Source organism: Mustela putorius, unplaced genomic scaffold (assembly GCF_011764305.1).
Source record: "Mustela putorius furo isolate JIRA1106 unplaced genomic scaffold, ASM1176430v1.1 tig00003853_pilon_pilon_pilon, whole genome shotgun sequence".
Lineage (NCBI taxonomy): Eukaryota > Metazoa > Chordata > Mammalia > Carnivora > Mustelidae > Mustela > Mustela putorius.
In genome coordinates, this window is record NW_025422005.1 from 11774139 (window position 1) to 11909771 (window position 135633).

The following is a 135633-nucleotide window of genomic DNA, read 5'->3' on the forward strand; positions in this document are numbered from 1 at the left end:
ATCAGATAAAATGGAGGTACAGCGTCTGCAAAAACTTCAAGAATGTCATTGTCGTGAAATGCAAAGCAAGTCCAAGGAGTTGTTTCAGATGAAAGGGGACTAAAGAGACATGAGGACCGGATGCAACAGATGATCTTGGATTTTGTTTTGCTGAAATGGACATTATTTTGACAGTTGGTAAAATCCACGTTAAGGACCATGGATTAGATAATAGCATCTCATGGTGTTAGCTTCCTGATTTTGATAATTATACTGTGGTTATAAGAGAATTCTACACTTGTAGGAAACACATAAACAAATATGTATCTATGGTAAAAGGTCATCATGCCTGTAGTTTGGGGAAAAGCATGTATATTAAATATATAAAACATGAATGTATATATATATATATATATAGAGAGAGAGAGAGAGGGAGACATTAATGTAGTAAGATGTTAATATTTGGGGAATCTAATTGACCTAGATGGCGGGTATCTGGGAATTCTTTGCATTATTTTTATAGTTTTTCTGTAAATCAGAAATTATGGGGGCACCTGGGTAGCTCAGTCGGTTAAGCCTCTGCCTTCGGCTCAGGTCATGATCTTGGGGTCCTGGGATTGAGTCCCACATCAGGCTCCCTGCTCAGCAGGGAGAGAGCTTCTCTCTCTACCTCTGCCTGCCTCTCTGCCTGCTTATGTGCTTGCTTTCTCTCTCTCTCTCTATCTCATTTGTTTCATTGGGCACCCCTTGTGCTTGGGACTGAGCGTGTTTTTTTCTTTCTGTGCTGGCCATTTTCCTTCTGTATAAGTAGGGAAGCAACAGGGGTCCATGACCAGACCCTGGGCCCCTTTGGAGGAGGAGAAGAGAAGTTGAAGGAAGCCCAGAGAGCATGATGTTGAGGAAGCCGGGGAAACAAAGTGCTTCTGGAAGGAGGGAGGCCAGGTATGTCCAAGGCTGCTGAGAGGGCCAATAAGATGAGGACAGAGGAGTGGCCCCTGGGGTTGGTGGCCTGGAGGGCACAGTCTCAGTGACATGTTGGGATGGGAGCCTAATCACAGTGGGTGGAGGGGGAATGGGAGGTGATGTTTTGGAGAGACAGACTGGCCCCACACTTTCGGGAATATTGCTAGAAAGGAGAGTGGAGAAAGGGGGTGGGAGCTTGAGGGGAGGTAGGAGGTTGACACTCCTTGTGTTTGCTCAGGGGGACATCCACATCCTGTTTTGAGACAGGAGTGGGCAGAGATAACAGGAGTAAGGTCCATCAAAAGAGAGGGAACGTTACATTCCCTTTTGGGGACCTCCTCCAGTCCCATGGCATAAATCCCAACCAGACACTGGTGCCTCCCAAAGGTGGCTCCTCTCTTCACCCTAACTGCTTCCCTGAGCCCCAGTCGTGGCCATCTGCCTGCCTGGTTGATATCTGTCCAAAGATGGCCAGTGGGCACTCCAGCCCAACTTGGCCAAAGAACTCATGACTTTGGGGCACCTGGGTGGCTCAGTCAGTTAAGCGCCCGACTTTTGATTTTGGCTCAGGTCATGGTCTCAGGGTTGTAGGATCGTGTCTGACTCTGCGCTCAGTGGGGAGTCTGCTTGGGATTCTCTCTCTCCCTCTGCCCCCTCCCCTGCTCACTCTTGCGCTCTCTCTAAAAACAAAACAAAACAAGACAAAACAAAAACAAAAACTTGTCACATGCCCAGCTGGCTCAGTTGGTAGATGGTAGAGCGTGTGACTCTTGATCTCGGGGTGGTGGGTTTGAGCCCCACGTTGGGTGTAGAGGTTACTGAAAAAAATAAAATCTTCAGAGAAACAAACTTCTGTCTGAACCAGCTTCTGCTCTTGTCTTCTACCACTTTTTTCCCTTCTAAGAGAAAGTACCACGTCTTCCCAGTGTTCAGGGCAAAACCCTTTGAGGCGTGTCTGGATCCTTTGGTCTCACTGCAGTGCCCTTCTGAGCGGCCCCTCGCTCTATAAAATCTGTGGACTAAGTTCTGGACTTTGTGGAGAATAACTAGGCAGGTGCCATGGACCGTCCTTTGCCAGATGCCCCCATTAGTAAGTTACATGGAATAAAACTCTGTGTAAATTGTACGGGGTCACCTGCTATTTTCTGGTCTCAAAGTGCCTTCTCAGTTTGGGGGATACTTTACTGTCCCTCCCACCTTCTAGGAGTGGTCTATTCTTGTTGTTCTCCCCTCACTAGATCATTCCAAGAGTGGGTGACCTTGTGTCATTCACCCTGTACCTCCAATGTCTACCACAGTGCCTGACATACAGTAGTTGCTCAATGAATAATTGTTGAATTGATTTGAAATTACCTTGTTCACCTCTTCATGATTTTTACCATTTTTCTACTGTTATTATTTATTTGCAAGAACTCTTTGTTTATTAAGGATATTAGTACTCCGTCTTTTGATTTCTTAGAAGGTGTTTGCTGAAAATGGTGCAAACTTTTCACTGTGGCAGCATGAGCTAGAACTACTTGGATGAACCGCTCCAGCCTCAGAATATACAGAGAAAAGAAAAAAAAAACCCCACTAATGGACACTTAAAGTTTGCCAGCTCATATGCAGAATCAAAGGGAGGGACGACTTCCCTTCCTTGGAATGCTGAGGAGCTTGGACTCCTAGACCTTGCCCTGACTTAGCTAGTGGCAGAAGCAGGTGACTTTTTGGCAGGTCTCTTTGCCTGAGCTGAGTCACTCACAAATTGGGGATAATGATGTTTGTTCCTGGCTCATCAGCTTGGGGGTGTTTTAAACTTTTCAGGTAATGGGTCAACAGGTCCGTAAACATGAAGTGAGTTCCCTCTCTCGGCCATGGCCCTGTAGAATAAGACATCACTGGTGTTTGAGGAGCTCACTGTCCACACAGGGAGAGAAACAAGTAGGAGAATCAGTCCAGTGGCTACGGGAAATGGTGTGTGTGTGTGTGTGTGTGTGTGTGTGTAGCCACAGACAGGATACCCACAAAGGGTGGCTGCCTAGAGGGAGGGCAAGAAAGGCTTCCAAAGGAAAGCACATCTGAAAGGGGCGAGGGGATGAATAGAATCGAAGTTTGTCAGACAGACAGTGTGCAGGGCAGTCAGAGGGAGGGACGTGCAGGAGCGGAGAGGCTGGAAGGCTCGCAACAACACAACCGAGATGGGGACACTGGCATCTGCGGGATTCCCCTCTGGCCGACCCAAGACTTCCTCTTCTTCTTGCCTTTCCCGACTTTGGCCTGAGCCAAGGTGGCCTTGGTGGGGAGGTGGCTGACGTGTGACTACAGGAGTGGCCAGCCTCCCTGCAGACAGCTGGGAAGCAGTCCTTTAGGAGGCGCTGCTTGGGGAAGCCAGTCTTTAGGGGGCTTATCAGATCTCCCTTTTCTGCACAACAGGGAAAGAGGCAGAAGGAGACCCTGCCCCATGGCTCTCTTGCTTGGCTCAGCAGTCTCACTACTCCTAGGGGAGAATCCTTTCTGGGAGCAGAGAAACCACAGGGATGGGGACTCTGGGGGGGGGGGGCTGGGAGATACTGAGCTGAAAGGCAGAGCTGAGGAGAGTCTGAGCTACCTTAGTCCAGGGAGGGCAAAGTATTTCATCCACCCTGGGACCTCTGTCCTTGGTGCTTGGTGGCCTCTGCGAGTGGTGTATTTGAGGCTGAGATGTGTTTCAGCAGGAAAGTGTGCTGGGATCGATTAGCAATGTCTGCTATGGATGCTGGAAGGCAGAGAAGGGGTCTGCAGGCTGTATTTCTTGCTATCTCTGACCTAGTCAAATGCCTTTTATAGAGGGGGAGACTGAGGAACAGAGAGTGGCAGTATCTTGTTTGTTGTTCTATTTCTAGTCCCAGGACTATATCTGTCACATAGTATCAGGAAAAGTCTGTGAAACTGGCTTGTCTGAGACAATAACCCAGTTCTCTAGCCTCAAATTTTGTGTTCTATTAAAACTGAACAAGTGGCTGGTTTGGTGCATGGATGTTGCACGTTCCCTGGGAGTTTTTCTGCAAAGGGACACCCCCCAGAGGAGGAATTGGAGTGCCTTCTCCTTGCAGCCATGGGCTGACCAGGCTGCAGAAGAACTGATTTTTCCCTCTTCAAACAGATCAATTCAAAAATATTAAGTGTAACAGTAGAATCATAGACCCTCAAGTCTGAATGCCCTCAACAGATTTTATTCCAGTTCAGCAGGAAAAAAAAAAAAAAAAAAAAAAAAAGCCCAGACATGCACTCAGAAATCAGCTTGATTTCTTTCTAGCTGTGTGACCTTGGGAAAGTGACCTAACCTCTCTGATTCCATTCAGTTTCCTCATTTGTAAGAGAAGAATAATGTAATCTCCTGCTCAAAGGTTTGAATGAAATACATAAGCACATTGTCAGCCAGAGGCTTGACACTGAAAAGAGGAGTCTGCATTTTACAAAGTGGAAGGAAAAAAAAAAAGAAAGAAAACCCAGCAAATTCAGGTTCCAAAGACACTAGTGTCCATATTTCTAGCAAATAGTCATATAAAATGTAGGCACATTTACTGGTCTTCCACCCCTTCCAGAATATGCCATCCCTCCACTTCTCCCACTAAGTCTTGTCTCTTTCAGCAGTTCAGTGTGGAGTTCTGGAATGGCCTCAAAGACCCCAGGTTCACTCAGCACCTACTATGTGCAAGGGCCCAGGCTAAGCGCTAGGGCCCCAGTTTAGTGTAGACAGGAACAGGTGATGACATTTGGTGACCAGGGAAGTCCGGCTCTGCTGGCCCCAACCAGGTTCCTTCCTCTGGGCCTCAGTTTACCCATCTGTGACATGGGGATATGGGCGTGACCAGAGGAACTGTGGGGTCTCACCCTGCTGTAGCCTGTGGGGCAGGGAGGAGGATGTTGGCTGTTGCTGTTGGAGGTCTGGAGGTGAGAAAGGGTGAACAGCGTGGTGTGCGCGGGGCGAGAGAGGCGCCCTGACCTGTGACCACCCTGCCGGCTGGGGAGCGAGCCTGCAACCAGGGTTTAGCAACCAGGGATTAGCGAGGCTTTAGGCCGGGATTACCGTGGATGGCCAGCTCTTGGGTGACTAAAACTGCTCATTCGCAGCCTGAGCCCCGCCCTAGGCGCGGGGGCTCCCAGGACACCGCCCTCCTCCAATCACGGGCTCCCTCTCATCCCGCCGCCGTGGCTCTGGAGAAAAGCTGGAGCCGGTTGGCTGATGGCGGCCCTCCTCCAGGCCCTTGGGCGAGCCCTGGCCCCCACCGCTCCCCTGGATCTGCCGAGGTCTGTTGGGGGAAGCAGTCGTCCCTCAGTTCAGACACCCCAGTCCCGCCCAGGTTTGCTGCTCGAGGACATCTATGCTTCCCAAAGCGAAGTCTTGGCACCCCAAAAGGGAGCCCCCCTTTTCGGTGGTCCCAGGCTTCCTTCGGTTTTGTGGCAGCCAGGTAGACTGATGCTGTTGTGGGCCCTGGGTTCAGATGCCACCTTTGCCTTTTGCCTGACCCGTGACCTTGACAAGTTAAGCTCTCCAAACTCCAATTTCCTTACGGGACTGTGGTTAAACTCATTATTATTAAAAACAACACGGAGCGCTTATTAAGAGGCCACACAGAGCGTGGAAACTGCTGGTGTGGTCTGTGGACCAGCAGCACCGCATTTCCTGCGAGCTTGATAGAGACGCAGCGGCTAGACCTGCAGCCAGACCTGCTAAGCCACTCTGCATTAAAAAAAAAAAAAAAAAAAAAGAATAAGAATAAGAATTATTTATTTATTTGAAGGGGAGAAAGAGTGAGTGCCCGGCGGAGGCAGAGGGAGAGGGTCTCAAGCCGACTCCAACTTGAGTGAGGAGCCCCGAGGGAGACAGATTCTTGACCCCAGGACCTGAGCTGAAATCAAGAATCAGAGGCTCAACCTACTGAGCACCCCAGGTGCTCCCTAGCCTACATTTTAACAAGATTCCAGCGTGCTGTGAGGAGTAACCCCAACGGGGAACTACGAGAGCCACGACCTGTGGGCAGACCCCATCTGCCTCCTATCACCTGCTAAGTTTGGGCAAGTTAAGTCTGGGCCCAGTTTCCTCCTCTGTGAATGCAGAGGATAATAAGGTGAACTGTGTACTTTGAGAGAGTTGTCCTGAGGCTCAAACAACTGACAAATGAACCCCCCCTCCCAAGAGCCACCCCACAACAGAACAGCGGCTGGTGCAGAGAAAGACTCCATCCAGGACCGTCCAGCATAAGGGGCTCTCGCACCCGGCTTCGCTGCCTCTCCAGCCCCAGCTGCCGCCTGCTCCCCTTTCCTGGGAAACAGCTCCCAGCCGCAGCGCCTGCCCCTCTGGGCAGGCACTCCCTTCCCTGCTTGCAGAGACCCCTGTCTCCCTCTGTCCATGTCCCCCCAAGAGGGAAAGGACATGCGTCCTCCAATTTCTACCACCCTTAGGGCTTTATACATGGCAGATCCTTAATAAGCAGTTGTGCAGTCTGGGCTGACTTGCCCGTGTTGCTCTGTGTGCATGTGGTGGGGGGGGGAGGAGGCTGAAAGGGAATTTAATGATAGCCTTTAGTAAGCACTTGCTCGGTGTTGAATCCTTGCTGTATGCCCTACATGGTTATTTACCTAGTGCTCAGTAAACAGCTCTGAATGGGGCAGCCGCTCTTATTATGCCCCCCCCCCCCCCCCCATGAGGAAGTGAAGGCTCCGGGAGACAGACTCATGGATTCAAGTTCCCACCAGGGGCAGGTGGCTGACCTGGGATCTGGCGCTGTCTCTCCCCTGCTGTGTGAGGATGCCTCCTCTCTATTGAGTCTCTGGGGACAAAGAGCAGGGAAGGAACTGGGGAGAGGGGAGTCCGATCTGGGTCTGGATTGAGATGGGATCCGAGGCTCCCCTTTGCCGTCTCCCTGGAGAGACTATTAGCCTTGGCGTGGGGTGGAAGGAGAGAGAGAAAAAGAGGCTGCATCGGAAAGGGAGCTAGCTGTTTCTAGAACACTTCTTCCCCATTTTCCAGACGGGGAGAACGAGGCTTACTGCCTTTCTGGGAGTCCCGTGGTCAGAAGCTGAGCCTCCCAAGTGCCTGTCTCCCTCCCCCAACGCCCCAGCTTCACCCAGCTCCTGGGCCAGGACCTAGGCCTGCCCCTGTTTCTCCAGCCCCTCCCAGGACTCATCCTTAATCCTTTCTGCTTTGGCCTGACCCGCCAGGTCCAAAGGAGAGCTGGGGGTGGTGTTGGGCCAACAAGCCTCACTCAGGTAGGGAGGCAGGCTTCCCAGCAGAGGGTGAGCCCCTTCCCCTGCCCACTGAAGAGGAGGGAGACCCCATGTAAGTCTGGCTTTGAACTCTGGACTTTGTGATTTTAGGGCTGGGCTCTCAACCTCAAGTTCTCCTAGGATTCCGGGGAGATTGGTGCTGTCACCGATTTCCCAGATGGGGAAACTGAGGCTCAACGTCTGTGGTTGTTTCCTGTGGCTGCTCTAACAAATTGTCGCGAAGTTGGTGCCTGAGCCATAGACATTTGTTACTTTATGGTTCTGGAGGTCAGAATGCTGAGGCGAGTCTCACTGGGCTAAGGTCTGTGTCAGTAGGGGCGCGTTCCTGATGCTCTAAAAAAAGAATCATTTCTCTGGTTTTTCCAGTTTTCATTCACTGGGGCACAGCCTCCTTTCTCCAGGTCCAGAGTCAGTGGAGTCGCAGGCTAGGAGAGGTTCTGTGCTCTCCTAAGGGTTCCTGTGATTAGATAGGCCCAGGCGGCTAATCCAGGATTATTTCCTTATCTCAAAATCCTTACCTTGAAGCATTTCTGTAAAGTCCCCTCTGCCATTTTTGGGAGTTCCAGGGATTAGGTTGTGGACCTGTTTTGGGGGGGGGGATTATTTTGCCCAAAACAGAGGGGTTTTATACAAAGAGATCTGTCCAAAGCCACACAGCTCAGGAGTGACAGAGCCAGGACTTGAACCCCCAAACCCTAAGCCTCAAATCCTGGTGACCTCTCCTACCGGGCACCCCTGCTGCTCTGTTTCTAACTTCTGTTGACTGGATTTACCCACAGGTTTCAGGAGACTTCTAAATTAATAAATGACTTTCTAAACAAAGATATCTCGGTAGACTGGTGCTCAGTAGATACCATTAGTTGCAGGATGGAAATGCCAAAGGTAGGATGGAGGAATTGGACCCCCCAAAGAACCAGGCTCCATTGTGGGCGCCCTAGCTTTGCCTCCATACTTCTCCAGCTGGCTCTAGGACTTCACCCTAGAATTTATATGGAGTATAACCATGAGGTTTCATTTAGCAAGAACTGTAGAGAGAAGTGGCAATATGAATGGAGCTGGGGAGCGCCTGGGTGGCTCAATGGGTTAAAGCCTCTGCCTTCAGCTCAGGTCATGATCCCAGGGTCCTGGGATCAAGCCCTGCGTCAGTGGGGAGCCTCTCTGCTTAGTGGGGAGCCTGCTTCCCTCTCACTCTCTGCCTCCCTCTCTGCCTACTTGGGATCTCTGTCAAATAAATAAATAAAATCTTTTAAAAAAATATGGATGGAGCTGGAAGATGAGAGGCCATGTCCCCTTTCACATTTGCCTACCATATACCTTAGTAATAAGTAGGGGGTCATAAAATCTCTATAAGAATAGTCAGTGTATTTATTGTGGGGCTATTCCTAAAACTGTTTATATTTGTTAGGATATTTTTCAGCAATAAGGGGAATTTTATTGGCTCATGATACTAAAAAACCAACAGGATAACCTTCAGGTATAGCTTGATCCAGCAGCTCATACATGCTCAGTTCTGTGGCTCTATCCTCAGTTGGATTCTCCCCTTGTGTTCCTAAGATGGCATGAGAAGTTTCTGGGACTCTATGTCTCTAGATTCAATTTCAGTAGTAAAGAGAAAGCTCCATGGTAGTAGAAAAAAGTTCTGGAATAAGTTTGTTGATCTCAGTTGGCCTGTCTGAGGTCATCTGTGTATCTCTCAGTCAATAACTATGGGCAGAAGGATAGGACATGTTGATTGACTTGGACACCTGCCTCTGAAGCTAGAGACGAGGCTAGTTTCTCTTAAAGCACCAGATTGGCAAATTTGGGGTTCCATTAGGAAGGGGGAATGGATGTTGGGTAGTCTATGGTATGGCCTTCCCAATCATTATCATGTCCTCTTTGTGAGGACACATCCCTTTGCTCTTTCACAGTCATGGGCACATTTGTACCTATGGATACCATGACTCTTTTTTTGGGGGGGGGGGTGGAGAGAGAGAAGGAGAGAGAGGCAGAGGGAGAGGGAGAGAATTTTAAGCAGGCTCCATGCCCAGCATGGAGTCCAACATGAGGCTTGATCTCACAACCTTGAGATTGTGACCTGAGCTGAAATCAAGAGTCAGATGCTTAATTGACTGAGCCACCCAGGTACTCCCGGATGCTGTGACTCTTCTGTGTGTGGGGGTTGGGAGGGTGGGGTTAAAATCAGAAAAAAATTGAGGAGAAGAGAAAATGATGGTCAAATAGGATAGAGCCCAGGAGAATTAGCACATGGAAATTAATGTCACAAACTCTCGTACTTTGTCCCCGCCTCTGTGAGCCTCAGTTTCCTCATCCATAAAATTGGGATAGTAATACCAGCATCATGATATTAAGTGAGAGGCACTTTGTAAAAGTGTATAACTAGAAAGGGGGTGGCCATCCAATCCCTCAACAATCATTTATTAAGCACCTGTATGTGCCAGGTGCCTTGTTGGGGGATCTAATGATGGGCAAGCCAGATGCGGTCCCTAAGTCAAAGGGCCCAGAATTTTCCAAGGATAAGAAGTTGTTGTTACCATTATTTAAAGATGCTAATGTCAGAGGGGGCCTCCCCAACTCCCCAACCAACACGGGTGTGTAGGGACTTTCCCAAGGCCACTGAATGGTAGAGCTGGGACTTGAATGTGGAGCCTCCAGCCCTCTCCAGTATGACCCGGGGCCTCGCCCTCCCCACAGTAGCTACTTTCTGGTTAATGGGCCAGACTTCCTTCTGGTGCACTTAGGAGCCACGTTTGATGTTGCTCAGCCTGGTTCCAGGAGCGTCCAGGCCCTCCTCAAATTACCACTGGTAATTGGGCTGGAGAGTTAATCACAGCTTTGAGGTTCCACTTTCCCCTCCGGCGGCCCTGCACTGCTGCCTGGAGAGGGAGGCTGAGTGCCAGCACTGGGTAATGATTTTTGTGTTCTGGGATGAAGCCACTGGGAGGAGGTCAGGCCAGCTCTGCTCAGTATGTACATATGTGTCAGGTCATTTGGGTGTGCATTGTGTGTGTGCGCACACCGGGGGTCTGTGAGGTTCAGAAGTATCGCCAGGTGGGTTTGGGGCCTCCCCAGAGGAGACCTTGTTCCACTTGTCCCTATCTGGGTCGCTAAGCCAAGTTACCTTTCCCTAGTCGGCCTTAGTTTCCTTAACTGTAAAACAGGAGTAATCCTTGCCACGGTCCTTGTCTTCCTTAAGAGATGTTTGTGAACACCACACAAAACCACGAGGCCAAAACTGGCTGGGGAAAGGGAAGGGCGCCCCATAAGGATGCAGACAAGCTCCCCACTTTATTAGCTGTGTGCCCTCGTCTTTACCTCTCTTGGCCTGCTTTCCTCTGCAGAACGGGAACAATATTGGGAGCCACCAAAGCTCATCAAAGCTAAGACTTCCATCCATTGCCCAACACCAGTATTTTATGTCCCATAAGTAAAGAAAGGAGGTGACCAACCAGGACCCCGTGCCCCCTTACACCGAGGTTATATTTTATTCTTACCAGAAGAGCTCCTTTGCACAACGTTCTTTATCATAAGTCGGTCTTGTGGATACATTACAAGGAAAATATAAATGAAATAGAAGTGAATTGGTCAAGATGTTCTTTAAGCATCTTCATATTCAGAGGCCAGCTTTTCGGAATCACTTTTCAACTCAGACTTGGCAGGGAACAGGTTTTCCCATGATTGTGTCCTCCGTGCCAGCAGGAGTGTGTGTGAGGGGTTGGCAGACTCTTTGAGAGAGAGCTTGTCCTGCAACATACTTTCTTCCAACCCCTCGACCTTCCAGCATTCCATGGGGCCCTTTGCCCTCAAACTGTAAAAGGCAGAGAGATTCAGAGGGAAGGTGACAGTTTGCAGCCCCTCTGCCAGCTTGGCAGGGGCTCGGAGAGCACGGAGACTACAGAAGTCTGGAGATCCGAGGACAGGTAGACATGAGCTGGAAAACGGTGATCAGGGAAGGGCTTCCAGATGGCACCCCGAGTTCTCAGACCTCAGACGGGGTGCAGAGCAGTTGTCACTTCTTTTTAAAATTTTAAAAGATTTTATTTATTTATTTGACAGACAGAGATCACAAGTAGGCAGAGAGGCAGGCAGAGAGAGAGAGGGGGAAGCAGGCTCCCTGCTGAGCAGAGAGCCCGATGCGGGGCTCGATCCCAGGATCCTGAGATCATGACCTGAGCCGAAGGCAGAGGCTTTAACCCACTGAGCCACCCAGGCGCCCCTAGTTGTCACTTCTAAGGAAGGTGTACAGTGGCACTGGGGGGTTATGACAGGGTGACCCTGGGCAAGGGTGGCTGAGACCTCACACCTAGAGGCCAAGTGGGGATGCGGACTTATCAGGATGGTCAGGAACCACATGGCAGGACGTCCACCTCTGATTCTACCCAAGTGCTGGATGGCCCCAGCTCTAGTCAGCAATATTATCATGCTATATTTAAGTTATTTTTTAAAAAGATTTTACTTATTTGAGAGTGAGAGAGAGCATAAGAGAGAGCATAAGCCAGGGGCGGGGGCAGAGGGAGAGGCAGATTCCCCACTGAACATGGAGCCTCACATCGGGCTTGATCCTAGGACCGCAGGATCATGACCTGAGATGAAGGCAGATACTCAACTGACTGAGCCACCCCGACGCCCCTATAATATTAGATGTAAATTATGAATTTAAATGCTGTTGAGGAAAGAGGAAGGAGTGAGGAATGGGGAGGAAGAGCGCCAAATTGACGGAACTCACCCTGATTTGCTCAAAGCAGGTAAATCTTAGTTGGCTGAAATTGATCTGAAATGACCAAGGTTACCCATCAGCTGGTTTAGGCTTCCCCCAGCAGGGAACGAGGAGCCTGAGACATAAACTACATTCAGATGCATCTGTGAGTTTGTGTCCTGGGAAATCCACACTCATAGCATATTCAAACCCACATGCTTGAGTGTTCCTGACCACATTGATACAGGCAGGAAAAAGATTCAAAGGACAGACTTCCAAGGTTGCTATAGGTTTCTTCAATGGGGCAGGACATGCACAGTCTAGGACGGATACAGGAGCTGACTGGTATTTTAGGTCCCAGGCTCCGTCTGCCCTCCTCAATACTTGAGGATTGGTCACCTTATGATCTGATATGGATTTCCATATCACATATGCATTCTATCTGGTAGGAAAGCAGAATGGGAAAGGGAGGACAGATTCATTCTTTCTTCCTTTTTTAAGGGTACCAACAAGAAGTTGCACTCACAGCTTCCTGTCACATGACTTGGACTTACCCTGGTCACATGGTCGTGGAGGCTGCAGGGAATGCTGGGAAATGGAGTCTTTCCTCCCCAGCCAGGGGTCCACTCTTCAAAGGAGAGAGAGGATCTGGGGGAGGGGCATCTAGCCCTCTGCTGCATGGATGGCTTTCCGTGTTCCTTGTTCTGTTGCATAGTGAGTGAAATCATCTTGCCCTGTGCTGCTGGTTCCATTTTTACTTGTTTCTTCCTTCCTTGTCCAATGGGAGGCAGGTGATGGAGAAGGAAGAAAGAGAGTCTGATCTGGGCTTAAATCCTGGGTTTAATTTTGCCACTTTCTGGCTGGGTAACTTAGGACAAGTCACTTAAACTCCCGGTGGGGGATGCCCAGATGCTCCCCCTTCCTGTGAAACAAAACCAAATCCTAAAACACACGGCCCCAGCGGCGAGGAACACCGGGCGTCTGAGAGCTCTCCGGTGAGTCCCTCTCTAGAAATTGTCCTTAGCCAGAGGGAGCTACCTTGCCCAAGGCCATGCCCTTTCCTGGGACAGCCCATATACTGTGATGCCAGTGTGGGGGTACAGAGCCTGCTCCTCGCCTCAGGGGAGGACATCTCTGAAGGACATTCCAGCAGCAGAGCCTCTGGTGGGCTTGGCTGAGGTCTCTGTTGGGGATGCGCTCCAGCCCAGCTTCTCCCTCCACCCAAGCTGGCTCTCTCCCCCCCACTGCCACCCCATAGGTATGGATCCTGAGAGCACCCCTCAGTTAACTCCTGCTGTGCAAATCTCCACCCCACACTCTGCTTCCCCAGGAGGGACTCTAGGTCAGTTCTCTGGATCTGTAAACTTGAAACAATACTGCCGTGATGTTTCATAAATGCAACTGCCCAGCACACAGTAGTTGCTCAGTAAATGATAACCTTGGCGAATGCTTCAATGGATAGGACCGACTCTGCCAGACAGCGTTTATATCCTCTGCCCGCGTGATGTCATTTACTCTTTGTGATGAGCCTGGGAGAGAGGTACCACGAGGCTCCCCATTTTGCAGAGGAGCAAACAGGCTCAGAGAGGTCAAGCAGCCTGCTCCAGGTGCCCAGCTTATGAGTACTCAGACGCAGCGCTGACACCTGTTAAGTGGTGGGTCAGGATGACAAGGCCAGAGCCAGGAGGACTGGCTCGGTGACTCCAGGGAAGGAGCCTCTGCCTGTCACCCCAGGGGCTCCTTCAAGGCTCCCTCCCATGCCTCCAAGGATGGAGGCGCTTTGCTTACGGAAGTGCGCTGGGCACGGCGGAGCTGTGCTCGTCTCCCGTGATTCTTATTATGATGACGATGGCGTCCATTTGTGCAGCCCTCACCCTGCCCAGCCTGCGTTAAACACTCGACAGGCATCTTGTCATGTACTTCTCGCCTACCCCACAAGGCAGGCGGCTGTTCCTGTCTGTTTTCTAAATGAGACAACAGAGGTTTGGGAAGGTGAAATAAATTGCCTCGGTCTGAGGGCAGGGAGTTGGCAATGTGGGTCACCAGCCCCGGTCAGTGTGAGTCTGGAAGGTTGTCCCTCACCATGAGGCCTTTGTCAGGATGAGGCCCTGAAGAGACTGCCCTCAAACAGACCCCAAATAGAGAGGATAAGTCTACAAGGGCTGGCCAGTGTCCCAGATCAGGGGGTCCAGGGAGTTCCCAGGGACACCCTGGAGAAGCCCCTACTTCTATGGGCAGGCTTGGCTTCTCTCCCGGCAGAACCGCTAGTCTGAGAGGGGGAGGTCCTGGGGCAGTTCCTGGTGGGGCCGAAGAAACACAGGCCCTGCCAGAGAGGAGACCCCAGTTTAATGAGGGAGGATCAGGCCCAGCCCTTGCTCTCCGCAGGGAAGAAGGAACAGTGGTAGAAAGGGGCCAAGGAAGGGGAGAAGCTGGAGCAGGAAGCTGGCTCGAGGCCAAGGCCAAGGCCAAGGCCAGTTTCTCCTGTCTTGCCCATCCCCCGTGCATTCAGGCCTCAGTAACAAGCCCATGAGTAACTAACTGCCCAGCACCTGGGCGCCAGTCATGAGGGCATGATGGGGCCTCATGAGGAAGCCACGTGACCTGGGGTGGAATGTGCTGATTTGGGAGTGGCCCTGTGTCAGGTTGTGTGTAGGCCGGGCTTGGCCATCCCTCTGGGCTGCCCACCCCCTGCCCCCACCTGTCCCCAGTCCCAACCCCAGTGCTGAGTGGCCCTGGGCCACTTCTTTCCCCTCAGGACCTCAGTTTCCCTATCTTCCATGGCTCAGCCACCTCTGTCTTGGGACCATGGCACTGAAGACGCTTCCCCCGCCGGTTCCCATCCTGGCCAGCTCCATTTCCCACACCTCCTCAGCTCTCTGTGCCCTCCACAGAGCCCCTTCCAAGGAGGGCCTGAGCTGCTCAGTGGCTTGGCCTTTATAACCTGCTCCTTGCCTGGGCTGGCTGATGGGGCAGGTTCCCCGTTGTCCTCTCCTGCTGCTCTGTCACCTTTCCCCGCCCCTGTCCGCCCCTGGCAGGGTGTAGGGGATGGAGGGCTCTCGGCCACACTTAGTGGTCTCTCTGTGCGAGCAACTCCCGGGGTGCGTGTCCAGCTGCTCATGGGGCTCCCGTAGGGGGTTGGCGTCCCCAGTGTCACCTGACAGGAGAAATGATCACGGGGCTCACAGCCATTGAGCACGCTCTGTTCTTGATGGGCTGCTGTCTCTCTCTTGCCCACACTCAGAGTTAGTGAGGCCTTCACATTCCGCCCCCCCGGGGGGGTTTGTGCCGGTACCCAAAGCCAGGCACCTCTCAGACGGTGTGCGCTGTAGAGCTGGGACTTTGTATATGTTGAGCGTTTTCCTACCCTGGTTCTGGACTCCAGCCCTGGCATGCAGTAGGTGTTCACAATATATATATATATATATATATATATTTTTTTTTTTTTTTTTCAGATAAATCCAGTGACTGGATGGTGGAGTAAATGCATGAAAGTTTCGTCATCTCTGCAGTGGGGTTGGTTATGGGACTGCCTTTAGGCGTCTGGGAGGAGAAATGAGAAATGCCTGTGGGGGGCTCCACACAGCACCGGCTCATAGGAAGTACCCAGTGCATGCTGACCAAGACTATTATTGGGCTATAATTTGGCAGGATGAAGGGATAGGGACTTGCACCTGCCGCCCTGTCAATTTCTCTTAGACCTCCACTGAGATTCTTGCCTTTAGAGTGAGTTGAGGCCAGTAGCTGATAGAGCTCAGAACCGCTCAGTCCAGTCTCAGCCTCCAACTCCTGGGGACTTGTGGGCCACCCAGACCTCAGTGTTGTCATTGGGCAGTGACTGGGAGGGCAGCCAGCGACCCTTCAGGAGGACCTCATCTGAGAGAACAGAGCCAAGGCAGGACCCCTCACAGAGGGTGACTGCTGAGGTTGGACCAGCCTTGGGATCAGCCTCTGACTCTCTACTGTGCACCTGCTGCGTGCCTCCAGCTGGGAAGGTGTGATCTGGGTGAGATGTGGGAGGCAGCTGCTTATAGGGAGTTCGGAGTCAGATACACTTGGGTCAGATCCTATTTGGGTAGCCATGGAGAAATCCCCTCTCCCGTCTGAGGTTCTGTCCTCAAGCTGCAAGCTGGCACTGAGGACTGAGTGAGTGAGCACAGAACCCAGCCTGAGATGGTTGTGCTCCTGGCTGCCGCACACAGTGTTCCAGAAACAGAACCTGCCTCGTACGCTTAATTACAGCGTATAGTCTTGGCTCTTAAGGATCTTGTATTCTCACTGAGGAGACAGGATGGGTCAGAAGCAAGCTGGGAGTCCATAATTTCAGCTATGATGTGGGTCCCAAGGGATGAGCATCTTAGCATCAAAGGTGTAGCATCACCTAGATTGGAGTGATCCTGGAGGGCTTTCTGGAGAAGGGGTCCCTGAGCAAAGCTGCAGGGAGAAAACAGGCTGTGGACAGGTGGATGGGAGAATGGAGGGCATTTGGGCCAGGGAACAAGGTGCAGGAGTCATGCTGGTGGGATGTGTGGCCTGAGGGCTGCCAAGAACACTTTTGGGGTGCAACACGAATGGGATAGGGGAGGCAGGGCCCACAGGCTTCTGAAAGGAGGCTGCTGAGTGGGCCTCTTTAAAGAAAGTTTTTCTCTTTCACACCTCACAGGGTTAAGAGTTAGCTTTAGCAGTTCAGGGGAGAGACAAGAGGGTTGCAGCCTCCTGTGTCTTCAGGGTCAGTCCAAACCCCTCAGCCTAGCCACCTGGGGCCCTTGGTGACCTGGCCCCTCCCCATCTCTCCTACCTGAGCAGCCCCACCCAACCCTCCGGCCCCTCTGAACAACGCCCTTCCCCGAACCACGCCCATTCTCTAAACCCCGCCCGGTTTCTGAGGCCTTTGCCCTACTGTCCTTGGCCTGGAATGCCCTTTCCCCCACGCCCACCTGGCGAACCCCTCCTAATCCCTTTAAGACTGACTTCAAAGCCACCTCCTCCGTGAAGTCTTCCTGGATCTGCCCAGGAGGAAGGGACTCCTTTCTCCTCTGTGCCCCACAGCGCCCCCTGCCTGCATTCATCATGACAAATGGCATTTTGCTCTGCCAATTAGTGGCCGCGTGACCCTGGGCAAGATATTAAATGTCTTGGTGCCTCAGTGTCCTCCCCAGTAAAATAGGGGCAATAATAACACCCGCCTCGAATGGGTTAACACTTGTAAAGCATTTAGAACAGTGCCTGGCATTTAGTAAGTAGTAAATGTTACCCATGATTAAAATAATTACTGTTGCCTCATAGGGCTGTTAGGAGGATTAGGGAGTTAATGCACGTTAAGTGGTCAGCATGGTGCGGGGCACCTAGTGAGCCCTTAACAAATTAGAACCTATCATTCCCATTGTCACTGCCATTCCCACCATCACCGTCCTCCTGTCCTCCTCTGGTGGCCCGTGTGCCTCCCCCCCACACAACCTCCGAGGCACTGCTGGGACCAGGCCGTCTTTTATCCCAGTGGCCAGTTCCGAACCGGCCCCACAGTAGGTGTTCAGGAAGTGTGTTAAGTGGCGCGGAGACCAGGTAAGAAGAGCTGGGTGGAGAGGGCTCAGGGGACCATTTTTCCCTCCTTAGAATTTTTTTTTTTTTAAGATTAATTATTTTAGATTGAGAGAACACGAGCAGAGGGACAGAGGGAGAGGGACAAGCAGACGGTGCCAAGTACGGAGCCCGACTGGGGCTCGATCCCACGACCTGAGCTGAAACCAAGAGTCTGACTGTGCCACCCAGGCGTGCCCTCCTTGGAATATTTTAAAGCTAGCCCCACTCGAGGCTTGGAAACTTCTGTCTAAGCTATGACCTTGCTCCATGGGGGTGTCCTGTGAGACGTAGGCATACCCAGCTTTACAAACTAGTAGCTGTTTGTAGTAGGGCCTTGGGTAAGTCCCTTAAAAATGCGGGGCCTCCATTGCCTGCTCTGTGTCATGGGGGCGGTGATGGCCGTGGCCAGCATTCGTGGAGTGGCAGCTCCCGTCATAAATGCTTTGCACGCGGTGGCTAACTGAATCCTTGTGGCCGCCGGGCGAGACAGGAGCTATTGAAACAGAAGGCGCCAGTGCAGTAATTCGGGTGAAGGGTTTGGCCCCACATCCGGCCCTGGGGAGTACTCTGCTCTAAGAGCTGCCACAGAGGGGCGCCTGGCTAGATCAGTGGGTAGAGCAGGCAACTCTTGATCTCAGGGGTGGTGAGTTCAAGCTCCAAGATCCTCTGGATGCTGACTAGGACGGAGTCAGGCCCATGCTCTGAGTTCTGGACCTCGTCTCCCGCCTGCACTAGGGTACGAGGGTGCATTCCAGGACTCTCTCTGGAGCCTGGTGGGGCCACTGGCCTCTCTGGTCTGCCTCTTCTGACTCCCCCGCCCCGTGGCATGAGTCAGGTAGCACTGCCTCCCTGGCTATGCGCCGGGCCAGCCACCTACCGTGCATCACGTTTTGATGTGACTTAATAACAGCCATTACTGTCATTATGAAAAATTTACGTGACCGTGCAGGTCCAGGAGGCCCCAGAATGCCCCAGGGGAGCTCCTCTCCAGGGCTGTTTGGGAGGAGGCTCCTGCTTCCAGCCAGTTCTGTCCTGCGCAGTTGGACGGGGAGCCCTTTTAAGGATGAAGAGGGTATCCCCATCGTGAGGCTGGAGCTTTGGACCAAAGATCTTAAAGAACACTTAAAATGCATGACGGAGCCGGCAAGAACATAAAGAAGCTATTCAAGAGCCAAAAATAAATTAAAAAAAAAATTCAAGATAGGTGCACCTGGGTGGCTCAGTGGGTTAAGCCTCTGTCTTTGGCTCAGGTCATGATCTCACCGTCCTGGGATCAAGCCCCGCGTTGGAGCCTGCTTCCCCTTCTTTCTCAGCCTGCCTCTCTGCCTACTTGTGATCTCTCTCTGTGTCAGATAAATAAGTAAAAAATTTTTTTAAATTAAAAAATTAAAAATTAAAAAAATTTCAAGATAAAGGATGTGGACACAAATCAAGAGAGGAAGTTGAGTCCCACCCTGGTAGACTCCCCTGAAAGGTACCTGTGAACTAGAGTTTTGTCAGTTTTTCAGTGGAAGCGAAATGTACCAAGAGTGCCGTTCGCCCCTTTTAGCGTGAAGGTTTTTTAATTTTGACGAATGCAAAAGGCAGTCGACCCTCGAATGACATGGGGCTTTGCGACGCCAACCACCCCTCCTCCGTCACGCTGTTGAAAATCCCCCCATCACTCTTGACTCCCCAAACGTAACTACTAACAGCCTATACTGTTGGCCAAAACTGGTAACACAACAGTCAGTCATCTTGTCTGTTCTATGGACTGTGTCCTGCATTCCTACAGGAAAGTAAGCTAGAGAAACGAAAATGCTGTGATAATTGTATGGAGGAGGAAATACATTTGCCCTACTGTTCTGTTTTTATCAAAAAGAAAGCCAAGTGTAAGTGGACCTGCACAGTTCAAACTGTGTCCTTCAAGGTCAACCGTAGTTGCGATCCCACCACCATGGTCAAGATCCACGTTTCCTCTTCTCTTAAATCTCCCTGTGTCCCTCTGCAGTCCGCCTGTTTTCTTATCTCTGGCCCTTGGCAAACACTGATCTGATTTCTGTCCCTGTGGTTTTGCCTTTTGTGGGACGTTGTAGAAATGGAATCCTATGGTATGTTACCTTTCATGGCTGGCTCTTTTTCAGCATCAAGCATCCGAGAGTGATTGTGGTCAGGTACACAGGCACCTTATGTCATTGTATGGATGTACCACATTTCCTTATCCATTTGCTAGTTGAGGGACATCGGGCTTGTTTGTGGTTTGTAGTGATTGCGAGTAAATGCACAGGGCACGGTGTGAATGTAGGTTTTCATTTCATTCGGGTGGATAGCTAGGAGTGAGTTCATGGGGTTGTATGGCACGTACGTGCTAGACTTCATGAGACTGCTCTGACAAACTGTTTTCCCAAGTGCCTGTGCTACTTTGCAACCCCCTCCGTGACCAACAATGGGCAGCTTTGCTTTTCTTATTTACATTTTAATGATTTTATTTATTTATTTGGGAGAGCGAGGGAGCAAGCATGTGTGAGTCAGGGGAGGAGCAGAGGATGAGGGACAGGGAGACTCTGTACTGAGCATGGAGTGTGAGTGGGGCTCGATCCCACGACCCTGAGATCATGACCTGAGCCGAAATCAAGAGTCAGACACTTAACCAACGGAGCCCCCCGGGCATCCCTGGAACTTTGGTTTTAATAGATGCACATGAGACAGGACATAGAGCCCAAGACCTGACCAGGTAGAAAGAGGGATCTGGATCCTCTGCAGACAACGTCTTCAGTGAAAGGGTAAACTTGCAAAGTATCTGTCTTCCAAAAGGGTATGCAAGAAAAATGTTGGTCTTGGCTTTGACTTAGGATGGAGGCGGGGATAACCGCTTTCCTGAGCCAGCCCTCAGGAGAGACTAGCATCCAAATTCCTACTTCTTGCTTGGTTCAGAAACCTCCAGCTGAGAATTTAAAGTTAGATCCGGATGAGTAATACTCCCAGGTCTTCAGCAAACAAACAAACAAACAAACCAACCCCCTAAAACAAAAAAAACCTAAAATCCTTTGGGGGGAAAACATCAATCAGAGCCTTAAATGCCTTATAAAATTCCCACAGATAGAGTCCTAATGGTCATGAGCTTGCAGTGAAAAATATTAAAAGCACACAAAAGCCAAGATTCCATGAACAAGTTTTAATAGAAACAAGAAGCAGGAGGACCAGATCCGCAAACCCTCAGGTACAGCAATGAGAGCATTCATCTTAGGAAATAAAGGTGCACAGTCATTTAAACAAAGGAAAGTATTGAAAGTAGGAACAAGGAATGAGAAGCTATCAAGAAGAACCAGGCACGGTATCTTTTAAAATTAAACAGATGCTTAGCAGATGAACCAGCATCTCCACACCTAAGTATCTGCCAAAGAGGAATGCAAACCAATATGTCCCGAGAAAGTTTTGTGCGTGAATGCTCATAAGAATTTCTGAGCGCCCCCGACTGAACAACGCAAGTGTCCACCACGAGGTGGACAGAGAACCAATTGCGGGGTATAGTGGAATGGTATCTAGCAATAACAGGGAATAAACTGCAGATACTTTCGACTCTCTGAATTCATCTCAGAAGCACCGTGTGGAGAGAGAGAAAGCTAGATACGACACACTGTATGATTTCATTTTTATGCGTTTTTCAAAAAGGTAAAAGCTAATTTCTAGTGACAGAAGGCAGATTAGCGGGTGCTTGGGGCTGAGAGTAAAGGGGGCGAAAGGACACGAGGCTCCTTTTCTTGGGCGATGGAAATGTTCTCTATCCTGATTGTGGAGGTGGTTCTGTGAGTGTCAAAACTCATCAAAGGGTACACTTCAAACAGAGACTTTTACTGGGTGCAGATTATACAACATAGCTGTACCTGGGGAAATTATACTTCCATAAAGTTAATTTTAAAAAAGCAATAAATTGGGGCACCTGGGTGGCTCAGTCAGTGGAGCATTCGACTCTTGATTTCTGCTCAGGTCACGATCTCAGGGTCCTGGGATTGAGTCCCAAGTCTGGCTCTGTGCTGGGCGTGGAACCTGCTGGAGATTCTCTCTCTCTCCCTCCCTCTCCACCCCTTGCCCCCTCCCCACCTCCCCCCTCACATGCACACACACACACACACACACACTCTCTCTCTCTCTCTCAAAAAAACATTAAATTAAAAAATCAGTTTGACAAAGACTCAATTTGAGCTTCTAGAGATGAGATGTATAAAGTTGAAATAGAAAACACAAGAGATAGGTTGAGTCGTAGATTAAACACTGAAGAGAATCGAAGAACCAGGAGGTTGGTGGGTAAATACCCAGATCCCAGCACAGAGGAATGAAGAAATGTAAAGGATGGCATGAGAGCCTCTAAAACATTCACTCAGCTTCCTCAAAAGGGTCATCAGGGAAATAAAGGAGCAATGCTTTTCAAAGGGAAGGCGGCTGAGAATTTTCCAAAACTAGGGAGAGATGAATCTTCACATTCAGAAATCCCATCATGAAAAATGAAAAGAAATACACAACGAGGGGCTCCTGGGTGGCTCAGTGGGTTAAGCCTTTGCCTTCAGCTCAGGTCATAATCTCAGGGTCCTGGGATTGAACCCCGCATCGGGTTTTCTACTCCACAGAGAGCCTGCTTCCCCTTCTCTCTCTCTCTGCCTGCCCCTCTGCCTGCTTGTGATCTCTCTCTCTCTGTCAAATAAATGAATAAAATCTTAAAAAAAAAAAAAAAGAAATACACAACTAGACAATTACATTGAGATTTCGGAATACCGAGGATAAAGGGAAGACCCTAAGAGCCCGGTAGGAGCAGAGGGGCAGCGACAGGGCTGATAGGGGACCTTTGATCAGAGACAGTGGAAGCCTGAGGCCACACCCACAGGAAAGGCCCCCCCGGGGTGGTGGTGGTGGTGGGGGGTTGGGAAACAGCCCTCGACCAGACCAGCCCTGGATGCTTCGAGAAGCTATCTTTGTGGAAGGAGAGGGAATTAAGGCAGTTTCAGATCCGGAAAAGCTGAGAGTGTGGTCCCAGATGAGACGCATTTAGAGGAGTTCGTCAAGGCTGTGCTTCAAAAAGAAAGAACATGATCTGAGAAGGAAGTCTGAGCCACAGATGGAGTTGTGAGTAATAAACACGCCAGACATGTGGCTAGATGTAATTAAACACCAAATCTATAATTAGCTGTAATAATGTCTTTTTTGAGGGCTTAAAAAAATAGAGTGAAAATATCAGACAACAGCAGCATGTTAAGTCACGAGGGGTGACGGGATTTAGAGTTTTCCAAGGTGGCTGTCCTGTTTCGGAGGAAAAGTAGCTGTAGTGACTTACATACGTACGCTTTCGGACAGAGGTCTGCAGACTGTGGCCCTTAGGCCCAATTAGGCCCATTGCCTGTTTTTATGCATAAAGTTTTATTGGAATACAGCCATGCGCATTCCTTTAGGTATCGTTTATGGCTGTTTTCATGCCACCGACCGCGGCAGAGCTGAGCGGTTGCTCTCCAGACTGTGGTCGGCGAAGCCTAAAATATTTACCACTGGGCACTTTGTAGGACACGTTTGCTGGCGCCTGCTTCAGGGAAGCTACTGAAAGAAGAGAAACAGAAGCGATAGCATTTAAAGGGAGGGGGGTGGATAGAATGAGGAGAAAATTCAGTTCCAAAAAAAAAAAAAAAAAGGAGAAAAAAGAAAGATAATAAAAAAGGAGGATAGCAGAAGTAAGTCCGGGTGCTTCTAGCCCCTGCCTGATTCTCTGCTCCCACTTCAGCGAGAGGCCCCCGCGGGGGAGGCCGGACGCACCGTCTCCACATCTCGTCTCTCTTCTCTCCCAACACACTCCAGTGAGGCACTTGTCCCCGTGGCCCCCTGTCCCAGCTCTGGTCCAGGAGACCAAAGCCTCCCGATGGCAGAGCCCAGTGGTTGAGAGCTTCCCAACTGAGGTGCCATGGAGGGTCCTGGATGGCCAGCGGTGGATTCACTCAGCTCGTGGGCAGGGTCCAGGGTGGCTGGAGATCCCCAGTCTGTCACATTCGTCCCGGAGCAGCCTTGTGTGTTTCCCAGGGGCCACACCAACATTGGTGTTTTCTGTGTGTGCCGTGACACGGGAAAGGCAGGAGGCCTGGCTGCGGGCCATCTGTCGTCCTGTCTTAGAGGCCCCTGCAACATGTCACACAATGGATCATGCCCCTTCTCGAAAGACTCTCTTCCGGACATACCCACTCCTGCTGGGTCTTCCTCCCACCTCCCTGGGTGTTCCTTCTCAGGCTTCTTGGTTCTCCCCAACCTCTGGTTGTTGGAGGACTACAGGCGTGTCCCCGGGGCCTCATCTCTCTGCTGTCTACACTCCCAGGAGCACTCATCCAGGGTCCCGGCTTCGAAACAACCCCATGACTCCTGCCGTCACATCTCTAGCCCAGCCTTACCTCTGAACCCTAGAGGGACCTCTGCTCCCCTCAATGTATTGGCCCGAGGAGACCTAATGGCATCTCAGTCTTAACACCCACAAACCAACCTCCTGATTTCCAGCCCTACAAGCCTACCCCTCGCCCAGGGTCCCCATTTCAGCCGGTGGCAGCCCCAGGCTTCAGGGGGCCCACCCCCAAACATGGAATAGCCTTTGGCTCCCGTCTTTCTCTCACACCCCACATTTGATCCATCCGTGAACACTGTCAGATCAGCCTCCAAAAAACAGTTTCAGTCTGAGGACTTTCCCCCTGCTCCACCGCTGCTTTCTCGTTAGGGTTATTATCATGTCTCTGACCCGTGTCTCTGCTTCACCGTGGCCTCCTATGAGTGGCGGTCAGCAAGGTGGCCAGAGGGATTCTGTGAGAAACCAGGTCAAGTTCATGTCTCTTCTGCTTAAACCCTTCACATAATTCCTCAACTCGTGCAGATGTGAGGCCCTTCCTTCTGTCTTCAAGGTCAGCACGGGTCCACCTACTACCTTTCTGACCTCATCCCCTAACGCTGTGTACTTTTCCCTCCACCCCCGGCCACGCTGGCCTCCCAGCAGGTCCTTGGATGTGTCTTGGGGCTTTGCACAGTCTGTTCCCTTTCCCAGCACTGAGATCCCCCCACCCTGGTATCCCCACTGCTCGTTCCCGTGCTTCCTCAGGTCCCTGCTCAAGGGTTCCTCTGCTGGAGAGGCTTGCTGGCCCCTGTACAAAACAGTGGACTTGGGGCGTCGGGGTGGCTCAGTAAGTTAAGCATCCGACCCTTGATTGTGGCTCAGGTCATGATCTCAGGGTCGTGAGATTGAGTACCCCATCAGGCTCTGCACTGGAGGTGGAGCCTGTGTAAGACTTGCTCTCTCCCTCTCCCTCTGCCCCTCTCCCTTCTGTCCCTCTCTTAAAAAAACAAAAACAAAAAAACCCAGCAGCCTTGCCCTGCTCTGTGGCATTGAGCACCCTGTCTTACCACTGTTGGCCTTAACCTCGATCACCCGGCTCAGGGCATGTTGGTCCGTGTCCTCCACTTGTTATGAGTTGAACCTGTATACCCCCATTCCCTAAATCCAGGCACTCACGTCTGAACCCCCAGCACCTCGAAATCTGACCCCATCCGGAGACAGCATCCTTCCAGAGGGAAGCAAGCCCAAAATGAAATTGTCAGGTGGCCTGAACCCAATGTGCAGGGGTCCTCATGATAAAAGGGGTGACCTGGGGGCAGATGTGCAGGGAGAATGCCACATGAGTGAGGAGGCAGCCATTTAAGAGCCCCGAAAATGGCCAGGAAAAGGTATTTTCCTGGGGCACCAGGGTGGCTCAGTTGGTTAAGTGGCTGCCTTTGGCTCAGGTCATAATCCCAGAGTCCTGGGATCGAGTCCCACATCGGGCTTTCTGCTCAGCAGGGAGCCTGCTTCTCCCTCTCCCTCTGCCTGCCACTCTGCCTACTTGTGCTCTCTATCTCTGTCAAATTAAAAAATAAATAAATAAATAAATAAATAAAATATTAAAAAAAAAAAAGGTATTTTCCTCCCAGTGGTCAGAAGGAACCAGCCCCACGATATATCCATCTCGGACTTCCAGCCTCCAGAAATTGACTTGAGACAGTCCATTTCTGCTGTTCGAGCCACTCAGTTTGTGGACTTCTCTATGGCAGCCCTAGCAAATAGATACACCACGGTTCAGTCACTCTTTCTTCCCCCTCTCCATGCTCTGTGCGTTGGAAGAAAGTCATGCGCAGCCTGCAATTAAGCTCCACTCCTTGAGGGGAGAGTGGCTCCGGAAGCTGTTTGGAATTCTAATCCATGGACGGTATCTGCGTTAGTCATGTGTTCGTTGTCTGTGTCCCCTAACCAGACTCGACCTCCTAGGGCTTGGGTGGTGGCTCTTCAGCTCACTGCCATGTCTCAGCATCTAGAACAGTGCCTGGTACAGAGTAGGGACCCGAATATTCGAATGTCCAAAAGCGATGAGTCAACAATGATGATAATTCGAAATGGACTAAATTATCTACTTTAAAGACGTAGATAGTCTGTGTAGATGGAGAAGTACAATTTTGTACTAAAGAAACTCCCTAAATATTAAATCACAGGAAGTTTGAAGAATAGAATGGAAAAAAGACAGATGAAAAGAAATGCCAACCTAAAGGAAACTGGTATGGCTTAAATATCAAGGATAAAACGTTATTAGAGGAGTGCCCGGGCGACTTACTCAGTTACACACCTGACCTTTGATCTCAGCTCAGGTCTTGATCTCAGGGCTATGAGTTCATGCCCTGCATTGGGCTCTACCCTGGGCATGGCGCTTACATTAAAAAAAAGAGAGAGAGAGAGAGAGAGAATTATGGTGAAAACATTATTAGGAAACAATAATGTTATTGATTATAATAAAATAGAATAATTATAAATAAATAAAATTTAAGGAGATTGCCACATAATGTTAAAAGGTTCTGTACGGGGGCACCTGGGTGGCTCAGTGGGTTAGGCCTCTGCCTTTAGCTCAGGTCATGATCTCAGGGTCCTGGGATTGAGTCCCGCATCAGGCTCTCTGCTCAGTGGGGAGACTGCTTCCCCCTCTGTCTCTGCCTGCTGCTCTGCCTGCTTGTGATCTCTCTCTCTCTGCCAAATAAATAAATAAAACTTTAAAAAAAATGGTTTGGTACATTGGAAAGCCAGAATAATTCTGAACCTGTATGCTCTAATAACATGAGTTCAAAATATATAAAGTGAACTTCTTGGCTTTTCTTCTTGCCTTTCTTTTGTATATCCTGGACTGGATACCAAAGAAGGTAGGAACCCAGAAACATCAAAAGGCAGAGATGATTAAAAAAAAAAAAAAAAGGCTCCAAAAAAGTCTGCCTTCTCGGGCCAATGAATAAGAAAAGAGGCAGCCGAGCAACAAAGGCCGTCTTAGACAGTGTACCGCTGTGCTCCAGCCGCACACCCCAGAAAGAACTGTCTCCAGTATCATCCCAACAGCAAAATTTACAGGAATGGAAATTGTACGTCCATCTCAGACTCCCAGCCTCTACTGTGGCTTTCGGGCCACAGTGGAATTGAAATACATCTGAATAATTTCAAACTCCTGGCAACTAAAAAAATATGCTTGTCAATGATCCATGGGTCAAAGAAGAAGTCTCAAGAGAAGTAAAAAAAAAAAAATACATTGAACTGAATGAAAAGCGGAATACATCCTATCAAAATGTATGGAGCACAGAGGAAGCTGTGCTGAGAGAGAAACCTACACTAAATGCTGATGTGGAAAGGTGATGTAGAAGTCTCGAGCCATGTTCCAAGCTCCCACTGTGAGAAGCTAGAATAGTGAAAGAAGCCCAAAGTAAGCAGAGGCAAGAAAGTCATCAAGCTAAGAGCAAAAATCAATGCTGTCCAAAACAGAAGAACAATAGAGAAATCAATGAAACAAAAAGCTGGTTCTTTAAGAAGGTCAGTAAAGTGGACAAGTGTCTAGTGAGACTGACAAAAAAGACAGAAGGCATGGGTTGTCAATGTCAGGAAGGAAGCCAGGGATATCCATACAGAACCTGGGGCTATCAAAAGATTTAGAAGGAAATAATACAAACTACACGTGTAAGTCTGACAACTTAGTTGAAGCGGGCCCCTTTCTCAGAAAACACAAAGAACCAAGATTCACCCAGTATGAAATAGGGAATTTGGCCCTGTACCACTTAAAGGAATTGAATCCATAATTTAAAAACTCCTGAAGGGCATGCAGCTCTTGATCTCAGGGTCCTGGATTTGAGCCCCACGTTGGTGTAGAGATTACTTAAATAAGTAAAACCTAGAATCCATAAGTAAATAAAAACTCGTAAAAAAGAAATCCGGCCCAGATGTTTTTGCTGGAGAACCCTACCGTGCATTGAGAGAATTATCACCAGTCCTGCACAGTCTCTTCCAGAAAACAGAAGAGGAGGTCATTTTGCAATTCATTTTATGAAGCCCGAATGACACCGAAAAATAGAGAGCACTAAAAATATTACACATATAAAGTACAAAAAATACAAGAATCACAAAAATCTATGAAGGCAAAGTGGACTGAATGCTGAGCACTGGGTGGGGGGTGGATTTTAACCCGTCTCACTAACTGATGAGACCGACAAGGAAATCCGTAGTCAGCAGAAGGTTTGAGAAGGACAAATAGTAGACCCCACCCACTCAACAGACACGAGCACTTTGCATCGATCATAGACGCACACACATTCTTCTTGAGCACAGGTGACATAAGTGAAAACTGACCATGTGAATCCAGTCCAGAAAGTAAGTCTCAACAAAATGGAAATAAATTGCATCCTTTAGTCCACATCCGACTCTTGTGCAATGAACTTAAAACTCAGTACAGATAGTAAGAAAAACCTATTCGTGTGGAATTAAAAAAAAAAAGATTTATTTATTGATTTTTGAGAAGTTGCGGGGAGGAACAGAGAAGGAGAATCTTCAAGCAGACTTCCCACCTAGTGTGGAGTCCGATTCGGGGCTTGATCCCATGACCCATGAGACCACGACCTGAGCCAAAACCAAGAGTCAAACGCTTCTTAGCTGACTGAGCCACCCAGATGCCCCTTGTTGGGAAATGTTTTAAAATGGCCTTGTAACTAACTTGTCAGTTAAATTATGAATGGAAATTTTGAATGAAACAATAGTGGAAAGACAATATCTGGAAACCAGTGGGCTCAGCTACAGTGGTTCTTACAAGTGTCTGCCTTTGGCTCAGGTCGTGATCTGAGGGGTCTGGGATCAACCCTGCATCAGGTTCTCTGCTCCGTGGTGAGCCTGCTTCTCCTTTTCCTTCTGCCATTCTCCCCCTCCTTATGCTCTCTGGCTCTCTCTGTCAAATAAATAAATAAAATCTAAAAAAAAAACCCCAAAACCAAAATGCAGAATCTGAAATGTTTATGGTGGAAAATAAGAAAGGCAAAAAATTAGTCAAAATATAATATAATATAACATATAATATATAATATAATATGATAAAATAAAATATAATTCTCAATATAAATTGAGAATTCAGGAAAATAACAAGATTAACCCAAAGAAAGGAATGATGAGTAGAAATGTGGGAGAATTGATGAAAAAATTAGGATTAAAAAGAATCAGAATTTCGTTCTTGGAAAAGATTAATTAAATTGATAAACTTTTGGCAAGATTCAGTGGGGTGAAAAGAGAAACACATAAACAAAGGAACTTAATGAGAGAGGCACGAGAGGGTCTGATGATGTAGACTAGGTAGTTCAAGAAAGCTACCCAGTTCCTGGAGGGGACAGATACCACCTCAGATCTATTGGCCTTGGAAGGACCACTAGAAGGTCACCCACATTGCAGTCTTTTGGAAGAGGCAGTCCTGCCCCTCAGGGAGCTTCACAGTCCCACTGGCAAACATGCAGGAGCTTAGGCCTTCAGGGGTATCTGCTTGCTGTCTGATGGAAGTCCCCAGGGCAGGAGCCCTTTCCTTGGATGGTATCCAACTGTCAGATTACCATATGGCTGCCCACTGATTCCCAGAGCAGCTGCACCCTCCCCCGACTCCACAGCTGGGTGAGCGTTCCAGTTTCTCCACATCTTCACCAACACTTGTCATTATCTGTGGTTTTTTTTTTTTTTTTTGATAGTAGCCATCCTAGTGGGTGTGAGGTGGTCTCTCAGTGTGGTTCTGATTTACATTTCCCTCCTGAATGCCAATACTGAGCATCTTTTCATGTGTCTTTTGGCCGTCTTCTTTGGAGAAATGTCTATGTCTTGTAAATCCTGGGACACCTGGTGGTGGAGTCCGTTCAGCGTCCTGCTCTGGATTTTGACTCAGGTCATGATTGCAGGGTCATGAGATGGAGCCCTGAGTGGGGCTTTGCGCTGGGCACAGAGCGTGCTTGAGATTCTCTCTCTTCCTCTCCCTCTGCCCCATCTGCGTGTCTCACTCTCTCTCAAAAACAAACAAACCAATAAACAAACACCTTGGTCCATTTTGTAACGGGGTTGTTGTTTTGCTATTGAATTGTAAGAATTCTTGATATATTCTGGATAGTAGACCCTTGTCAGAGTGCAGTTTGTGAATATTTCCCCATTCTCTCAAATGTCTTTCACTTTCTGGATTTTGTCTTTGAAGCACAAATTTTAAAATTTTGAGGAAGCCCACTTCATCTTATCTTTTTTTAGGTGCTAAAATTAAATATAGATGAAAAGAAAAACATGTGTGCAACAAGTGTGAAAACTCAGATGTACCAGACACATTTCTAGAAAAATGTAACTGATCCATCCAACCCGTGGTGTGCTGGTAAATGCTTTACAGTTGGCACCCCAAACCAATAACCCACACACGCACACGCACAAAACCCCCTCTGTTGGTAGCATTTGCCAGTTTCCGTGGTGTGACTTTTCCCACCATGACCAGGTTCAAGCTACAGTGCGGCATTGCTGAGTGCAGAGGTGGGCAGAGATGTACAGCGTCCCCTTTGCAAAGCCGGCCTCCAGCACTCTGCGGAGCTGTGACAAGAAATGGACTCCTGCTGTGTCTTCCTGCACCTGAGCCCCCGCCGAGCCACCCTCCCCTCTGGAAGGGTCGCTGATGGTGCAGCCAGCGAGGGCCCATTGGGGTAGGCTCCTGCCAGGGAGCGGTAGCCCAGGAGCTCCCCCTCACTGGTGGCCCAGCTTCCTTTCCTGGTTCTGTACACCCCCAGAGCGTTCCCTGAGGCCTCCACCCAGGTCCTGGCCATGGTAGGGATCTGCCGAGTCTGGGGGAGGGAGGGTGGGGAAGGGCAGGGAGGCTCACATCGCCCCTTCCTCCTGCCCCTCACTGTCCGCCAGCCGAAACTCCTAGGTGGGGAGGAGAAAACCAGGGGAAGGAGAGAAGCACGTTATTTACTGGGCGCCTCCTGGGTGCCGGCCCAGTGAGAGCCCTGGAACATGAGCTCATCACCACCGTTTCAGGGCAGTGGTCCACTCTGAAACTTTGAACCTCACCAGGCTTGTGTAGACTCAGGCATCACAGAATGTCAGTGACCAGCTTCTGGAAGTGGAGGCTCAGAGAGGGCCAGCAATACGCCCAAGGTCACACAGTGGGCCATGGCAGAGTTCATCTGGAACCTCAGACTATGGACTCCCATCCCAGCTTTGGAACTGTACAAATGTGGGTGTGGCCCACAAAACCTCTTCAGCGCCCCACCCCCCCATGCTGCCTTGCACTGGCCTGGGGATCCCCATGGGGTCGAACATATCCCGAAATCAGGTGTGGCTATGTCTGCCCCGTTGTTTCCTGCAGGGAGCCCTGGAAGCCCCACTCCCAGGCTACGGTGGAGGCGGAAGGCAGCAAGGCCGGCTCTGAGCAGCAGAGACAGGACCCCCATCCTGTGAAGGCTGCGTGCTCCGAGCACTCCCCAAAGGAGCCAGGCATCCCCTGGACCCTTCCGGAGGCTGCGGGTACCAAGGAGACACAAAGCGTGGGCTTCGGAGGCAGACAGCCAGGCTGGCATTCCAGTTCCCCACATAACTGCTGCATGACCTTGGGCCAAGTGTCTCAACATCTTTGAACCTCCATTTCCTCTCGTAAAGGTGCCTGGTCCCACAGTGATCGTGATGAGCTCATGTTCCAGGGTTCTCGCTGGGCCAGCACACAGGAGGTGCTCAGTAAATAGTATGTTTCTCTCCTTTGCCTGGTTTTCTCCCCCACCAGGGCATCCTGCTGGCTGATGGTGAGGGGCAGGAGGGAGGGGTGATGTGAGCCTCCAGGTCCTCCCCCATCTCCCCCCTCCCACCTCCCCACCCCTGTCTTAGCAGATCCCTACCATGGCCAGAACCTGGGTGGAGGCCTCAGGGAATGCTCTGGGGGCTTACAGAGCTAGGAGTGGGGAAGGGGGTTCAACCTAAGGTAAATCCCAAATACCCCTAATACAGATCTTTCTGAAACCTGGGTTCCCACAAGGACAGGTTGAGGTACAGAGTGGCTCTACTTGGCCCCATTGCTGGGAGAGTCCCAGACAAGGGGGCCAAGCTGTGCTGGGGAGGTCCTTTGTGACCTTGGGCAGGTCATTGCCCTTCCTGGGGTCCTCACTGTTCCTTCCCACTCAGCCCCAGGCTCCCTCTGGCTCTGACCATTGGAGATTTCTAGCTCCTGCCCAGCCTTGGCTCACACAGAAGCTGCGCCCCAGGCTCCCTGGGGCAGACCCATAAACCAGGCTCGTAAATACCTGGCAGGACAGCAGGCCTCTCTCAAACAGAACTGTTTCCCAAACAGGATTGAGAAAGGCTAGCTCTGGGCGACCCTGAGTCAGCCTGTCAGTCAGCCCGTCACAGGGGCACCGGTTCTGGGCCGTTTGGCTGCCTGGCCTTCTGGACCAAGTGTCTGGGAAACCAGCTCTCTTAGTCACCCTTCACTCTTTCCTGCCTCCGTCCTCACCTTCTTCCCTTTGGAGATAAACTTGGGCTCTAGTCCTGCATCCCTGTGTGGCCTTGGCCATGCCACTTTTCCTTCTGGGCCTCAGTTTTTTCACTTGTCCAACAGGGAGGCCAGTCCTGGGCTGGCCTTGCTTTTGGGCGGTGATGATGCTCAGGAAAAACATTACAGGAAAGCTTTTTGCCAGTAGTGAGTGGATATGGGATTTAAGAATGACTTTCACAATACAGCTGGTCCCTTCCACAGACAGAAACAGAGTTTCCCTAGGCTCCTCCATCAAACTACAGATTCTTCCAGGACAGAACTGTGCCCATTAGATCAGAAGTTTTGATAAAGAGGGCGAGAGGGGCTTTGGGTAATCCTTAGCTCCTGTAAGGTAGAAGCTGTGTTTCCCCCATCAGACTAGCTGATCTGTGTGGTCAGATTGGAAGCTTCTCAGGGGTAGGGCTGTGCCTCCTCTATCAGAAAATGCCCGAGGGACAGGCAGTTTGTCTCTACACTTAGTCTGGGGATCCCTCAGAGCCTGGTCTGTGCCTACCCCTTCAGACTGGGGTCTCCCCCTGTTCCCTGCCTTTCTTCTTCACAGCCAGCACCCAGGAGGACTGTGTTGTGGGTGGCCGCAGGGTATGTGCTGGCCCGTAGGGATATGCAGGGCTTCGGGACGAGCGGCTCTCCCTGCCAGGCCATACTGGCACTGGGCACTCCCAGGACGGAGGACCAGGGTCGGTCTGGGTCCTTCCAGACCATGTTGGGGCTGACTGGCTCTCAGACTTGGCCAAAGCCTGATTGACCTCACGGTGGTTCCCCTGGGGGTGTCCCTGGGGCTGGGGGCCCTGGGGGTGCTGTTGGGGAGCGGGCAGAGAGGGGCAGCTAGAGGGCTGGTGGTCGACCCTAGCAGCACTCTGAGGATCAGCTACCCAGTCCTCTCAGATGTGAAGATGTGAAGACCAAGGTCATGGAGCCGGTGCCCAAAGCCCCCCAACCCCCACAGGCCAGTCAGCACGCGGCACCAGATCTCGGGGCTCCTGACTCCTGGCTCCACTCTACCGGCCTGCTTCTTGCAGCTGTGCTCTTGGGGAACCTCCCCTCTAATCTGGGGGTGAACAGAATCCCCCTCCCCACACCCCTCTATGGTTAGCACCGAGCCCGGATAAGCCAGGGGCGAGAGCGTGGGGCTGGTCTGGGAAGACGACGTACGTGCGCCTCTTACCTTTGCTCCCGGCCCCATCCTGCCTCCTCCTCTCTCCCTGTTCCTGGCCCGCAGCCCTGCCCCTCTGCACGGGAGACTTTCCAAGACTGAGCCCTGAGTAAGGCATGGGTGGATGCCTGCCTCGGAGGGGCACAGGGGTCCCGGCCAGGGAAGCCAGCAGCGACCACAGACCCTCCTGGAAGTCACCTGCTTAGCATGGGTGGCACGTGATTTTTGTGTCCTGCTCGACTAACCGCAAGGGGCTGGTAGTTTCTCTTTTTCAGGCTGATTTATAGGCACTTTTCATACATGCTGGACGTGAGTCCTTTGTCAGACATACAGATCTCTGCTCTCTGGAAATGTAATTCATGTAGTCACTGGTCATTCTGGGAGCCTCAGGGTTGACCGGCCAGGCCCTGCTGGTGCCGGCACCTGTGATGTGCCCCTGCCCTGGCATGGAGAACGAGAGGGAACGCAGCTGGTGAGAAGCCGGTTCCTCTTGCCACACTAAAGTGGTTTTCTTTGGAAATGTTGAATCAAGGAGAATTTCTTCAGAACTCGGGTGGGGTGGACAGAAAGGTTTCCCTGTGTTTGTTTTCTGGGGTAGGTCTTTACATTCTTTGCAGTGAGCACCGCTTCTAGAAATTTCCTTGACTCCCCATGTCCCAGTGCGTAAATGTGGGCTCGCCTGTTGACCTTTTCCCTGGTTTCTGCCCTGGTTTTGTGTGTTATGGCTGGACCCATGAGGACATGGCGGAGAGCCTGAGCTCAGACTTAGCTGATGTCAGTGAAGTTAGGGTATAGGAACAGCCCGCCTGGCTCTTGTGCCGTAGTTCTGCAGGAGTCCAGGCTGGAAGGCAGGGAATGGGGAGGTGGAGATGCCCCAGTGGAGGCCTGGTTCCTAGGAGAGAGGACAAGCTTCGGAGGTTCCCGGGCTGCCCTTCCCAGAAAAGACAGCAAGAGGAAAGCAAGAAGGAAATACGGGGTGTGTTGACAGCTTTTAGGGTGTTGGCTACAGGCCATCTGGTAAAACCTGGAACCTGCTTGCCAAAGACTTAATATGATTAACTGTGTTTTCTTCACATCCAGGCCAAGTGGCAGAGGACCTGGCTTCTAGCTTTGGCTCTGTGGCTGGCTGCTGTGTGACCCAGAGCCAGTCACTTGCCCTCTCTGGACCTCAGTCTCCCTGTGCCTTGCCCTTCCTCCTGCACCCTTGCGGTGGTGGATCCAGTTTGATCGGCTGAGTAACCTGATGGCTCCTAGCCTCAGTTTCCTCATCTGCACAGTGGGGATACACACAGCCACCACGTGGGAGGTGTATCGGGGTGTGTGTCCCCAGCACCCAGGGCGGGTGCAAAGTAGGTGATCCCTCCATGTCCGAGGTTGGGAGCAGGAGTTTGGGGAAAGGGAGGCCCTGTCCCTCCCTCTGTCTTTTGGTTTGTCTTTCTCTGTCTCTACTGCTCTCTGTGCCTCTCTTCCTCACTTCTGTCCCTTTATTCCCTGTTTTGAATTTTCCTTGTCTCTGTCTCCGTTTCTTCCTGTCTCTGTGTATCTCTCTGTCCCTTCTCCCTCTGGAGGACCTTTTGGCTTCACCGAGCCACAGGGCCAGGCTAGAGTGGGGAGAAAGCTGGAGCTTGGCGCCCAGGCTGCACTGTGCTCCCCGAGGGCCACAGCTGGGGTGTGATGGAGCCCAGAGGGCTCTGTCACGGGGTGGCTGGAACCCCTGCCTAGACAACCTCGGGCTGCTGACTGGCTGTGGGCGAGTGGCTGAGAACACCTGTACCACCGTTGAGTCTCATTTTTTTTTTTTTTTTCATTCAAGCTAGCTTCCTGACCTCCCAGAGCTGAAGGCTTGGCCACTCCCTGTTTCTGTCCCTCTGAAATATGCAGTCTTGCCAGTGTGATGGGGGAAATGGGGTTAAAACAGGTGGTTTCCTGGGACAGAGCCTTGGGCCGGGGAGGGGGGTTGCTACTGAGAGAACAGAACATTCCATGGAAGCCAGAGGCAGGCGTGTGACACGGCTTCCTGGAGGTAGTGGACTGTGAGGGTCTAGGAGAGGGACTGGTATGCACCGAGTGCCTACCGGGGACCTGGCCGTGCCGAATGCTTTGTAAGCAGGACCTCAGTGTCTTCATCTGTGGAGTGGGGACAAGCACAGCCACCACCTGGGAAGTGTCACGGGGGACATGTTGAGGCCAAAGCTGATCCCCCAATATCCCAAATGCTCCTCCAGAGGGAAGTGGGGGTAGGGGGGACCGTGAGATGCACAGAGACGAGAAGAAACAGAGAAATGGAGACAGAGGAAGTCCAACCCAGAGAATAAAGGGACAGAAGTGAGGAAGAGGGCTGTCCATGGTCACCCAGCCAAGGAGTGATGGGCCAGGGCTGAACCTTACCCCGGACCCATGTTCTGTCCACTGTTCGTACAGCCTGTCCAGCTGCTGACCCCCTGCCAATACTCCTACTGCTCCTTTTTCCTTCCCTGTCTGAGGGAAACAGAATAGTCTGTGTGTCCTGGGCAAATTGCTGGCCCTCTCTGGGCTCATTAGTGGTGACAAACCAGGCCCATGGCTTTCAGGCTGGATCTGGAGAGCCCCAGGCTCCCGATCAAGGACTACAGGTACTGCTGGAGCGGGGAGGGTGAGCCTACTACTCAGGGCCCCTACTCTGTGCGGGCTGAGAGTCTACTGTTTGGTCTGTTTTCAGTGTAAGCCCCTGAGCATCCAGCTTATCTCGAAAGCTTCCTCTTTCCCTGACGTTTTAGCAGAGTATGTGTCCCCCCCCCACCCCCGCCCCGGCCATCAGGGCCCTTTCTGAGGGGGGGCATCTGCCCCTGGGCTGCCCACCAAGCCCAGGGCTCAGGCCAGGCCAAGGCCAGAGGGGCCAGATGGCTGGGGCTCATGTCATGGAAGCTCCCAGGGTTTGAAGGAGCCAGAGAGACAGAGTTAGGTGGCTGGGACCCAGATGGTCTTACTGGTGTGAGGTGTCGAGGACGGAATGTCTCTCGAGTCCTGCCATCTGGCCTCTGTGCCAGACACAGGACAATCTTGCCTCCCTAGGGCAGAAGGTCGGGGTGTGTGTGGGCGTGCGCATGCGTGTGTGTGTGTGCACGCATGTGTATGTGTGTGAGTAATGCAGCAAGAGGGGCGAGGCCTGTGGCACCAAAGACAGTAGAATATGGTAGAACAAGCTCAGAGTCCCACGGACAGGACCGTGGCCCTGTTTCCATCTTCATGGGCAGGAGACCTCAGACAACATGTCCCCCTCTGCCAAGCGGAGGCGACAGCAGCCTGCCATCTCGCTCCGCTCTGAGAAAGCACGATGGTGCCCGAGAGGCCTGACGCACCGAGCCGGCGCCCTGAAGGGCTCAGTGACCTCTGGCTGCCATCACTACCATGCTTTCTCTCCACGCATGCGTCCCTGGGCCTCTGCACGGTTCCCTGTTGGGGCTCTCGGGAAGCTTCGTCGTCGCTACCCTTCACACGCCCACAGTCCCCATTAGCCGGCCGCTCCTAGAAGGCAGGCTGCGGCCAGGTCTTGTCCTCTGCTCCCGGCCTGGCCCATGGGGGAGCTGCCCAGGAAACCTTGATGGCATAAATATGCCCGACTGATATGGGGAACGATGCCAGGCTCTTCTGTCCAGTGGTTTCTCCCCTGGGGGCCTGCGGAGATGATGTCTCATAGCAGCTGGACAGGCCAGATCCAGATGGAAGGTCCCTAGTGGACAGGGCTGCCCTATACGAAAGAGGAGTTTTTCAAGGACCCCTATCAGGTGGCCGGAGAATCCAGGTTTCTTGCTCCGAGGCTGATTCCTTGTCTTCTACTTCACGTTGCCTCTAGGAGGCTGTGTATTTTTGAAGCAAGTTGCTCTCCCTCTCTCTGTCTCTATGTGTTTGATGAGGCAGGTGGACCAAGTTTTCTGGGAGTGCTTGCTGAGATGTGACGTGTTGGGAGATGCCCAGCAGAGGTACAGTCCCTCACCCCCTCTCCGGGAACGATTCCCTAGCTTTGTGTGAGCTGGTAGAAGATGCCTGATTGTCACGGTGGGACCGCAAGTCCAGCCAGGTTGGCTGACACTGGAAGATACTGGATCTCTACTGTAGCAGCTGTGAAGAAGGGCTGTCATCATGGGGGGAGCCCCCCAAATTCCCTGCTACTCCCCATTTTATCAAAGTCTTGAAGAAAATGAAGACGGTTCATTGAGGAAGGTCTGAAGGATACCAAGCACATTTTTCTAGAGACACTGCACCCCAAAATAGACCCTTGAATCAACTCAGAACCAACTATAAGAATGCCATGGGTCCCTTAGTTCAAAATCCCACACTTGCCCTGTTTTGGGGGTGGGAGGAGGGGAATGTTCCTTAGTTTTCAGGGCCCAGAAGAGTCTGGCTTCTCTTCTTCAACTGGTTTGGTTGTATCTTGTGGGTGCCATGGTTCATGAAATTGATTCTATTTCTCTTTTCTCATGGGCCACCAGGGAACTCACTGCTAGATCTACCAACCAGGCAGATGGTCAAAGAGACGTAATTTTCTCATTTGAAAAATGATTTTACCCAGGGTGTATTTTGTAAGCTGCCTCAAATTCTTTCTGTTAGGATGTGGAATAAAAATCCATGAAAGAAGGGGAAAGGTTGAGTCTTGCGTGGAGTGGGCACTGGAGGAAGGGAGGTGGAAGTGGGGGAGGGGAAGGCAGGAAAGCAGGTGATGGGTAGAACTTTATGGAGACCCCGCAGGTCAGGGAGCAAATTCCTGGGGGGCAGTTGAGGGGGAGCAGCAAGAGAATTATGATCAGAACAGGTGTCAGGCACTGAGTGTAGAAGGGGTTGTCAGGGGTCTGGTCTGGGGGTCCTTGAGTGTCAGGAGAAGTTTCTGTTTCTCCAGGATTGCCTGTATCCCAGGCACTTTACAATCGTTATTTTGAACTTCCAAGTTATTCCAGACTTACAAATTAGGAGACTAAGTCTCAAAAAAGTTAAATCATTTGGCCAGTGCTGCAAAATCTGAGAAACGGCTGAGCGCAGACTGGAACCACAGATAGCAGGGCTCCAGGGTCTAGACTTTCCCCATCCAGCTGCCCTCCTTTATCGGGGCCACAGGATGCCGGAGCAGTCTTCTGGGGTGGCGGGTTGGCAGATGGGATGTGTGTTTCAGACACGTCCCTACTGCCTGCAGTGCGGAATGAGATGAGCCTGGGGACAGGGAGAGCGGGGTCGGCTCAGGTCCTGGCAGGGACAAGGGTGCGGGTGCTGTAGGGGTGAAGGTGGAGGGGAAGGGATGGGGCCGGAGAGGTTTGGGAGGTAGAGCTGATGAGTCAAGGGGGGTGACTGTTTAGATGCTCGAGATGAGGGAGAGGACGACTGAAGGGGTTGCCTGGGTCTGTGCTTGGTACCTGGGGTGGAGGCGGCACCCTCTGCTGAGAGAGGCAGGGAGGGGAGGGCAGACGGCCAGCGGGGGGCAGGGAAGGAGGTGATGCGCCTGGGAGGCTGCTGAATCGGCCACTTGTGGGGGTGGGGCTGGCTGCACCTGACCACGAGACCCTAGTGCCCAGCCCAGCCCCGCACGTGATGCTGTCAGTGCCACGTGGAAACTGGGATGTTCCAGAGCTGGGGAGGGAGTCAGTGATCCCCAAAGGTCCAAGGTGCCCAACGGAGACCTGGGTCTGGCATTCAGGCTCTGAGTTGGGTGACTCATGGCCCTCGCCACTTCCTGCTATTAGAGCGGCTGGCCGAGGGCCCTCTCGCCCTGCGGGAATCAGTGGGTCCCCTGCCTTCTCTCGATAGTTGAGTCAGAGCCCCTGAGGCCCACAGGGGGTCCAGGATCCTGCCCTGGGAGATCCCAGAGGAGTGAGTCAGCGTAAGGAGCTGCAAGGGCCCGACGGGTGGTGAGCCCTCCGATGCCCAGAGCAGCACCTGTACACAGAACACCCAGGGCACGTCGTCTCCAGTGAATGACTGAGAAACTGGGACCCAGACTTGGCTTCCCGTGACTCTGCCGCGTTGTCTTGTGTATGTCAAAGCTCTTCTTGGAGCCCTGGTTTACCCGACTGGAAAATTAAGGGACTCTAGGGCCTTTTCCAGGTGGAAATGGGAAGATCGTGGGAGGCAGGAGGAGCTGAGCCTGTGGTGCTCGGGGGCCGCTGGAAGTGGAGAAAGGCCACGTCTGGGGCTCCAGAGAGCTGACTCTGCTGCCTCCCCGCCCCCGTGGCCATCCTACGTAAGCTTAGGCACAGGCGGCACGTGGTGGCTGAAGAGGACCCCTCCCCGGAGGAGAGGAGCCCACAGCTGATGTCCGCAATCACAAACAACCCAGAACCCATTCTGACGGCTCTCAAGGCCCGAGGCCGGCAGATTCCTTGTCTGATCGTGCCAGACCTTGCCTGATGGGCCCAGGGCAGTTTACCCTCTTCGGCATCAAATGACTTCCCCAACCGGAGGGATTCCTTCCCCCAACCTTATCCACCAGTTTTTAAATAGTCTGAGTTGGGGTCTCAAACAGGGGCCCGAGGGCCAGATCTGCTGACACTACGGGCTTGACCTACAGTGTTCTGTTTTTAAGAAATATTGAATTTTAATACCTTAGGCAAAGCAACTGTGTTACCTGTGTTACTCCCTTTGCCACAGTCGGTACCCTTCCCTGGGTGCTACAGCTGGCAGCTTCCCACATTTATTATCTGCCCAGCCTCTGAAGGCATCTCGGTCTGGATGCTTGGCGCTGGCTCCGGAGCCCTGTCTGGTGAATGGGGAAACGGGACGTGGGGGCTCCTGGGTTCACGGGGTCCTGGGCCCTGAGGTCTGCCCTTCAGAGCTGTGCTCCAACATCATTTCCCCAGCGAGCCTTCCCCGATCAGCCGACGCAGACAGCACCCCACCCCTCCGCCCCTCTAAGCTGCTTCCCTGGGTCTCAGCACTTCCTGACGCCCCAGTGTCTGTCCTGCTGTGTCTTCCCTGTCTCTCTTGCTACTCTGTATGTCCCATGAGGGCAGGGACTTGGTCTTATTCACCACTGTATCACCAGCACCAAGAATAATGTCTGGTGCATGGCAGGAGCTCAAAACGACCGTGGGAAAATGAGTCCCTGGACATGGTCGCTCCAGCAGCGGACATCCTCTCTGCTGCTGCGCCCCCGGCCCGGGGGCATCCTGGAGTCATGCGAGGGTCCCACGGTCACCCAGCAGCTGGCAGGCCTCTCCCCCTGCAAGGGGCTGTGTTTGAGGCTAACCTGGGCACGTCCTCCCCGCTGAAGGTTCTTGCCAGAGGGGAGGGGGGCAGTGATGTCATTCAGCTCCCCCACCCCTGCTCCTCCCAAATTTGACCCATCAGGCCCGATGTTCCAAGTTCAAATAGATGACAGCATGGGTGTACAGCATGTGCCTTTTGTGGGTTGTGGGCAGGGCAGGAACCTGTGCAGGCCGTGGTGTCTGAAGGGACATGTTCTTTGAGCATGGAGGAGGGGGGCAGGGAAGCCAAGAGCAGGAAACTTATTTTTCCTTCCTTCCTTCCTTCTTTCCTTCCTTCTTTTCAAGATTTATTTATTTAAAAGGGAGCGAGCACGCAGGCACACAGAGACGGAGAGCGAGAAGCAGACTCCCAGCCGAGCAGGGAGCCCGAGGCGGGACTTGATCCCAGGACCTGGGATCCTGACCTGAGCTGAAGGCAGATGCTTAACTGACTGAGCCCCCTGGGGGGGCCAGTCTCCTCATTTTTTCTTAAAGACAGACTTCATTTTTTTTCTCTAATAGTAAAAACATCAGCTTACCAAAATTTTCAAACAATATACAAAAGCATAAGGAAGAAAGTAAAATGAAACAAAACATAAGAACCCTGATATTCTATGTCCCAGGGATCCAGTTAACAATTCAGAGCCAATCCAGGGTCCGATGGCCTGGGTTCAAATCCTGCCTCGACCACTGGCCAGGGTCAGATCTCGCGAGGGTCCCTTAGCTTCTCTGTGCCTCACTTTCTTTGTGAAATGGAGATGCACGGATGTTCCTCTCAGCCTCTGTGCCCACGCTCTGCTACTCCCTCCCTCTTTCCTCCGGCTCTGAGAACATTTCCCTTAAGGGGCTGTGACCTGCCCAAGGCCCCTGCCCCACCCACAACCTGCAAAAGGCACGTCCTGTATACCCAGGCTGTGGTCTGTTTGAACTTGGGTTCCTGGCTTAGCTGTTACCTGCCACCTAATATGTGGCGAGGATTAGGTCGGGGATGACACGGAAGGGGGTGAGAACAGCGCCCAGCACGTGGTCAGAGGCCAACAGGTGTCTGCTAGCATCTCATCACCGTCACCGTCATTGTCACTGTCATCACCCTTATTTTTGCAGACAGCTCTTCATGCACCAACCTGCCTTCTTCCCTTCCTCCTCTTTCGTGTCTGTCCATCCGTCCATCCATCCGTCCATCCATCCGTCCATCCATCCATCTTCCCTTAACAGGCATATTCCCATGTGCTCCCTGGGAGCCCGCTTTTCCCACTCCGCTTTATATTACGTATGAACAAAATGGCTCGGGTTCTGCTTCGTGGGACGGGACACCCCTTGGGTGTTGTGTTGCTAGGCTCTGTGTCCATGGGGGTAAACCCAGACTTTGCATCGGTGCCATTGGGTGTAAAGAACTTTGTAGATGGGGAACATTCGCCGTCGGATGTGTTGGCCCTAAGAAAGACATTTCAGGAAGATCTTCAAAGTGAAAAATAACCACATAAATGCTTATACGATTTTTATGTTTCCCATCTTCGTCCTCGGACAGGGGGGTTCCCGGAGCAGGGACTGTGTCCCCCTCCTGCCTGGTCAGACCGGCGGCGCCCCAGGTGAGGGTGCTGCTCCGTTTCTCTCTTTGGCATCCTCCCACCCCAGACCTGTGGACGGCGGCAGTCCTGGCTGTGCGTCCTTATGCCGCCCCTGCAGGGGCTGCCCGGGAGCAAGAGGACCCTGTGGCCAAGGGGGTGTCCAGTGCCTCTGGAGGGAACCCTCCTCCGTCTCCTCCTCTTTGCCCAGTATGATGGGAGCGTGGCGCCCGTAAAGTGTTACCATCCTTACGGGCCTTATAGACACTTCCTAACTGGGAGCCCCCGGCCCCCCTGCCCACCCGAGCCCTCCCCGTCTCTGATGACAGCTCTGTCCTTCCAGCTGCTGCGGCCCAAGCACTCCCGTCATCCCCGACTCCCCTCTTTCTCTCGCACCCACACCCAGCCTGCCCCCAGCCCTTCCCAGCCCTGTCCTCAGGAGACATTCAGAACCCAACGGCTCCTCCCCACGGTCATGGTTGCCCCTAGGACCAAGCCACCATCGTCTCAGAGCTTGCGGTGGCTCCCGGAGTATCAATGCCATTGGAGCAGGGACGGTGGTCTGTTTGGTTCTTGGCTGCGTCCGCATCACCCAGAGGAGTGCCCACCGCAGAGTAAGGGCTCCGCGAATGCTTGTCAAGGGAGCGACCAGGGTTCCATGAGCACCCTGAGAACAGGAGGGCTGCAAAGATGGGGTTTTGAGGGACGAAGCTGGCCTCCCCAGCCTCTTGCTCTGAGTGCCTGGTGAGGTGCCCTCCCCATGGCGGGCCGTCTCTGGAGTTGGGGTATAAGGCTCTAGTTTCAGCTTCTGGGGGTGGTTTGGTGAGTCAGGAGGACCTGGGGTCAGCCATGGCTGCCCTCCTACTGACGGTGGGTCGTCTCCTCCCTGTAAAACGAGGATACCGGGAAGAGTCGTGAGCGTTTCTTTCAGCGAATGCTGGGGGTCAGGCCCTGTGCTAACCCTCGCACGCATAGCTCCCGCATCCCCACATCCGTCCGATGGAGCAGGCACAGCTGCCAACTCACTCCTGGGAGAGGAAGCCACAGGAGGGTGGAGCGTCTGCCCAAGGTCACAGGTTGTAAGAGGCCAAGCCGGTATTTGAACCCGGAGTCTGACTGCCCCATGCTTTGGATGCGTGAGATCGGGATCTGCACCCGGCACGTCATCAGCCCTCAGAAAGTGCTGACGTTGTGACCGTGAAGGTTCAAGCGCCGAGGTCTGAGGCTGGAGTCAAAGCTAGGGAAGGAGAGACAGGGCCCCCGGGGAGCTTCCGGGGACAGCTGAGCCCTGCTCCATCGGGGACCCCGACGGAAGCCCCCATTTCCCATCTCTCTGAGAGACCTGGGGTGCCTCCTCCCCTGGCCTCCTGGATTGGCAGGCCTGAGTGAGAGGGCTGGGCGTGGAGCCAGGAGGTGGGGACTCGGTTTAGGCAGCTAATCAGGTCACAGGGTGAAATTAAAAGGGAGGAGGGAAGCACCGACCCATCAGAACGCAGGCTCCTTCCTGGCGACTTGGTGCCCAGGACAGGAGCCGGGGAGATAGGAAGAGCGGAGCCCGGGAGCCCGGGGCACGGGATGGCCCCGCAGAGATCTGTGAGGCTGTCCCTCAAGAAACCCACCTACGCCGTGTGTGTGGTGGGAGTTGAGACGTCTGTGGACGTTCACAGGTGAGAACTGAGAGGTACCCGTCTGGGTCTAGAGGGCTGGGCTGCACCGGAGGACCCCGAGGCCATGGGGTGGGTGCCCGTTGGACACATCGAGCATGCTAGAGGGTGCTGGTAGTCGGTCGTTCGGAGTGTGGAGCAGGTGGCCTGGATGGAGAGCCTGGGTATCAGGGAGGAGCTAGGGTATCAGGCCCATCTTGGGGCTCCGTCTCTCCTGGGCACCTGGGGTCGGGTCTTTGGCCTCAGGGTTCTAGCTCTGAGCCCCGGGCTCTGTGTTCTGACATCAGAGAGGCGCTGGTGTGCGGCGCCAGAATGAACTGGTACTCAAGACGGGGAGCAGGACCGGGCCGCCCTGAGTTTCTCTCTCTTTCTTGCCAACAGCCCTTCTGTCGGAGGTGGAGGTGTGGGGTGTGTGGCGGCTTGATCCTTGGAGGCGGGCCAGGGTGATTGGGATCAGGAGGGAGTGTCAGAGGGATGATTCAAGGAGTTAATAAAGGACAAGAACCTAGAACCAGACCCGGGCTTGTGTTTGCCATGGTGGTGACGGTGCTGGCCATGATGGGGGCACCTGAGGGGCGACATCTGAGGGGCCCTAGGAGAATCAGCTTCTCCTGTTGACTCAAGTCTCTGACCTGTCCTGGCTGTGCCCAGACGGGGGCCCAGGGACCTGGTCTGGCTTCAGTTTCCTCACCTGGCCATGGAGGGAGCTGGACTTGAGGGTCTCGGGGGGGCCTTTCCAGCTCTGATACTGTCTGTGGACTCCATTCTGTCTGGAACTATTTAGGGACTCCACTCCTGCTGGATAAAAGGGAGCTGGAGCTCCTGCAGATAAGGGGCTCAGAGAAGGTGGGGGCTGGGGAATCTGTCACAAGGTGGGATCTGAGCTCGCACTGCCTCCTGGGTCTCAGTTCCTGTGCTGTCCCAGTCTGGTTGTGAATGCTGGGTCTGCCTTCCCGCTTGGCCTCCGGTGGGCCTCTGTCCCAGAAACCCTCTGAACCCCGCTCAGACAGGGCTGAGGAGGGGGAGCCAGGACCCTTGGAGGCCAGACCTTGGCTCTGAGTCCCATTGGGGGTCCTGGCATGGGGCTGGTTCTCTCGGATCTGGGTGGGTAGCCGAGATCCCATTTCTCCTGTCCTTTTAACGTAGCATTTCCTCGGCTTAGCAAATGGGAAAACAGGACGCCCAGTTAAGTATGCATTTTAGGTAAACAATAATAATAATTTTTAGTATATCCTATGGGATCTACTTGTGTTTTTAAAAACTGGCGCTGAAATTCAAATTTAGCTGGACGCTGACTTGATCTGGCCACCCAGCTCTAACACCAAGGGCAGGGAAGGAATCGCTAGCAGGCCCCCACTGTCTGGATTCCAGACCTCTGCTCTCATCCTGGGGGGGTGCTTGTTTCCGGAAGGTCATTTCAGAAACTTGGGCCCTACACAGTGCTGCTGACTAAGGCCGGAAGCATTTTCCTGGGAGCCAGGAGACATGGGTTCTAGTCTGAGCTCAGCATCTGACTTGCTGTCTGGCGTCAGCCAAGTCACCGGCCCTTGCTGGGCCTCATTCCTTATCTGAGCCCCAACAGAGTGAGCTGAGTCCTGTCTTGAGTTCAGCGTGGAGGTCAAGGGCCCCGGACCCCGATTCTGGACAGACTTGGCTTCTCATCCTAGCTCCATTTGTGGCTATGTGACCCTGGGCAAGCCGCTGTCCTTCTCTGGGCCCTGGTTTTCTCATCTGACAGTGGAGTGGGAGGTGGGATAAGCGAGACCCTGCGTGTCTAGGGCCCCTGGAAGCTGGAGGAGGTGCTCACAGCTCCTCCGGTCCCTCTTTCCGTCACGTCTCCGAGAGTGCTCCCAGAGGACGGGTTAGGTTGTGTGTGGGGTGGGAACGGAGGGAGGTTCCCCTTTGGGATCACCAAGCACCCCAGCACCCTCAGATTCGGGCCCTGGCCTAGCGGTGGAGCACAAGGAAGCTGCCTGGGTTGGCCACAGCTCCTGCGCTCTGGTTGACTCTGGGAGGTGGGGGTGGGGGCACTACTTTGGGGCCCTGAAGTGAGCACTTTTAATTATTTTTATTTTGAATGTGGGGCTCAGACCTATAACCGTGAGATCAAGACCTGGGCCGAGATGAAGAGTCGAGCACTTCACTGACTGAGCCACCCAGGCGCCCCCCGGAGTGAGCATTTTGAGAGACCACCCCCCCACCTAACAGCCCTTAGGGAGCCTTCATCCTGGGCGTTGGTCTTGACCAGGGGTGTAAATACTGAGGGTCTCTAAGTTAGAAAACGGAAGTTTATTTGCAGCAAGTTGGTTTTAAAAGGAGACGAAAGGAAGACCCCCCCCCCCATTCCCACCGACTGGTCTAAGATGGGTAGCGAAGCGGGCATGGCCTTTTCAGCCTGGGAAGGTTTGAAGAAGAGCCTGAAGGTTACCCAGGGCCCGGGCTGTCTAGGATGATGAACTTGGGGCTCCTCCACGCCCATTGGTGTCCTGCTCCAGCTGAGGCCAGGCAGCGGGTTTCTACTTAGCCTTGCCGATTGAAGGGGAAAGCCCCCCCAACCCCAAAGAGGAGGTTTGCCCGTCACCTGAGCTGCCAGGAGGCTAAGCCTCCCAGGAGAGCCAATGGAGGTGGAGATGCGCGGTGATGAGTTCGAGGTGCTGTGTGGACCTTGTAGAGAAATATTTGTCTTTGGGGTAATTGTGTGCCCCAGCCCAAGGAACCCTTGAAATCCTCTCAGGATGTGCTATAGAAACCCCCCCACTCCAAAGGACTAGCTCCCCACCCTGAACCATCGCCCCAGCAGACTTGCTCCCCACCCCCCACACTAACTGGTCAGATTACCCTGGTTGTCCCTGTCCATGCTTGGAGGTGGCCCCCAGAGGACGCATGCCAAAAAAGGGGAGGGTGGGGAGTGTGGGGAGTCCATAAGTGGTGCGGTCTGGCCCTCCTTGTCCGCCCAGAGGCCAGAATGAGAGCCCCAGGCTGGAGGCTGTAATGAATGTTTACTCTCTGTCCCGGAGAAGCTGGCTGTGGGGGGAGGGGGAAGAGACATCCTCCTGGATCTCTCCAAAGCCTCCCCCTGTCCTGCAAAAGCTTCAGAGCAAAATAGACTCTTCAGAACAGACGGGTAACATTCGAGGTGCCCAGGAAAGAGGGACTCCGGGTCGGGGGGGTCTCTCCAAGGAGCTGGAGAGAGGCCCCAGGCTGCTGCTTTTTCCTGGAGTTCTGTGTATTTCAAAAAATGAAAATGCCAAAACAGAGTTATAAAACCTGTGGTATATATATTCTTAATGTTTACATTGAATAAATTGATGCTTTTAACGTGCGCAGAAGTACAGTGAGGTATAATTGTGCGGCTCACGGGGTAATTACCGGATTGCCGTAGACACTAATTCGTAATGACGGACAGACTCCGAGAGCCGGGCTGGACCAGGGTTTGAAAGCCGGGTGAGGACCGTCTCTCTTCCTGGCTCCAACCTGGGCCGCACCGCATTCCTTTGTTAGAAGTAATGTTGCAGTTTGAATGTGAGGTGCCTGGAGACTCTGGGGCCGGGGTCCTCCCCGCCCTCCGCGGGGGCCGGACATGGAACATGCGCTGTGTGTTCTTGGGATGGAAAATGTTGGCGTCGGGGCAGACCTCTGAGGTCGGTCACTTTTTAATCCTACAGGTGTCCCTGCCCCCCTGGTCCCCCTGGCCACCTGCCATTTAAGACCAAGGGCCCCTCCCCGTCGGTCTCTCTGTCCTCCCCTCCCTGCCCCTCCCATCATTTCCGGGTTGGTTTCCCTTCCAGCTTCCATCACTGCCGACCCCTGACCCCCGACCCCCGACCCCCGGCAGTCCCGTCTCCTCCCAGTCCCTGCCCCTCCTCGCTCGGTGGGCCCACCCTCTAGGGACCCCGAGAGAGCACTTGAGACACCAAGAAAGGGAGGGTCGCTCCCAGGTGAGGTAGATTCCTCCCGACCCCAAAATGCTCTCTGTGTCACATGTCCTCAGCTTTGCTCTGTCCAGAGAAGGTTCTACTCCCTTTTGGGGAGCTGCTAAGCAGCTGTTTAGCTCTGCCAAGGGGTCCTGAGGCTCGAAGATGTTGTGGGTGGTATGTGGGGCTAGAAGGAGCTGGCAAATCCGCAACCAGCTGAGGACGTCAGCTACCGGGGAGCCCGGGACGTGGGCCTCAGCTGTGGGCCCGGACAGGTGCCATCGAGACCGTGTGTGGGCGCTGGGCTCTCGGGGCCAGGGCCGAGGGAGCTGGGACGCACTGGCTCTTGTCAGGGTCCTGCCCTCACAGGAGGTGCAGAGCGGTGTTTGGCCCTCCAAATGCCCCAGAGAAGCCAGTCACCCTGCTCTGGAGCCCGAGGCCACTTGAAGCCCTTCAAGTGCTCCAGTCACAATTTACGACCCCGCCTACCCCCACCTGGGTCACAGGCACTGTGCTGGGAGAGGTGGGCTAAGGCAGGGTTGAAAACTCCACAGTCGGACCCGGCAGTGGGTACACTGTGTGGTCTGAGCCGGGCCGAGCCGAGGTGGCTGGGCTCAGGTTCCTCACCGGGGATGGAAGGCCAGCTGCCATCCTCACTGGGTCCCTCACGGTGGGGTTGGGACCACCGGAGAGTCAGTGCACTGACTGCAGAGTCGTGACCTCTGGTGGGGGTTCAGGCGCATACTTGCAGGCCGTGTGACCTTGGGCCCATCACTTAGCCTCGCCTGCTTCGCCCCTGCACGGCGGGGCTGACGTTGCTTCTTGTTCCTACCTGTGGCTTTGGCCCCCATTTTACAGATGAGGAATTTCATCTCGCATGAAATGTGTACGCACAGGCATGCTTTTCTTTCTGCAGTTGGGGAGCCCGTGGGTGGGAGGGAAGAAGTGACTCACCCGTGACTTCCCATCCATAGCTCTTGGCTTCTCTTGGGGGGGAGGGTGTGGGGGGGGAGGTTCTGGTCCCCAGCCCCCATGTGGCTCTGCTGGGGGCGCCTGCGGCTGAGAGCCCTGTCCTCTCCTCTCCAGCCCGCACTCCCAGGAAGGCAGGGGTCCGCTCGAAAGGAGGCAGCCCCGGCCTGGCCCCTCCTTCCAGGTCCTGGGTGTGCCCCTCCCTGAGCAATGACAGGGCATAAGCTACCCATGATTGTTATCACTGGGAAGGAAGGAAACAGAGAACACAGCCACACCCTGCACCCTTCTAGATTTAGGAGAAAGTGTCTGCCTGTGACGTGGGGTCTGCAAGGGGCCAGCCACAGCCAGCACCCAGGGGCGTCCGAGGAGAAGGCCACACTGGGGTGGGGAAGCTGGGGGACCTTCTGGGGCCTTTGCCCCATGGAGGGCATTTAACAGATCCTACTGAAACCTACCTTGTGTCCAGGTCCCTGCCGGGCTTGGCACTGGGAGGTGATACAGCCTGTACCCGCCGGTGAGGGACTCCAGTCTTTGTCTGAGAGCAAAAGGAACTTCAGGATGTGGATGTTAATCACCCATATTTTTGGTTAAGTCGGGTAGGGAAGGGAGGTACAAGGATCCTCTTACCTACCAGCCTTCTCTCCAGGATCTGCTCTCTCTCCAAGTCCTTTGTGACCGTAATGACAGGGGGTGGCACTGTAGCAAGGGCTCGCGGCCTTAGCTCAATGAAGTGTCCCAACAACCCCACAAGGTGTGGACAACTATGGTCCATATTTTGCAGACAAAGACATGGAGACACAGAGAGGTCGAGACACTTGCCCCAAGTCCCACAGGAGCTGAGATTTGAGCTCAGGTCTACCTGATCCCAAATGCCATGAGTTCCACCCCCAAACACCTCGAGGTCTGGGAATCTTCTGTGTTGCTCGTCAGTTCAAGGGGAGGAGTGAGATAGAAGGTAGAGGCTGAACTTTGGAGTCTGTCCCAAGTGGGGGCAAATCCTGGCTCTGCCACTGTGTCCCTATATGTGATCTCCCTTTGAATTTCAATCTGTCTTCTGTAAAATGGGGAGAGGAATCCTGACTTCCCCACTCAGCAGGCAGAGGTCAAGGGGGATGGTATTAGAATGGAATAGCAGTGTGGTGCACACCACGGTGTACCTGCCCCGTGTGGACCCATGAGGGCAGGGCCGGGGTGACTCACCCCTGCCCTTCCCGTGCCCGGTGTGGTGCCCAGGGAATGCGTGTTGAGGCAGGGCAGCCTGCAGCACTAACTGGGAGCTCCCTGGGCCCCTGGGCAGCTGCTGTCCTTTAGGACTGGAGCCTGGAGGGGCTGCCCAGCTCTCTGGGACCGTCGGCTATGGTAGGTCTTAGCACCCAGCAGAAGCATCCACGGGGCTGGCTGTACCAGAGAGGACTTGCTGGGTCCTGCTGGCTGGCGCTATGTCATTTCTTGTGCCTGTGGCTGGAAGGTGGCACCTTGGGGGCACCCAGGGGGCAGGTGTCTGGCCAGGTGTGAGGGCGGCTGTCGGCTTGGTTGGCCCCATTTGCTCGAGAGCTGCCCGCTGGCCCGCTTCTCAGCCTTTCCATTCGATTCTGCATTATTCTCCTGCCTTTGCCTCTCCCCAGCCCTGGGCAACCCTCCGGAGCATGCGTGTCCTTTGCCACCGTGCCCCCATCCCCACCCACCCAGCTGGAGGCTAGGTCAGGACCATCCTGCCCTCCTTGCCCAGGCCCTGGGCTGGGAAGAGGGGCCCCAAACCCCTCAACTCTATCCTCTGGGGAGGCTGGTGACATCCAAGCAGCAGCTATGATGAAGGGCACGGGAGGGACTTCTCCAAGACTGTTGTGTTTCTCCTCTCCTTAGAGACCAGTGGTAAGTTTCTGAGTAGTTGGGGTAAGGTGTGGCCTGCTGAACCCCAGTAGGAGGAAGCTTCTGGGAAGGTGCAGCTGAGCAAAAGGAAAAGCTTTCTAATTACCTGAGCTGTCAAAGCACAAAGGGATGTGTGGTAGTGAGCTGCCTGGCCCAGGAAGTGTTCAAGCACAGAGCCCTGTGATGGGCTGGAGGCAGGCCAAGATGATCTCTGAGACCTTTCTCTGACCCAGGGCCTGGGCAGATACTCCACAGACTTACTGTTTTGGGGGAAGCAGGAGCCAGGAGGTCATGGGCGCTGTCCTCTTGGCCTGCACCAGCCTCACTCCTGCAAAGTTCAGGTGCTTGTGTGGGGAAGAGGGGACATGGCTTTCCTGACTCGGTGCCCCACACACTGCCTTGGGTTCCATGCCAACCCCCGCCCCCCCAATCTCAAGGAATCATGTGTAGGAGCTTGTGTTGCAAAGTTCCATTTTCCCTTTTCCTTCCTACGTCTTCCCCAACTAACTCACCCTTCCAGTCCCCGTGGGGGCATGCTCAGGGAACACACGTTCATTTTCATGTCAATCAGTACAGCATATGATGGGAGATAAACCTGCTGCTCTTTCCTCCCTTTGTCAGCTGTGTGACCCCAAGAAAATTACTTAACCTCTCTGAGATTTCTTCATGGGCTAGATGAGGACAGCAACACATACCTGTGAGGGTAGCTGTGAGTGCAGATGACATCATGGGTGTCAAAATCTGAGCAGGTACCTGGCACATGGTAGGTGCTGGGAAAAGCCACCCCAGCATCTTCCTCCCCACTGTTACCCGCGGAACACGCTGTCCTCCTGCCTCATCAGATGGCTGGGAACTACCTGTTGACTTGAAATTCCCCACCTCACCGTCGGCGCCTCCTTCTGTGAGATTTTCTAAGAATTGACTCTCTTCTCCTCACAGCCTCTTTCTGAACCTGGTGCATACCAGGTTTGGGGTGCACGGATGCACACGGGTCGCGGGTAGTCTGCGGCTCTGGGGGACACAGATGGACTGCGACAGGGCCCCAGGGAAGGTCTGAACCTGCGCTATGGGAACACGGGGAAAGGTCACAGGAAGCTGGCCCTTATGGGCTGGGCTATTTGGGGGGCTCTGGGCTGAGAGATAGTAATGGTGGCAGCGGCACCTAATGCCTTTTAAGCACGTACTGTATGCTAAGCACTTTAAATCATCATCTCCTGGAAACCCCCCCCCCCCGCACAGCCCTAGGAAGTAGCTCTTTGGATTATACCCATTTCCAAGAGGAGGAAAACAGAGGCTCAGAGCAGGTGAGCGACCGGGTTTGGGCCCACACTCTGCACAGAACCCACACTTCTGTCCGCAGAGAGATGGCATCTGAAGTGGGTCTTCAAGAATACAGATTTCTTCTCGCCCATCCCCTTCCTCACCCCGCACCCCTGCAGAGGTGGGAGAAGGGCCCTAGCTCATTGGCATCAGCATGGACATGATGATAAAGACACAACGCTGACATGTGTGGTAATGACTTACACCCTCTCATCTGATGGGTGCTTTCAAGTCTGTTATTTTATTTGCCTGTGAGTCTGGGTTGGGTCTGGGGGTTGCTCTGTGAGACTCCGCTGCAGGGCAGCTGGCCAGCAGGGGTCAGTGGAGGCTCCGACCCAGCTGCCCTCAATCTCCTACCCCTGCTGGTTACACCCCCACCTGTTCATCCACGGCCCCAGCCACAGATCCGGGAGCTTGAGAGATGAGGGGGTGGACCCCCTCTTCGAGGCCTGGGCACGGTCTAGGGGAGGACACCAAGCGAAGGAGGCTCTGAGATGGTGAGGGCCTATTGGGCATAACCTGCCAAGCGTGGGCACCAGCGGGAAGCAGCGGCCCCTTCCTCTCCCCCGCAGTCTGCAAAGCTCCTGCTTGGGAGAGCCTTGGCTCTTGCACCTTTTCTACCCCGAGAGGCAACCCAAGGGGAACCACCTGGGTCGGCGTGATGGAACGGGGAAGGCCGTGGGGGCCAGAGGGCAGGAGAGACCGGCATGGAAGCGGCGGCCCAGGGGGTCAGCCCGGCCCATCGTGGTCCTCATGCACGACATCACCTCTCCCGGAGGCCTGGCCTTGGAGGGACTGTCCTGGCACCTGCCAGGTAGAAAGAAGCCGGGAGCGGACTCCCAGCACCCCGGAGGCAGCAGCGCTGGGCTTGGAAGGGCTGGACAGCCCCAGAGCATCTGTTCCTGCTCTTCCCCCTCTTCTTTTACCACTGTTATTACTGTTCCTATTATTTCTTACCCCGAATAGGGAGTTGCATGCCAGGGCTGTGATTTGGAAATGTCAACTTCTGCCCAAAGCTGGGGATTGGCTTCGTAGAACCCCACTCTCCTTGAAAGGGCTGTGTCTGGCGATGGCTCTGGGCTGAGTGATAGCCAGTCCCTGGCTGGGGCAGGGTAGGTGTCTCCCAGGAGCTGGTAACCTTTCTGCCACCAGCTGGGGCTCGTGCCTGCTTGCTTTTGGGATGTGTGGGGAAAGACTCTGGGGCTGGGCAGGTTGGATTCAAGTCCAGCAGGGCCACCTTCCAGCTGGGCAGTCCTGGGTTTCTGGGTTTCCCTGTCCTCATCCGTAACACAAAGTTTTACTGTCCTCCTGGTCTGTGCCAGACACTGAGCTGGGCGCTCAGATGACAGTAGGTTTAAGGAGTAAGGTGGGAAAAAATGCCTGCATTCTAGAGGGAGAAACAGGGGGGACAGGCAATAAGCAAATATGTCAAAATAAGCAGAATATGTCAGGTGACATGAAGCTGGCTCATAGGGTAAGAGAGTGTGGTGTTCATGGTGTCTTCTTATCACACTGTCCTGAATTGGGCAGGGAAGACTTTTCTGAGAAGGAAATGAGGGGTAAGGACTCAGCAGATATCTGTGAGCTGAACATCTTGAGCAAGAACTGCAGGTGCAAAGGGCCTGAGGTAGGAGTGAGATGAACGTGCTAGAGGGAGAGCAAGGAGCTGAGTCTGGGAAAAGGGGGAAAGGGAAGCCACATGGTCTGGAAGCCAGTTTGACTCTGTGGAAGGGTTACAAGCAGGAGGGACACCAGAGGGTGTTTTTTTTTTTTTTTTTTTTTTTTTTAATAAAGAGGACCCTTTTGCAGATAGGTCCAGAACAGACTGAGGGCAACAGGAGAGGAGGCAGGAGACCAGCTGCTTGTAAAAATTCATGTGAAAGTGATTGGTGATCTGCTCTGGGGTGTTAGCTATTGGCGAGGTAAGAGTGTCTGCCCTGGGCATGACATGAAGGTGGAGTCCTTAGGGTTTGCTGGGTCCTGGGTGCAAGGGAGGGAGGGGACCCCAGGGTGAACCCGAGGATGGAGAGGCAGGGGAAGGTCTGGACGGGGCAGGGGTGGGGAGGTAGGAGTTTGATTTTGGACACTATAAATTTATTTATTTATTTAGTTAGTTATTTACATTATTGTTTTTAGAGTAGAACTTCTTTTAAAAAAATTATTCCAGTATAGTTAACATACAGTGTTACACTGGTTTCAGGTACACAATATAGTGATTCAACAATTCTATACATTAACCAGTGCTCTTCATGGAAGTGTACTCATTAGTGTGTGTGTGTGTATATATATACACACATACACTATATACATATAAAACACATCTTTTTTATACATTTATCTATCAATGGACACTTGGGCTGCTTCCATAATTTGGCTGTTGTTGGTAAGCTGCAGTAAACTTAGGGATGCATATATCTTTTCAAATTAGTGTTTTTGTGTGGCTTGGGTAAACACTCAGTAGGGGAATTATTGGGTCATAGGGTAGTTCTATTGTTAATATTTTGAGGACCCTCTGTACTGTTTTCCAGAATGGCTGCACCAGTTTGCATTCCCACCAACAGTGTGTGAAGATTCCTTTTTCTCTACATCCTCGCTGACACTTGTTTCTTGGGTTTTGGGTTTTAGCCATTCTGACAGGTGTGAGGTGATGTCTCATTGTCGTTCTGATTTGCATTTCCCTGATGACGAGTGATGTTGAACACCTTTTCATGTGTCTGTTGGCCATCTGGATGTCTTCTTTGGAGAAATGTCTGTTCATGTCTTCTTCCCACTTCTTTAAAATTTGTTTTTTGTGAGGTTTGAGTTGTATCCATTCTTTATATATTTTGGATATTAACCCTTTATTGGACACGTCACTTGCAAATATCTTCTCCCATCCCATAGATTGCCTTTTAGTTCTGTTGATTGGTTCCTTCACTGTGCAGACACTTTCTATTTTGATGTAGTCCCCATAATTCACTTTTGCTTCTGTTTCCCTTGCCTCAAGAGACATATCTAGAAAAATGTTGCTACGGTGGATGTCAGAGAGATTACTGCCTATACTCTCAAAATTAATTAAGGACCTAAATGCGAGAACTTTTTATGGTTTCAGGTCTCACATTTAGGTCCTTAATTCATTTTGAGTTTATTTTTGTATATGGTACAAGTTGTCCGGTTACATTCTTTTACACGTAGCTGTCCCGTTTTCCCAATACCATTTGTTGAAGAGACTTTTTCACAATGGATATTCTTGCCTCCTTTGTTGAAGATTAATTGACCATATAATTGTGGGTTTATTCCTGTGTTTTCTACTCTTTTCCATTGGTCTATGTATCTATTTTTGAGCCAGGAGCATCCTGTTTCGATTACTGTAGGTTGGTGGCATATCCTGATATCTGAAATTACAATATCTCTAGTTTTGTTCTTTTTCAAGATTGCTTTGGCTTTTCCTTGTCTGTTGTAGTCCATACAAATTTTAGGATTCTTTGTTATAGTTCTATGAAAAATGCTGTTGGTATTTGATAGCGTTTGCATTAAATCTGTAGACTGCTTTGGGTAGTATGGGCATTTTAACAATATTTGTTGTTCTAATCCATGAGCATGGAACATCTTTCTGTTTGTGTCATTTTTTATTTCTTTCATGTTTTATAGTTTTCAGCATACAACTCTTTCACCACCTTGGTTAAGTTTATTCCCAGATAATTTATTATTTATGGTGCAATTGTAAATGGGATTATTTTCTTAATTTTTCTTTCTTTTGGTATATAGAACTGCAACAGATTTTTGTACATTGATTTTGTATCCTGGGATACAATTCATTTCCTGTGATACTGAATTCACATATCAGTTCTAGTAGTTTCTTTAGGGTTTTCTATATATAGTATCATGTGATCTGCAAATAGTGAGAGTTTTATTTCTTCCTTACCAATTTGGGTGCCTTTTACTTCTTTTTCTTGTCTGATTGCTGTGGCTGTGACTTCCAGGACTATGTTGAATAAATGAAAGTGGACATCTGTATCTTGTTTCTGATCTTAGAGGAAGAGCTCTCAGTTTTTTACCATTCAATATGATGTGTTGTTTTTATTTAAGGCCTTTATTTAATGTTGAGGTGTGTTCCCTCTGAACCTACTTTGTTGAGGATTTTTATCATAGAGGGATGTTGTACTTTGTTGAATGCTTTTTCTGCATCTACTGAAATGATCATATAGTTTTATTCTTCCTCTTGTTGATGTGATATATCATGATGATTGATATGTGAATATTAAACCACCCTTGTATTTCAGGAATAAATGCCACTTGATCGCAGTGCATGATTTTTTTTAAATAGGTTGTTAGATTCAGTTTGCTAATATTTTGTTGAGGATTTTTGTATCTGTGTTTATGATAGCTATTGGCCTGTAGTTCGTTCTCTCTTTTTGGTGTCTTTATCTTGTTTTGATATCATGATAATGCTGGCCTCATAAAATGAATTTGGAAGCTTTCCTCTTCTGTTTTTTGGAACAGTTTGAGAAGAATAGGTATTAACTCTTTAAACATTTGGTAGAAATCACCTGTGAAGTCATCTGGTCCTGGACTTTTCTTTGTTGGGAGTTTTTTGATTACTGATTCAATTTTATTGCTGGTAATCAGTCTGTTCAAGTTTTCTATTTCTTTCTGGTTCAGTTTTGGTAGGTATATGTTTCTAGGAATTTATCCATTTCTTCTAGGTTGCCCAATTTTTTGGCATGTAATTTTTCATATTATTCTCTTACAATTCTTTGTATTTCTATTGGGTCTGTTGTTGTTTCTCCTCTTTCATTTCTGATTTTGTTTATTTGCATCCTCTCTTTCCCTATCTCTCTCTCTCTCTCTCTCTCTCTCTCGGAGTCTGGCTAGAGGTATATCAATTTTGTTGATCTTTTTAAAGAGCCAGCTCCTGGTTTCATTGATCTGTTCTATTTGTTTTGTTTGTTTATTTGTTTGTTTTTATTTCATTTATTTCTGCTCTGATCTTTATCTTTTTTCCTTCCTTATACTGGTTTTGAGTTTTGTTTGTTGTTCTTTTTCTAGCTTCTTTAGGTGTAAGATTAGGTTGTTTGAGATTTTCTTTCTTCTTGTGCTTGGACTGTATTGGCATAAACTGCCCTCTTAGAATAGCTTTTGCTGCATCCCAAAGATTTTGGACCATTTCATTTTCATTTGTCTCCATGTTCTTTTAAATTTCCTCTTTGATTTCTTGTTTCATTAATTGAAACATTCATTGTTTAGAGCAGCATGTTATTTAACTTCCATGTATTTGTGTACGTTCCAGATTTTTTTCTTGTGGTTGAATTCTAATTTCATAGTGTTATAGTCAGAAAAGATGCATGGTATGACTTCAGTATTTTTGAATTTTTTGAGACTTGTTTTGTGGCCTAATATGTGATCTCTTCTGGAGAATGTTCTGTGTGCACTTGAAAAGAACATATAGTCTGCTGTCTTAGGGTGGAATGTTGAATCTATCTGTTATTTCCATCTAGTCCAGTGTGTCATTCAAAGCCACTGTTTCCTTGTTGATTTCCTGTTTGGATGATCTATCCATTGATATAATTGGGTTGTTAAAGTTCCCTACAATCATTGTATTACTATCAATTACTTCCTTTATGTTTGTTATTAGCTGCTTTATGTATTTGGGTGCTCCCATGCTGGGTGCATAAATATTTACAATTGTTATATCTTCTTGTTGGATTGTTTCCTTTATGATTCTATATGGACATGTTACATTTAAAGTGCCTGTTAGACATCCAAGGGAGATGTTCAAAGAGCAATTAGCTATAAGGGTCTGAAGATGAAAAGTAGAGGTTCTATGCATATCATCATGGCAGGTGGAGATCATCAAGGTGGTGAATGTCACCAGACAATAGGACTGAGCACTAAGCCCTGGGGCCGGGTGGGCTGGAGCCAGCTGGGACATCCTCACAGGAGTGCCTATGAGGTGACCCTGCCAGTTGCTGAGTTCTGTTCCAACTATGCATTCTGGAATGGAGGGGGGGAAATCACAGAATGGGAACTAGACCTGAGCTAAACCCATTGGCCACCTGACCACTGAAAACCTCTACTCTGACTGGCAGGTGGCCATGACATGTGCATCTCCTGGAATTAGCCTCAGTTCAGAGCCAGTGTCCAATAAAGCTGGAAAAGTCTGATCATTTCCTTTTCCCCAGTGTACAGTCACCTGGTTAAAGGCTGTGACTTCCTCTAGGGAAGCCTGGGAGAGAGGGGAATAGTACCCAGTTTTAGCAGTACAGGAGGGTCCTTCCCCAAGAGGACCTGATTGTCCATTTTTTAGGAGGTTTATGAACCTGTTGGCAAACACAGCCATGATAGTATTTATTTATTTTTTTAATTTTAAAAATATTCATCCATTGGGGCCCCTGGGTGGCTCGGTGGAAACCTCTGCCTTCGGCTCAGGTCATAATCCCAGGGTCCTGGGATTGAGCCCCGCATTGGGCTCTCTGCTTAGCAGGGAGCCTGCTTCCTCCTCTCTCTCTCTCTGCCTGCCTCTCTGCCTACTTGTGATCTCTGTCTGTCAAATAAATAAATAAAATCTTTAAAAAATATTTATTCATTTATTTTTGAGAGAAAGAGAGAAGAGAGAGAGGGAGAGAGAGAGCGCACGCATGTGCACACACACATGTAAGGGGACGGGGAAAAGGGGAGAGAATCTCATGCAGACTCCACACTGAGTGTAGAGTCCTATGGAGGGCTCAATCTCATGATCTTGAGGTCATGACCTAAACCAAAACCAAGAGTTGGTCGCTCAGCTGACTGTGTCACCCAGGTATCCCTCCATGACAGTATTTAAAATTAAATTCTATATGCTTACAAGTAAATAAGTTATATTTAAAACAAAGGTGATAATCAAAATTATCTCCACTTCCTTACTATTTTGTTAAACTCTACCAAGATCTATGCTCTGTGATCATTTACCTCTGTCTGGTAGAAATAGTGAGGTAGGGGGTGCCATTGTGCGTTTCTTTGTGCAACTCTTGAGTTCAAAGATGTTGCATTGGTAACTTGATATTGGCCATTGGTGGAAGTCTCTAGGCCATGGAAATTGGCAAAGTCTACAAATCGGAGCTCCACTTACAGTTTTACTGATGAAGAAAAGGGGATTTAAAAGCGTGTTACGTTGTGATTAGCACAAGAAGGAGGGAGGTGTTTGTCTAGCCTTCACTGGTTCAGCAAAGAGGTTGTTCCTATCACCGACGGAGTGAGGCTTAACTCCACGGCTTCGCCTTCATTTTATTCTTGAACGCAAATGAAAATATTCATCTGCATTTATGTCACGTATCAAATTTCATGACAATGAATTTATTGGGGGAAAGAAAGAGCAGGTTGGGAGGCAACTGCATTTGGGGAGTTGTGGTTGAATGGCCAGCATGGTTGGGCTGTGGTTTTGAGAGGCATTCTGTAAGGATCAAAGGGATTTATGGGATTTCCGAGTAATTTTATAAAGAAGAGTAACATACATGTTAGTATGTTAGTTAGTAACAACATGTTAGTATGCTGTGTGCTGTAAGGCCTTTGTATCAGTAAAATTCATCATCAACTTAACTATGTGCTCTGCCCAGAGCTGCTGGCAGTTTGGGGGGCAGCCCGCTGCTGCCTGGGGTACGCTTCAGTTAGGAGGACAGAGCAGCGAAGGAGAAGTCAGGTGGAGGAGAGGAGAGCCGTGTGCCCCAGAAGCCAAGCGGAAAGTGTTTGAGGGAGGACAGCCGATCATCTGGGTCAGATGCCCCTGGCGGCTCTCTAGAGGAAGAAGAGAAGGGACCTCTCTCTGGATCTGGCACCGGAGCAGTTTCAGTGGCATGGCAGGAGGAGAGCCTGACTGGTGACAGGTTACAGGTACAACGGGGAGCCAGGACTGGGCAGCCAGCGCGCCAACTCCTGAGGTATTTTCCTGTAAAGGAAAGGAGCGGAAGAGACAAAGGTGTGGGTGTCCGAGCTGTCACCTCCCACCACCTCTCTACCTCAGGCCGATGGGCCATAGGCAAGAAACAGAGGCAGAAATTCAGGGCTGCCCAGTCCTGTCCCCGGTTCATTCTGATGCTGCACACCAGTTCCTCTTGGCCATCAGAACGCACAGCCCAGACCCCAAAGCCTGGATGGGTCCAACTCTGAGTTGGAGCCCTTCTTTAGACCAAAGACCTGTCCCCAGTGCCCAGGAGATGGAGCCACAAAGGGCCAGATACACTATCCCCTCCCTCCTGGGCTCTCCAGCCCCTAGAAATGTTGTCAGGCTGTGGGCAGTGGCTATGAATCTGGGTGGAACTTGGTCAGCTGGTGGGGGTGGGGCGGGGAGGTGCACCTGCAGAGTGGGGAGGGAGGGACTCCCTGGAGGTTGGGGCGGTGCTTAGAGGGTCTGATGGAGGGGAAGGTGTGCAGAGGAGTGGAGAGGTGCTAGGGAGTGACCTCGAGGTGGGCTAGGGACTCTGACCCTGTGGAGGGAAGAGAGATCAGGAAGGCCGGAGCTGCAGAGAAGGGATAAAGACGTCTCTACTTCAGGGGTTGCTGGTCCCGGTGGTGCTGGGGGCTCAATGGGGTTGGCATGTTAGAGGACTGAGCCGGCAGGTTGGCAGGTGGTATCGCTGGACCGCTGAAAGGGGAGTGTGTGCGGGGTGTAGACCTGGGTAATGACAAAGTCTGGGGTCTGCGCCCCATCACCCATGGGGCTGCAGTGCTGGAGATGGTGGCAGGAGCCGGCCCCCTTCAGGAATGAGGGCAGAGTGACAGTGATGTGGTAGTGGCTGGGAGGAGGAGGGGGACTCCTGCCCACCTCTGGGCCTGGGGGTAGGGGAAGTGAGGGGGGAATGGACACCATTGAGAGGGCTGCAGGGGGTCCCCTGCCTGCTGTGGGAAACAGGTTTCTATGGCAGTATGAAGGTCAAGGACACACTCCGGGATGTGGCTGAGGCCACCGCGCAGGTGAGGGGGTGTGGGATTGTACGGGAGTGGGGCGGATGGGAGATGGGGTCCGATTAGAGGACGAGTGTCTGGGGTACTTGGGTTTCTATGGTAACTGATTAGACAAGGACAGAGGGCATGTAGGATGGGGCTTCCTGAAGGTACCAAGGGGCCACGAGTGTGGGCCGGCGCGGGTGGGTCTTGCCAGCAGCCTGCAGGGCCCCAGGGCCCTTCTCCACCCCAGCCACATCTGTGAAGTGAGCAGTGAAAACTACTTGCTGAGCATCAGAGGGCCAAGCGCTGAGTAGGACTTGGGGTTGTTGTAACCATGATCTCTGTCACCATTGTCATGGGAGGCAGTTTGATGGGCACCGGTAACCATGTTGGGGGGGGGGGTCTGGTTTCTCTGGAGGGTTTAATATCTGGGTGGGTTCTCAGGGATCCGGGAAAGGATAGAGGCAGGAGGATACATTAAGGGACCCCTCTGGCTCTGGATCTTTGCAGTCAGGTGGATGTCTAGTAAGTGGACGTGACCTTTAGTGGCTGATGGCTCTGTCCCCGGGAAGGGCAGGGGAGAGCCCTGACATGCAGGGGAGGGAGAAGCACTGACCGGTAGTTCTGTGGTCTGACATACCCCTCTAGGGTATGAGCTCCACCTGCGGAGCGTAGGGTCAGAACAGAGTGAGAGGGATAGGGAAGGGGGTAGAGGAAGGGGGCAAGGTGCAGCAGTCAGTGGAGTGATGGGGGGACCACTGAGAAGGGCAGCTGGATGACTCAGTCATTAAGTGTCTGCCTTTGGTTCAGGTCATGATCCCAGGGTCCTGGAATCAAGCCCTGCATCGGGGTCCATGCTTGACGGGAGCTAATTTCTCCCTCTCCCACTCCCCCTGCTTGTGTTCCCTCTCTCCCTGTCTCTCTCTGTCAAATAAATAAAATCTTAAAAAAAAATACTGGAGGGGAGAAAAACCCATACTTAGAGAGAGAGAGAGAGAGAGAGAGAGAAGGTGACATTTAAGCAGAGCCTTGAAGAGGGTAAAGGAATGAGCCTTGTGGACACCTGGGGGAAGAGCATTCTATGCCAAGGGAACAGCCAGTGCAAAGGCCCTGAGCTAAGACAGATTGGCAGCTTCATAGAACAGCAGGAAGCTCAGTGTGGCACAAGTAGAGTGGGCAAGTGGAGCATCGTGGGGAGGAGAGGTCAGGGAGTTGGCAGGGGGCAGATTACTGGGGCCTTGTAAGCCACTGTGAGGACTTTACCTGTTACTGAGTGTGACAGGAACCACTGCTTTGGGGCAAAGGAATACACAATCTGCCTAAGTGTGTCGTGTGCGGAAGAGACTGGAGGGGGGCACAGGTGGGTCCAGGGAGACCAGTGAGGAGGCTGCCCAGCCATCAGGTAGTGGTTGAGGGGGTGGTGAGAGGCAGATGACCCCGTGCGTTTCCTCTTGGGTTGGAGAATTTGGAAGTATGGGCACGGGAAGCTTTGGGGTGGGGCTGGGAGGTTGTGCCGGGGTTTGCTGTCTCTGCTCTCTGGAGCCTCGGGGATCACTCTTGGGCGGGGGTATTAAGTGCCATGGTTTGGGCCCATGTCCTGCTCGCTTGTGTCTGTCCTAGGTCCTGGGTTCCACAGGAGGTCTGCCAAAAGGGCCCTGCCACTAGAGCAAAGCCCCATGTTACAGATGGGGAGACCGAGGCCAGAGGACAAGATGAGGTGCCTAGGGTGGGTCCCATGGGAATCAGTACAGAGCTGGGTTGGAGCCCAGGCTGCCTGGTGCCCGGTCGGGCTGGTCTCCTGGCCAGTGGCAGTTCCCCTGCCACTCCCCAGTCCAGCTCTTAGGGGGTGCTGTTTGTATAGCTTGGTGACCTGAGCCCGCTACCCAGCTATGGTCTCTCTCCTGAGCTCCCTGGAAACTCACCTCTCTCCTTTCTGTCAGTGATGTGCCCAAGGGGGCCGAGACCTTCGGCGTCTCTGGGAGCCCCGGAGTGGAGGTCTTTGTGGTCTACGACCCAGCTCGGGTGACGGGGCCCATAGGCAAGTCCCGCTGGCCCCTGGACGTCAGTGTGGAGGTGACCATATCTGTGGACGCGGCCAGTAAGGACTTAAATGATCTCAAGGTAAGAGGCCACGTCTCCACAGTCAGGGGCCGTGTTCCCCACCCCCCACCCAAGTATAATCCCATTCACATATCACCCTTACTCCAGCAAACCCCACAAGACTTAGACATCTGCCTCTGCGCAGCACATCTCGATGCCACAGACACCCCAGACATGCACGCCCCCCCCATGGCAACAACGTCACCCATACACGCACGAATGGATACGCTCATAAAAACAGCCTGCCTACTCGCCCCTCCCATTCACAGGCACCCTCACATGAATACCCGTGTTCACCCTACACACAGACCCCAAAATATGCCCCGTAGCAGGGAGGACTCGAGTAACAGCCCGGGCATACGCGTATGCGCATACACGGAGACACAGGTGCCCACCCAGATGTGCCCCTGTCCCCATATCCAAGGAAGGGAAAGGCTTTGCTTTCATGGACAGCCCCTTCATCACTTACCCCCAGGAACCCTCCACACACACAGTGGCCCACTGGTTCACTGCCATGGCCCTTTCTCCCCAAAAGGCAGAGACTGTGTAGCTGTTGAGAGCAGGAGTCATGCCATGGGTTCAAATCCTACTCCCTCTGCTTACAAGCCTGCAGGGAGGGCTGGGAGTGGCCTCATTAGGAAGGGGCTCAGTCTCCTGGGGCCATCTTGGGAGCTCACTGAGATGACCTGGGCAGAGCACTTGGCATGGGATCTGGACCACGGGAAAAGCTCTGTGACCGTTGGCTCTTTTGGGGAGCGGGGGGTGTGGGAGCGTGTGACCACTGCTCCCATTTTACAGATGAAGGAAGAGAAGACACATGGGCTGAGTCGCTGGCTCATGTCGACGGCGTCTGCCGACCCTCCCCTCATTCTTCCTCTCTGACATCTCCATGGATTCCTGAGGGTCCAGCGGCTCCCCCCGGGACCTGCCCCACCCTCCTCAGCCCTCCTTGCTCCTCAGCCCAGCCCTGGAGCCCGGGAGGCATCCATAGCCTCTCGAGCTGGGGAAGGCAGATCTGAGCCCAAGCCAGGAGCCTGGGCATCGTGGGCCTTAGGCAGTGGGGAGACTCTAGGGATGCCCAGGCTTCCCTGCCTCAAAGCGGGACTGTTAGGGTGTCCCCCACCACGCTCCCTGCCCCTGCCTTCTCTGAAGGGTGACTGTGCTCACGTAGGGCTAACAATGTCCCCGCAGGTGAAGGTGTACTACTTCGGGCAGCATCAGGATGGGGCCCTAGGCCACAGCGTGCTCTATCTCACTGGCGTCGGTAAGTACCAGCTCCTGGCTCCCGGGATGTCCCCCCGCCCCTCTGTGTTACCCTCTGGAGGGTGTTAGTTGCCCCCTGAATCCCAGGACCAGGCCCTCTTCCTCAACCTCCAGGAGCTTCTTCAGAGACCTTTAGCTCACTCGGGGATGGAGACTCAGCAGTACTCAGGGCCACCAGAATCTAGAAACTGTCCATGGCCACAGCTAGACCCACCCTAGGCCTCCTTCCTCCGGAGGCCACCTGTCACACCACTGGAACTCAGGATTCCTCGCTAAGATTCAGGGAGCCGTGAGCCACCTTCCGCCAGAGCCCTGGCCGCTGGTCCTGAGAACTGCGGATCCAGCACTGACAGCCTCAGGCCTCGTTCCCAATGGCCAGAGGCAGGGCCACCAAGAGCTAGCAATTCAGCAAGCATAGACCAGCAATGAATTCAAGAGTCCCGGAGACTGGGTCCCTCCAACATCCAGAACTGCAGGGGGTGGCCACACGGCCTCCCAGGTGCTTGGTGTGGTTCCCAGAACAGGTCTTCCTGGGTCTCATGGGCAAAGCTTGCCTCGGCCTAGACCTCATGGGCGTGGAGGCGGGATGCGTGAGCCTCTGGTGCCCCTCTCCACTCTTTTACAGACATCTCCCTCGATGTTGACACGCATCGCACGGGCAAGGTGAAGAGGAGCCATGGCGACAAGGTGACGCTCTCCTGGCTACCCTGGGCTGGCAGAGTGGACAGACAAAACGAGGGGTGATGGATCCCAGGGTCTGTGGGATCCGATCATGTAGGGAACCCATCTGGAGGCTGCCAGGTTGGCCCAGGTGGGCGTAACTTGCACCATGTGATCACTATGCTGCGTGACTCCTGTGTGAGCTCTCTCTGAGCCTATCATGCACCACTTAGGGATTAGAATTGGTTCTTTTGCTTGACACATCTTTTCTTTCCTTAGCTGTATTTGAACCTGAAACATGATAAGTGCTTCATAAAAGGTTGCCGAGGGACTGACTGAAGGCTGGGAGAAGGCAAGGCTTCTGATAGAGGAGGCTGGGTGGACAGCCTCAGTTGGATCCTAAAAAGTGAGGAGGAGGGTGGGGTGGTCCCGAGACATTATGGGGATTCCAGATAGAAGTATCTGGAAACCATCCTGGAGGGTGTAGAAGGTGTAATTTGTAGGGAGAGATCCTGGAGAGAAAGCATGGGCCCCAAGGACAGGCTTTGAGGACAAGAGGGGGTTAGGGCAGCCATGGGTGGTTGTACAGGTTGTTCACTGCACAAGGTTGCTTGGCTAAGGTGGTGAGTGGGGCTATGATACAAGTCATGTCTTGCATCCTGGCATAGGGCAGCATTTACCAAGAAAGGTGGACAGGTATGTCATATAGGCTAGCAGTGACCCTGTGGAGTCCCCCAGGTCTCCCAACTAGTTGAATCCCAGCTAGGGGACTGAGGCCTTCCTTTCCAGAGCCTTCCTTTCCATTTTCCAGAGCCTTCCTTTCCTCTTCCGTGAAATGAGGCAAGTGAGCCCTGACTTGTAGGGTCTGGTAGGGATTAAGTGAAGGTGTATAAGGGAGAGCTGCAATCCTATCTCCAGCCATCTTTCCCATCTTGGCTTAGACCTCCTTGCAGGACCTGTAGGACTGAGGGTAGATGCTGGGACCCAGAGAGTTGTGAGAAAGGCAGCCTCTGTCCCCTAGGTAGGGCCAAAGCTCAGTGGGCTGGTGAAGGTCGTTTCTGAAACAGCCTTCCTCCTGAGGGAGTGACACTACCCTTCCTCCTCCAGTGCCATGGCTGGGTGTGGCCACCATGTATGGTTGCATAGGTTGTTCACTGCACAAGTGTGGGGTGGCTCTGGGTCTAAAGACCTGGAACTCCAGTCCTCAAATTTATAATTCTTCTTTAAATCCTGAAGTAAAGCCAGAAAACCGAAGTCTCCATGTTAATAAAATAGCCCTAGCCAACTCCAGATCCCCTTCCCCAGGCTCTCTGGGTCCCACTGACCCCAAATCTTCTTGTTTTGCCACAGAAAACCTGGCGCTGGGGCCCTGAGGGCTATGGGGCTGTCCTGTTGGTGAACTGTGACCGGGACAGTATCACGTCCAGAGGGCCTGACCTTACCAACAGCCAGCTGGCATCACTGGACGGTGTGTGATAGAAGGGTGTGTGGGGACATCCAGGGCAGTGGCGTGGGGCAGTGCAGGCTGGGGGAGGTGGGAGGAGGGTGCAGGGAGAGTTGCCTCAAGGGCGCTATTCTCTCCAGACCTACAGGACATGTCCCCCATGGTGCTGAGCTGTGATGGCCCAGACAGGCTCTTCGACAACCACAAGCTCGTCCTGAATGTGCCCTTCTCGGATTCCAAACGAGTGGGGGTCTTCTGTGCTAGGGGTGAGTGGTCTGCTGGGGCTGTTTTCCTCCCTGCTCTGCTTGTACTCTGCTTCCCAAACTCTTCTCTTATACACATCCCCCCTCCCCTGCAGCATCTTCTATACCTCCCTCTACCTCTGACCAACAGCCAGCCCCAGCAGCTCACAGCATATTACCTAAGAAGGGGGTTCGAAAATGAGTCCCATTTTATAGAGGAGACCACTGAGGCTCAGGGGCAGGAATCCAGGGTCTCTAAGTCATATAACCAAGGGGTGGGGGAGCAGGCATTGGGACCCAGGTCTCTCAACTGCCCAAACCCCTTCTCTTTCCACTGTCCACCCCGCTCCCTGGTCAGGCAGCACGGGGCGAGCTCTTAAAACATCCCAGCTCTGTGCAGGCTGGGTGAGGTGGGAGCGGGAACTAGCAAAGCTGAGGCCCAGGCCGGCCCTTGGAACCTGGCTGTTCTGCCAGAGATTTTTATTAATCAAAATCTGTGGCTTAAAAAATATATACTCATCCTTAACCCTCAGCTGCCTTCACTTATTTTTATAAGTAGCAAGAGGCTTCTGCTCTTTTGTTTCTTCCCCCCCTTACCTCCTTCTGTTCAGACTGACCCAGAACTTGTCCTGGCCACCTGAACCTGGCAGGAGCCAGAACCTTCCTCCTCGTGCACCCATGGTCGAAGTTTAGGCTGAGGGCCCTGCTTGGAAACGCTTACTGGGACACCAGAACATAAACAAAATCTCAATAAGTGAACAGATAACCTTTCCCCACTGTGAATAAGAGCATGCCAGGGTGACCTTTCCCAGACAAGCCTCAGGCGAGGACGGAAGGGGGCAGCGCCGAACCACTACAGGCCAGGCACTTTCAAAAAAAGAAATTGAGGTGAAATTCACATAATAGGAAATTAACCATTTGAAAGTGGACAGCTCCCTGGCACTTACTTAGTAGGTCCTTGCTGCTGTGTGACCACCACCTCTATCCAGTTGCAAGATCGTTTCCTCACCCCCACATAAAGCCCCGTACCCATCAGTGGCCACTCCCCATTCCCCTCTTCCCCCACCGCCAGTCCTAGGCAACCCATAATCTGCTTTCTGGCTTTCTGTCCCTATGGATTTACCTGGTTCGGATACGTCCCTGCAAATAGAATCATGCAATATGTGGCCTTCTGTGTCTGGCTTCTTTCAGCTCGCATACTATTTGCAGGGTTCATGCGCACTGTAGCACGCATCAGCCTCTCCTTCCTTCTGATGGGTGAAAAAGGTTCCATTATATGGACGCGCTACCGTTTGTTTATCCATTCATCGGTTGATGGACGTTTGGGTATTTTTTACCTTTTATGCCAGCGGCTTTTATCTCTTGATCTGATATAAAGCTTTACACTGACCTCATGAGATACCGTTGGCCCACTTTTACAGATGAGGAATTGAGGCTCAGAGAGGCTGAGTCACTGAGCCAGGGCCACACAGCTTGCACGTGGCAAGGCTCAAGGGGAGTCCCAGGAGAGCTAACACGAAGGTGGCTCTGCCCTGGATCCCTGGCCTCTGGTTTCTTCCCTCCCATCCTTCGTCCCAGCACTGGCCCCTGCCTCTGGTTTCCCCTAGGCGGGCATTCCCTCGAGCACTACAAGCAGGTGCTGGGGCCTCAGCGCCTGTCCTACGAAGTTGAGCGGCAGCAGGGAGAGCGGAAAATCAGCTTCTTTGTGGAGGGACTCACCTTCCCTGACGCTGATTTCTTGGGGCTGGTCTCCCTTAGTGTCAGCCTGGTGGACACGGGGGTATGTACAGTGGTGGGGGCTGGCGTGGCGGCTGAGGGTGTGGGGGAACCCGTTGGGAATCTCTGGGACTGGGCAGGCTGGGGGGCTGTGGGGGCCTTGGGGCCTGATGGGGCTTCCTGCAGGGCCCATTTAGTCCTCATCTCCCCCCCAGACCCTGCCTGAGGTGCCCCTCTTCACAGACACCGTGGCCTTCCGCATGGCCCCCTGGATCATGACCCCCAACACCCAGCCCCCCCTGGAGCTGTATGCGTGCAGGTGAGGCCTCACTCCTCCTGCAGGAACCCCACCGTCTCTGGACTGATAGAGATAGGATCGGAGTGCTGGGTCCAGCATTGGGCCCTCACTCAGTGGACAGATGCCTGAAGGTCACCCGTGCAGGCTAGGCAGGGGAGAGCACCAGGCTGGCTTGGGTCAGTCAGCCCCATCTTATTCTGAACAGCGAAGGCCCCGGCTGAGGTCACTGGCTCCAGTGTCGGTGTTCCTGCCTCTCCCGTGTCCTGCCCATGGGACAGCTTGTATCCAGTCTGGGCAGCAAGGCTAGGCTCTGTTTAGGCAGCTGGTGGTCGCAGGAGACCTAGCCTCGCTCTGGTGTGGATAAGCTGCTAGGCCTGCCCAGAACACGGGAGCCCACCCTGCCTCTTGCACCCGCTATGACCCCCAGCCCAGCCTGGGACCCTAGTCCTTCTGCCGTCTCCCAGAATCCTTGGCAGGTGCCGTGATGGACAGGGGAGCCTTGATTGGCAAGGCCATTCCAGGCTCGTGTGTCAGAGATCAGAGCAGCGGACAGACCCGCCGCGGACTTGGAACCTAAGTCAAAAGGCCGGGAAGGTGTGGAGAACTAGGTTTGCTCTGCACTTGTTCAGAAGGGAATTCTTTCTTTCCGTTTGCTCACTAACCCCACCCTGCCATCTTTGTGTGGGCCGGAGGAGCGGGAGCGGATGGGGCTGCCTGCCCCTCCCTGCCACCTTCCCCAGTCTCCAGGCCGCCTTCTCCACAGCTGCCCCTGCTAGCCTAGGTGCCCTGCCTTAGGGCTCCATACCCCTGGGCTTGCTCCTGACCTTGCAGGGACAGATAATGTCCCCTACGATCTGGGGACATTATCTGCCTCTGTCTTCTCTAGGGCAGGGATGTGTTTGAACCCCTCGACCCAGGGGCCACATGGGGCCCAGCGCAGACGGCACCAAGGCCCCAGTCAGAGGTCACTATTACGTTCCTCTCTCCCTATGTTTTGCAGTGTGGTAGACTCTCATGGCCCAAATAAGAAATTTCTGGAAGACATGTCGGACCTAGCGTTGAAAACCAACTGCAAGCTGATCGTCTGCCCTCAGATTGAAAATCGAAATGACCGCTGGATCCAGGTGGGCGCAGGAGCCGGGGGGAGGGGTGGCCTGGGACACCTGGGTCCCCGTCTTTTACCCTGACTTTGGGAAATGGGGCCCGCACAGGTTCCTAAGCAGCCTTGGTGTCCCGAGAAAAGCCAGGACTCGGTCGGGATGGGGAGCGAGGCGCCGGCAGCTTAGGGGAACACACTCCCGCTGCCCCATCACCCCAGTCTCTCCTGTTTCCCCGACGTGCTCGGGTCCCAGACAGAGTCCTCTCCCAGTGGCCTCCCAGAGGCCTTACCTGTACCCCTGACCCAGGCACCCCCAGCTCTTAGGAAGCATCTGTGGCCCCGCCTTGGCCCAGGGATGAGGGGATCACCCCGTTCAGAAAATCACAGCTGGGGACACCACGAAGATCTCTTCTCCCCTCCTAGGACGAGATGGAGTTTGGCTACACTGAGGCCCCTCACAAGTCCTTCCCAGTGGTCTTCGACTCTCCCCGAAACAGAGGTCTGAAGCATTTCCCCTATAAGCGGATCCTGGTATGTGGCAAAGGGCCAAGTGGAGGTCCTTGGGGGGCTCCTCCTATAGGACGTTGCTGGTCCTGGTCCTTGTCCTTTAGGGGGAGCTAAAGGACACAAATGGTGGAGAAATGGGGAGTCAGTGGGGGGGGGGAGATTGGGCCAGAACATGCAAATGACATGCAAACAGCATGCAAATTAACCTCCCATTCTGGGAAGGGCAGGCCAGTCAAGTCCTCCTGGGGAGCCCTTCTCCCCCGTGTGGATGGGAGTCAACAGTGGGGCAGCCCTGGGGAGACCAGACTGCCTTGTGGGGGAACGCACCGTTAGCGAGCCCTCACCACTCTTGCTTTTACGAGGTGGGGCCTCTTTTAAGGTAACAAATGTTTTCCGAACCCCTGCTGCAGGCCAGGCCCCATGCTGCCTCTCGTGCCCAGGTTGGGGACGAGAACAGCCCCAGCAACCGTGCACTGCATTCTAGGCACCCGGGCCTCGGGTCACAGGGTCACTCCTCAAATCCACAGTTCTGTGCTCAGTCCCTCTTTCCAGAGGCTCAGCGAGATTAAGTAACTTACCCTAGGCCACGCAGCTAGTGGTACCAAGAGGCCAAACCAGAGCGACTGTCTACAGCCCTACCGCTAGGCTGAACTGCCTTTGGAGGTGGGCCTGAGCCCTCCAGCTCACCATCTCTGCCTGTTTCCCGGCTCCCACACCCCCGCGCAGGGACTGTCTCTCTGTCCAGGTGGGGGCTGGGAGGGGGAAGTCCGGGAGCTCCTGGTCACGTGGAGCAGGGTGTTTACCGCAGCCTGGAGGGGCCGGGGCCGGGACCCAGTCCCAGCACAGGCAACAGTGAGCCCCACAGGGTGAGTTCCGCATCAACCAAGGGCCTGCGCCAAGCCCGGGCCTGACCCTGCCGGGGCGCTCCCCGCTCGTCTCTGCCCCTGTCTTTACTCTGGCTTCCCTTCCACTTGCTCTGCGTCTAATTTGCTGTTCTTTTCCTGGCTGGAAACGGAAGCAGGATTTTCCAACCCTCTCTCTTCCTGATATGTGTGTTCAGAGCTACAGCCGCTCCTAGCTGCAGCCTCACGAACACCCAAGTTCTGGTGGGCTGCATGCTTATTACCTTACGCTTCAAAATATTGTCTAGTTTCCACTTGGATTTCTTCTTTGACCTAAGGAGTCTTCAGAAGGGTATTGCCTGATTTCCCAACATTTGGGGATTTTTCTCATTATTGTCCTGTTGCAGACTTGGACTTTAATCACACACCTCCACTCCCCCCACCCAAGAGTTGTCACTTCCTGTCCTAACTGACCCCTCCTTCTGGGGTGGGGGGACTTGCCGGTCCTCCCCTAGGGTCCTGACTTTGGATATGTAACCCGGGAGATCCTGTTCGCTGGCGCCTCCAGCCTTGACTCCTTCGGCAACCTGGACGTCAGCCCCCCCGTGACAGTGGGCGGCAAGGAATATCCCCTGGGCCGGATCCTCATCGGCAGCAGCTTCCCCAAGTGAGAGGCTGGGTGGGAGGTGGGAGGGCGTGGGGACCCCCACAGCACGCACACTCCAGCTCCCTCACCCCAAATATGGGTCCCCAGTCTGAGAAGTGGTCTTTATTACTGCATGCGGTCCTGAAGTCAAAGACTCGAAATCCTAGAATCTTCAATTTAAAAGCTCATTTCTCGTTGGAGAAAACTTACAAACTAGCGACCCACGGTCTTGGGGCCTGCCGAGTATTTCATGAGCTTCATTAGTCACCAACTTGTATATAGGGGGAGCTGCCAGATTTCCAGCTTCTTTTGAAACACGGAAGTTGTTGGAGAGGTGATGCACCATCTGGCCCAGAGGCGGGAGATGGACCTGGTGCCCTCTCCCAGAAGGTCAAAATGGCTATTGTTCTAGCAACAGCTTAAAGGGCCCAGGGGTCACCAAGGTGGTTGCCGATGAATGAGTGGCTGGCCAGGACACCAGAGTGGCAGAGGTGACCTGGTGGGTCCGGCCCTGGACAGCTGTCATCAGGTGATAAATAAGGTTTATAGGGGTTAGTGCTGAGGCAGGTGATAGCGTCTGCTAAATTCTGCTGGCCGAAGAGTGGGGTGTGCTGTCCTGGGATCCTGGTGGGGTCCCTGGCTTCCGGCCTGGACATTAAGCCCACCATGGGCACCGGAGGCCACCTTCTCCTTTGTGTGTGTGGGTGGCCTGGAAACCCGGTGAAAACCCCACGGCCTGACTGACACCCAGAGCAGCCAGGCAGTCACAGGAAGGTCACCCAGCCTCAGGTGGTGACCCTGGCAGTCTCAGGGCTATGGATCTGTGAGGTGAGGTTTCCTGGCACTAACCCCAAGCACGTAGCCGGGTGCCCAAGCTGGGTGCCCGGGGCTGAGGTTGGCTAGAGGGAGGAGTGCTCACCTTGCTGGTGACTCACGCTCAGACACTACTCTGGGACCGGATCCCGCCCACAGCCCTGGAGGCGGAAGGACCATGAAGCCTCCAGGTAGTCCTGGGCTTCAGGGAGGGAGCCAGCAGGAAGGAGCACAGGCTTTGGGGCACAGATGGGCTTGGGTTCGAGTCCTACTTCTGCCATATAATAGTCACACGTTTTGGGGTAAACCACCTAAGCAGCACTTACTATAGTCCCTGACGCATAGTAGGTGCTCAGTTAACTCATTTGAAGCTATTTATTTCATGCCTACTATGTGCCAGGCACGGCTGATACTAGGGATTTATCAGTGTGCAACAGATACATTATAAAAGGAACAAATTATTTTCTACTCCATGCCTTAGTTCCCTCTCTGTGAAATGGGTCTATTAAAAATCTCTGTGCTAGCTATATCACCGCACTAGTGGGGATAAAGAATTCATGTTAACTGTCTTCTGGATGCTTTGGTATTGTTTAGCTGGGTCCCCAGCAGTGGGTCTGCTATGAAGCAGGTTGGAACTCATTGGACAAAAGTTATTAATCAACTACTATGTGCCACGAACATAATGGTTTACCCATTACCTCAATTAATTCTTAGAACAGCCCTATGAGGTTATGATGATTATTATCCCCAATTCACAGATGACGAAGCTGAGACTCAGAAAGGGCAACGGAATGCACTCATTCATGCATTCATTTGCTGATTCCATAAATATTTATTGAAACTTCCCATTTGCCAGGTCTATGGTCCTGAATAAAAGAAATGTTTTGGAAGCTCCCAGGCTCAGAGCAAGGACTGGGGATAGGGAGGTGAGGATCCCCAGTGCAGCTGAGAGCCAGTCCACTGACTATTGTGTAGATAACCAGAAACAAGCTCCTTGGTAAACAGAAGGGGTCCCTGAGACTCAGAGAGGGACACCTACTACCTAGGATCACACAGTAAGTTAGCAGTATGGATAGAATCCAGATCTCCTCCTTGGGCCCCAGACTAAAATTCAACACTCAGGGCTGCTGTCCTGTGTTCCTGTCTTTGCTTCTTTTGGACCTCAGTAGTGAACAAACAGACAACCTACATTCATTCTAGCAGGGAGAATGTTAGGTAAAGTGCACCCTGCGGAGAAACTGACATTTAAACAAAGCCCTGGAGGAAAGATGTGGGTATTTGGGAGGAAAACGTGTGAGGGAGTGGAAATGGTCAGTGCAAAGGCCCTGAGGCAGGAGTGTGTCGGAGACATTAGAGGAGCAGCAAGGAGACCCATGAGCTGGAGCTGAGTGAGTAAGGAGGGGCTCCATCGGGGATGAGGTCAGAGAGCGTAGCCGGGCAGAGTTCAGATCATGACTGCACGTTATTTGTACGTACAGCATAGGGGAATCGTGGACAGTAAGCAAGATACTTAGCGGGCACCTGGGTGGCTCAGTGGGTTAAAGCCTCTGCCTTCAGCTCAGGTCATGGTCCCGGGGTCCTGGGATGGAGCCCCACATCCGGCTCTCTGCTCGGCAGGGACCCTGCTTCCCTTCCTCTCTCTCTGCCTGCCTCTCTGCCTACTTGTGATCTCTGTCTGTCGAATAAATAAATAAAATCTTTTTTTAAGAAAGCAAGATACTTAGTACTAGGAGCCTCAAGCTGGCACACACTAGGTGCTCAGTAAGTGTCCTGTCCATGCTCTGGTTTCTCCACCCCTGCGCCCGTGTATTTAAAATCATCTTTGAGCAATTCTGCCCCCTGGTGGTGGCTTTGATGTGACGTGCAGAGCAGGTCTGATGCTCCCCAGGCTGGCTTGGGCTGACGGGCCTTTGCCGCAACCTCGTGTTCTTCATTCCTGACACTTTCTGCTCAGGAGCAGGTTCCGGAGTCTCGCTCTTCTCCATTATCTCACTCTGTTTAGAAAGTCTTTTAAATCAGCAGCACTATCTTAAAATAACAGAAATACAAGAAAAATATTTTCCACAATCCTATCCCCCAGATCAAATCAGTGTTGTCATTTGTCACTGCTTGTCGAGTCTATGACATATTTGAGTGATAGAGACCATGGACTACCACACAGTTGTTCAAAAGCATACCATTTACAAACAGTTTTTAGTTTTTGAGCATCTAGTACATAAGAGGTGCTAGGACCCCAGAAGTGAATGTGGACAAAATCTCAGCCCTTCTGGAGCTTATGTTCTGCTGGGATTCCAGGCAATACATGAGATAGAAAGTACGCCTAATAGTGCCAAAGAAAAATAAGTCTGGAAGGGGATTGAGGGACTGTTGTAATTTTCAAAGTCCTCATAGAGAAAGAAGATGATATTTGAGTTAAGTCTGAAGATGGAAGCGAGTCATGGGGAGAGGGGAGGTGGGCAGTAATTCCTGGCTCAGAACGGCATGTGCAAAGGTCCTGAGACAGGACTGTACCTGGTATGTTCAAGGGGCAGCAGGAGGCCAGCGTGGCCAGAACCAAGCAGATGAAGAGGAGAGTGGAAGGCGGGAAGTTGTCGGGATTGGTAGGGGCCGTGTGGGCCATCGTGAGGACTTTGCATGTACAACGAGGGAGACCGGGGTGGTGGGAGGATTTTGTCTGGAGGATGGAGGGATCCTTCATCTGGTTAGACTGCAGGGGAGCAAGGGTGAAAGCAGAGAGACCAGGGAAAGAAGCAAGCCACTAGAATTCTTTCTCTCTTTCTTCCTTTCTTCTTTCTGCCTTCCCTCACTTCCTCTCTCTCTCTCTTTTTTAAGATTTTATTTATTTGAGAGAGAGAGTAGGGGAAGGGGCAAAGTGAGAGGCAGACCTCCCACTGAGCAGGGGGAGTCCCATCCCAAGACTCCTGGATCATGACCTGAGCTGAAGGCAGAGGTTTACCCCACTGAGTGGCCCAGGAGCCCCTGCCACCAGAATTATTCAGATGAGGGAGGTGTGCGGGCCAGATGGTGGCAGAAGAGGAGAGGGGAGGGCTGGATTGTGTTCTGCTTAAGGGAGAAGCACCAGATTCGATGTAGGCTGGGGAGCTTGTCCATGATAGGTCCTTAAGCCAGGCAAGCAAAGCCATATTAAAAAATATTAATATATTAAAACATATAACATATTAAAAAATGTCTCTCTCTCTATATGCGTGTGTTTGCACGTGGTTACCTGTGCTAGGGAAAGGTGAAGAGAGCCCAGAGTATATCAGACATGGCTCTGACTTTGGACAAGTCCTCCCTTGACCTTGCTAGGTCTCAGCTTCCCCATCTGTGAAATGGGGACATGGCCGTGCTGGAGGCAGTCTGGAAATCCCCCCAGGCTCAGGCAGATTTTGGTAATGTCTCCTCCCACAGCCCTGGGACTCCAGCTCCCAAGGCCTGCTCCCTGGTTTGGGGCCACCTCAGCCCCTCCCTCTGCTAGTAAAGGATGGTGTGAAACTGCCCAGAGCTCATTTGAGGAACTGCTAGACAGTCCGTGTTGAGCACAAGGTGACCAGGGCAGTGGTTCTCTGGCGTGTGAGTCAGCCGAGGGGCTTGTTGGAATGCAGATCCCACATCCTTGGATGCGCCACGTTCTTCAAGACTCTGAGATGTGGAGGTCAGGGCCCAGGAACTCTCTGTTGAAACAGGCAGCTGCCCCCACCAGAGTCTGACTCTCAGCTGGTCCAGACCTCACGCTTCCGGAAACACTGGGCAGGGGGGAGGGGCTGGCCAGCTCCTGGTCATCTTTGGAACCTAAGGCTGGGCACTTTAGGTAAAGAGTCAGCCTCTCCGAGTCGTGGGGTGTGAGGTCAGGGTCTTTAGTTCCCTTTGGCAGGTGGAGCTCTCTCGTTTGACTCTTTTTAGTGGGGAGGGGCTGGCAGGGCCTTCCTGGCCTTGGGGAGGATGCTGTGTGGATGGGAGGGCTGGAGCCTCTGGGATGACGGTCAGGATGGACAGGGGGTTCTGGGGAGCCTCTGGGAGCCGGAGCCAGGAAGTGGGGACGAAAGGAGACCCGTTCAGAGAGACATCACGAGGCCTGGACAGAGGTGGGAGGCTCAGGGAGTGCCTGCAGGGATCCGGCGGATGGTAGGCATGAAATGACCCCACTCTTTCCCTCCTGGGCCAGGTCCGGTGGGAGGCGGATGGCCAAGGTGGTCCGGGACTTCCTGCAGGCCCAGCAGGTGCAGGCCCCCGTGGAGCTCTACTCTGATTGGCTCTCCGTGGGCCACGTGGATGAGTTCCTGAGCTTTGTGCCCACCTCTGACCGAAAGGTAGGTCCCCTCTCCTCCTGCCTGAGCCACCCCTCCCCTTCCCCAACCTGATGGGAAAGGACAGGGCAAAGCTGCCTGGAACCAGCTCACTGCCTATGTCCTTAGGGAGCTCAGAGTCAGAGCACCTTGGGAACAAGATGGTGTTCATCTGGGGGGCTTCCTGGAGGAGGTCAAGCTCAGATCAGGAGGGTGCTGGTTGGCTCCACCACTCATACACTCATTCTTGTACCTGTTGGGTATTTGCTGTGATCCAGACCTCTCAGCCTAGACCCAGGGATGACACTGATAATGATAACTGGTAACGTTTAGTGAGCACCTATGATGTGTGTGTGTTTTAAGTCATCTAATCTTCCAGCAATTCCATAAGGTGGGTAGTATTATCATTGTCCCCATTTTATGGATGGGAAAACTGAGGTTCAGAAGGGCAATTACTGGTAGGGTAAGATTCAAACCCAGACAGGGGACTCAGGACCAGCCTCTTAACCGCTCAGCTCCACCGCCTTGCAGAGAGGGCCCCTTGCTCAGAGAGCGAGCAGCCTGGGAGGGAGGCTGACCAGTGGCCAGTGGCTGAGTTCCCTGGTCGCCAAGGGCATCCAGGCAGAGAATGTCTTGGACAAAGGCTTAGGGGTGCAAACCAGCTTGGAGGATTAGGGGACTTGCTGAGAGTTCTTTGTGGCTGGTAGGTGGCACCCCTGCATGGTCTGGTGAGTTTGGAGTCTCCTGCACCTAGGGGGACCCCATCCACTGAGACATTCTTCCTCCCTCTGTGCTAGGGTTTCCGGCTACTCCTGGCGAGCCCTAGCGCTTGCCTCAGACTGTTCCAAGAGAAGAAAGAGGAGGGGTACGGGGAAGCTGCCCAGTTTGATGGTGAGCGCCAACGACCCAGTCCCCCTGCACAGATCCTGCCCTCTCACTGCCAGCCCTGGGCACCGGGGATGCCTCTCGTGGCTATGCCTTTGCCTTGCTCCGATCCCTCCGCTTAGAACTGGACATCACTAATTCTTCTGACACTCTCTCCTGAGAGCAGGGCTGTCAGTCCTCCCTTTACTGGGCCGAGGCAGGGAAGCCAAGAGGCCAGTAGACTGTCCCAGGCACACACAGGGGGTGACCTCCGCAGTAAGCGTGGGTGGCTCCTGGCCACACCCCAGGAGAGGAAAGCCACCGGAAACAATGTGCGCCCTGCTGATCTTGCATCCTTCCCCTTATCCCTTTCCTGGGAGGCTCAGGGAGGAGTGCCTGGCTGAGGGCTATCCCCAGGATGAGGCAGGGCTTGGGGCTCACTCAAGAGTGGAGGATTGGGGGAGAAGCCAGGTGCATGGTCAGGGCCACTCTGCAGACCTGCCTCTGGGAGTTGACAGACTGTCCAAGGGTCTGGCTGGGCCCCCTTGAGCACCTCCCCCTTCCCACCAACACATTTCTCAGTGTTCCCACCTGAGAAATGGAGTACTGGAAGGGGTGTGGCAGAGCTTCAGGACCTGGGTTCAAATCCTGGGCTGGGAGATCAAGCTTATGTTCCAAACCACTCGGTGCCTCAGTTTCCTGTGCTCTGAGTTGGGGGTGATAATTAACCCCTCTAGCATTGTTTTAAAGATTAATCGTAAATTTAGGAGGGTGCCAGAGCATGATGGGTGTTCAGTAATGGTAGCTGCACCTTAATGACACAGCACTGAGCCAGAAGTCTCTTCCCCAGGAGGCTGTGCTCCATCCCCGGACACGCCGCTTGCAGCCAGAGCCTGGGCCCTGTAGGGTCTCCTGGGTCTGACATTCTCTGTCCTAGCTTCAGCCCCTGGCCCTGAGGTAGGAGAAAAATCCTGGCCTGGATTCTACAGCCCCAGGCCCGAGATAGCCCTGGGCAGTCTGCCCTGAACCCCCGTCCTGCCTTCTTTCTCTCAGGGTTAAGTCACCAGGTGAATAGAAGCATTAATGAGATGCTGGCCGACCGTCGACTCAGGAGCGACAGTCTCTATGTACAGGTGAGGGTTCTTGGGGGTCCCCCGGTCCCAGGAGAAGCAGCCCCAGGAATTGCTGGGTTGGGGATTAGGGGCTCAGCCCCAGAGCCTCTGACTGTGGGGGGTGGGGGGAAGCTGCCAAAACCTGTGGGTAAGGTAGGACCTCTGCAGTGGGAAACCCAGGGTCTGATGGAGGAGACATAGCAGTCCCTCAGGGAGCTTCCAGTCTGTTGAGGGAGATCTAGCTCTGCTCTGAGGAAGTGAGATTCCACGTTCCAGGGAGCAGAGTGAGAGGAGAGAAATATGGAGAAATGGGGCCCCGTGGGGGTGAGGGGTGGGGCAGGTGGGAGTCAAGGGGACAGTGGGTGACGGCGGGAGGAGGTCTCTGGGAGGGGCGGGGCTAATGCCAGCCAAGTGCAAGGTGCAGGACCTCGTGGCAGCTGTGCTCAGTAAATGGAGGAGGCCCTTCCCTTCTCCTGAGTGGAGCCCGGCACTCTCTCACTCACTGCTGAGATGCACAGGGGTACGGCTCACGCTGCGGCTGGGGCAGTGTGGTGTAGCGGCAGGCACTTTCGGAACCCAAACTGCCTGGGTCCAAATCCCAGCTCCGCGGCGTCCTCGCTCTGTGCCCTTGGGCAGGTCCCTGGAGCCTCAGTTTCTCCATTTGGGAGTGGCAGGGGCCCACAGCTGTTGGGAGGATTGGAGGAGTGCAGGGGTGCCCAGCTGACACGCAGTTGGCATTCAGCAAGCGTTAGAGCCTCCCCGGCTCCCTGGGTGCCCGCTGCCTCTCCCCCTGCCCCCAGAAATGCATCGATTGGAACCGGGAGGTGCTGAAGCGGGAGCTGGGCCTGACCGAGCGGGACATCATCGACATCCCCCAGCTCTTCTCCCTGAAGGGCTCCTATGCAGAAGCCTTCTTCCCGGACATGGTAAGAGCGCAGAAGGTCATCTCCTTTCCCTGGTGTCCGGCAGAGTCCAGAGGGGTGTCATTTGGGGTTCCAGAGGAGAAGCATTTCCTGTCATCCGAGGGCCGCTGGGCAGAGACGGGGGTGGGCAGGTGGCTTGTGGACCTCTCCGGCGTATGTTTGCTTTTCGTGCAAAGCATCTCCATCGATGGTTGTCAACCAGGGCGAATTTGCCCCTCAAGGTCATTTTCTCATTGCTATGAGGATGGGGGAGCTGTGGGCATCTCGTGGATGCGGGCCGGGGTGCTGCTGAACCTCCTTCCGTGCACGGGCCAGCCCTGAGCAAAGGGCACTTTTTTCCTCCCAAGTGGAAAAAGGAAGCATCTTCTGGTTCCAGTGTTTCAGGTGTCCTTTGCTGGGCCTCAGCTGCTGACTCTGCCCTGCATCGTGGCCCCCTACAGGCTGGTCCCCAGTGCAACTCCCCAGGCGAACAGGCCGGCCCAAGGTGGCTGCCTCCCCGCTGTCATTAAGTCAGCAGCTGACAAGCAGATGCCCAGGTGTGATCTCACCGGGGTGGCCTCTGGGAGGGGCCCAGTGATGCTATCAGCACAGCACTGGCTAACCCATTAACACGTTGGGAAAGGATGTCAGGGTGTTGGCGGCTTGGGCTCCCCAGGACAGGAGACCCTCCTTCAGCCCGGGGCCTTTTGCTTTAGTCCCTGTCACTGGACAAGCCAAGGGGTGGGAGTGAATCCTGAGGGCCTGCCTGGAGGCACGGGTGTGGGGTGGGGCTTCCTTGCCAGGATGTGTTCTCACTCCTACATCCTCACCGTGAGGTCCTGGCAGAGACCTCTAAGGCAGGGCTTCATGACCTTGGCTCTCCTGATGTTTGGGCCCAAATTTTGCAGCATCCCTGTCCCCTGCCCATAAGATGCCAGTAAGTAGCACTCCCCTTGCTGTGACAACTGGAATGTCCTGGGGGCAAAATCACCCTGGTTGAGAACTAAGGCAGTATTGTGTGTTAGAACTTTCTCAGGTAATGGAAATGTTCTGTGTCTATACAACACAGAGCCACCAAGCCACTGAGCACTTAAAATGTGGCTAGTGTGTCTGAGGAATGAAATTTATACTTTTACTTAATTTCCAACAGCTGCTTGTGGCTGCATGTGGCCGCCATATTGGTCAGGAGACACTAAGGGACACCCAGGTTCTGGTTCTGGCTGAAGGTTGGGGGACAGCCTGGGATCCAGCCCATGACCTTGGCCAGCCCTCTTTTGGGAGCCCCCACCCCAACACACACCCCTCTGTGAGAATCCCTAAACTTTGGTCCAGACCCTGCTTAACCATCCCAGTATGTCCACACTGGAAGAGCCCCATAGGGAACGCTCACTGAACTCCCTCATGTGTCGGATGGGGAAACGGACCCTCCGAGCCGAGTGGTTGACTTGCCTAAGGTCACCCAGCAAGTGAGGAGCCTTCAGTCTCCTGAATTCTCATCTCCTCTCCAAGCCTTTGTCCCTTTATTTGCCCCACTTAACACCTGGCATATTCTGGCCCATTCGTGGGCAGTGGGGTAGCTCAGGGCCAAGGCCATAGCATGGACCCCAGAGGACCCTCCAGCTTCATACTGTTCCCAGCTGCAGATGGCCCTGCAGGGTAGACTTGAGGCCAAGGGGCCATGGCAGGGAAAATGTGAGAGCGCCGAGTCCGGGGTGGTCCGTCCCATGCTGAGATGACCCAGCACCAGCCTCCAGACAGCAGGTCCCCAAAGAGTCCCCTTGGAACACCAAGGACAGCTTTTCTGGCCATCAGTATGGGGCCGAGGTTTTGTCTGAGACCTCTCCATACCCTGTCCTAGGGAAGCTTCCCTTGCCCAGAGTTAGGGCCCTTAGCCAGGGAAGTGGAAGTGCCCTGGAGACTGAGAAGCCCCCAGGGGCTCCTAGCCCCTTGCCCTGACTCTTCAGACCCCCAGCCAGCCACAGTGCTACCAACTCTGGCAGAAGACAAAGAGCATGAGTTTGGGTGTGAGTTACATCCACATCAAATTTTAGTCTCTCTGTTCTCTTTTTTTAAAAGATTTTTAAAAATTTATTCATAAGAGACAGAGAGAGGCAGAGGGAGCAGCAGACTCCCCGAGGAGCTGGGAGCCCAATGCAGGACTCAATCCTGTGACCCTGGGATCATGACCTGAGTCAGAGGCAGACGCTTAACCGGCAGAGCTACCCAGGCGCCCTCATCTCTCCGTTCTCTGATTGTGTGGCCTGGATTATGTTACTTAACCTTCCCCAGCCGCTGACTCAGAGGGAGGCTGTGAAGTTTAGTGATGCTGTATCTGGCACACAGGGCATGTTCAAAAAACCATAACACTTATCAGGATTTCCAGGGAGAGTTGAGCAAGCTGTGCACTGCACAAGGATACCACACCAGAAGGACATTCACACCGTGGACCTTGTAGATATTTGTTGTACAAAGTTTCTGGCCGATGATGGTGAAGGCTTGCTCTAACTAAACTGTTAGAATCTGACAATATTTTGAGAGGAAGTATTGGAGGAATACTCTCATTCATATAAAGGCACCACATATGTTCTTGGCAGCCCTACTTGGTATTAATCTTCTCTTCCAACCGTGAATCTGTTTCTTCTTTCCATGGACCCTAGTTTTTGTGCAAGCGCCTGTCCTAGCGGCCCAGGGATGCTGATGAGAACGGGATGGACCTGGGGACGGGGCCCCGTGTGGGGGGGCGTCCCCTGGTAGCAAAGCTTCCCTCGTCTTCTCTCTTCTGCAGGTCAATATGGTGGTCTTGGGCAAGCACCTGGGCATCCCCAAGCCCTTCGGACCCATCATCAACGGCCGCTGCTGCCTGGAGGAGAAGGTGCGCGCCCTGCTCGAGCCGCTGGGCCTGCACTGCACCTTCATCGACGACTATCTGTCCTACCACGAGCTGCTCGGGGAGATCCACTGCGGCACCAACGTGCGCCGGCAGCCCTTCTCCTTCAAGTGGTGGCACATGGTGCCCTGAGCCCGCCTCCGCCCGCCATCCCCTCCGCCCACCTGCCAGGGAGCCATGCCAGGGTGATGGCGAAGACCTTCCACCCAGCCTCTGGCCTCTGAGGGGAGCCCCTGGCGCTTCTTCCCGAGTGCCTGCAAACGTGCTGGCCACCGCGGGCCCGGGGATCTGGGGATACGACAGTGGACACCACACACACACACACCTCCCTCCGGAGGGGCCTCCCTGGCCCAGAGAGGACTGTCCTCATTCCTCCCTCCCCCTTCCTGATCTACCACTCCTAGAGGTTCTAGAAAAGAGCAATGGCCTTAATGGGTTCACGGCTGGCTGTGCCTGGCCACTCTAAGTAGCTCCCCCTCTGTTCTGCTGTTCCTCCCGTGTCGGCACCAGGAAGGGGTCCCAGAGGGCCTGGGCTCTGGGGTGGAGGCTTGGGCCGCAGGCATCCGTGGTTCTTGTACAAGCAGGAGCAGGGGGGGGAGGCACCTTCTCTACTAGCTGTCCTGGGACCTCCTGGGACCTCTCAGCCACGTTTATAGAGACAAATAAGGACAGGAAAACCCGGCATCTGAGGGCCTGCTTAAAAAGGAAAAGGCAACAGAACCCCTTTAATACCTGACTCCGTCCTTAGAAGGGTGCTTGTTACCTGGTTAGAAAGCCTTTAATTACGAGTGCTGGCTGCTTCCGGCCCCCAAACGCTGTGAGGCTGGAGAGAGGCCTCAGAGGGACACACAGAGGCAAGCTGGCAGGAGGCCAGGGTGGCAGAGGAGGCCGATGCCTGAGGACGAGCCACGGGGCCTGGTCCCCACTTCGGATTTTAGACTCTGGATGCAAAACGGGGTGGGGGGGGCTGACCGTTCCAGATGTCACAGGGGGCAGGGGCCCGGATGTTAAGAGAGGGTGGGGGGGCCATTAGGTTATCTCTGAAGGTGGGGTTTAATTTCCTTTAATTGTCTTTAATTATTCCCCTTGGTCCCGCAGGCAGTGGGAGGGAAGGCTCGCCCCGTCTCTCTTGGCAGCTCGGAGACCCTGCACGTAGCCTGGGTTTCCGCTGTGGAGTCAACCCCAAAGCAAGCCTGTATCCACCCCCATCCCCCCCCAAAGAAGGCAAGAGAACTGCCATGGGGGTGGGGGTTGGTTAAGAGGCCTGTCCCCGGTGAGGTCACCAGGACGTGCACAAGCAGGCAGGCTTGGCCAGTGCTGGGCAAGCGGTGGCCCCTGCCCCAGGCAGGCGCAGGCACAAGGGAGCCAGCCTGCCCCCTCCCCGCCATTGCTAGGGACTCTCAGCGCCAGGCCTCCACCAGCGGGGTTTTCAGTGGCCCCTGCTAAGTCCAAGACCAGGCCAGCCAGCCACTGTTATACTCTGTGAGCCATAGAACACTTAGCAACCAGAAACTTCCATGGAAACCGGACATATGAAGTGGATGAAACAGAACTGCTCTGGTTTAGATGTCAGGGGTGGTGTACCTGGGTTGTCCCCTTCCAGAAGATTCTGGGGACCCCATTTGGAAGCCCCTGGTTGAACCTTTGCACTTTCTGCTCATAACCATGACGCAGCCTACACTGAGCCAAGGAGAGAAGGGAAGCTCTTTGGGGGCCAAGGGCGTGCAGCCAGGGTTGAGATTCCCCAGGGAAAGGCTGTGGGTGGAGGGGAATGGGCATTACGGAGGGATCGGGAGGGTGGGGAGCAGGCCTTCTCAAGCTACCCTGAGCATGGGCAGCTCTGGAGTTAATGCTAGAGTTGTCCGAGGGCCCTGATGACCCCCACTGAGGATGTTCCGGGTGACCAATCATCTCCTACGTGATTAATAAAAATGTCAATATGCATTTCTTCAAGTGGCTGCCTCCTTCGTTTCTATTCGTTGGGTTGCAGGGAGGAGGGAAGGAGGCGGGGGAGAACCTTCCTTCCAGTTCCACCCACCGTGCCCCAGCTCCTTGGCTCAACTGCGGGCCGTGGGCAGCTCCTGCCTGGCTGAGAGAGCCCCCAGGGCCGGTGCCAGGCAGGCAAGCAGGCGGGCTGATTCAGCGGGATGACTGGCACAGGCCCATGGCTCTGAGGCCAACTGCCCTGCTGAGATGGGTATCAGAGGAGAGCTGGGTCCTAACTCTTCCTTCCCTGGGCTATCTCTCTCTTCCATCTCTCAGATGCAGGTGGGCTGGGCCCTACTGGCAGAGGCAGGAGACTCTTCAGTGGGACTGGTGCCAGGGCCAAAGGCCGCTGTGATCCCCTTTCATTCCTGCCTCTAAAGTGACTGGGTTACCCAGCCTCCGTGTTCTGGTTTCAGGAGCCTGAAAATATCACCCCTCTCACCCTATACACAGGCTGCTGCCTCAGGAGACCCCCTTTGACACTCACTCACTCACTCACTTTATTCTATCTTTTCTTGTGGACTAAAAGGCAAAATGTTGCTGCCTATCAGTCATTGACACTTTAGTCTGAACGAACTGCAGATGTATTTCTACAGGCTGGTATCAACCGGGTAGAAGTGAAGGCCTGGCTCTACTTCCAAAGGGAGATGACAGGGCTCTAAGTCAGAAGCTGGTCCTACCCAGCACAGTGGGCCAGTGCCCAAGGGAACCCCTTACTTCTTGCACCGATTCCCCTGCTGTGTTCATAAGCAGGTAGGGAGACTGTCTGGACTTCCTTCTGAGTCCTGACTCTTACCGAGAGCTGAGTCAGCCATCACACCATTTTCCAGCCAAAAAAAGTAAAGCTGTCATTGAATCTAGCAGCCCAGCGGCTCTCCTTGAGAACATCCTTCCCAGACTCTGGGAGAGAAGGACATCAGCCTTGGAGACCCGCCGAGATCCTTGAACTGCTGGGAGTTCACCCACTGGGAACTCTGGGGAGCAGGTCACAGTCCCTCCCTTGCCTCAGACTGGCAGCATTGCTAGAGAGAAGGGAGGAAGCTTCATCTATCCAGCATCTTTAGAGCCTGGCTGGGTAGGGTGTGTCCCCACCATTATCTCTGCCCGGGTGGTGATGAGCCACATTTTCTACAGGTGAGGAAACCAAGGCTCGGAGAGAGGGAACATAACCACCCAAGGTCATGTAGCTGGTGCATGGCGGAGTTGGGATCTGAACCCAAGACCCCTCTCCCCAGAGCCCTTGCTGCTTCAGATGGCTGAATACCCCCTCTGGCCTCAGTTTCCCCACCTGACAAGTGAGCCTTCCTACCCTGATGTTCTAAGCTCTTTCTAGCCGGAAAGGGTTTAACTCGCACCACCTGCCCCTTCCACAGGCAGGAAACAACACACAACGCCAGTAATAAAATAATGCCGAGCTCCACACTACAACTCTGCCCACGTCGTCCCATGGAAGCCCTGCAACAGCATTTTCAGAAGCGACACGTGAGGGACACAGCAATGAAGTGACTCGCCCACTCCGCGCAGCCAGGATGTGGTTGAGTCAGGGCTGAATCCAGTCCTGCTTCTACACTCCATGCTCTTAGGAAAAAGTCTGCTGTTCCTCAAAGTTTCTCAAAATGCTCTGGGGTGCTTATTTAAAAAAAAAAAAAAAAATCCACATGCCAGGCGGCACCCCCTTCCTGGCGCGTCAGACTGGAGGCAGGGCCTGGGAATCTGCATTTTCACCGGTTCCTTCAGCAGGGTAGAGAAGCTCCCCACCAAACCAGATCATCTCTGAAAATGCAGGAAAAAGGGTGAGGAGGTGTGTGGAACGGGAAGGAGGCGCCCAGGTCAATAACCCACATCTTTGCCTCCTCCACCTCTCAAAGCCCTGGTGGCCCAGCCAGATGCCTGTGGGGACTTGCTCCCTTCGAGGGAGAAACTGACTCCCTCCATGCTGGGGGCGGAGCAACAGGTTCGTATGCAAATGATGGGTTCCTTCTGGCCAATTCTGAGCTCCCTGCTCTGGGAAGGGGCTGGGCTTCCAGGACTGGAACCAATGAGCTAGCACCCCCGGCTGAAGAGGCGGGGCCAGTGTCCTTTAAACCACACGTCAAGGGATCTGTGGGGCAGTGTGGGGTTTGGTGGCCCAGGCCCAGTCCCAAGGCCAGCATGTCACTGCAGAGAATCGTGCGTGTGTCCCTGGAGCATCCCACCAGCGCCGTGTGTGTTGCTGGCGTGGAGACCCTCGTGGACATTTATGGGTAAGAGCCAGAGGCCTAGGGGTCTGCGGTCCGTTGGTGCTGAGCCCCTTGGTCTCTTCCCACAAGCTGTGCAGGGCTTCCTCGGGACGCAGGCCTGGCTCCGCTGCCCTCCCCCGAGTCAGGGGACTTGCAGTGGTTGAGCTCTAGTCCAGGGCCTTGGAGGGTGCTGGTGTCATGGGGGTTTGGGCACAGTGGAGGACCCTTGTAGGCTGGGTACACACGAGTAGGAAGAGGTGTGTACCCCAGCCACGGTCCCCAGCTTATGAGCTCTGCAAAGAGCATCAGTCATTTCTTTAGAAATCATTTATGCTTATGTAGCACTTCCTGTGTGCCAGACACTGTTCGAGGCATGGCAATCTCCTTGAATTTAATCCTTGAACTTAAACGCTTCAGTTTAACCTCACAACAACCTCTGAGCTAAGTTTGTTGTCAGCTTCATCTCATTTGATGGATGAGGAAACTAGCACAGAGAGGGCAAGCCATTTGCTCAGGTCACACAGTCACTAAGTGTCAGTGCCAAGATTCAAACCCATTCATGGTCAAGTGTCTTATGATTTTAGCTGTGTGCCACTTGAAAAGGAAGGATCTGGTTTCCTCCAGCCATTCAGAGCCCACCTGATAATGGCCCTATTGTGTGCCCTGGCCATGTCCTTAAAGCCAGTGGCTGGAGGTAAGGCCCCACCTTCTCTCTCTCTCTCCCAGGAAGAAAAGGAGAGTTTGGGCAGGGTTTTAGGAACTGGGCTCTGGGAGCCACTGGGGAGCTGGCTATGTAGCTTTTTGGGGAGACTCCAGGGGTCCCAGCTCCGAGGCTGAGGATGCAGGTAGGAAGGGGACAGGGAAGAGAGAAGGCAGAACTGTGTCACCCTTCCCTTGTCACTGGTCTTGCACCCTCTCTGCAGACCAGGTTTTGAAACCTCAGCAGTACTGATGCGATAATTCCCAGCTGCAGAGGGTGTCCTATGCACTGGGAGATGCTGAGCAGTGCCCTCAACTTCTACGGACCAGATGCCCATGGCACACCCCCACTAGTGACAGCCAAAAATGTCTCCAGACATTGCCAGTTGTGCCCTGTAAGGGGTGGGGGGAATCACATCCAGTTGAGAGCCAGTAACCCAAACTAAGACATTAAAAATTGGAGCAAACTTAGTCGGAAACAGAGATGGGGTTGGCCCCAGAGGGTTAGATGAGAAGGGGTGAGGGGCTGGTTATGGGAGGGAACCAAGTCTGGAGCAGACCTGGCTGAGCTAGGCATGGGGAGCTAAAGCTTGGCTGATGGTGGGTGGGCAGTGAGAAGTAGGAAGGGGATTTGGAGGAGGGGACAGCCACAGAGGCTGTACCAGGAGGAGTGACAAGGGAGGAAGGTGTCTGGCGCCACCCCCTCCTGTAGCGCTGTGTGCCCATGGCCGTGACTCACCTGCGTTGGCTGCCTCATGCCCGTCGGGCAGATGTGCCTCCAGTTTGACCTGCCCGGGAGGCTCAGGGCCAGCTCCTCCCCTGCAGAGCTTCCTTAGACGATGGAGGATGAATTGGGCCCACCAGAGGCAAAGGCAGCAGTGTCTTGTGGGTATGAGAATGGATGGGCCATGTTGGGGTTCTCAGAGGAGATTGGGGGGGGACAGCCACAGAGTGCAGAACAGAGCCTCAGGCACCCTCAGATGAAGGATTCTTGGACCACTATGACCAGACCATCCTGGGGGAGGGGGAGAGCTGCTGGTCCATTCATTCACACATTGATCAAGTATTTCTTTGAGGTCTAGCGTGGGCTGGGCATGGGGACACAGTGGTGAACAACGAGGTGTGGTCCCTGCTCTCTGAAAATCCTGTCCCTTCAGAGTCCTATCAGAGGCTGGACCACCTTACGCTTGGTGGAAGGATTCCTGTCTTGCTAGGGGAGAGGGACTGGGTCAGCTCTATAGTCCCTCCCAGCTTGGAGATGTCGCCGCAACCCTGGTGTTCACACGGCAGGCCAATGAGGGAAAGGGCAGTGGGTGTGCTGGCTCAGTCCTGGCTCCATGATGACTTAGCAGCCGTCTGACTTCGGGAAAGTCACTTAACTTCTTGGAGTCTGTTTCTTCACCTGTAGGATGGACACGGTCCTATCAGCGATGATACTTAGAGACGACTCCGTACCAGGCGCTGCCCGAAGTGCTTGGTGTTTAGTAACGAATTCTCCCAATTCCAGGAGGGGGGACTATCATCATCCCTGTTCTACAGATGAGGAAACAGAGCCACAGAGAGGTTGAGTAACTCGCCCCATGTCACACAGCCTGTGAGGAGTGGTGGAGCCAGGCTGCGACCCAAACACGTTAACCTTCACTTCAGAGGACTCCCGGGAGGATTGAATGAGACTGTGTGTGTGGAGCATATAGGTGATGCCGGGCCCGTGGTGGGCAGTCTATTATGGTGACTGCCACCACCCCCTCCATTACCGCCACCTTCCCGTCCTCCTCCCCCTCCTCCCCCTCCCTCCTCCTTCGTCTTCATCATCATCTTAAGGCTCTGTCCCAGCCCTTCGGACAGCGGACAGCCTCAAGTGTCTCCACACCCGCCATCCACAAGATGGGTACAACCTCTAAGCCCTACTGGGAGGAAGAGGCAATGAGAAAAGAGAAAGGAACATAAGCCAAGCAGTCAGGGCAGGTTTTCTGGAGGAAGGGCCCCAACCAGAGCCTTGAAGGATGAGCGCAGGCAAGACCATTGGGGTACTCTGTCTGTGGCAGTGGACTGAACCCTGTCTTCTTGCCTTCCGTTGAGTGGGAGACGACCCTGACTTGTTAAGGGGGTTGGGGTTTCCTGAGCAGAGAGTTCTAGGGGGAAAGGGAAGGGAGGGAGACACGCGGGTGTGCTGAACCTCCCTGGGGACACATGTGTAGCCAGGGTTGAAAACCACTGCCCTGGTTGGACAAGCGAACAACTCCTGTCCCCTCTTGCTCAGCAGAGACAGGTCAATGGAGTGAAAAGGCAGAGGGCACCTGGGGGCCAGGATTCCTGCACTTTAATCCTAGCTCAGTCATCCTTTGCTACCTCATCTTGAGCCACTTTCTGTGCCTTCCTGGGCCTCAGTTTCCCCTCATGGGCCCTGATGAGGCTGACATTGAACACTGGGTTGCACGCTTTGCTCATGGAGGTGTCTGGGCCCCCTCCCCAGTTTGACAAAGTGGCTCTCCATCTGCTTCCCCCAGCTCGTGCTGTGTGAGAGCGCTGACCTGCCTGGGCAGAACGGGGCCCTGGGAGGCTGGTGCATCGCCAAATCTCCCAATGACCTGGGCTTTAGGAAAAGGGTTCATGGGGCCACCATTTCTCAGGGGTACATTTTATTAGTGGAAGAATGTGAGACTAAGGAGGGGCCATGGTCTTCTGACCCTGGTGATGGTGAGGCCAGAGGACTTGGGACCTGAGAACCTCGCTGAACAGGGAGGGGCCACGAGTACTGCCACCCAGAGCCCGAGCTGTCTGGGCCTTGATGTTCTCTGGCCCCGTGGGCCACGTCAGTGGGGACCATGGTGGTCATCTCGTCAACCTGTCTGTTTCAGCCACAAAGACCTTTCCCATCAGTTTTTTGGCTCTGAAATGTCTGGTTTCATTTTCCCAGAGGCCAAGACCCTGAGCCCATGAAAGGGGAGGATGGGTTTGGGTTTGCAGAGGAGCAGGGGTTGAGTCCCAGCTCCATCACCGACCCGCTGTGTGACTCTGGGCCAGTCACCTGTCATCTCTGGCCTTGTTCCCTCACCTGTACAGTGGGGATAATAGGACCGACAGCGTGTGGCTGTGGGGATACCTCTGTCACCATTGTCACATCATCGTCCTCACCATTGAGGGGTGACATAGAGCAAAAAGGAAGACCTGACTTGTCTTGATTCCTAGGACAAGGTGGGCTCACCCTGAGACCTTCCCATGCTGCCCAGGGAGACAGCGCACCCTTAGCCATGGTTCTCAGACGTCACAAGACATCAGTGTGGCTTGAAGGACAGGTTCTGGGGACCCTGCCAACAGCACAGTTGGGTCTGGACTCTGCATTTTCAACAGATAGGTCTGAGGTTGGCCACCGTGATGGTGACTAGTTGTCCTGGTTTGCCCAAGACGTTCTAGGTCTTCGCACTGGAAGTCCTACACTGCAGGACACACACGGTCTCTGACAAAACAGATCTGTTGGTCACAGTAGCATGCTTCCACTCCCCCTTTGTCAACTGAGCTTGTAGGGCCTGCAGGTGGGCCCCTGGGCTGGCTGGAGCTGCTCAGTGCGGGGAAGATCTTCAGCCCATCCCGTGTGTGGACAGCCTCAGTGAGGGAAAGCTGGGCTGGGCCTGGGGCAGCCCAACATGCTGGCAGCTCCTGCTGAGCCTCTGGCTTCTTCCCCTGCCCTCCACAAGATGGGAAATCCAGACCCTCCTGTACCTGATGCAGGCTCTTCTCCCAGAAGCCACCGTTTTGATCTTCTTAACAGCTTCCCTGATGGGGCGTGAGCACTGGACTGGGGGAGTCTGGACCCCTACCTTCTAGTCCCTTCTCTTCTGGGCCTCAGTTTCCCTGGAGTAAAGTAAGGCATGGATTCATGTGCCTTTAACTTTCACTTGTCTCAAGCGTTTACATGCACTGACTCCTTTAATCTCTACTTTATAGACGGAGACACTGAGGCAGAGGGAGACCAAGCCTCTCCCTCAAGGTCACATACCCAGTGGGTGGTGGGGCTGGGATTTGGACCCAGCTCGCCCACGCCCACAGGCTTAACCCCCTCCCCTCAGCTCCAAGGTGTTGCCCCTCCTGATCAAGAACTTTTGCTGGCTCCCCGTGATAGCCTGAGTTTACCCTTGACCTCCTAAGGCTTCGCTGTGAAAGTAATTCCCCTCAAATGTTTCTCCTCCTTGTCCTTGGTTCCCCGGCCTCTCTCCAGGAAGCTGCCCCCCAGCCCCCCCAGTCCACCCTCTCAACCTGCCTCTGTCTGCTCATTTCCCGTTTCATAATTTACTTGACTGTCACCCTTCCCCCGTCTCGGATGGGCGGTTTTCCAAGCCTTCCCCATGATCTCATGTGAGCCTTGCAATTGCCCGTGAGGTTGACCAAATGGGTGTCATCATTCCACTTTGTAGGGAGGCCGGGTAATTTCTCAGGGTCACCTGGCCTATGTGCGACCCAGCCCAGTCTAGAATCTGACTCTTGACTCTGGTCCTGGCACCACGGGGCTCTCAGCATCTTCCCCCCAGGCCTGGCAGGATCTTCATCGGATCCCTGGTGCCTCATACAGGGAGGTACCCCAAACCCAGGGGCTGGGGCAGGGGAGCTGGGTGGGGTCCCATACCAGAAGGAGCATCAAGCTGTTCACCTCGAGCTCACGGGCACCCAGGGTCCAAGCAGCAGTTTGGGGTTGGGGGAAGTTTCATGGAAAGTGTATAAACCTCCTGGGGAGCTGGAGGCCAGGTGACTCAGGGAGTGGGGCTGAGGGTGCCCCCTGTAGTGGGGTGGGGGGTCCTTCATACCCAGTCTATCTCCATGTGTCTCTGTCTTTCTGGCCCTCCCTCTCTCTGGGTTCTTCTACATCTCTTTGTCTTTCTCTGTCTCTGTGCCCCCATGCTTCTCTGTCCAGATTCTTTATGTCCCGTGATGGGCCTGGCTCCCACACCCAGGGCACAACAGGACCCAGGGTACCACCAGCCCTGGAAATTACAGGCTTTGGGAATAGGGTTGCCAGATAAAATCCAGGATGCCTAGTTAAATTTGAAATTCCGATAATGAATATTTTTTTATTGTAAGCTTGTCCCAAATATCGCATGGGACGTCCTTAGACTAAAATAACGATTCGCTGTTTATCTGAAATCTGGGTGTTCTCTATTTATGTTTGCTAAATCTAGCAGCCCTCCTTGGGCGGAGAAGCAGGTGTGCTGGCCCCGCCCCGCTGGTGAGGACACCTGGGAGGGCCACGCCCTGGGCTGGGACCCGCCTCCTGAAGTGGAGCTTGGGCTTGGCTTATTTCTTTATTTATTAAAAAAAAAAAGCCTTTTGAGAAGTATCAGGATCCCACTGGTGGAGGAGTGAAGAGGGTGTATTGAAGGAGGTCTGCTCTCCTCCTAGTGGGGCAGAGAAGGGGAAAGGGCCTGGAGTCGAAGCGCCGGCTGTGCTAATGTGGGGAAGTCTCTTGCTCGTCCTGAGCTTCTGTTTCCCCACGTGTAAGTGGGAGTAATAATCCCTCCTCCCAGGGCCACAGTGAGGATGAAGGCTTGGGCCTTGCCACTTACTAGCTCCATGACCTTGGGCGGTTTACTTAACCTCTGTTTTCCTATCTGTAAAATGGGAGACCATGGTAGTCTGCGTCTCCTAGGTTTATTGAAAGGATTACGTGATGTAATAGACCTAAGAACCTGGCACCGGGCTAGCATATAGCCAGAGCTCAACAAATGTCCGCTCCTGTTATCCCCCAAGCACATGTGTATGCTGCTTCCTCCAGGAAGCCTTCTGGTCCCTCTGGCTCACAGTGGCCTGTCCCTACTTGGGATTCCACTGACCACTGACTTCCTGGCCATAAGCCCCATCTGGCTGCCCCGGGCAGGGCTGTTTTTAACTCCCCGATGGGATGGAAGTTACTGGGGCAGTGGGGAGAGCAGTGGGTGTATCTGCCTCGGTCTGGCAATACCTCTGGGCACAGTGGGCGCCCCAGGCACCCTACAGACAATCAGAGGGTGAACAGACTGATTCCAAACAGGACTCCGGACTAGCTGGAGGTGGGGTGGGGGACATGTAGTCCCAGGGCCAAATGACATAGACTTTTTTTAACCGTACAGATAATGACGGGTTGTTTGACTGAATCTGGCCCAGTTTCCCAGTTTCTGCAGCGCCACGGAGAAGCAGGGGCTCTGGGTCAGAGACGCAAGGCAAACCTGGCTGTGCCATTCAATGCTGTGTGATCTTGGGCTTGGTACTTGATCTCTCTGAGCCTCAGTTTCTAACCTTTGCATTAGAGATGGTACCACTCACTTTGCAGACTTGTAAGAATAAAAGGAGCCAGGAACTACAAGGCACTCGGCACATGGTGGGCACGCCACAAGATTTACTGCCCTTCCCTAGGGAACTCCCAGAGGACGTCTCACCCGCTAAAGAGGGATGCGTTGGGACCTTGAGGGGGAGACTTCTCTTAAAGCCGTGGTCTTAGAGTTGCACTGGGGTCCATTTGCTGGCTGGTGTCCCCTGAGCTCCTCGTGCCCAGCTTGTTACCGGGGGATTATAAAGTACTCAATTGGGTCCTAACTTTCAAAGAGCTTGTGGTTTTGTTGGGAGTTAAAATAACTCACAAGGGAAATGTTAATGAACACAGAACCTGGGAATGTGAGATTGTGAATGCATTCGTGTGGGGTCCAGGCTTCACTCCCAGGAGCTTGCTGTGGGGATCTGAGAGGATTGGGGTGGTCAGGGAGGGCTTCCTGGAGGAAGCAAGAGTTTGAGCCAAAGCTCAAGCATCTGAAGAGCTATTGCATCCCTCTAGAACTTCCCATGGCTTCTTGTCCTTCCCAGGTCGGTACCTGAGGGCACAGAGATGTTCGAGGTCTATGGGACCCCCGGCGTGGATATCTACATCTCTCCTAGTGTGGAGAGGGGCCGGGAGCGCGCGGACACCAGGCGGTGGCACTTTGATACGGGGTTGGAGATCATCGTGGTCATGAACTCACCCAGCAACGACCTCAATGACAGTCATGTGAGCAGGACCCCTGGTCCAAGGGGGGGGGGGGGATGGGGTCATGATCTAGCTCCACAAGGGCCGGCACCCTCTACTTACCCAGACGGCAGGGTAGCGTGATGGGTAAGTACCTGCCCCTGGAACTAGCCAGCCCTGCAGCTTACAGACATAAACTGTGTGTCTGCTGGCAAGTCACATCAGCCCTCTGGACCTCGGTTTCCCCGTCTGTAAAATGGGGATGATCACAGCACCTTCCCTCCGGGTGCTGGTGTAGGGTGGGTGGAACATGAGTCAACGTGGGCTCCTTTTCTTGTTTCCCAAGACCCTGGTGAAGGGAGGTGTCCCCGTTTCTCTGGGTCAGGCCTCAGTTTCCCCATCTGCAGGCTGAGGGTTGATTAGGAGATCTCTGCCACCCTGAATGAAGGAGAGAAAGCAGAAATGGGGGATACCAGTGATGGGGAGGCTCCCTTCTACACGGTGCCTCACCTCCTAATCCACCTGCTCCCTGACTTCCTTCCCTTCCCAGGCAGGTAACTTCCCTTCCTCTCCTCATTCAGCCACCAAAGGTGAGTTTAACAAGCCCCAGCTGTAGGCAGGGTTCTGGCCTCAGGGCAGGGGGCATTTAAAAGAGGAAAGAAATGGGGTGGCCCTGGAGCTTGGCCCAGGTGATGCCCCCTTAAAGGGGTCATGGGAAGTAGCTTGTTACGCGGGAGTGACAGGTTTCCACTCCACGTCAGGGGCGGTGTTGCAAAAAACTGACCTTTTAAGGACCACTGACCACATGCCACGCCCTGGACAGCCATGAGCTCACACAGGCCTCACAGCAGCTGCGAGAGGCAGGGTCTGATCTCCATCCCATTGGTGGGGCCGCCAAGGTTCAGAGTAGCTGTGTTCTGCACAGAACTGCCTGGCATCTGGGGGGGCAGGTTCCCTTCATCACCCCCTTGTCTTTTCCCACCCACGTATCTGAGATGAGCCCCTCCACGGAGCTCTGTGATGCAGGAGGACAGGTAAATGAACTCATTTTACAGACAAGGAAACCGAAACCAGTTACCAAAAGTCAGCAGATCTAGTGAGTAGCAGAGTTGGTGAGCTTCAGGATAGAGTCCCTGGGGCAAGAGGACCAGCCAGCTGGTGAGGGGCTCCTCCTGGGTGCCCTGCCAAGCTGGGGGCCATGTGGATGCCAAAGACCAAACGAACTGAGGAGGGTCAGAGTGTCCTGCCCCTCCCCTTCCCCCATCTTCGCCCTGGATCCAGGTAACTGTGTGCCTGAGACCACTGAGCCCCAACTCAGGCTTGACAGTTGGGGGTCAGTGATTGCAGGATTTCAGGGTTCCCAGCACTGAGGGGTGAATGGCCCCTGTAAGATCCTGAGCCTTCTGACAGAGCTGAGGGACCCCCATCAGGAGCTTCCATGCAAACAGAGAGCAGTGGGTTGAAGGAGCTTTGACACGTGGGCCTGAAGCTGTGTTCTCATCAGTCATGGTCAAATCAGCCTTTAACAGCTATCGGGGCTTGCCGTGGCCAAGCACGGCGCCGAGCATGTCACCCACCATCCTTCTTTGATGGTCACAGCCTACAATCAACCCTCTGCGGTAGGGACTATTATTATCCCTACTTTACAGCAGGGGACATTGAGGCCCGGAGAGGGCTAGTGACTCTTCCCAGGATAGTCACAAGTGGTGGATCCGGAATCTGAGCCCAGAGCTCTGGAGCACTCACATGATGCCACCTGCCCTCTATGAACAGTAGCAGGCATGTCTGGGGCCCTTCCTATAGGGTCAGTCCGGTACGTGCATTGTTTCTCAGCGGCACTATAATCCTCTGTGGGCAGCAGGGACCCATATGCTTGCTGTTCTGCAGATGAGGAAACCAGACAGCTCAGAAAGGTGAGGGACCTCAGCCAAGGTCAAAGAACCCAGAGGCGCTGAGCTCAAGACCAAACCTATCTGAATCCCCCAGATAAGAGAGGGTCCCTAAACCCTACACAGTCAGAGACCTCCTCAGTTTATGAGCAGCAAAACAGAGATCCAAAGGGGAGCAGGGGCTTGGCCAAGACACACGGTAGTCATTGGCAGCACAGGGGCCCGGGTCTCCAGGGAATCCCTCAAAAATGGTCCCATTTTACAGATGGGCCAAACAAGGCATGGAAAAATAAATGGCACAGAGACTAACAGAAGAGCTGGGTTGGTAAACTCAACTTCAGTGCACAGAGCTTCCTGAGACCCTCTCTCTGTCCTGCTAGACCCCAAGACCTGTCCTTTGGGGTGGGAGATACTGGCTTCTGCCAGCTTGACTCTAAGCCCATTTCTCTACTCTACAGGTTCAGATTTCCTACCACTCCAGCCATGAGCCCCTGCCCCTGGCCTATGCGGTGCTCTACCTCACCTGTGTTGGTAAGTTGGGGCCCTGCAAGGGCCTGGGCCAAGGGTGGGGGGTGGCTGGGAATGTCAAGGAACAGGGGTCTTTTTACAAACATCAACTCATTTTATTTTAAAAATTCAAATAAGGGTATATTTTTAAAAATTCTAATGGGATAAAAGAGTATATATATGGAAAAGTAAGCTTCCCTTTCTCCCAAACTAAGACTTCCAGTTCCCCAAGCCCAGCATCCTTCTAGAGATCTTCTGTGCTTGTGCAGGTGGACACAGGCATGCCTCTACACTCCCTCCTTTTGGAAGCAAAGGGAGACATAGTCCAGGCCTGGACCTTGCTTTTCCACCTTAAGAGTTTTGTGCCAGTTGAACACAAATTGACATGTAAACTCTGTGCATAGTAACTCAGATTGATTAATACAATAAAGGAAAAGGTAGATAACATGAATGAACAGGTGGGGAATTTCAACAGAGAGATAAAAACTATAAGGTGTCAAATGGAAATGCTAGAACTAAAAATCATGGTAACAGATTTTTTTAAAAAATGCTCCTGGTGGTAGACTTGACACAGCTGGAGAGAGGACCAGTGAACCTGAAGATAGGGCAATGATAAATTAGACTGTACTAAATTTTAAAACTTTTACACAACAGAAGACAAGCAAAAAGTCAAACTATGGGGGCGCCTAGGTGGCTCAGTGGATTGGGCCACTGCCTTCGGCTCAGGTCATGATCCCAGGGTCCTGGGATCGAGCCCCACATTGGGCTCTCTGTTTGGTGGGGAGCCTGCTTCCTCCTCTCTCTGCCTGCCTCTCTGCCTGCTTGTGATCTCTCTCTGTCAAATAAATAAATAAAATCTTAAAAAAAAGTCAAACTATGGTGCTGCTCTGCCAGAGCACATGAATCTTGAACTCAGGGTTGTGAGTTCAAGCCACACCTTGGGCACAGAGCTTACATTAATCAAAAAAGGGGGGGGGGGTCTGATTATGGACTGCAAGGAGAAATTTGCAATGCATACAGCTGATTTGGTACACACAGATTATGGAGAACTCCAATCAATAGGAAAAAAACATAAACTAACAAAACAGGCAAAGACTATGAACAAACAATTCACAGAAGAGAAAGTCCCAGTGACCAGAACCTAAATAGAAAGATGCTTAATACTTAGCATTGCCAAAGATGTGGAATTGGGAGCTCCTGGATGGTGGGTGGGAGTTTGCATGGATACAAGCACCTGCAAAGCACTTAGCAAGAAAGCTGAAAATGCTCTGTCTGCAGGAGGCATTGTTAGAGGCAAAATATGCATTATTGGACTTGTGCTGGACTCCTGGGAAGTGACTCACGCTCTGTCTTCCCCTTACAGACATCGCTCTGGATTGTGACCTGAACTGTGAGGGCAGGCAGAATAGGAGCTTTGTGGACAAGGTAGGGTGACTCAACCTGGACCCAGAAAGGGACATGGAGGTTAGCATTGACCTAGTCTGGGTTAGGAGGGGCAAGGCCATTACAAGTATCCCCCTGCCTCCTAGCTGGTGCCGAGGTCGGGAGAGCCAAATGGGAAGCAGGCATGGCTTGGGGTGTTCTTTCACCAGGAGAAAAATCATTACCAAGAATTATCAAGTATATACATGCCCAGGACTGGGCTACGCCTTGCTTTATGGGGAAAAGTCCTTCTGGAATGTCAGTCTAGCTCAGGGGTCAGCAAACTTTTTCTGTAAATGTAAGATAGTGAATATTTCAGGCATTGAAAAGTGTCTCTGTTGCAACTCTTCAATTCTGCCATTGTAGTGTGAAAGAGCTTTAGCCAATTCAATGGATGTGACTATTTCAATAAAACTTTATTTACAAAAACAGGCAGCGGGCCAGAGGTGGCCCCCGTCCTGGCATGCCAATCTTCTGATCTAGGAGAAAGGGGAACTCTGCCAAATATGAGGCTGTCAAAGAACTTTGGGCTGAACTGTTGTGGCACTCAACACATTGGGAGATCTGAGCAGAAGGTCCCGGTGGGCTTTGTGAACAAAGAAGACTTCCTTTGAAGTCCGCTTGAACTAGGCTCTAAAGCGATGCGAGAGGGAGGCGATTCCAGGTGGAGGGACGAGCGGGAGTCAAGGCCCGCAGCCGGGAACAGATCTGTAATCAGGAAGTTGGTGAGAAATAGGACATTGGCCCAAGCCACACTGCATTTGGCCATGAAAGACCTCTCTGTAGTTTGGAAATGCTGGTGTGGGCAGTCTGGAGCCACGGCTGCGTCTGGTGCAGGAAGTGCTTCCGTGAGCGTGTACCTGTCCTCGCAGGGAGGGCAGGGAGGAGGAGACGGGGGGTCAGGAGGCTGGCCAGCAGGTGGCCGGGCGGGGGCAGAGGACAGTTGTCAGCCCCATCACCAATTATGCTTTGCCATTGGCAGCGGGATTGGGTCTGGGGGCCCGGCGGGTATGGAGCCATCCTGCTGGTGAACTGCGACAGGGACAATCTGAACTGTTATGACCAGGACAACCGAGACCAGCAGGTGCACTGCTTGCAAGGTAAGGGGGTGCCCCGGGTCACTGCTCAGCGATGCCGGAGGTCGCACTGGAGGGAGCACCGGGGGCCAGGGTTCCAGCTCCCAGACACCCTTTGATGTCACTCAAAACCTGCCTCATGCAGGCAGCTAACCCCTCCCAGCCTGTCTGTAGTGGATCCAAAGCTTCCTATCCGCACCCCAAATCCAGCCTCTCCACCAGGCACCCCGGGCCTGCATTTCAGGATGCCCCACGTCCTAAGTCAGTCCCTCACTGCGCACAACAGCCCCGTGAGGAAGACCACAATAGTGGCCTGGGGAGCGGGCAGTCACAGTTTCTCTGGAATGTGGGCACATCTGTCCCTCATTTGAGACTGGGGAGCACTGAGGCTTGGGGAGGGAGGGGCCTGCCTGGTTTCAGCAGGGAGTGATGCTTGGACTGAGACCAGACTCTCAGCTGCGTGCCACCCAGGTGGCCTACCTACCGCAAGCTTCTCACCTGTCCCCGGGGTTAAGGGCAGGCCGATCTGCACTTCCCGTTGCTCTGGGCAGGTGAGGGAGCGGAGGCCCAGAGAGGATCGGACACATTCGCGTGACACACGCTTCAGATGTCCTCATGGTTTGCTCTCTTGACGGTTTCTAGCATTTTCACAGGCTGGGCAGAGCCGGGGCTCAGAGACCCAAGTCTTGGCACCCTCTGCCCCGGGAGGGGGGTGTGTGGTGGGCAGGAGGAGAAGACACGGAGTGTCAGGGCCCCATGGAGTTGCTGCCCCCTCTGGTTCCACAGACCTGGAAGACATGTCCGTCATGGTCCTGAGGACCCAAGGCCCTGCTGCCCTCTTCGATGACCACAGACTCATCCTCCACACTTCCAGCTATGATGCCAAGTGGGCACGGGTCTTCCACGCCTGCGGTGAGTTCATGCCCATCCTCTGCCCCTGTGCCCACTGCCCAGGGGGGAGGTGTCTCAGTTTCCCCACTTTGGACTAGAGGGCAGGCTCTGCTCTGGCTTCCAGCCTGCCCTGGGGGGCAAGGAAACATGGTCAGATGGGGAAACTCTGAAACAGGTGGGCTGGCGTCCCCACACAGCCATGGCCCAGGGTCGTTTGATTGGATAAATTAAAATACATTCAGGGGCACCTGGGTGGCTCAGTCAGTTAAGCGCCTGCCCTTAGCTCAGGTCGTGATCTCAGGGTCCTGGGATCAAGCCCCAAGTCAGGCACCCTGCTTAGCGGGGAGTCTGCTTCTGCCTCTCCCTATGCCCCTCCCCCTCAAATAAATAAATAAAATCTTAAATAGACATATTTAAAAATATAATTTAAGCCTGTTTGGAAATTCTTATCAAAACTTTCAAACACTCAGAAAAGTAGAGGGAACAGTGATGATCCCTTGGACGTCAGTCACTCGGATTCAACAATTACCACTGTTCACTTCTCTTGCTTTCTCTGTATTGTAAAGCCACTCCCTGACACGATGGCTATTGTCCCTGCAGAATTTAGCATGCATCTCCCCCCAAAACCAATGACAATTGTTCTACAGAGCCACAGTATGAGCAAGGACATAGAATCCCTTTTAAAGATACAAATGCATACAAGTAATAAAATACTCGTTTTTGAAAAGCTCAAAGAAGGGGCGCCTGGGTGGTGCAGTGGGGTGGGCGTTGACTCTTGGTTTTGGCTCCAGTCGTGACCTCAGTGTCCTGAGATCAAGCCCCACATCCGGCTCCACGTTCAGTGGGGAGCTTGCTTGTGATTTCTCTCTCCCTCTGCTCTCTGCCCCTCCCCCCACTCACACACGTGGACTCTCTCTAAAATAAATCTTTTTAGAAAATTAAAAAAATTTTAAAAGACCAAACAAGATAGAAGCATATAAGGCAAAAAATGAGAGTTCCTCATCCCTACCCCTAAACCTGACTTTTGAAAATGCGTTCACTGTTAACGATTTGCTATTTGTTCTTCCTGACTTTTCTCCGTAGGCATCAAACGTGCATGCGTGTGTGTGCACGTGTGTGTGCATGTGTATGTGTGGTGGACATTCCTTTCTGAATGAACGCAGCTCTGCCTCGGTCTTTTGCACAGCTGCGTGGTATTCTGGAGCACGGGCGTGCTGTCGCTCACCCACTGCCCTAAGCACAGGGCAGTTCTTGGTGTTCTGATTTGACCACAGCATAAGTTCCTCGAGGGCAGGGGTCTTGCTCACGGCTGTATCCTGAGCCTGGAACCTGGCCTCCTAGATGCACAGTAGGTGCTCAGTAAATACTTGTTCAATGACTAAACAGCGTGAATACCCTTATACATGTATTTGTAGCAAAGACACCTAGAAGTGGGATTGCTCATTAGGAGTAGAGGTTCCTTTGCGAGATGCTGCTGGGCTGTCCTCCAGAAGGTCTGAACAGGCGTCTTAGAAAGGAATGGCCTTTCCACTGGCTCGCCCACACTGGGGATCAAGCATCTTCTCTCCTTCGCTGATGGGAGGGCAGAGATGGGGGCTGCTCTCTGGCGTGTGAGGTTGGCCCAGCTCCTCCTGCGTCCCTCGTGCTCTGTGGGCCCACCTAGAGGTCACAGCCGTCCCTCCCGTCCCCTCCCAGGTCCTGAAGACTCGTGCGAGGCCTACCGGCATGTGCTGGGCCAGGACAAGGTGTCCTACGAGGTGCCCCGCTTCCACGGGGACGAGGAACGCTTCTTTGTGGAGGGCCTCTCGTTCCCCGACGCCAGGTTCACGGGGCTCCTCTCCTTCCACATCACCCTGTTAGATGACTCCAACGAGGTGAGGGCTGGCCGGGGCAGAGAGGGTGAGAGAGGGCTCCATCCCCGGGAGGGACGGGCACCAGGGGTGTGGAGGACCCCAGACCTCTTGACCTCCCCAACCCCTGCTGCGGCCCCTCTGGAAAGGAGGAGATGCTAGGGGCATCAGCCAGGCCTCTGGACTCCAAGGTCAGTGCTCTTCCCCATCTGCCATCTTCTGCTGTAGGATTTCTCTGAGTCCCCGATCTTCACTGACACCGTGGTCTTCCGCGTAGCACCCTGGATTATGACGCCCAGCACCCTTCCACCGCTGGAGGTGTACGTGTGCCGGTGAGTGTGGGATGTGGGTGAGTATGGGTGTCCTTCGGAGACTAGCGGCCCCTCCTGCCTCCACACCTGGCTCGGTCCTGAGCCGTGCTGCCCGGGCTCGTCCGCAGTGTGAGGAACAACACGTGTTTCGTGGATGCGGTGGCGGAGCTGGCCAGGAAGGCCGGCTGCAAGCTGACCATCTGCCCACAGGACGAGAATCGCAATGACCGCTGGATCCAGGTACCGGGGCTGCCGGGCAGTGTCCAGCTAGGACGCCATTGGAGGGAGAGAACGACTGTGGAGGGAGAGGCTGGCCCAGCCTAACTGGGGGCGGGGCTGGGGGGTGGGGCTGCTTGTGGATATCTAGAAGGACCTGGGGGCTGTGACTGTCCTCCCCAGGGCACTCCTTTTTCTTACTATAGACCTAGAGCTCCCTCCCTCTCCCTAGAACTTTCTAGAGACCCAGGCACACACGGACACTGGATTGAACCTGCATTCACCCACAGGATCTGGGCTAGGCACGGGGCTGGCCCTGAATGAGATGGTGGAGGTGTGGGACACAATCCCTACCCTCAGCACCCGGCCCTATGGCTCCCCATGGAAGGCGACTTTGTCCTCCAAGGGACATTTAGCAGTATCTGGAGAAATGGCTGTCACCCTGACAATGCTACTGGCTTCCAGTGGGTAGAGCTCGGGGCTGCTGCTGTGTGTCCTACAGTGAATGCACAGGGTAGCCCCACAGCAAAGAATTGTCTGGCCCCAAGGACCATGAATGCTAAGGCTGAGAAGCCCTAGTGTGGTGAACTATTGCAACAACGCCCCTGCCCCTGCAATTGAAAATGTCGTAGGGGTGCTGAGCCATCCTTGCCTCCTGGACCAGAGAGGTCAGGATGAAGCTGGGCTAGATGTTGAGAGATCTGAGAAGGAGGCAGACCTATACCTCCTTTGGTCCCCTCAGCCCTGCCCTTGACCAGGTGTGGAGGCCAGAGGTGCCGGCTGATGTCTAGAGATTTGTTTGTCCAACTCAGGCCACCCCGAGCCCCTCTCTGTGGCCACTCTCCCTGATCCGGCATGGGGACACCCCCCCAGCGTCACATCCACGTTCTAGTTACTCCCCGCCTGTCTTGCTGTGTGACCAGAGGTGAGAGCACACCGTCTCTGAGCCTCCAGCCCCTCCTCCAGCCAGCAGGTGTCAAGAACCCCTGTGTTCTTCAGCCCAAAGGGCAAAGCTGGCCTGAAACAAAGAACCCGCAAGAACAGTCCTCCCCAAAAGGGCTCAATCCCAAAGGAGGCTTCGTTGTCCACGGGGTGCCTCTCTCGTTCGCAGGACGAGATGGAGCTGGGCTATGTTCAGGCGCCACACAAGACCTTCCCGGTGGTCTTTGACTCCCCCAGAAACGGGGAGCTGCAGGACTTCCCTTACAAAAGAATCCTGGTGAGTGGTCGGGGGCCGCAGGCTACAGCCTGGCTTGGAGGGCAGAGGAATGTTTTCCAAAGCCCCACTCGGGGTGTAGACTCTAGGGCGCGGTAGTGGGGACCACGTTCTTTAGGGACAGGAGGGACCAGATAAAATACAGGAGATGCCTAGTTACCTTCAAATTTCAGGTCAACGATGAGGAACTTTTGGTATAAGTATGTTCCCAACCGTGCAAGGGACATAGTTATACTAAAAATATCCTCGTGCTTTATCCGAAATTCAAATGTAAGTGGGCATCCTATACTTTTTGTTTACCGAATTTGGTAGCCCTAGGTAAGGGTGGGGTGAGGCCGGGCTGCTGCTAAGAACTCAGGCTTCGGAGGCGGAACAACCAGGCTCTGTTACTCAGATGCTGTGTGGCCTGGCGTGAGTCACCTCCCCTCTCTGAGCCGCGGTTTCTTCATCAGCAAAAATGATGTGATAGCCCTGGCCTCACAGGTGTTTCTGAGGCTTCTCTGTCCTCGGCAGAGGGAGCACACAGTGCTGTTAGCTGAGATTAACACTGGTAATAAGAACTACTGTGAAGATGGTCCTCGGGGACCAGGACCTCCTCGAAGAGAGAGGGGAGACTCCCTTGACGCTGGAGAGACCATGAGACCCTTCCAACCCCTGCTGGATCACAGAGGTGGTGGTAGAAGCTCTTGCCTGGGCCTCAGTGTTGTTTGAGTTGCTTCTAAGAGATGGTCCTGGGGAGCTCTCCCATTTTTCTGACTTGAAAGACTGAGGGTCCATCCCCAGCCACTTGGCCCCCAGGAACAGGCTGCTCTAGAACAGCCAGGTACTTGCCCTTGGGCTGGACTTGGCAGGAAGTCTGCTCAGAGGGAAAGGGGCAGGGGCCATAGCCTCAGGCTCCATGTCTAATGGGGAGTATAGGCAACTGCAGCCCTATCTACGGTCTCCCTGTGACCACGGAGATAACGTGCTTTCATGTGGCAGCAGGCCCAGAGTGCCTGTGTGTTTCACAACTTTAGCCCCCTGCATGCGTGAAATACTGAATAGGTCAGATCCCTGTCCTTGACTCAGTATGTCCGTGATGGACAGACACCCCTGCCCCATCCTGAAGGAGCTCAGAGCCCAGCAAGTTGGCTCAAGCTCTTTCTGGTGACCCCCACCCCTAGCCTGACTCAGTTTCCCCTGCCAGGGTCCAGATTTCGGCTATGTGACTCGGGAACCACTAGACAGCGCTGTGAGTGGCCTGGACTCCTTCGGGAACCTGGAGGTCAGCCCCCCAGTGGTGGCCAATGGGAAAGAGTACCCCTTGGGGAGGATCCTCATCGGGGGCAACCTGCCTGGGTGAGAGAGGAGCAGGGAGAGGTGTTCGTTCGGTGGAGGGTGGTGATGGTGGCAGGGGTGGTGGGGGTGAGAGATCATTCCACTCCTGGGAGAGAACCCACGAGGAGTGATAAATCCCTACTTCTAGATGAGGTAGGGGAAGCAGTGGGCTGATGACCGGACACTGTCCATTGACCTTGGTGAATTTTGCGAAGGCCACGGTGAGCAGAGACCTAAGAGATAATTCAGTCCAGCCTTTTCATTTCACAAGTGAGCCCAGAGAGGGTGAAGTGGCCTGGTACAGGTCACACGGAATCCAAAGTTGTGACTAAACTTAGGTCTTCTGTTTCCAAAAAGAAATGATATTGCTAATAACAGTCTATTAATTAATAGTTCCAGAAGAAAAAGCTTCAAGTCTCAGAGCAATTACATTTCAAGAGCTTATTCATACTATAATGTAAATGACTACCATCAGATATTTTCCTGAGAACAGGAGAAGGAAGGTATAGGACATGAAAAATGAGATGTCATAACACACACACACACACACACACACACACACACACTTATACACACAGAATAATAGACTATTTGTTGTTCAACATGTGACACAGAGATACTGATGCAAAAGAAAAGGAATTATATGGTGATGGTTTTTTGTTGTGGAATAGACCAGGGCATTGAGGCATCCAAATTCAACAAAGTAGTTAGAACAAACTCGCAGTCAAATAAAGGTGAATCTAGAGACTTTGGAGGGGATTCACTGCCCTCAACATGTGATCCCACAGAAAGAGGAAGTTCAAGGTGTCTGGGTGACTCAGTCAGTTAAATATCCAACTCTTGATCTCAGCTCAGGTCTTAATCTCAGGGTCCTGAGTTCAAGCCCTACCTTGGGCTCCAACAGGATGTGGATCCTGTTTTTAAAAAGACAAAAAAGAAAGAGGAAATTTGGGCCGTGCCATTAGATACTTATGTGGAAGTCCAAAGAAGAATGGGGGTTAAGTTCACGAGCATAAAATGCTGGGGCTCTGTGTTCCTTGGGGTGATCTTGTCCATCTCTCTCTCCACTGATGAACAGAAGGTGAGGCCACAGCAAGAGAGACACAAGTTAAACTCCCAGAAGAGCCGCCTGGCCCCAGGGGATGGGATACGGTGGCGAATGTCTCTGGGAGCCAGTGAAGATGGGTCGGAGGGCGGCTCTGAGCATTTGCTGGGATGGCAAGACCTGGGGGTCACCGACTGGGTGGGGTCACGTTGTCCTGCCTCCAACTGTTCAAGAGCTCAGCCTGGGCAGAATTTAAAGGACACAGTGCATGTTTTTTGTTTAAAAAAAAAAAAATTGGATATTGCAGAAACTCAAACTTTGTCATTCCTTTTCTGCACAGACATTTTTAAGCTAAGCCATGTTTTTGACCCCTCGGGCCCCAGGTCTAGCGGCCGCCGGGTCACCCAGGTGGTGCGGGACTTCCTCTATGCGCAGCGGGTGCAGCCCCCCGTGGAGCTCTTTGTGGACTGGTTGGCCGTGGGCCATGTGGATGAGTTTCTGAGCTTCGTCCCTGCCCCTGATGAGAAGGTAAGGATGGTGGTGACCTGCCTGTCCCTGGTGTCTGGGTCAGAGGATGAGCTCCAGGGGGCCGGGCTCAGGCCGGGGAACTCAGGCGGTTCTGTCCTCTCCACACAGGGCTTCCGGATGCTCCTGGCCAGCCCTAGCGCCTGCTTCAAGCTCTTCCAGGAAAAGCAGAAGTGGGGCCATGGCAGGGCCCTCCTGTTCCAAGGGGTTGTTGGTGGGTACCCACACTGTGTCCCTCATCCCAGGCTTCCTGCCCACCCCCATCTAAAGCAGAACACATCATGACTTGAGAGAGAGATGGCCAAGTCTATCCAGCAGGGTGGTCCCCCCAAAGAGCCTCACTGTTGCTGTATGCCTTGTCCCCACCGCCCCCTGCTGCCTGCAACTAGGGGCAGGGACATGACGAGCCGCATGGGCCTGTGACCTGTTGTCATCGGACCACGCCCTCACCTTAGAAGGTCTGATGCTCTGCCATCACTGTCTTTTTTTTTTTTTTTTCTGCCATCACTGTCTTGAAGTTCTTAACCATCTGGGCTTCGTGAGTGACACCTCTTGCTGCCTCCCAGGGGTGAGATCCCTTCTGTACCCCCCAAATCCCTGAAGCCTCAGCCATGGGCAGTGGGAGCTGGTGGGGCCTCCCCTTCTCAAACTCCTCCCCACTGTGGTGGTGGTTGTAGCAGGAGCCCGGGCTTGGGGAGGCCTGGGTACATGGGCCCCTTGGCATCCCCAGGGGTTGGGGGGTGTGTCCTGGCATTAACTGTCCCTGTCGTGGACTGGCAGTGCCCCAGGTCATGGGGTGGGCACCTCGCAAGGGTTGAGCCTCTTGCCCACCCCTGAGCAAGGGAGCTAGCACACCCCTGTGCGGATTCTGCCTGTTTACCGTGGCTTGGGATGGCAGGCCTGGGGGAAGGGGAGACATCTGGCCTGATGTGGGTCCTGTGGCTCATGGGCTGGGATGCCGGGCAGCTGGGGGGCTGTGCACACGTGCCAAGTTTCAGCTGGGGCTCCCAGTCCTGCGGGGGTCTGTGTTCACCAAGTGGATGTCCTGTGACCAAGGGAGCATGACATCCAAGAGCAAGTAAAACACCAACATGACAGGGCGGGAGAGAAACCCTGGAGGAAAGAAAAGTCCTTTTATTTTTGTATGTTTATTGAAACTTTTTTTTCTGTTCTTTGAACAATGGGTCCCACATTCTCATTATGCTTGGAAAGAATTCTGAGAGCCATCGCTGGCTGGGGCGCCTGCTTGCTGGGATCGCCCTATCCCCACCAAAAGTGTGTGAATCAGAGAGGACTGGTCCTCTCCGACAGGGACCCTGGCGGTCTCAGGGAAAAAACCTTTGGCTGGGGGAACTATAGCTTTTTTGGCCTCATGGGAGATAAATAATGTCTTGGACCAAACCTCCAAGGGAAAAGATTGTGTAGAATTTAGAAGCTCTCAGTAGAACTTTGCAGTTCCTTTCTCTCCGTTTACGATCCTCAACCCATTCCCAAGGCTACCCTGGAACCCCAGGTGTAAAGTGGAAGAAATACAGTCTTCCCAGCCCCTTTGTTCCCATAAGGATCATGGCTAAATGCCTTTGGGTCCAGAGCAAACCTAAAAAAGCCTCAAATCCAGATGTTACAGATCGGGTGGAGGGAAAGCCATCATCACCTTTCCTGGAAGGACCACGTCCTCCGTGAACAAGACCCAGGAACAGGCTGAGGGGTTTCCCAGCCGTTCAGCTGGGAAGGAGAATGTGGGAATTCATGGCCACCAGGGCACATGAAGCCACTGTGCCCCAGGACACTAGCATCTCACTGGCCACACTGTGTGCCAGACCTCACTTACTATCCCCTCCTCCTGCAGACCCAAGAGCACAGGGAAGTCAAGGGAGTCACTGGCCCAAAGGGCTCAGCAAGCATGCAATGGAGCTGGCGGACCCCAGCTGGCTCGGAGGGGATGCCGAGCCTGCAGATGGGCACATGGGTCCAGGGGGGTCTGTCTTTCCCCTTGGTCAAGGTTCGCTGCCTTTTGTGAGCACTGGGCTGGGGTTTGAATCACAAGCCCCCTGTTTCCTAGCTGTAAGCTCCTGGGTGAGTCTTTTTGCTTCCTTGACCTGAAGGTGCCCATCTGTAAAGAAGGTGACAATGCACACCTTGTGGGGTTACAGGGAAGCTAAATGAGGTATTGAATGTGGAGAACCGAATCCAGGGCCTGCCCCTGGTAAGAGCTCACTGGCAGCTGTGAGGATTGTGAGCCTAACCTCCCCTTCCCCGCCCAGCCCATCATGGAGACTCCAAGGAGACTCTTGGCCATGAGTTCCCCTCATGGAGGGCAGGTACAGGGTCCATCAGGGCTGATGGACAGGTGGATGGCCCAGCCCCACTACCAAGGCCAGCGGCAAAGAAGAGGGATCAGCACCCAATGCCCTAGAAGGGGCGGACATTTCCGGTGAAAGGCATCTCCACTCCCGGCATACTCAAATAGAGCTCTAAGTTCCGTGGCACTCAGCTACCTGTCCGCCCCTCCCACCCCCAGGCTTGTGCCATGGCCAGGCCGAGCTCTGCTGGGTGGTGTCTACCCCATGTCCAGAAAGGCCAGAGAGCTACTGACTCGCAAGACCAGTAGCTGTGAACTTGACCTCTGCCTGGCTGCCTCCCAGAGCCAGTGATCCTCAACTCTGGCATCGTTCCTGCTCCTCCTCTAACATCTCTCTCTCCCTCTCAGGGGATAAGCCGGTCAACACCGTCTCCATCAACCAGGTCCTCTCCAACGCAAACCTCATCAGCTTCAATAAGTTCGTGCAGGTACAGGGCTGTGAGGAGACGGTGGGCATGGCTAGGGAGACAGCAAAGGGACAGAGTCTGAGGCTCAGGGTCCGTGAAAGCCCAAGCTGGAACTGGCCCAGGCAGAGGGGCTCCAACCCCTCCTCTGATCCAGGAGAAATGGGGGGCAAGCCATGTGCATGTGAGGAGGACACGCATCCAGACAGAGGGAAGGGCACAGACGATAGCCCTGAGGTAGAACGAAGGGGCGTGGGATATTTGAGGATGAGCCAGGGGGTTCTGGGGAGATGAGGGGAGGCTGGGTTATCGAACAATGGAGGGTATCGCAAGGTCGTTGACATTTGAGGCCACTAGGGCATTTGGGCAGAGGAGGGCCCTGATGGCATTTATGCTTTGAAAGGATCGCTCTGTGGCTGTGTTGAGAATATATCAATATTTCATAGCAGGGGGTGGGGGTAGTGACATTAGGTCCCAGCAAGAAACACGAGGGACCTCAAGCCGGAAAACTGGAATAGTTTAATCAGGGAATATTTATTTATTTATTTAAAGATTGTATTTACTTATTTGACACAGAGAGGGAGAGAGATCACAAGTAGGCAGAGAGAGAGCGGGGGAAGCAGGCCCCCTGCCGAGCAGAGAGCCCGATGCAGGGCTTGATCCCAGGACCCTGAGATCATGACTCAAGCCAAAGGCAGAGGCTTAATCCACTGAGCCACCTGGGTGACCTGTTAAAGATTTTATTTATTTGAGAGAGAGAGAGTGAGAGAGAGAGAGAGAGAGAATGAGCATGAGAAGGGGGAACGTTAGAGGGAAAAGCAGACTCCCTGCTGATCAGGGAGGCAGATGCGGGACTCAATCCCAGGACTCCAGGATCATGACCTGAGCTGAAGGCGGTTGCCCAGCCATCTGAGCCACCCAGGCGTCCCATAATCAGGGAATATTTATAAAGGTGCAGGCAGAATCTGAGGAAATCAACAGGAGATTGTGTAATACTCCCCGGTTAGAAAGAGGGGAGCTGTCACTACCTCTAGACCTGATGGCATTAGGGAGGGAACATGCTGCTGGAACCTGGAGAGGTCACCATGAAAAGAGGGTTTGCAGATAGGAGCTGTGACTTTCGTGGCCAGCCCACAGTGACTTGGCTGTGAAGGAGCTTCAGGAACAAATATCCCAGCAGCATTCTGCTACCCACCCCCCGCCTCCTATCAGTGCCCCATCGGCAGCATCTAGCCAGAAGGCAGTGGGCACAGGAGCCCCCCATTCCAAGCACTAGGCTTCCAAGCCACAGAGCAGAGGAGAAGGCCATACCGAAGGTCCAGAAGGGCAAACAGAATACCCAGCAAGCTGTCATCTAAGAAGGAAATGCCAAGACAGAGTTAAGCATTCAGGAATCCTGTTAGGGACAGTGCCTGCGAGCCAAGGACAAGGAAACCTGTCCTGAGGGGAAGGCATTTTCACAGTGGAGCCTTAGGAGGTCAAGGGTAAACTCCGGCTGTCATGGGGAGCCAATGAAAGTTCTTGATCAGGAGGGACAACACCTTCCAGCTAAGGTGAGGGGATTAAGCCTGTGGGTACTGGGCCCCGGCAAGCTGGGTTCAAATCCCAGCCCTACCACCCACTAGGTATGTGACCTTGAGGGAGACGCTTGGCCTCCCTCTGCCTCAGTGTCTCCCTCTATAAAGTGGAGAAGATTAAAGGAGTCAGCGCGTGTAAACGCTTGAGATGAGTGAAAGTTAAAGGCACCTGAACCCATGCCTTACTTCACTCCAGGGAAACTGAAGCCCAGAAGAGAAGGGGCTAGAAGGCAGGGCTCCAGACTCCCCCAGTTCAGTGCTCATGCCCCATCAGGGAAGCTGTTAGGAAGAGGAAGGGAGCTGGAGGGAGCTGGGAGACCAGACCTTCTGTGGGTGAGGGGGTAGGAAGCCTGAGGGAAGCATCCTGTAGGGCCATGCAGTCTCAGACAGGTTCAGCAAGGCGGGGCCCTGGTGGGGGGCGGTCCACAAGCCAAGATGGCCATGGGTCTGCCTTATTACCCTTGTTGCGCTCAGCATTGGCCATTAACAGCTGGTGGGAGGTGTGGCCGTGGGATTTCAGAGCTGGAGCCAGGCAGTGAGGCTCTTGGTCAAGTCTACCCCACCCCCCAGCTGGAGGTCCACGAGGAACAGAATGAGGGCTGCCACAGGGCATGGAAGTGGAAGAAGCAGGGTGACTGGTTCAGGCTGGGTGGGGGATGGCTGTCCACCAGATGGGAGCAGTGGAGGTGGTGGAAAGAGGTCAGACTGCGGGTATATTTTAGAGGTAGAGCCCCCGGCACTTGCTGAAGATGGGTGTGAGGTAAGGGGGAAGGAGGCACTGGAGGGATAGCAAGGCTTTCGGCTCACGCAGCTGGCTGCCTTGATGGAGCTGAAGGACACTGGCGGGGGGAGGGGTGACGTGTGTAGAAATGAAGAGTGCGTCTTTGGACATGTTTTATCTAATGTGCCAATTAGCCATCCACTGAAGGTGCCCAGTGGTGGTTGTATGTGCAAATCTGAGATCAGGAAAGAGGGTGGGCTCTCTATGCAGTTAGGAAGTAGAAATGTGGGAATTGTCTGTGTGTAGATGATGTCTTAAACCATAAGACTGAAGGATCTGAAGAAGGCAAGAGGGCTAAAGATGGAACATTCTGGAACACTCACAAAAAGAATGCTGTGGAACACTCTGGAACTAGCCCAGCTGGTAGGATAGGACTGTGAGAAGTGGGACCCAGAATAGGTGTATTTTGACAAAGGGGCACAGAGGTAAGGTTTGTGTGGCAAGTTTAGCCCATGGGTATATGGGCAGCCTGTCTCCTTAACCAGACAGGACCTCTTGGGTCCGCGCAAAACTCGCTGATAAGGTCTCTCCAACTCTACCCACCCCCCCTAGAGCTGCATCGACTGGAACCGGGAGGTACTGAAGCGGGAGCTGGGCCTGACAGAACGGGACATCATCGACATCCCCCAGCTCTTCAAGACTGAGAGGAGAAAGGCGGTGGCCTTCTTCCCTGACTTGGTGAGGCCACCGTTCGTGAGTTAAACCTGTTTCATCAAGTTAGGCTCCAAGCTTTTGCTCCCCAGAAGAGCAAGATGCTTGGTCACTGCCATGTGTGGGATTGTGGTGGCTGGTGGGGGTGGCAGAGAGAATCAGGGGTCCCAGGATGGCCAGCAGATGGGTGTCTAGTTGGCTGACTGTCCTGGTCACTACAGAAGGCTCACTGGCCAAGCCCCTTGCTCAAGGACCATCAGGCAACGGCCCTTCCCTTCACCCAGGGACCCACTTGATATTCGTGGAGGGAATCAATGGTCGCATGAGGTTACGTATGCATAGCACTCAGTATCAGCTGGGAGCTCAGACACTCCCTGTGTCCCCTCTGTCCCAGTGAATAGCTGTTCCCCCAACCCCCAGATATTTAGGATACACTGTCAGAGAAACGATTAAGGTTGCTCCCTGCTTTCAGGGAGTTTCCAGTCTAATCTACTGCTGGGAAACTCTCCTCACCCCCCTTAAGCGTGTGTCCCACTCAAGGATATCTTTTGTATAATGTCCTGTGCCAGTTGAGAGGTGGGACAAAGCAATTTCAGCCTGAGAGGAAGGCCTGGAGCTCCAAGAAGGCTTCTTGGGGGAAATGACCTTTGGTTGAGGCCGGAGGGCTTTGCCTCTGGAACACCTGGACTGCTGGGGCCCCACCCCATGGGTTCTGATTCAGCAGGGGGCGCTGAGGCTGCTCTCCCAGGACCACACTTCCAGTAGCACTGCCACAGATGACCCAACTCTCCACCCCTTCCCTCCTTTCCCCTCCTCCAGCCCCCCTTCACCTCCACCCCACAGAGGAACTCAACTCACCCACCATCAGAGCCTTACAGGGAGCCTGTCCACACCACCATTGCTTCATCCCCCCTTTCTCTTCCCCTTTCTGGCTAACCTTATGCCCACCTCCATTTCCCCATTTGCAAAACTCGGTTTCCCCTCCTTTTATCAATCCCCTTCCTTCCTGCATGTTTAAGGCGGATCTGCATTTACGTAAATGCCTCCAGCCTTTGCAGGAAACAGGGCCACCCGAGCCAGCCTTAGCCGGAGCAGGAGGTTTAGTGTAGCATCGCCACACAGAGACACAGACACGGGCAACGATCCACTGGACCGACCCACTTTGTCAACTTCAAATACCGCAGAGAGAGAGAGAGAGAATCTGATTGGTCCAGCGTGGGTCAGATGTCTGCCCTGGTCCAATCAGCTACAACCTAGGAAGTTGCGATTCTGCCCCACAAACATGGCAGCCACCGTAGTCCGCCCATAAGGAGGGATGTCCCCGGAGAAATGAGCTGTCCCTGGGAGCTCTGTGGTTGTTCCCGTGGGATGGCACATCTGGCTAGAGTCTCAGCAGCCCAGGTGCCTCTCCCACTGCGTGCAAGGATAAGGAGCTCTTCTCAGGGCTGCGCGCAAGGCAGGTGCCAGGTCCCGCCAGGTGTGGTGCAGGTGTCGAGGCGGAGCTGATAACAAAGTGCTACCCCTGAGCTGGGACCCCGCTCTTTGCAGGTGAACATGCTGGTGCTGGGCAAGCACCTGGGCATCCCCAAGCCCTTCGGACCCATCATCAACGGCCGCTGCTGCCTGGAGGAGAAGGTGCGCGCCCTGCTCGAGCCGCTGGGCCTGCACTGCACCTTCATCGACGACTTCACCCCGTACCACATGCTGCATGGGGAGGTCCACTGCGGCACCAACGTGCGCCGGCAGCCCTTCTCCTTCAAGTGGTGGAACATGGTGCCCTGAGCCCGTCCCCCGCATCCCTATCCTCTGCCCCTGGGACAGGACATCAGCCGGCCCTGAACAATAAGCATCAAGAGACCCCAGCGTTCCAGATAGCACCCCGAGGGCGACTGTTTCAGAAGCCTTTTCCCTTGAAGTGTTCACTCTTCACCACTGGCAGCCCATTTGGTTCTCAGACTTGATTCTTGCTGGCCTCCCAAGAAGAAAGCCCTCACTTCTTGTGGCCTCTCATGAGGATCGACATGACCCATGGAGATTCCTCCAAGCCTCCTCTTCCCCATCCTCAAATCCTCTGTTTGGGTTCAAATTTACTTTGGGGTCTAGAAATATCCATGTGTATGATTTGCCCTCTTGTCCTGTGTGTCCTAATGGAGGAAGGACCCACAATTCTGCTTGGGTCCAATTGCCTCTCACTCTGCAGGGGAACAGCCTTAAAGTCAGATCCCTCCACCCAGAAGAGATTCTACCCATAGCTTCCACAAAGGGAAGGAGGTGGGGTCCGTGTAGATCAAGGTTGGATCACCAGTCTATCTGTCAAGCTTCTGAACAGATGCTGAACTCTCTACCCCACCCAGTGCCCAGCAGGAGCTTTCGCACAGTTGGTCCTTTCTAGATGTGTGTTGAAGGAATGACTTGGCCCTTAGCCTTATAAATGCCCTATCATCTGACATTCAGAAATCTGGCTTTGTCCAAAAACCTCCAGGAATTTCCTGGAGATGAAACTATGTGGGAAATTCTTGGATTTTAAGAAGGCTATGGGTGCAAAGGGGAGAGATGTCCTTCATAACGCATAAGAGGCTTCCCTGGCCCCAGACAGCTCTCTGCAGGAAGGGAGAATCAGTACTAGGCTTTGTGTTGCCCTCTGGTCAACCATTCCATGTCCTGCTGTGCCTCAGGAGAGGGGGCTCAGATGGGCAGATCCACCGAGACAGCTCACAGGGGCCAGCTCTGGGAATGACCTGCCTTGAGGGCCAGGGGAGGGGGCGAGGGGTGGGAGAGTTCCTCCAGATGTGTGCCAGTTCCATATGTGTTCTGTACGGATCTAGCTGGGTTTCTATCACTGGCTAATAAAGCTACAGCAACACGAATGGTTTGGGTCTACTTCTGGCCCTTCTTTGGGATTAGAACGTAATAGAATGGAGAGATTGTTTGTAGCGGAGGCATAGGCTTGCCTGGCCCGTGAAGAATTGGGGGAGACAGGTCTATGTTTTGGTAAGATGGGGAGGTGGTTCCGCATTGACCACAGGAAGAGTGAGGGCTGCCGTGGACAGTTACAGTGATTTAGCTGCATGCATGCAAGCCTGGGGGTCAAGGGCCAGACCTCCAGGGCCAAGTGAGCGTGGTGGGGGGAGGGTCTGAGCTGTGGCCGGAAGGTTGCATCGTGAGTGTGGCAATGGGGGAAGCCGGGGTGCATGGAGCATGGGGCGCCTGCTGTGTATGCGTCTCAGCATCCTCCTTCCTGCCCATGGGAGGCCACGGGTGCCCCAGAAAAGGCCAGGTGGGCTTTGCTTCAGAGCCTCAGGAAATCACGCCCCCTGCTCAGTGTCTGTCTGACCCCCTACCAGGGTGCAAAACAGAAACACACTCAGGCTGGCTCCGGGACTGGGCTGCTTCCCAGTGGTTAGAGAAGGTGCTACAGCCTCTCCCCCAAACCTCTTCCTCACCATGATTTACTTAGATTCTCTGGACCAAAACAAACTGAGTGCCGCTGGAGGGGTGGGGAGGGATGGGGTGGCTGGGTGATGGACACTGGGGAGGGTGTGTGCTATGGTGAGCGCTGGGAATTGTGTAAGACTGATGATTCACAGACCTGTACACTGGAAACAAATACATTATATGTTAATAGAAAAAATAAATAAGTAAATAATGAATAAACTTTGCCGAAAGTTAAAAAAAAAAATAAAAGTTTCTCTGGACCGGACTCCCAGTACCCCTATGTGGCCAGATGTTACCAGAATAAGCCCACCTCCAAGGGAAGCTGGTCCAAATACCGATGCTGAGAAAATCCTTTTTTTTTTTTTTTTTTGAAAGGGTTTGCAGTGGGGAATGTGACTTTATAGAAGTCAAGTGCTGAAAAATCAAGAGAACTAGGATGAGTTTGCAAGCAGGCTTTTCTCCCCCACCCCGCCCATGCCTTCCCAACAGAACCTCAGAACCCAACAGAAAACCCTGGAAACTTCTTGCTTCTCCCGTTCACCTCCCATGCTTTCGGCTGGTGTGGGTGGTACCACTGAGTAGCCCCGGGCACCTGACCCCCATGCAGAGAGGAAGCAAGACAAGCTCTCGTTTGGGCCGCCACCCACGGCACTCACCTGTCCACCCGGGGAAAGATAGAGCTGCTCTATCTGTTGTGCACTACTGCTGTCCCGAGTCACCAGAAACGTAGTGGCTTAAAACAACACAGATTTATTATCTTAGTCTGGAGATCTGAGGTGTGAAATGGGTCTCACTAGGCTAACATCAAGGTATCAACAGAGTTATTTCTTCTAAAGGCATTAGGGGAGAATCTGTTCTCTTGTCTTTCCAGCTTCTAGAAGCCGCCCGCATTTCTTGACCTGTAACATCTTCTTCCTCCATCTTCAGAACCAGCGATGTGGGCTCTCCAGCTGTTTCTCTGATTCCTCTGCCTGCCTCTTCCGCTTATAAGGACCCTCCTGGATGAGCCAGGCTAAGTGGCCATCTCCAGGTCAGCTGATTCATAACCTCAATTCCACCTACAACCTTGATTCCCCTGGTCCACGTGAGGGAACAGAGTCACAGGCTCTGGGGATTAGGATACAGACATCTTTGCGGGATGGAGGGAGCATTCTTCTGCCTCCCATGGCCTGCCAGGCTCCCCGACTGGGCTTTCTGGTCTCCACGAGTTGGAGTACACATGTCCCCTCTGAAATCCAACTCAGCTCCTCGACGAGTATCAACGGGGTCATCAGGAGAAAGATGCCATTGGTTGACCCTCCCCCTCCAAGACTGGTATTTCGTCCCGGACCCCTGGTGACGCGAGGCTGAGACCTGGGATCCCATGAGTTCAGGCTGGTGGCTCTTAAGGGCACCGGGGGGTTGTGTCATTAAACCTGAGTCTCTGGGCCCTCGGGTGCTGGTTCTTAGGGTGCACACAAGATTCCCTGGGAAGGTCATGAAAATACCCAATGTCTGGGCACCCCCACCCGTCCCACCAGGCCTCCTGAGCCAACTCCCTGGGCCCAGCTGTCTGGATGCTGTAAAGCTTCCCTGATGGTTCTCACGGTTCTCCTGGATCTGAGTTAAAATTCCGACTATTTCCTGTTCATCATGGCAACACCTAGACCCAGCATGAATGTTTACCAAGAGGCTGTCTTTGAATTCTGGAGTGGTTCACACCTTGGACCATTATACTGCTGTTGAACAAAAATAAATGGCTACGATCCCAAACGGACTCGGAGGGATTTCCACAGGCACTTGAGTGCGAGCTGGCTGTGTGTGTTCTAGAACCTGGCCCAAGGCCTCCAGGTGGGAATGGAGAGAGCCAGCTACCGTGGGGGGAGGGGGAGGTGCTGGGAGAGATGGCAGGGCCCCACCTCTGCCACAGGGATGACCTTGGCTGTGGCTCTGAGGTGGGGTGGGGGGAGCTCTTGCAGCTGGTGTGACGTGATTTGGTCTACATTCTTGGAGAGAATGTTCTAGATGGGAATGGGTTTTGGGGTAAGAAACATGGTGGGGAGCAAAGACACAGGTCGGAAGGCTGCACGTTCTCAGCTAGAAAGAGCAAGGCCTGCTCTGGGTTCACCATTTGTGTGGCAACCAGAAGAACAAGATTGTTGATGGGAACAGCGCTGGGAGTGGAGTGAGGCAGGTCACGAGTGACTGCAGATTTCCAGGCTTCCTGCTTACTGATCTACGACGCAGCAGAGCACAGGTACAACAGAGTCTTTAAATCTCTGTAGGATTTAAAGCATGGGCTACGAAGTGAAAACCTGTGTAGTCAGCACCATTTTCTAAAAAGAGGGCATTCCAAACCCCCTAGAGTCCTGTGGGGTGACCCTTCCCACCGCTCTCCCACACCCAGGACATCTCACCAACCTGAAACTTGAGTTTATAATCACTTTCCCCTCCTTGTAATCATGCCTCGTACAGCAGTGTCTCTGCACGGCCTCCTGTTAGTGCCGCCTGTTTCTAGAGTTGATAGCACACGACCCTATCCCCGGCATTATTCTGTGACGTGCTCTTTTCTTCCAACACCGTGTTGGCGAGATGGGCTCTGGCTGTGTGTCCCCGGCGTGCATTCCTTTCCGCGGCTGTGTAGGATTCCACTTCGTGGACGGAATTGACGTTTTTCTGTCGGTGGGTGTTGGGTACTTCCCAGGCTCTGCTGTCATAAACAGTGGTGCTTCCACCATTCCTGCAGGTGTCTCCTGGGGTGTGCATTCATGTGTCTCTCTAGAATATATATCTAGAAGATTTCTAGCCTCATTAACTGGGGGAATGGTGATGCCATGGAGGAGAAAGGGAAAGGACCAGTCTGTGGGGGAAGCATTTGCTCAGGGAGGCTCGCTGTCCCAGTGAATGGGATCCTGCACACAGGCACTCAGGGACCCAGGCTGCTGGAGGCTCTGCCGTCTTGCACCTGTGGTTTCCAAGGTCACCCTGGACACTGGCCTTGAGCAAGCAGAAAAGAGGAGAGAGAGGCAGGAGAAATGACATCAGGGACCCCTATCACCGTGGAAACGTAGCGCCTGCATGTGAGTGCTAGGGACTCTGGGGACACGGTCCTTGGCTGGGGCAGCTGCCTGCCAAGTCATGACTGCATGACGGATGAGGGAAAAGGAATTCCTTGCTGTTTGCTAGCCTCCTCAGAGCCAGAGGAGGAAGGGAGTAGGCGGGGAGAAAAATCTTTCCCCGAAGAGACCTCCCCGGTCCCAGCAGTGAGCTTCAAGCCCCTTCCTCCCACCCCCCGGGGCCAGCTGTGCTATGGCTCCGGATCTCACCCACTGAGGGAGAGCATAGTCAGCAGCTTCCCAGACAGAGATTAGTGAGTCAAAGTTTCCTTTGGTGCAAGCAGATAAAAGCCCCGCATCGAGGACCTGGTGACAGACGAAGATGTGTGGGACAGTGCCTCTTTCTGTCCTTCCTGGTTCCCTCTTTGTTGAAGTAACTGGTGTGCCAACACAGAAGTGGGCGAGGTGTCGCTACCAACCTCTCCCTGCCCGTCGCTCAGGGGTGAGAGTTCCATGGATGGACACTTTCCTTGAACCTGTTAGGTGTTTATTGAGCACATACTATGTCCCCAGGCAATAAGCAGCAGTGGTGGTCATACAGCTAAGAGTGGGGACTGGGGAGGCAGGCTGCCAGGGTGTGCTTCCTGTGACCTTGGGCAGGTGTCTTAACCTCTCTGAACCTGACTTTCCTCATTGGTAAGATAGGGACAGTCCTTCTTCCTCAGGCTGGTGGTGTGGGCGACATAAGAGATTTTCTAAAGTGCTTGGCAACGTGCCTAGCCCTCAGTAAACAGCAGCTCTGTGATGGGGACCCATAACTTGGAAGAACTTAAAACACAGATGGGTTTTGGCTCTACAGCCTAGAATTTTCTGCGCTGTCCCTAAGAAGTCCCTTTGCCAACCTTTTTCTAATAATAAGCATTTTTTTTTTTTTTAAGGTTAAAGATGGGCACGTAAGAATTCTGGCTACAGCAAAGCATTGATGAACACGGCAGATCCTAGCACCCTCCGCCCACTGGGGGCAGCAGGTGGGCTGTGGTGTCTCCTCTTTGGCCCCTACGATATGCCAGCAGCCACCCCCCGAATGACTTGAGGCTGAATAAGCAGTGGGCAAGTTTTCATGAGGTCGGGCGGGGGTTGGGGGGCTGGCTCCCTGCTCTTCCAAGTGCACTGCCCCCGCTTGGGCACGGAATCAGGGCCTCCTGCTTCTCAGCATTTTCTTGCTATGTTGGTGGGAAGGATTTGAGATGGTTTTTGATGGCCTATCAGGGGGTAGGAGTCACCCTTGGAGTTCCTAGAAAGGAATGCAGACTTGAAAAATCCAGGGTGAGTGGTGTTGGTATGAGGGCTCAACAGACGTGTGTGTGTGTGTGTGTGTGTGTGTGTGTGATCATTTCCAGCAGATGAAAAGAAACCACCGTTACGCCGGCTCTCTGAAGCAATGCTGTCTTTGAAGAGTTTAAGACCAGCTTTAAAGTTCACTCCATAATTTCGTTTTTGAACTCTCCTTGGGTCTGTCCGTGTCTCAGCCTCCTGAGAAACTGCATCTCAGTGTTAATTATCTTAACCTGAAACATCTCAATCGCACAAATTACAGCCGCCCCAGGGACTTCCCAGGGCTCCGGCAAGCAGGAACCTGAGCGGCGCTGGGCGGGGCGTGATTCACAAATGAGTTTTTATGTGAGTGACACTACCCAAGAGGGTACTGGACAGCTCATTTGTGATTGTTACTTCTTTTCCTTTTTGGATTTTATTCCCTTGATGGGAATTATTCCTCAAGGGATTTGAGGCCGTTTATTATAAGGAAGGAGTCAGCAAACTGATGGTTAAAAAATAGAGAAAAATGGAGACACCAAAGCAGGAAGATTTTAAGAAATAAAGGCCATGGAAAGGACAAACACACATATGACAATGGGGACCAAGCTTGTGTGCATGGTTAAGCTCAGAGTTGGGATCTGAGCTTCCCAGCAGCCTATGCAAGAAGGGAAGCAGAGCCAGCCAGGTCCTTCTCAAGGTAGGCAGCATGCCAAGTGATTCCCCCCTCATGCGGGCCTTTATGAGAGGATGTGGAGTGGCCAAAGTCCTCAACCCCCTGCAGCAGTGAACCTGATGAGAGCTCTCCTAAATCCGAGCCTCCATTTCCCATCAGTAAAATGCCAACATAATACTTATCTTCCCAGATCGTCTGAGGACTAGAGCCGTGCCTGGCAAACCAGGAGCACCCTGCAAATGTTCATTTCTTTGCTTTCCATTCTCTACCCCCTGCACGATTCATGCCTTATTCATCCTCCCAACAGCGGCTACTTGATCCTTGCCCCTGTTTTATAGGGACAGGATCATCCCGGCTGCGTGTCCAGCTCGGTGGCAGACTCTGAAGGAGCCGGTGTGAACCCCACCTTCTTGAAGCTTGAGGATTAGTAGTGAAGCGAGGCAGACGGACAAGGCACCGTGGCATAAATATGATGATCCGGGCAGAAGAATAACGTCTGCATTTTCGCCCTTAATCTGAGCGCGATACCACACTTGACGAGGACGGCAGGAGAAAGGACACCTGTAGACAGAGCCACGTGTTTATAGATACAAAAATTATAAGCAAAACCTTAGCAAGCAAAATTCAAAAGGGATACCCTATCGGATCAAATGAAATGGATCCCAGGAATGCCAAGTTTCACCTTAGAATATCAATTCAACAGGGGCACCTGGGTGGCTCAGTCCATGATCCCAGGGTCCTGGGATTGAGCCCTGTGTCGGTCTCCCTGCTCCCTGGGGAACCTGCTTCTCCTTCTCTCTCTGCCTGCTGTTCTGCCTACCGGTACTCTCTATCTCTCTGTCAAAAAAATAAATAAAATCTTCTGGGGCGCCTGGGTGGCTCAGTGGGTTAAAGCCTCTGCCTTCGGCTCAGGTCATGATCCCAGTGTCCTGGGATTGAGCCCCGCATCGGGCTCTCTACTCAGCGGGGAGCCTGCTTCCTCCTCTCTCTCTGCCTCTCTGCCTACTTGTGATCTCTGTCAAATAAATAAATAAATCTTTAAAAAAAAAAAAATAAAAAAAAAATAAATAAATAAATAAATAAAATCTTTTTAAAAAAGAAAATTAATACAATAGATAAATCAGGAACAATTTATACAATGATCTCAATAATCAGGAAAAAATGGTTAACAAAATTTCCATCCATGACTTTAAAATTAAAGCATCAGAAGGAACTCTTTAACCTGATAAACATCTACAACAGCGCGTCTCACGGCGTGGTCCCCAGAGCATCAGCAGCCAGGAAACTGGTCCAAAATGAAGGCCTCAGGCCTCTCCCAGACCTGCTGAATCTGGAACTCTGGGGTCAGGGCGTGGAGGGGGGCAGCAAGCTGCACTTTAATGAGCCCTCTGGGTAACCCCAGTGCAGCTGGACTTCGAGAACCACTGTTCCGCAGAAAACCCACATCAACAATTACACTTAATGAGGGAGTGTTGAAACTACTCTCGTAGGATCAGAGGACCAGGGCAAGACAAGAACACTATTGTCATCACTTCTATTCAGCCTGGAACCAAAAGCTCATGCAGTACAGTAGGCAAGAGAAAAACGCAAGTTTAAAAAAAAGGGGGGGTGTGGCGCCTAGGTGGCTCAGTGGGTTAAAGGCTCTGACTTCGGCTCAGGTCATGGTCCCAGGGTCCTGGGATCGAGCCCCGCATTGGGCGCTCCGCTCGGTGGGGAGCCTGCCTGCACCCCCCCCCGCCGCCTGCCTCTCTGCCTACATGTGATCTCTGTCAAATAAATAAATAAATAAATATCTTTTAAAAAGAAGGAAATACAAGTTTTAAGGACTGGAAAGGAATGATTATATGCACAGAAAATCCAATAGAATCTATAGACTATAAAAACTGATAAGAGGGTTTAGACAGACTATTGCTATAAAACAAATACACAGAGATAAATTGTATTTCTGTATACCAATGGCAAGTAGAAAATTTAAAAGTTAAAGTTGCCAGTTATAATAGCAATAAAAAAGTAAAAAATAAAACCCCCAAAACCAAATCTAACCAAAGATGTGCAAAATCCTCTATGGGGTATGCTACAGGACCGAACTACAAACATTGGAGAAGATCTGAATGAATGCAGAGAAATGCCATGCTCATGGATGGAAGGCTCCATATTGAAAAGATGGTACATGGGGCGCCTGGGTGGCTCAGTGGGTTAAGCACCTGCCTTCAGCTCAGGTCATGATCCCGGGGTCCTGGGATCGAGCCCTGCTTCAGTCTCCTTGGTAAGTGGGGAGCCTGCTTCTCCCTGTCCCTCTGTCGTTCCTCCTGCTTGTGCATTCACACTCTCTCTCAAATAAATGAATAAAATCTTAAAAAAAAAAAGTTACTCCTCCCCAAGATCTATAAGTTAATGCAAACCCAATCAAAACCATTGCAGGGTGTGTCTGTGTGTGTAGAACTTAAAGGCTGATTCTAAAATTTATGTAGAAGTGCAAAGAGCCAAGAATAGCTAAGTGAGTCATTAAGATGACAAGAGGAGAGAATGAACTCTCCCAGGTATTAAGACTCATTAAAAAGCTGTAGTCATGAGGGCGATGTGTAATTCATGTGCAACTGGACAGACAGTCCAGCTACCCAGATCAGAGGGTCAGACGTCTTATTATCACATGGCAGCGATTGCTTATAAACTCCGTATTCTGGTCTGTCACCATTTGCCTGTATTACAGATCTATTTTCTCCCAGTTTGTGGTTTATTTTTTTATTCACTTAATCTGTCTTTCACAAATAGAAGTTCTCCCTTTTAATATAGTTAATCATTCCTTTCCTTTATTATTTTGTTCTTTGCGGACCTTTATTCCTACCATTCAACAAAAATAAGAAAAAGAGAAACAATCCCACAGAAAAAAAGGATAAAGCGGCGGATAGGCCCTTCACAAAACAGAAAGCACAGGTCTCCAATGAAGAGATGGAAAGGTATTCAGCTTTGTTCTTAGTCGGGGAAACTCAGAAGCAAACCCCGATGACAGACTACCACATGCTCACCAGATAGACCAAAATAAATAAGCATATAAAGGAGAACTGTTAGGGGTGCCTTTGGGGCTCAGTTGGTTGAGCGTCTGCCTTCGGTTCAGGTCATGATCCCAGGGTCCTGAGATTGAGCCCTGAATCAGGCTCTGCTTCAGGGAAGCCTGCTTCTCTCTCTCCCTCTTATCCTGCTTGTGTTCCCTCTCTCGCTGTGTCTCTCTCTGTCAAATCAATAAAAAATATCTTTTAAAAAGGGGGAGGGGCTGTGAGCAAAGATGTGGAACAATTGGAACACTCACAAATTGCTGATGGGAATGAAACTGGCACAACCACTTGGAAAAAACAGTTGTTACTACCCAGTGAATTAAAAATGCCGCCCTCTGCCAGAAAGTCAACTCCGAAGTACATGCCTGCAGAATAATGGTCCGCAAAGAACATGTACTCTCGCACTGCGCCCCGAGAGACACGAATATTCATGGCAGCCGTGGTCGGATTATCCCCAGACTGGAAAGGATGCCCGTCACCAGTGTGATGACTAGCTAAATGGTCGGGCATCCATATGACGGGACACTGGAAAGCAATGAGGAAGAGCCCTTTAGGGCTCACACGGCACCGTGGATGCATTTCACCCAAGGTCATTTACTCAAGGTCATGTTGAGTGAAGGGAGCAAGTCGCAGAGGAATGGCAGGCGCGTGCTTCCGTTGACACCAAGGCCAACCAGACAGAACTAACCAATCCAGTAAAAACTGTAAAGAAAAGCAAAGGGATGATGACCAAAAAGTTCGTCTAATTGTTAGTTCAGGGTTGGAAGGGGGCTGTAGTGAGGGAAGGGTCCTCAAGTAGCTCCCAAGGTACGGAGGAGTTTCTATTTCTTAAACTAAGTGGTGTGTCCACGGTGTTCACTTTATTATTCCTTAAAATGATTGAATGTTTGCCCTCCTCCATATGCACGGTATGTTACACAGTTTGAAGAAATGCACGCAGACTGAAAGGCAGCCGCAGAACGCCTGCGTGAGTGAGTCCAGCTCAACAATGCAGCTCCCACTGGCTGGAAAGAGAGCAGATCCCGGCCCCCAGCAGGCAGCTAGCAGAGGATTTGCCGTCCCTGGAAGAGGGGCCCCCGGGGGGCGCCTGCCAGGGAGCCAGCTGCCCTGACGTCCCAAAGGTCAGAGAAGCAGAGGGCGCCTGCACCCTGGTGACCGGAACCACGGTGCCGCCCCTGAGCCGCCTCCCTCCGGAAGAGTCCCTGAGTGGACGTGGGAGGAGGGCAGCTGTGTCTGGAAAGCCTTGACCATCTCCTGCTGGGGGCACGTAAGTGGGTGTGGGGGAAAGAGAAAGGATGAGTCACAGGAGGTAGAGGTCTTAAATCGCATCTCCACGTGGGGGCTCCAGGGGTCCAAGAACCCATCCAACTATATGCAACATGTTCCATGTGCATTTCTCAGGGAGGAGGTGTCCCCAGCTGTCTCCTGCTTCTTGAAGGGGTTGCAATGCCCCTGCCTTCCTGTGGCAGATGCTATCAGTGCCCTACCCACCCACGCCATCCCCTTCCTCTTCAATTCACGGAACCTGGCCTCCAAGCACCTGCGCTGGCACCCTGCCTGAGCCTTCTCTGCCCGTCAGAGCCTGCTGACCAGAGGCTGGGGCACTGACGCCCCCAGGAGCAGCCCCCACCCAGCAAGTGATGGGATGCGTGTATGTGTGCCCCAGCTGCCTGCTGCAGGGGCGGCCTAACTGTGGGGCATGGGCTCCACACTTCCCAGCACTCCCCAGTGGCTTAAGCTCCACCACCCTCAGGTGGTAAGCAGCTCGCTAACACACCTTCCCTGGCTCACCTTCCCTGTCCGCTTCCCCATTCCATCCCAGTGTATCTTGCTCCTCCAAGATCAACAACTTGCTCTCAGATCCTTGTCCCGGAATACACATATTCTGAGAAAGAGAAAGCGCGCGAGCTCTTCTTTGTTCATGCTCCTTGAAGGCAAGGAGCCTTCTACCTTAAGGTCCCTAATACCAGGCCCAACACCTGGCACAGAGGGGTGTTTAGCAGATGTCTGTGAATAAACGTAGATTGGAAGACGGCAGAGGCTGGGAGTTTTGTTCCTCCCCACCACTGACCGGTAAACCTGGTGGTTAAGGCTTTGCAATCCTCTCGATCTGGATTCAAATCCTGACTTCTCTTACTACCGGGTGTGTGATGTTGTTCTAGCCATTCACGTTCTTTGAGCCTCAATTTTCCTTGCCTGCAAATTCCCTTCCTCCTGGGCCTGCTCCGAGGATCCCATGAGGTGCTGCATGTCAGGGACTTTTAGCCTAGAGTCTGCCCAGAGCTCAGTCCCCTGTCATCTATGTTGGTGGCTGGAGACACAGTGAGCAGGACAGTAAGATTCTTTGCACTGAGATACTTAAGGAGGCTCTGTGTTGGGATAGCATCCTGGCAATCAGAACATCCCAGAATAATCCAGGCCAGGATTCCTTAAGACCTGGGAAAAGAGCCTGGTACACAGTGAGTGTGCAAGAAACTGAGTGGAGAGATGGCGTACAAATAGTATGCTGCAGCCTTCCGAGGCCCCAAGCAACGAGAAACAGGCGGAGAGCTCTAAAATATGGGGACGAGAGCATGTGACAACTGCCTGCCTCACCCTGTTCCATGATGGCTGCTGGGCTCTGGACGCAATAGGACGAGAGGCATGCCACAGGGCCCTTGAGTGACAGCTGAGGACGCCTGGGCAGCCCTCCTTAGGGAGGGGGACGCCTCAGAGGTCAGGAGCACCAGGAAGAAGAGCACCAGAAGGGTCGGCCACCAAGCAGTCAGGCCCTGCAGAACCCTCTGAGGCAGAGCCGCCCAGCCCCGCCTTTTGGCTTCCTGGTTGGGTGTGAATCCACTGAGCAAACAAATTCCGGAGACAATCGTCACCCAAGCCTGGCTGAGAAGAATGTGAGGTGTCAGTGTTATTTTATACCGGTGCTAGGTTCAAGTTTATACAGCAATGTTATTTTAATGTAGCTCCCGGTTCAACCTCCAAGTCTCCACTGGAGGAGACGCAATCATGGTCCAACCGGAAAAAAGCAAAGCAACAAATCTGTGGAGAACACGCTGCCCGCAGGGCTCCGGCGCCAAGCTCTGGCTCATTCCTTCCCTAACGTCTCTCTCGATCAGAATTGCTCAGCACCATCAGCTACTGGTCGGCAAAATTCTGGAATGTGTATCGACCCCACAAGGAGCTAAATAAACCCAAACCACCACCATCAGAACAGCAGGAAAAATATCCCCCTAAAAGATTGTTGGGAAGGTGAGTGAGATGAGGAATTAAATCCCTCAGCTGCCACACATGCAGATTGTGTGAATGCTCATACAGATGTGATGTGATCACACAATCCCCTAGAAAGCAGTTTCAAGTATTGGGAATTCTTTTTTAAAAAAATATTTTATTTATTTACTTGACAGAATAATAACAGCCTGGATAGTGATTTGCAGAGGACTGACACCCCACTACACTGTGTTTGCCAACCCATGAACACAGCGCCCCCCCCACATATCTTGAGTTTCCAGCATACATTCCAACCTTTGTACACGTTTTGTTAGATTTCTACCTACGTGTTTCATTTTAGCGGAGGGACTGTAGATGGTCTTGTATTTTTATTTATTTTTCAGTTTTATTTGTTTACTTTAGAGAGAGAGAGGGAGAGAGTGCACCCATGTGGTGGGGAGGGGCAGAGGGAGAGGGAGAAAGAGAATCTTAAGCAGACCCCCGCCCCCTGCGCTGAGGACGGAGCCCAGCGCAGGGCTCAGTCTGATAACCTGAGATCACGACCTGAGCCAAAGGCAAGAGTTGGACTCTTAACCAACAGGAGCCACCCAGTTGTCTCAGTCTTGTGTGTGTGTGTGTGTGTGTGTTTTTTTTTTAAGATTTTATTTATTTATTTGACAGACAGAGATCCCAAGTAGGCAGAGAGGCAGGCAGAGAGAGAGGGGGAAACAGGTTCCCCACTGAGCAGAAACCCCGATGCGGGGCTCAATCCCAGGACCCTGGGATCATGACCTGAGCTGAAGGCAGAGGCTTAACCCACTGAGCCACCCAGGCGCCCCTGGTCTTGTATTTTTAATTTCAGTATCCACATTTTCATTGCTAGTATATTAAAATATGAGTCATTTTTATGTATTGGTCTTCTATTCTGTGACCTTGCTGAACTCAATTACTAGTTCTAGGAAGGTTTTTTTGGTAGATTCCTTGGGATTTTCTACATAGATAATTAGGGCATCTGCTGTTAGAGTCCATTTCATTCCCTCCTTCCTTGTTTGTACATCTTTTATTTCTTTTCTTGCTTTATCACACAGGCAGAACTTCTGGCGCTAGGTTGGATAACAGTGGTGAGAATGGTCATTCTTGTCTTGTTCTCAATCTTGTGAGTCTTTCACAATTAAGTATGTTGTTAGCTGTAGATTTCTTCTGTAGATGCTCTTATTGGGCTGGAAAAGTGCCTCCCTATCTCTAATTTGCATATTTTTAAAAAAGATTTTATTTATTTATTCAGCAGACAGAGATCACAAGCAGGCAGAGAGAGATGGGGAAGCAGACTCCCCACTGAGCAGAAAGCCCAGTTCAGGGCTCAATCCCAGGACCTTGGGAGCATGACCTGAGCCCAAGGCAGAGGCTTAACCCACTGAGCCACCCAAGCACCCCTTAACAACTGAGACACCCAGGGGCCCTTTCATTTGCAGAGAGTTTTAATCATGAATGACTGTTGGAATTTATTTTCAAATTCTCTTTTGGCTTCCACTGATATGAGGGTATGATTTTTCTTCTTTAGTCTATTACATGGTGGATTACATTGATTTTGGTTGAGCAGCACACCTGACACCAATAATCAATGCTGGAGGACGACGTCCCCTACACAGAGGAGAGAACAAGATCATCAATACCAGCCTCCAAGAATAGAAGTCTGAACCCTTCCGCCCATGCATCTTGGGATCGGAATTACGAAGGGAAACACATACAGTCAAGCACCTTTTTTCACGTTCGAGGTCTCAGACAACTTTCTCTCCTGTACGTATATATCTGATTTTCTTCTTCCGTTCATACACTTAAATTGTAAGAGACATATGCAAAGCAAATCATGCTTCATTTAACTCCTTTCCATGGGCAGTAATCACCTTGACCACCCGCATTTAGGGATTTTGCTATTTCACAGATCACGTCCTTCGGTAGCAGATTTTTTTTTTCTTAATACAAGAGGCATTTGTCATGTGATCATAAAATCCTTTGACGTGGCATCAAATGGAGGTATCTTCATTTTCCTATCCATTCCCAAATGCTTTCACATTTTGATCGACCATGACTCTCATTTTTGGCTAGTATGAATCCCAAGTAAGCATTTGTCTTTGAGTAAGACTACTTTCCCATTTATTTTCCTAGAGGTAGAATTCCTAATACTTGGACGTCTGGGTGGATCAGTGGGTTAAGCCTCTGCCTTCAGCTCAGGTCATGATCCCAGGGTCCTGGGATCAAGCCCTGCATGGGGGTCTCTGCTCAGCCGGGAACCTCCTTCCCCCTCTCTCTCTGCCTGCCTCTCTGCCTACTTGGGATCTCTGTCTGTCAAATAAATAAATAAAATCTTAAAAAAAAAATACAAGACTGAGGCAACTGGGTGGCTCCCGTTGGTTAAGAGTCCAACTCTTGCCTTTGGCTCAGGTCGTGATCTCAGGTCATCAGACTGAGCCCTGCGCTGGGCTCCGTCCTCAGCGCGGGGGAGGGGGGGTCTGCTTAAGATTCTCTCTCTCCCTCTCCCTCTGCCCCTCCCCACCACATGGGTGCACTCTCTCTCTCTCTCTCTCTAAAGTAAATAAATAAAACTGAAAAATAAATAAAAATACAAGACCATCTACAGTCCCTCCGCTAAAATGAAACACTGAGGTAGAAATCTAACAAAACGTGTACAAGGGTTGGAATGTATGCTGGAAACTCAAGATACGTGGGGGGTGCTGTGTTCATGGGTTGGCAAACACAGTGTAGCAGGATGTCAGTCCCCTGCAAATCACTATCCAGGCTTTAATGCAGTGACTGCCAGAATCCCAGTGAGATTTTCTGCAGATACGTGCAAGATTATTCTAAAATTATGTAGAGGGGCACCTGCGTGGCTCAATGGGTTAAGCCTCTGCTTTCAGCTCAGGTCATGATCCCAGGGTCCTGGGATCGAGCCCCACATTGGGCTCTCTGCTCAGCAGGGAACCTGCTTCCCCACCCCCCCTCTGCTTGTCTCTCTGCCTACTTGTGATCTCTGTCTGTCAAATAAATAAATAAAATCTTTTTAAAAAATAAATAAAAATAAAATTATGTGGAAAGACAAAAAAAAACTGTCACAAACAAAATGCTTTTGAAAAAGAATAAAGTGGGAGCAATTAGCTCACCCAATTTCAAGATGCGACCATGATAATCAAGGCTGTGCTTGGTTGGGGGATAGACACTTAGATCAAGAGCACAGAAGCGAAAACCAGCTCACCCAAGTATGGCCGACTGATTTTTTGACGAAGCTGCAAAGGCAATTCAAAGCAGGAAGGAAAGTGCTTTCAACAAATGGTTGATGGAGCAAAGGATGTATCTTAAACAGTTTTCAATTCAATATAGTATTTCCTATGCCTGTTCTCTGCCCCAGACATTAGTTCTAGTACTAGGGGTATAGCAGGGAACACAAAGGGAAGTCCCTGCTTTGGGGGTGCTGACATTTTCATGGTCCCCAAGAGAAATTCTGGGTGCTGGAGAAGCAATGTGGGCACCTGGGATCAAAGATGGGGTAGAAGCCAGCTCCAGAAAAGGAATTAGGATGCCCTGACCTTCATCTGGCTGGATCCCCTTCCTTTCCTGAAAGATGGCATCGTGGACGTTTGTTTGCAGGCGATCTATGTGGACAGACCTGTGTCCCACCTCGCGTCTCTGTCCCCTGGCATAGCGCTCAACCATCCACGACTAGCAGGTGTCTTCCCTTCATCAAGCTGCTGTGGGGTCCGCCTGAATGGGCACAGTAACAATGGTGCAGGGTGGGGCCTGGCACACGCCAGTCATGACGTTGCCTTGTGTGTCCATGAATCTTTCCAGAGCCTACTAGGGTTCTATGAAGGAAAGCAGAGAGGTACTGAGCCAGACAGAGCTGGGGGAGCAAAGAAAGAGGGAGCAAGGACCCCACCCCCACCCCACCACTACCTGCACGGTGTACTTAGACAAACCTTAGTAGGAGGGAAAGATTTGCCAGTTTCTCCCAATCTGGATGATCTAGACACACGCCTACTTTTCTGCTTGAAGTTATGGAGAAGTTGGGGAGGGTGGTTTTGTGCTGGAAGGGGTTTCAGAACTCATCAGCCAAGGGACCTGACCAGGAGGCAGCTGCGTGGCAGGCAGAGTGGGACAAGGGACAAAGTTAGACCCAAGTGTCGCCACTTCTGGTCTGCGTAATCTTGGGCAAGTTATGTAAGCCTTTTAAGACTCGATTTCCTCACCTGGAAAGTGGGGAGAGCGTAATTCAGACATCCACGTTGCTGCAAGGATCAGAGCATGTTAAGGAAAGTTGGGTTTGAAACCTGTTCAGGAGCCCGGTGACCTTGAACATGGTGCCTTACTCCTCTTTAGAAACGAGATCATAAGTCCTGCCCACTGGGTTATCTTGATAACTGGAAATAATATCGCCAAGGACCTGGTGACAAGTTTGGCACGTACTAATAGACTATGGTCTCTGTTATCATCCTGGGTCCTTGTGAATCTATTTTAAATAAAGCCCAACCTAGCTTCTAAGAGAGTTCCAGGCACTTAGGAGGCTCTGGTAAGTATTTGTTGAGTGAAGAGCTACGTAAATGATCTGAACGTTGTCCGTGGAAGAACAGCTCAGCCATCCACTCCAAACACGGTGCAGCCCTACACCCAGTCTCGGGGGCTCAGGGAGAGTCCCCGATGTCAGTGTCTCTTCCCAAAATGATGTCATCACAATCTCCTGGAGGAAGGGCATACATCCAGCCAGTGGCTGGGGCATCCGCTCAGGTGCTGGAAGGGGGGGAGAGGGGCCCCTTCCTGCAGTGTTTCTGGCCTGGGCCTTGGGCCAGCTGCTCTTGTACCAGACAGTTTGCTTCCCAAATTACCCAAGTTCAATGCCCTCCAAGAAGTAACAACCAGGCTGGGTTCTGAGGGATCCTTGCGGGGACCTGTCCTCAGGGGCTCCGCCCTGGGGTTCAGGGCCCGGCTGGGTGCCAGAGAACACTCTGGTCCTCAGTCATAGTGTTTAGTGAGCACCTACTAGGAGTCAGGAGCTATTCTAAGGCACCGGAAACACAGGGGAGACCTGTGGAAGCCCTGCCATTATGTGTGTTAAACACGCACACACACACGTAATGATAAGCTATAACAAATTTCAGGAAAAACACCAAAATGCCCTATAAGGGAATAAAGAGGAGCAAAGATCAACCAGTGATGTTCCTGCAAAACAGCCACAGTCATGGACAATTTGTTGTCATTGTTGTTGTTTGTTTGTTTGTTTGTTTTCAAAAATATTCATTTATTTATTTAAGGGAGAACGAAAGAGAGAGAGAGAGAGAGAGAGAGCAAGCAGGGGGAGGGGCAGAGGGAGGCGGAGAAAGAATCCCAGGCAGACACTGTGCTGAGCATGGAGCCCAACACAGGGTTCGATCCCACGACCCTGAGATCATGACCTGAGCTGAAACCAAGAGTCAGACGCCCAACAGACTGAGCCACCAGGGGGCCCGGACTTGGATGCAATTTGTGCATCACAATGTGGTTTCTATCTCAGAAACGTGCAAACAGCCTTTGCATCCAACAGTGCTGCATACTGAATCATGCTCCCCCCAAATTCCCAAGTTGATGCCCTGACCCCTCCCATGTGGTTTTTGGAGAGGAAAAGAAAAAACCAGAGAACTAACTCTGTCTGTTTCTCTCTCTCCTCCCCGCCCCACCCCCACCATGCAAGGCATAGACGGCCATCTGCAAGCCAGGGGGACGGTCCCCCCCAGAATTCTACTGTACCGGCACCATGATCTAGGACTCCCAGCCTGCAGAACTGTGAGAAAATACATTTCTGATGTTGAAGGCCACAGCCTAGGCTGTTTTATTATGCAGCCGATCTAGGACAGGGAGCGAGGACAATGATGCAGCTGGAGATGCTGGTGCAGGTACCCAGGCTCCCCACAGGTCTGTCTGCCCTCGGCTCCCTGCCCTCGGCTCCCTGCCCACCGCAGAGCCTTTCTTCTCTGCCCTGCCACGGCAAAGCATGTGAGTCTGAAAAAAGGCTTTGCTTCCTGTGTGTGGGCGTAGACACGACCCTATGAAATGTTCCCTTCCTGCCGGTGGCTCTTCTCAGTCTCTGGTCGAAGGCCCCGGGGCTTCTCCATCCACCCAGGGGAGCTCTAGATGTTGACAGCCCACAGACTTATCATTCCCAGCCTGATCCTCTCCAACTCCAGAACCATGTGTCCAACCAATGGCCTATAGGGTGTCCCCAACAGACTCTCATAGACAGCCACACCGCTGCCTGCAGCCATTCCCTCCTCAACTCTCCCCCATACCTGTAGCCAGCTCCATCCCTCCTCGGGCTCATCTCCTTGGAGAACTTGATTCCTCACTTTTGCTGATGCCCTCCCCCCCCCCACCCGCCCCAGTCAGGTCCCTCTGCAAATCCTATTGGCTATATTGTCAGGGAATGTCCAGAATCTGACTGCTTCTCACCTCCTCCACACTAGCACTGTGTGCCTGGCCCCATCACCTACCACCTGCCAGAGAGCAGCAACCTCCTCACTGGTTTCCCTGTGGCTGATTCTCCCACAGCGGCCAAAGAGATCAGACCGTGGTCCTCCTCTGCCCAAAATGTCCCTGTGTCTCTCCTTCTCACTTGGGGTAGATGCCAAAGTCCTCATTGTGGGAGGCCACGTTAAGGCTTGAGACGAGGACCAAACCAGGCCCTGACTTGTGCCTCCTTTAAAGGCTAAATAGCCGAACAAAAGGCTAAGGTCAATAAAGTCCAGTAGCACTGAGAAAGGGCCTGTGCTACGTGTTGTGTGCGCGCCTACGTGACTTCCCACAGGTTTGCTAGTCAGATACAGACGATAGGGCCGGGGTCAGAAATTCTTGGCTGGTCCTTGCTGTCCTTGCGCGGGCTCTAGACGACACCACTGTAAGACTGAGCTGTGCTTACACAAACTATGTCTTGAGTGGCCTGGAAGTCAGTATATTTGGCGCTAGAAGGTCTGCTATTGGTGCTTGGGAAACAGATCATGGGAAAGCTTGAAGGATTTTCTGTGCATGTTGCAAACTCTTTAGTAATCAGCTAAAAATAGATACTTTCTTATGATTGTTTCTGTTAGCTATATAATGCCTCACAGCCTTGAATAAAATTGGCACTATTGGACATCCTTCCTGGTGCTCCTCCTGCCCCCATCTCTTTGTCTCTTAATTTCTTTTCACCATCCTCTTACCCTCTGGACCCTGGTCGGTTTGTCGCACCGGCCGCGACATCTCATAACACCCGCAAGGCCCTTTGTGACCGGCTCCGCACCCTCTAGCTTTGCCCTCCCTCCCCACTCCCTCCTGTATGGATTCCAGTCATGCTCCAGGCATGTCTCTGCCTCAGGGCCTTTGCACAAGTTGTGCTCTTTCCTCAACCTGGAATATTGTCTCCCCAAAATCCACATTGTCACCTCCCTCAAGTCTGCTCAGATGTCCTCTTTTCTGACCACCCTATTTGAAATGGCAATCTATCCCACGTCCTCTTGTTTCGTTTTTCCACAATGCTAATATACTATGTCATTCACTTATTGTATTTATTGCCTATCTGTTGTCTCTTTCTATTAAAAGAAAAAACATTCCACGAAGACAGAATTATTTGTCTGCTTTATTCGCTTTGCATGCTTAGTGCCCCAAACAGGGCCTGGCAAACAGTAGGCAATCAAGAAGTATTTGTTGAATTAATAAAACTGCTTTGGGCTTGTTCTCTCGGTGGCTTTTTCATAGACAGTGTAAACCCCAAATGCTGAAGAAAAATGGGGGGGAAAAGGAAAAACAGAAAATCACACCAGGAGACCTAAGGCTTGAGGTAGAGCCCGGCCCTGCAGCTGATTTGCCGTGTGACAGCGGGCACACCACTGCCCCCTGGGTCTCACCCTCCCATCCCCAGGATGACTGGATCTGGTGGTGAGGGTCTTCTCAAGTCTGGCAATGGACAGCCCCCTCCCCGGCTTCCATCCGAAGCTCAGGGGAGTCCTAACCCTGGGCCCAGCTGGAGAAAGTGGGCTTATTAAGGCCAGCTGTGTGGACACACCAGAGGGTCACGTGGCCACATCACCTGCGGCACAGCAAGGCTTTGAGCCTTGAGAAGGCGGTCTGGGGCCCGGACGCCCACTCTACGCATTGTGGAATCTTGGAAGTATTACTTGGCTTCTCTGTGCCTCAGTTTCTTCTGTCCTGTGGGAATCATGGTGATTCCGACCTCCAAGAGCTGCCTCGAGGACCAGGTGGGGAAGAGTGATAGTGTTTACCCCACAGGCCTGCTTCAGTGGGTGAGTCCACGTGAGGGGCAGAGAGAGCTGCCTGGTGCACAGAACAGACCCAAGAAGGTGCGCTGTCACGTGGGTGGGCCAGCCTGGGGAGACTGGTCCCAAGCCAGCTCGGTCCTCGAGTGCATAGCCCAGGGGTGACCTC

General features: G+C 52.8%; 2 protein-coding genes across 3 annotated transcripts; both read left to right on the forward strand.

Moving 5' to 3' along the window:
* The first annotated feature begins 43728 nt into the window (after positions 1-43728).
* Positions 43729-84522, forward strand: PADI1 (peptidyl arginine deiminase 1). 2 transcript variants are annotated; one of them, XM_045063840.1, is made up of 16 exons: positions 43729-43918; positions 62829-63009; positions 64180-64252; positions 64877-64938; positions 66262-66379; positions 66496-66621; positions 68205-68377; positions 68529-68632; positions 69612-69735; positions 70134-70241; positions 71575-71726; positions 76684-76828; positions 77602-77695; positions 78722-78801; positions 79523-79706; positions 82468-84522. In XM_045063840.1, exons 1-16 carry the CDS (start codon positions 43827-43829, stop codon positions 82791-82793), a joined length of 2142 nt encoding a protein of 713 aa, XP_044919775.1. In that variant the 5' UTR covers positions 43729-43826; the 3' UTR covers positions 82794-84522. The 2 variants fall into 2 exon arrangements, with proteins under 2 accessions (XP_044919775.1, XP_004741418.1); XM_004741361.3 differs by having other exon boundaries at positions 79581-79706.
* Positions 84523-86706: 2184 nt separating this feature from the next.
* Positions 86707-115660, forward strand: PADI3 (peptidyl arginine deiminase 3). Its single transcript, XM_004741360.2, has 16 exons — positions 86707-86798; positions 94299-94479; positions 96785-96857; positions 98197-98258; positions 99238-99355; positions 100118-100243; positions 101918-102096; positions 102301-102404; positions 102512-102623; positions 103711-103818; positions 105002-105153; positions 106561-106705; positions 106814-106916; positions 109413-109492; positions 112379-112504; positions 114026-115660. The coding sequence occupies exons 1-16, from the start codon at positions 86707-86709 to the stop codon at positions 114257-114259; spliced, it is 1995 nt and encodes a 664-aa protein (XP_004741417.1). The 3' UTR covers positions 114260-115660.
* The last annotated feature ends 19973 nt before the right edge of the window (positions 115661-135633 follow it).

Coding starts and splice junctions, on each gene's coding strand:
- PADI1 (XM_045063840.1), top strand. CDS start 43,827: ATGGCCCCGCAGAGATCTGTGAGGCTGTCCCTCAAGAAACCCACCTAC. Junction 76,829..77,601: donor TGCCCACCTCTGACCGAAAG/GTAGGTCCCCTC, acceptor CCTCTGTGCTAG/GGTTTCCGGCTACTCCTGGC. Junction 77,696..78,721: donor GGAAGCTGCCCAGTTTGATG/GTGAGCGCCAAC, acceptor TCTTTCTCTCAG/GGTTAAGTCACCAGGTGAAT.
- PADI3 (XM_004741360.2), top strand. CDS start 86,707: ATGTCACTGCAGAGAATCGTGCGTGTGTCCCTGGAGCATCCCACCAGC. Junction 102,097..102,300: donor TGTTAGATGACTCCAACGAG/GTGAGGGCTGGC, acceptor CTTCTGCTGTAG/GATTTCTCTGAGTCCCCGAT. Junction 103,819..105,001: donor TCCCTTACAAAAGAATCCTG/GTGAGTGGTCGG, acceptor TTCCCCTGCCAG/GGTCCAGATTTCGGCTATGT.